Below are 144,179 nucleotides of genomic sequence, written 5' to 3' on the forward strand. Positions count from 1 at the left end.
CCCTGAGACTTGACAACAAATCTTATTGGCTTGGTATTTTCAGACACACTGAAAATTATATCAAAAGCTTAAAAATCATTGGTGTTCCATTGCTGCTCCATGCAAGAAATACTTTTGCTTTTGGGATAATTTTCAATATGTAATCAGTCAGGCACATAGCTCTGGCAAGTATGCTTCATGTTGAATCTCCTCTGAAGTATTTGCTAACATATAAACTGTCACAAGACCACAAAGGGCTTTTTTTTCCTGCATTCTGTCCAGAGGTGATTGGAGCAACAATCCAAATGCATACCAGTTCAAATGTGCCATGAGAAAGTTGGTCTTAGGTAACAGTGTCACTGCACTGAATGGGAATTGCTCAAATTTTAATGTGTGTTGTTCGCCACCTGTTTATGATTTTCATGCAAGAAAGCATGTAGTAGAAAGTGATGAAAGTGCTGCAGAAAATGAAGTAGAGAAGTGGTGTGCACTTCTTGATGATAAGATTAAGTTCTCATTTTACAAGCAAAAAATATTCTATTATATTGCAGGGTATGTGTCATTGCACCTGTCAAGGCAGATCACATACAAAGACTGTCTTTACATACGGAAGCCAACAGTAGTTAAACCTGCCTTAGAATGTGATGCTCTCTATGCTTTTGCCAATATGGCCAATAAAAATGCATTTGTAAAATTTTGTTAACTGGGGAAAACTGGTTGAAACAAGTGACTGCATGTACCCTGTTGCAGAATATTCAGAGAAACTGTTTCAGATGTTTGTGATTGCTGGGGATATGCGACAGAAGTATATTCAGGCCAAGATTTTGCATTGTGTTAAAAATAAAATTGTAGATTAGCCATCTGCTGCTCTTGGTCATGATTACCATTATGAAATTGGGATTGAGGATTACATCAGACTCAACTTGTTTCTAAGATTGCATCCCTGTACTCCTGCATATGCTTAAAAACATATGGAAAAAAATGTCTGGTGAGAAAATTTTAAACAACAAATCAAGTATAAGGCAGAAGTTAAATAAACTCATATTGTTTAATCATGTATAGTGCTCAAATTGGAAAAGATTAGGTAATGGGACATTCCATGCAGATGGGTGTGACATTTTGGCAGATTTATTAAAACTATTTTGTACATAGATTTGTGGTTGTGCAGTGATGAACTTGAAAGGATGAATCACATTGAAGTACGGTAAAATTAACTCTTTACATCCTGTGTAGATATTGTAACAAAATTATAATTGTTTATTATATAAGTTTATTTTAAGATGTTTGGTGTTACAAAATATGCACTTGCATTAAAAACAGGTGATTTGTGTGAAATAAATTAAAAAATTATGTTCTGGGACTTATTTGACAGATGGCTTTCAGTGTGAGAAAATATTTCCTTCAATAACTACATCAACTTGATTTTATCACTTTAAGAAAACAGTTTAATCATAGGATGGGTGTGATCTAATAGAGTATGCAGTGGCCCTATGTTTCAAAAAGTAATGTTTGTGGATACTCTGCAACATAAGACCAATAAAATTGTTACTCTGTTAATTTTTGTTTTAATACTTCCTAGAATGAACACAATGTTCCAATTGATCATAAGCATTCTTATTACTTTAGAACCATTCTATAATAAGGGGGCCTGAGTCAGGCAAAACCTAATATTGTGAATTTTGTCTTTATTTTCCTGTGTTGAGGGGGGGGCGGGGAGAATGCAAATAATCATATCTTTCTAGCACTACAAAGTACAGAATACAGTGATTACAGTTACACTTGGAAATCTAGGATATTTCAGTATTCATGTTACATGCCTAATTTTCAAGAACATTTACCTTAATTACACGGTTACACTTTTTGCTGATTTGAACTGTGTACTACATGTTAAAAAGATTTTGTTTGGTCATAGTAATAAAAGCATTTCATTTTGTTAGTTCATATGTCCCATACGGAACTGAAATTATCAAGTTATGATGCCAAAGGAAGGAATTAACATTAAGGAATCTTACTTCACAGAAAATATGTAACAATGGTTACACTTTTTGCTAGTTAACTTTAACATAAACCATTTAGTTTTCCATTAAGAGTGAAAGCAGTTGCACAAGTCGTGTAAAGAACAAAGTTTCCCATAGGAAACTAAAGTATTTTACATTTGAGTTATTGTAGACCCAAAGTATTGTGCTCTTCATATTTCTATTTAAAAAAGTTTGTAACTCAAATTCACAGACAATTTGGAATCTGTACATACATGGGTGTAGTCAGTTACTTTTCATGTGCCATGTGGAACCTTTAATTTTCTGGTTTAAATGTAATTTATTTCATGAATTACCTTTAATACCAACAATGTCTGAATGCATTATTTACCATTTAGAAGAAGAAATAATAGTGTACAGAATAACAAATGCGAAAGATTGTTCTGTACAGAACTTGGAATGGCTCTTAATCAATGGCAGGTAAAAAGAAGGCTTCTATTAAATGTTCAAAGAAACCAGTCAGTACCTCTTAATTCACCATAGAGGTGACACAGTAATAAAACAATTTACTTTTTTTTCAGAATTTCTGCTAAGTATTAAAATTGTGAAGACCTATCCAATTAGTATTTGCTTTACCAATAACCTGTAGTACAAGCACACATATAAGCAGGTAATTATGGGAGTCAAGAATTATGTTAAAATTAAAGATACTAACTGGTATTACTTGCTCACAAAACATTGCAGTTGCTCTACAGTTTATGTGGTGTACCCAATGTGATTCCTGGAGGACATAATATTCTGTTATCCTATGGGAGTGCACTGGTACCACACCTATTGAAAGTAAGCTTTGCTGTGGAATAGTTGTATCAGACATCTGTACCAGAAAACAAATCTCCACTGTGTCACCCTCATGTTCTTGGTATGCTATTTGCTATTATTACAGGAATACTCTTCACAAGGGGGGAGAGAGAGAGAGAGAGAGAGAGAGAGAGAGAGAGAGAGAGAGAGAGAGAGAGAGAGAGAGAGAGAGAGAGAGAGAGAGAGAGAGAGAGAGAGAGAGAGAGGGAGGGAGGGAGGGAGGGAGGGGGGAGGGGAAAAAGCATGTTCTTAGCAAGCTTTACAGCAGCATATGCTGTAAAAAGCATAGTGAGATTTTCCTTTTCATCATTTCCAACACTGTACACAACTTTCTTGCACTTTTATCTTATCACATTTTTCCCTTGAGAATGGAGGAGAGAGGGGGGGGAAAAAATTTGCGAGCTTTCATAAGATCTGAAAACTCTACTTGCATTATTTGTTATTTTCAAAATGTTACTCTCTTTCCAAATACTGTTCTATTTCTTCAAACCAATTCTGAATTTCTCAGGTTATTACATATTATTTACTGTACATTGCCCAGCAATACTTCTGTTGTTACAGGATAGTTTGTAATTTGGCACTACCTTTGTGCCACTGGCATTGGCTAGTGTACTTTTGCAGATAACAAAATCGACTGGACTCGAATGTCCTGTCAGCATAGGGCAAATTCAGACAATATAGAACTTTTAACACTGTTGTTGTTGTTGTTGTTGTGGTCTTCAGTCCTGAGACTGGTATGATGCAGCTCTCCGTGCTACGCTATCCTGTGCAAGTTTCTTCATCTTCCAGTACCTACTGCAACCTACATCCTTCTGAATCTGCTTAGTGTATTCATCTCTTGGTCTCCCCCTACGATTTTTACCCTCCACGCTGCCCTCCAATACTAAATTGGTGATCCCTTTATGCCTCAGAACATGTCCTACCAACCGATCCCTTCTTCTGGTCAAGTTGTGCCACAAACTCCTCCCCAATCCTATTCAGTACCTCCTCATTAGTTATGTGATCTACCCATCTAATCTTCAGCATTCTTCTCTAGCACCACATTTCGAAAGCTTCTATTCTCTTCTTGTCCAAACTATTCACCGTCCATGTTTCACTTCCATACATAGCTGCACTCCATACAAATACTTTCAGAAATGACTTCCTGACATTTAAATCTATACTCGATGTTAACAAATTTCTCTTCTTCAGAAATGCTTTCCTTGCCATTGGCAGTCTACATTTTATATCCTCTCTACTTCGACCATCATCGGTTATTTTGCTCCCCAAATAGCAAAACTCCTTTACTACTTTAAGTGTCTCATTTCCTAATCTAATACCCTAAACATCACCCGACTTAATTCGACTACATTCCATTATCTTCGATTTGCTTTTGTTGATGTTCATCATATATCCTCCCTTCAAGACACCATCCATTCCGTTCAACTGCTCTTCCAAGTCCTTTGGTGTCTCTGACAGAATTACAATGTCATCGGCGAACCTCAAAGTTTTTATTTCTTCTCCATGGATTTTAATACCTACTCCGAATTTTTCTTTTGTTTCCTTTACTGCTTGCTCAATATACAGATTGAATAACATTGGGGAGAGGCTACAACCCTGTCTTACTCCCTTCCCAACCACTGCTTCCCTTTCATGTCCCTCGACTCTTATAACTGCCATCTGGTTTCTGTACAAATTGTACATAGCCTTTCGCTCCCTGTATTTTACCCCTGCCACCTTTAGAATTTGAAAGAGAGTATTCCAGTCAACATTGTCAAAAGCTTTCTCTAAGTCTACAAATGCTGGAAGCGTAGGTTTGCCTTTCCTTAATATTTCTTCTAAGATAAGCCGTAAGGTCAGTATTGCCTCATGTGTTCCAGTATTTCTACGGAATCCAAACTGATCTTCCCCGAGGTCAGCTTCTACTAGTTTTTCCATTCGTCTGTAAAGAATTCGTGTTAGTATTTTGCAGCTGTGGTTTATTAAACTGATTGTTCGGTAATTCTCACATCTGTCAACACCTGCTTTCTTTGGGATTGGAATTATTATATTCTTCTTGAAGTCTGAGGGTATTTCGCCTGTTTCATACACCTTGCTCACCAGATGGTAGAGTTTTGTCAGGACTGGCTCTCCCAAGGCAGTCAGTAGTTCCAATGGAATGTTGTCTACTCCGGGGGCCTTGTTTCGACTCAGGTCTTTCAGTGCTCTGTCAAACTCTTCACGCAGTATCGTATCTCCCATTTAATCTTCATCTACATCCTCTTCCATTTCCATAATGTTGTCCTCAAGTACATCACCCTTGTATAGACCCTCTATATACTCCTTCCACCTTTCTGCTTTCCCTTCTTCGCTTAGAACTGGGTTTCCATCTGAGCTCTTGATGTTCATACAAGTGGTTCTCTTATCTCCAAAGGTCTCTTTAATTTTCCTGTAGGCAGTATCTATCTTACCCCTAGTGAGATAAGCCTCTACATCCTTACATTTGTCCTCTAGCCATCCCTGCTTAGCCATTTTGCACTTCCTATCGATCTCATTTTTGAGACGTTTGTATTCCTTCTTGCCTGCTTCATTTACTGCATTTTTACACTAACTTTGCAATATAATGTCACCCTTGTCTCACACAGATTGTAGCAGCCATTGGGGTGCCTGTCTGGCCAGCTTCTGCAGCTTTCGCTTTCAGGTTTGTTTTCTGCTTGGGCCCTATAATGACAACCAGTCATTCCAGTGATTGACACCATGTCAAAGACTGGAACCAAGATTCACAGAAATAAAATTCCATGGTTGTAATTTTGGTTTTAAAATAAAACCATGGTACCAATCATTGTTTGGGTGTCAGACTGGATAATTACAGTACTAGACACCATCATCATCATCTTGGACAGTTTCCAGCCACTGGCTGGGTCTGTCAGGAACACAAGCCTCTCCATCGTGTTCTGTCTTTCCACCATTCCCCCTCTTCCACCTTCGTCCAGTTCTCTCCTCTTCTCGTCACACATTCCTTCACTCCCTTCACCCATCTATCTCTTGGTCTTCCTCTGGGCCTCTTCCCCTCCAGTTGCAGATCAAACATCCTCTTTGGAATTCTTCCCTCATCCATTCTCTTCATGTGTCCATACCACTGCAGTCTTGATTTTTCTATCCTATCCTGTACTGGTTCCTCCTTTAGTCTTTCCTTCACATACACATTTCGTAATCTGTCTCGTCTTGTTACACTCAGCCTGCTCCTCTGGAACTTCATTTCACTAGCCTGTATTCTACTTTTGTCGCTTTTGTGCATTACCCATGTCTCACTTCCGTATGCCAATATGGGGACAAAGTGGCACCTCCTTGCTCCAAATAAGCCCCCTAATGCATTTGTAGAACTGCCCTGCTTTTCTGCACCTTTCACTTATTTCCATTGCGTTTCCCCCCTTACTTTCAATCATGCTTCCCAGGTACTTGAAGTTCTCTACCACTTGTAGTTTTTCCCCTCCACAAGTTATATCCACATTTGGCCTATTCTTCTTCCTTGTTGTGACAATTATTTCACTTTTCTTTCCAGAGAAATGCATTCCATATTGTGCTGCCGTTGCCTCCCATACATCTAACTGCTCTTGCAAGTTTTAAGACACCCCAACCTTAAAATTAACAACTGCGATTGATGTTATTTTCAACAAGTACCTTCACTTCCTACATCATTATGGATCAGTCCAATATAATATTATTACCAGATTTAACTTCCAAATGATACAAGTCATGCATTTAAGAGGAGCCTTAACATTGGCCTTTGTGTTTGTATCATTTAAAAGTATTTCTTGTCTTCTATCAAAGGCTGTAGCACTGTCAAAAACTGGTGCTTCTACCTTATCACTCAGTTAAAATACACCATGCGTTAACAAAATCATGGCATTTAAATTTTTGATCAAAGTCAGAGCCAAATTGGTAAGTGCATGTTGCAATTAAAGTGTCAGCATATATGCAGATCGGTAATGCATCACTACAGATAATGAAAATTAATCATTTTCTCCGTTTATACGTAAGTAATACTTTAATAGTTCAGTTGTAATTTCTGTTGTCAGTAATTATACCCATAAGCAAACGATGCCAACATTTTTTTTCAAGAGACGTCTTCACTGTTTCCACACTTGATTTTCCGAATTATACCTGTAGTTAAAAGCTTTGGCAAGTAAGCTAATTTGTTGACCTCCATTGAATCTTAAATAGGGTTTTAAAACGGGCAAATAAGTAAAGCACTCATAAAAATAATAGTAAACGATTTATAGGTCAGCTTGTCAAATTTCCAAAACACACTCGAATTTAGGAATTTCATAGCAGAACTGTCACTGTTTTTTCTCGCTAGATTAGAAACACTTCATTATGTTGATGTTTAGATATCTAGAACATCCAATATAAAAGACTTATGAGGGTGCAGAACGAAAAACATTTTCATCCATGTTTTGACACTTAGTTTTTTGCCGAATTCACATATGGCGGACACCAGTGACCTCTAGCGGACACTCAATGATATGATATTTGGCCGGCACGCGCTAGAGCCATCTATCGGTAGGTCCGGTAGTTGAGCATCCCTCATTTCACTAAGGCCGGTATTACACTATCAAATTTCTTTGTCCAATATCTTCGTCAAAGATTTTTGATGGTGTAATAGGGACTTTGTCAAATGTCGTCCAATATTTGATCAAATCTAGGGCCTCGCTGTAGATTTGATCAAAGAAATCGCTTGTCTTCTGTTCGCTGCAATGTGACATGTTACCACCACATGGAGCGCTAGCATCGCTACAGCGTTCTGTCGTCTGTAGTGTTTTTATAAACATTGCCGGTAAATACAATTGGTGTGTGCTGACAACTACAAAATTAATAGAGATGTATGAAGCTGATGAGGCGCTTTACAACGTGAGGCACCCTGAATACAAAAATAGATTAAGAAGATTGGAGACGAGACCTGACCTGACCTAACCTAACATAACCCTGTCTTGTAGCAAGGAATCGGAGTGTTACAGTGAGCCTGTCTTCTGAAGATGTAGCAGTTGTTAAGTGAATATTGTGCTTTGTGATATGAGGATACACTTCACTGAGCACATACAGAAATGTATGCTCATCCATTCTTAAGTAATTGATGTACGACTTGACGTCTTCCACTGTAAGCTCACGTAACAAGTTTTGTTGAATGCTTTTATCGTGTCGTCGTAAATCCCACGGCTTCACCCAGATTAGATTAGTTTTTCGTTCCTGATTCTAGCAGTGACTGATGCAGCAAATGGGCGATCGAAAGAATTTGAAAAAGCAGTCTGGATATAAAAAAATTTTCACTTCCATGTCAGTGAGAGTGATTTTCGATGAACTAAAATGAAGATACAACAGGTTCACGTAATTTACACGCCTTTAGAAATAGAATTAATGTTTGAAACAATTAAAGAAAATGGTGATATTGAGGAGGGAGTAGTGATACTTTCGCGATTTTGATCTGCCTGCAGTTGTTGAGTAAGCAATAATTTGGTTTTTGTCGCCAAAGCTACGTAGTACGTTGGTAGCTTTGGTCTCTGTTCATTTGTTTTACAGTTATTCCATAATAATATGTGGAGCGATATGTTTGTTTAAGCATTGGCAGACAGACAGATGCTTTCAGTTTTGCCGTAATTGAAGCTCATAATATACATTTGAACTTCATCTCACTCGTACCACTAATCTAACGCTTCTTCCACTGCCTTAATTTTGTACCCAGCGTAATTTTGCACCTAGATCAGACAAATTTGATTAAGTTTTGGACCTTGATGTCTCAGTTGTGTCAGATTTTTTGAACATCTGACAATACCCAGGTAGTTAACAAACACCGCGAATTCCAACAGCGTTTCCCTATGCTAGACTTTTTTCTTTGAAATCGTGTGAAACTGCGTGATTTTCCAAACCTTTTGGAAAATATTTCTGCATATAGCTCTATAACTATACTCTTGTCATTTGAAAGCACCTGAACTATGCGTTAATTACTGTGAGATTAAATTTTCCTGGCAAAAATTGATGAAAAAATCTATTTGAAAATCTCAAAAACACACTTTTTATTTTTCTAAGAAAAATGTATTGCTGCCGTATTTCTGTTTGCCTTTGATAAAATTTGAAGGTGAGGAGAGGATGAGTAGAAAGGGGAATTGATTTTTAAATGTACAAGTCCACTGCACTACATTGATTTTTATTAAGTTACAAGGGATCATCAATAATGAGGAGTGGAAGTTTTGGTGTAGCTTCTATTCTACTTTTAGATGATAGCTACGCTGTTATGTTATTGGAGAAATTTTTTGGAAATTTGTGGTAAGGTCTTATGAGACCAAACTGCTGAGGTCATGTTATTAAGGGGCAATCAGTTTTCTTATGATACAAGATGACTCACAAGTTCTCATAACCTATAATTTTGCTGCAAATTACTCATTTGTGCTTTGATGTATGAAATTCAGTCTTACCGGTGGACCGTCAGCTAATCCACAATGCGTCCTTCGGTTGCATACTGCAGTGAGGATAATACTGAACTCGGATACATGTATTACACATAGACATTTTAGAATGCGTAAAATGCAACACACTGATATTTAATGTTTTCCATTCAACAGCCTATCTTAAAATGGCAGCATTCACTAGACTTCAACAATTATGATGCAGAATTCACTGTCTTCTCACAACAAATCGTAAAAGTGCTTATAGCATATTTATGGGCCAGTGACAACAGACTTTCTGCTAATGCGATGTTGATTTGAAAATGAAATTATGACACACAAACAGCTGTGCAATAATAGCTCAAGAAACCATTGTCAGAATCTGTTTTGAACAAAGGAATACCGTCAGAACCCAGCGATTCAGAAATCATCCGAGGGACTTCCCTCTCTCATTCCAATGTGTGAATTTTAGGTTGCAATTAAGCCATATGCTGTGAATGATGAATCAGGTGCACAGACCATAGACCATTCCTAAACTGAAGACTTCTACAGAAAATGTGTCATTGAACCTCGATTGATTGCATCTGCTTGAACCAAGAGTAGCCTACCATTTTTCAAAGTTGATGGTATGTTGCTTGCCAACATTCAAAGAAATTAAAAGTTAGAATTCTGTGCCCAAAAGGATCAACAGCTTCATTGCTTTTCCTTATCTATATCTTGAAGTATCTTTCACGTCTTAACTGGTTGTATTCTACGGTAAGCTGAGCCCAGTACAGCCACTGGGAGAGTCTGTACTTTGATTTTTGATAAAGTATCATAATAACCACTTTGTTTGTTCTTGTTTACAATTTGTTGTAAAATCCAAAAAAAAGGCATCTTACAAATGAGACTTCAGGTAACATAGCTCAAATGACTGCTTTGTGTAATCTTATTTTATTCGTTTTTATTCTCTTGTGGGAGAAAAGGATTGCTTAAACCTTTCCAAACAAAATGCAAATGATGTTCATTTAAGTCATTGTTAGCCTTTATTTCTACAGTGGGTAACTTTTATTACTTAAATACATCATCATATTCATACTATATATAGGATTGATAAACATGTAGTTCAGTTCTTAGTAAGACTAATACCATAGCTTTGCTTCTGGAGGAAAGTTGTTGGTTGGTCGATTTGGGAGGGGGGACCAAACAGTGAGGTTATCAGTCTTGAAGAAAAGTCATCATTTCGCCGCTTGTTACTTAAACAACCTAAAATGTACATAATAGAATGGTCTTAACATTGTATCTCAAATACCCTTGCTTTCTTTATTTTGAAATTTAACCCATTGTATGTAAACAAAAGAACTGTTTTTGACACTTACCAAACTTTAAAAAAAATAAAAAATTGAGCATCACTTTAGATTTCTAATCAAAGCTCAAACCTAGACATTTACATTATTTATGTTGATGGTGATTGACAACTGTTTGAAATTAATTCGCTATATAGGAATAACTTGGTGCCATTGTATTAGGTACAGATGTTGTACCTTCTGGTGTTATATGAAAATATGTGCCAGACTGGGACTTGAACCCGGATTTCCCGCTTATCGCAAGGAGTCCTCTTACCATTAGGCTATCTGTTCACACCTCCTCGACCGATCCAAACACTGCGTTCCTAAACTGTTGTCTTACTTTCATCACTGAATGCCTGCAGCTTAATTCTGTATGCCTGCGCTAGTGGGAATAGGACTGAAGAGAATGGAGACCTATTCATTATAATCTAGGGCCTGCACCAATATGGAGTATTACATTAATAATGATTAACAGCCACTTGAATTCAGATCAAAATAAATTAACTGAATGTGAATTACTTGGTGTCAGCTATTTTAGGTACTAATTTTTTACCTGTTGGTGACATTTGAAAATTTGCACCGGACTGGGACTCGAACCCAGATACCTTGCTTATCGTGAGCGGTTGCCTTAGAATGAAGCTATCTGTGCACACCTCTTGGATCGACACAAACTTCTATACGTAACATTGTCCTCATCCCGACACCATAGGTGCTGGTCGGTCTGGGAGGCAAGTACAGACAGCCTAATCCTGAGGCGAGCACATGTGATAAGTGGGAAAACTGGGTTCGAGTCTCCGTCCGGCACAAATTATCATGTGACCATCTGGTAGGAAATCCGTATTGTAACAATTGATGTCAAGTTACTTGGATTCGGTGAATTTATTTCGATCTAAGTCATTTATGTTAACATCAGTTTCAGATTTCTAGCAACAGTAGTTTTGAAGTTTCATGGCAATCTCAAAAAATGCTTCTCTTGTTATTTGAAAAACAAATAACATGTGCTTCAACAGAATATTAAATTTATTAGGCCTACTTTTTGTTTACTCTGTGGGTATATACTTTAAATAAAAAATAATAAATACCTGACACTTTGATGTCAAAATCTTTTGGCGATTTGATATAAACTAGCCCACAGGTACCAGAAGCACAGATGATAATTTCCACATTATCCATATTGGTATCAGATATCATGTTTAATAATGATTACCATAAGATATATAATAATAGTCCTAAGCCTTGATAGTACTAAGAAGAGGAATTGTCATTTTGTATTAAATAGTCACAGGGGGACAAGATCACAATAAAGCAATGGACAGCACTAGATCTGCTGTTCCAAAAAGCTGACAAAACAGAATGGGGAAAAATAGCACTGTATTCCATCACATGATCAAATAGTGTTCACTCTGTGACAAACCCCATTGCAGTGTCCTTGCTAATCAGTGAAACTACATTTTCACCTGTCAGCCCCAAACACACACACACACACATTGATTATATTTTGTGTAATGTAGAATGGAGTATATGGGAAGCGGTCTGTTCTTTTCAGTAATCACAAAGTTTTTCATGCTCAAATTGTAAACATTCTTAGTGTGGTATCCACATTTGTAGTGTCTCCCAACTTATCTTCAACCACGTTGTTGCCATTTGACCTGACTTATATCCCTAGCCATATTGCTTAGCAATCTCCCACCGCAACCAAGATTTCAGGTGAGAAACAGTGCCTTAGTGATGGCAGTAATAACTCACATTTAGAAGGGTGCATAAACATTTTCAGGAAGCTGTTTCTAGGAGTTCTATGTGACACGGTGGAGGTGGGTGGGACTAGTGAATATAAAAGGGGCTTTGTAGAAAGCATTTACTTTATTGTTTTTCAAACACAACCTTGACCTTCTCCTAAGTACACTCCATTAGCATTAATGCACTTGTCCAAAGGTTCATTCCAGTGTTGGCAGTACCTTTTAAATTCGTCCTCTTTGTGAAGTGCTAATACCTTCGTGACACTGTGTTGTACATCTTTGATATCGGCAGAAAACTTCCCTTTCAAGTCTCTTTTTATCCTCAGGAACAGGAAGAAGTCAGAGGGTGGTAAATCTGGCAAATAAGGCACGGGGTCAAGGTAGTCGTCTTTCCTGAGGACAAAAACTGGTGAACACTGAGAGCTGTGTGTGTGTGTGTGTGTGTGTGTGTGTGTGTGTGTGTGTTAATGTTGACAAGATGCAGCGACAAATTACTGGAATCCCACAAAGTTGGACGTTTTCACACCAAACTCCTGTGCAGACTTTTCATAACTTCCATATAGTATTGGTGTTCACTGTATGGTCTTGATGGACAAATTATGAGTGTGCAATCCGTTTGATGCAAAAAAAAATTGACAGTGTCTTCACGTTCGATTTCACTTGCCGAGCTTTTTCTGGACAATGTGGGCCAGTTAACTTCCATAGAATTGACTATTGCGTACTATCTGGATCATACCGATAGCACTGTTTCTCATCACCTGTGATGATTTTGTTGAAAAAGTTTAGATCGACTTTGAATGTATCCTTCAGTTTGTGACAGGCTCAAACGTGATGATCCTTTTGATCTGTGGTGATAATTTTCAGCATAAACTTTGCTGCCTCTTTACACCTCTCCAAATCAACAGTCAAAATGCACTGAATTGAGCTCCAGGACAACCCTGGCATGTCCTCAAATTGGTCAGTTGCCTGCATAGATCTTTGTTAATCGGATCACGCATTTTGCTGACATTGTCCTCGCTTCGAGCAGTCGAAGGGCGATTGGAATGAGGCAGATCTTCAGTGGCCATTTCTCTGACTTTGAACTGAGAAAATTGTTTGTACACTTGAGTTTTACTGAGAGCATGTTGTTTGTGCGTTGTTTTAATCATCACATCTGTTTCCATTACTCGTCAAGAACATAGCAGAAACAGCTATGATGATGCAAACAGCTCACAAACAACATGCTCTCCGTAAGACTCAAGTGGTTATGTGAATTTTGAAAATAAAATGAAAATGATAGTAATGATGAGGAAAATAATAAGAAATGATAATAGCAAGAAAAAAATGCATATGTTTACCTTATGTATCAGGAATGTGTGCCTTTTAAAAAGCAGACATAATTAACATGAAAGTTTAAGTAAAAGGAATTGAAGAAAATATGTTTAAGGTCAGAAACTGATTATTTTCCTTGACTTCAGTAAGTGTGGTAAAACTGTAATAAGCCTGATCATAGACTATTTGTACTGACATTGTTTCACTACTTCTGTGGACTACACTGCAAAGAGAGCCAATTAGCTGTTAGCATGTCTTGCTTAATCATTAATCTTTTAGTTATACCAGGTTAAGCAATTAATGTAACTACGTGAAGTAAGTTAAATTAACCTCCCCTGAAAATCCATACCAATTAATATTACTGCCACCCAGTATAAAACAGTATAAACCCAGTTTTGTCACGTAGCAGATGAAATATACAAAACCCATTTTAACTTATACAACATAAGAACTTCTTATGTAATTTGTTGTTGGAGAGACCTAATCATTTATTCACATAAAAATCTTAATCTGCACTTGTTAAGGCACCAACATCAGTAAATAATAACTTACCTCTCATAGAAGACTTAGAGGATGTTCCTTTTCTTCAAGCATTTTGATTACTGTTAGCGTTACCATTTCTGGAGGACTCTTCCTTCTGAGCAATTCCAGCCAAAAACTAGCCAGTGTCTGTAGCAGGGGAAAAAGGAAAAGAATTGTGTCTCTGCAGAGAAAAAAGGGTTTAATTACTATTAGATACATGGGTAAATCAATTGTTATCCACAATTTAGTTATATTTTTGTTTATTTTGGTAGTACTGTCATTTTACGTTGATGACGCATACTTTGTTCATTGGCTGCTCTGCTGTCTATTTGCACCAAAGAAGAGCAATGTTCGGTGATGCTTTTATTGTGGTCAGAAGGCGTATCGGGCCGAAATTCATCGAAGACTTTCAGTACAGTACGGGAATAGTGTTTGCCACAATGGAGTGTCTAGGAATGGATTGAAAAAATTCTGAAATGGTCGCACAAGTGTTACACACGATGAAGGAGCCGAACAACCGTTTACCGCCACAAATGAAGAAACCACTGAGCATTCATGTGAAATGATTCTCTTAGATAGACGATTAACTATTGATGAAGTGGCACATCGTCGGCAAATTAGTCACAGTTCTGCCTATGTAATCATCCACAACAGACTTGCGTTTCATAAAGTTTGTGCAAGATGGGTCCCAAATTAATTCACACAGTTGCCTAAACGAATGCGGTTGGACACCTGCAAAAAATATTTGGATTGCTATGGTAATGAAGGAAACAACTTCTTAGACAAGATCATTATTGGTGACGAAACATGGATCCATCATTACAAGCCGGAAAGTAAACAGCAGAGTGTGGAATGGAAACAACCAAATTCGCCATGCAAGAAAAAGTTCAAGAGACAACCGTCTGCAGGAAAACTGATGCTTACTGTTTTTTTCGACGCACAAGACCCAATACTGGAACATTATGGGGAAAGGGGCACAACAATAAACAATGTACATTGTAGTGAGATGTTTACTGCCAGGCTGAAGCCTGCAGTTCGAAGCAAATGCCCAAATGATGAGGATTGCTGTCAAAAGGTGTTGTGTTGTTGCACGACAAAACCCTTCTGAATACTGCTGCCCACACTGCTGAAACGCCCCAGAAACTCAAATTTGAAGTACTGGATCATCCTCCATATAATTCTGATCTTGCCCGTTCTGACTATCACTTGTTTGGTCCAATCTAACAGGCATTAAGGGGCTATCGATTTGCCTCGGATGAAGCAGTGAAAGAAGCGGTTCATTCCCAGTTCACAGACCAACTGAGAACCTTCTTCTATGAGGGAATCAGGAGGCTTATACAACGATGGGTCAAGTGTGTTGAAACGCAAGGAGGCTATGTCGAAAAATGATGTTCTTGTTAAGTTTCCTGTTTGATTACAATAAAATTTTATAACTACTTTGTGTATAATAATTGACTTACCCTCATAGGTTCTTCCTTGTAGCAAGGGGGGAAAGATTTCGCACTACATTAATCTACACCATGTAGGTTCTCACCCCCTCCCTCTTTTTTTAATGAAAAGAAGGAAGAAGAAACATTACTTGACCTCAATACTAATTTTAACATTCATTATGAATTTTTACATCATTGGGTTCATCATAATAGACCCTAACAAATGGTACCTCCTAACCAGGGCACAAAGTCCTCAGGCCACCATCCAGTCACACTTATACAGGGTGTAAATGATAGAAGCTGCCATAATTATACAGCAGGTACATGTCATTGTGCTTGACAAAAAAAATCTATTGAGATATCACTGTATCACATTCTTTATTTTTGTACTCCTAAAAGGCAGATATTTGTGGGTTTGATAGTTGATGCACTTCTGTTTACATTGTCATCTGACGGCATACAGCGTTTCTTGTCTATTACAGACATTGACACAGTGGTCAGAGAAAGGTAATGGATGAACCAGAGCAATGTAAGCATTGGACGTGTACAAGAATGCTGCGTGGTGTCTAGGTATTAAAATACTACCGAAACAAGCAGTTTAAACAGTCACTGGGTGGTTGACAACATATAATCCATTTTACATAATCAATGAAATAAGTACAACCAGATGTTTTCTCTTTTACAACATTACCGTAAAGGAGGTCATGGTAGTAAAGAAAAGCTACATAAAATGAAATGTGTTTCCCGTAGTACAAAATGAACCAATTATAATTTGTTGTGCATTAATTACAATCAACTGTTTTCTCTTTTTACAATAAAACTGCAATGAAAATTAAATTCAGGTTGTTTCCCTTTGCTACAAAAGTACTGTAATGAAACCCACATTACATTGTTTAGTGTTACACCAGTGTTCAAAATGCCCGCCATTTATTTCAACACATGCTTCATGATGGCGAACCCAGTCTTGTCACACTCATTCTTACGTGTGCTCATTTGCCTTCACGGTATTGGCAGCATCGAATATCCTCTGTGTAAGTTCATCCACACTATTTACTTTCTGGACATAAGTAATTCCCTTCATAGGGCCCGAAAAGTAAAAAAAATCCAGTGGATTTAAATCAGGACTGCATGCTGGCCATCAATGTGCACAAAAACATCCTATCCATTGTCCTAGAAATCGTCCATTCAAAACCTCCATACTGTGTGACCAGTGTGGGGTGGAGCACCACCATGGAGGAACCGTGTGTTGTGACATATGGCTAATGGAACATTTTCCAATGAAGTTGTTAGCAATGTCTCCTCTAGATAGTCTCAGTAATTGTTAGGAATCCATCATGCAGGTAAAACGTAAGGGCCAGTAATTAAATCATCGATTATACCTGCCCGTACATTTACAGAAAAGTGATACTGAAAATGTCTTGCTACTACTTGGCATGGATTGTGTTCATTCCTCGTGTGCACGTTATGAAAATTAGTTATTCTGTCATGAGTCAAACACGTTTCAATCGGTGATGAGTATTTTGTTTACCATGCGATCTGTTGTTGCCTACCTGTTTCTGATTCACTCTCGCTATATCTTTATGCGCAGGGGCAGTGGGGATCCTAGAGGTCGGTCAAGGGGGGTTTTGGGGGAATGGAATATCGCTTAACTAAACGAGAGTTGGGATCCTCCACTGACAAATTGTTAAAATTTGGTGTTGCTTAAAGTTGTTTTTGGTAATAGTTTTTGGTAACATGTCTACAGAATGTGTGTGCTAGTGAAAATAACACGATTTGTCCCAGATGTCCGGCAATTTCGAAGTTTTTTGTCTGAGGTCAACAGTTTGTGTTGGTAGGCATACCCAGCATAGGCCTATTTAGCTTCCTTGATTATTGTAAGTGGTATTCGTACATCAATAAACATCCTGTGTATATTAATAAATAATAAGATGCCCTTTTTAAGGTAAATGATATTTATTGGTTTAGATAGTAAGCTACTTGCTGCTCTTATTCTTTTGTTAAAATGTGTTTGAAATACATTGCAACCTATATTGCCATATAATCATAAAAATGGTTGAATCTGTTGAAGTTATGTATTTGCTGATTTCTGAAGTCATTTTATCCAGTGTAACATGATACTCCATTTGGGGGGTGGGGGGGGGGGGGGGGGGGGGGGAGGGCTATAGCCCCATAGCTAACCCCTTGCCACCGCCCCTGGGCAGTGGTAAATAATGTGAACCGATCGCTTACATAAGCGTACCTGTGTTGGAGGACGTGTGGGACAGGCTCCCTTAGTTCTTGGTTCTCTTTAATGGATTCTTCCAGTCTACTATGCATAATGTATCCACAAGTCACATCTAATCCGTGTGTGCTGTCCAGTGTCAACTTTTCCAAAAACATTGTCCCGAGTCGAACACTTTTTTTTTTTTTTTTTTTTCCTGGAACATTTGTAGGAAATGGACAAACATTTTACTAGATGTTTTAAATCATTTGGTTGTGATTTACTAACATGATTTTTTTTTTTTTTGGCAGCTTATACCAATTACATCTTGTATGTCGATTCGTATATGCCTAAAATACTTCTCCTTAACTTTCTACCAGTTACTCATCTTGTTCCCATTGTGATAATCTAACTACTTCTCATCTTGTAGCAGACTCTTACAGTTAATGAGAAAAATGTATTGTCATCTATGAAACTTCCAAAATAAATATAATCTTAAATCATTGTAGTGCCAGATGTTATATCTGCCAAATGCCTAAACCTAGTCTGAAGAGCCAGTAGTTTACTCAGATACCCTGAATTTTGAAACTACATGTTGGTCAGTTGATAAGACTGTCAGGTTTTCCATGATAATAGCTTACCCTTGCTGTTTGTAGGAAGGTGCTCTCACAAAGAGTGATGTTATTTTATTCCTTATTTGTCTTCTGCATGTACACTACTGGCCATTAAAATTGCTACACCAAAAAAAAATGAAGATGATAAATGGGTACTCATTAAACAAATATATTATACTAGAACTGACGTTATTACATTTTCACGCAATTTGGGTGCATAGATCCTGAGAAATCAGTACCCAGAACAACCACCTCTGGCCGTAATAACGGCCTTGATACGCCTGGGCATTGAGTCAAACAGAGCTTGGATGGCTTGTACAGGTACAGCTGCCCATGCAGCTTCAACACGATACCACAATTCATTAAGAGAAGTGACTGGCGCATTGTGACGAGCCAGTTGCTCGGCCAACTTTGACCAGAAGTTTTCAGTTGGTGAGAGATCTGGAGAATGTGCTGGCCAGGGCGGCAGTCGAACATTTTCTGTATCCAGAAAGGCCCGTACAGGACCTGCAACATGCGGTCGTGCATTATCCTGCTGAAATGTAGGGTTTCGCAGGGATCGAATGAAGGGTAGAGCCACGGGTCATAACACATCTGAAATGTAACGTCCACTGTTCAAAATGCCGTCAGTGTGAACAAGACTTGTAACCAATGGCACCCTATACCATCATGCCAGGTGATACGCCAGTATGGCGATGACGAATACACGCTTCCAATGTGTGTTCACTGTGATGTCACCAAACACGGATGCGACCATCATGATGTTGTAAACAGAAGCTGGATGCATCCGAAAAAATGACGTTTTCCCATTCGTGCACCCAGGTTCGTCATTGAGTACACCATCACAGGTGCTCCAGTCTGTGATGCAGCGTCAAGGGTAACCGGAGACGTGGTCTCCGAGCTGATAGTCCATGCTGCTGCGTCGAACTGTTTGTGCAGATGGTTGTTGTCTTGCAAACATCACCATCTGTTGACTTGGGGATCGAGACGTGGCTGTACGATCCGCTACAACCATGGGGATAAGATGCCTGTCATGTCGACTGCTAGTGATACGAGTCCGTTGGGATCCAGCACGGCATTCCGTATTACCCTCCTGAACCCACCGATTCCACATTCTGCTAACAGTCATTGGATCTCGACCAAGGCGAGCAGCAGTGTCGTGTTACGATAAACCACAATCGCGATAGGCTACAATCCGACCTTTATCAAAGTCGGAAACATGATGGTACATAATTCTCCTCCTTACACGGGGCATCACAACAATGTTTTACCAGGCAACACCGGTCAACTGCTGTTTGTGTATGAGAAATCGGTTGGCAACTTTCCTCATGTCAGCACGTCGTAGGTGTCGCCACCATCGTCAACCTTGTGTGAATGCTCTGAATAGCTAATCGTTTGCGTATCACAGCATATTCTTCCGGTTGATTAAATTTTGCGCCTGTAGCACATCATCTTCGTGATGTAGCAATTTTAATGGCCAGTGGTGTAATAAAATAATCTTCAGTCTTGATAAATTTGCTACATGATCAAAGTCCAAACAGAAAAGGGTAATAAATTCCTGTAGTAATTTCTTGCTGCAAATACTTAGCCTCCTCATTTATTATAAGTTTCAATACAGTCCAGATATCTAACTCCAAGGCATGTGATGACAAAAATATAGTAAATTTTGATTACAAATATATGTAGCAAGTTGTTAGTAATTATTTTCTATTTCAACTGTCAAACCAAATTTCTTCCATTCCAGATTCATGTTACACTCCAGGACTGCCATGTGAGAGAGTCTGCTGTATGTAAAATCCATTACAATTTTGTTACTCTTAAAGTATTTTCCTTTTCACTATATTCTTTACTATTATTTATCATTATTTTTTACTCCTTCATACTGGGAAATAGTTATCGACAGAATTAGATAACAGAGTACCTTGTTATATGCTACCTCTGTATATACATCAGAGCAACTTTTAGTACTCACTGTCAGCTTTTCTGTACAAGTTTTTACAGTAGCATTTTTGCTTGTAGCTTTCACTGACAGTGTCAGATATCTCTTACTCTGAGGCGCTCCTTAAGACATCCATGTAGAGTTGGTGTGACATAAAGGCATTTGCTGACAAATTTCTAATGCCACACACCGCCCAAGGAATACCTCAAATAAACAATAATACAACACAAACAAAATATGTGTACTAATATGTAACAATACATGCAAAATGTGGGCCTATGTGCCTTACATTATTAATAAATTGCAGAATTCCTCATTTTTAGAGTTCCGTATCTCAGCTGATAAAAATGGAACCCATACAGGATCACTATGTTATCCGTCCGTCTGTCTGCCTACCCGTGCGGCCATTTTTATTTTATTTATTTACGCGTCAAGTTCTGTAAAATCAAATTGAGGAGCAAATCTCCAAGGTCCTGGAATGTGTCAGTACATGACATTACAACATAAAAGTAATAACAGATAAAAATAAAATGTGTATAAGCCTGAAAAACGTCAAGCCATAACTTTCAGTAAACCCAGTCAGCAATATAACGTAAGAATCAGCTTAATTTTTAAGAAACTCCTCAACAGAATAGGAGGAGTGACCCATGAGGAAAGTCTTCAGTTTAGATTTGAAAGCGCATGGATTACTGCTAGATTTTTGAATTCTAGTGGTAACTTCTTGAAAATGGTTGCAGCAGTATACTTCACACTTTTCTGCACAAGAGTTAAGGGAGTCCAATCCAAATGCGGGTTTGATTTCTGCCGAGTATTAAATGAGTGAAATCTGCTTATTCTTGAAAATAAGCTAATATTGTTAACAAGAAATGACAGTAAGTAATATATATATTGAGAGGCTAATGTCAAAATACCCAGACCTGTGAACAGGGGTCTACAAGAGGTTAACTTACATGACTTATTGCCCGAACCACCTGTTTCTGGGCCAAAACTATCCTTTTAGGATGGGAATAGTTACCCCAAAAACATAATACCATATGACATAAGTGAATAAAAATAAGCAGAGTAGACTCATTTTCATGTCGGGCGATCACTCAGTTCAGATTGCATTCGAATCGTAAAAATGGCAGCATTAAGTCTTCGAACAAGATCCTGAGCGTGCACTTTACATCACCAGTTTACTATCTATCTGAACACCTAGAAATCTGAACTGTTCAGTTTCACTAATCATATGCCCATTCTGTGAAACTAAAATGTCAGGTTTTGTGGAATTGTGTTAGAAACTGTTAAAACTGAGTCTTACTGTGATTTAGCTTTAGTTTATTTTCTACAGGCCACGAACTTATGTCATGAACTGCACTATTTGAAACCGAGCCAATGTTGCGCGCAACATCCTTTACTACCAAGCTAGTGTTATCAGGAACAGAAATATTTTAGAGTTACCCGTAATTATTTATTTATTTACATAGTTTATGCCCACATCGGAGCACTAAAATCAAACATAATACAACAGAGTCTACAATGATTAAATTTAGGTCTTAGCAGTCAGCAATTTCTTCGTTTTCCAAAACTTCTTCATTTGCAGTGATCTGGCTGCTTGTTCTTCTGCAGATATGACACATTTCTTCCATACTGATGGTTTGAATCTCAGCCATGTGTATTTGTTCTCCATAAGCAGTTTCTCTTCACTTTGTTGAATTTGGTGTGTGGTGATGTTCAGTTCATCCAGATCACTTTGTACTTCTTTAAACCAGATGTTTTTGGTTTTACTGTTCCAGAAGTAGTCTAAAAGTTGCTTCAGGATTCTAGTATTTGGAAGGTGAGATATGTGGCCAAAAAATGCAATCCTTATTTTCTGCATTTTATCAAAAATGGATTCACTTTCTTTAAACACTACTGAAATTGGCAAAAGTCTCCTCTGCCCATTAACTTGATGTTTCTTACCGATAATTGTTAGGAGTATTCTTATCTCAACTTTCTGCAATTTGTCAGTTGTTGCTTGAGTATTTAGTCGGAATAGTATTTCACTTGCATATGTTGCTTCCAGTTTAACGATGGAGGAGTAATGTCGAAATTTAGCATTTATTGAGAGAGATTGTTTTTAGTAGGTGGCCACATAGTTCTCTGCGCCCACTGAAGTTCTAATGTTCTACTATCTACTGATGCTCTTTCATTAACATTCCAGGTAATAATCTCACCAAGATATTTAAACTTTATTTTAATTTTTTGATCATTATGGAGTATGATACGGGATGTGTCAACCGAGAAAGCTGGGCATCATTTCTGTTTTCTCAAACGAAATTTGCAATCCGATCTTTGCCGCTAGTCGTTCTATTTGTTCTGTCTGAACCTTTGCTTCATTAATATTGTTTGCTAATAGCGCCAAATCATATGCAAATGCAAGGCAGTTAAGTCGAATCTTTCATCCAGTCTTAATAGGTGGTGGGCGTATCTTGTTCCATTTACACATGATTTTCTCCAGCACCCAATAGAACAATAATGGAGACAATCCATTGCCTTGTCATAGGCCAGTATGGATCTCAAAAGGTTTAGAGAATTCATTTCTGAACCTTACTCTAGCTTTAGTATTTTGAAGGGTGACTGCAACAAGGTTGACACGTTTCTGATGTAAACCAAATTCTTTAAGAATTGACAGTAGAGATTCACGATGGATACTATCGTAGGCCTTTTTAAAATCGACAAACATGATCACTAGTTTCTTGTCCCTGACCCTTCGATGTTTCATTATCCATATGAGACTAATAATTTGATCAGGACAGCTCCGTCCTGGACGAAAGCCTCCTTGATATTCGCCTAGTTCACCATCAAGCTATTCATGAATTCTGAAATACCGAACCTTGAAAGAAATTTTATAAGTAATATCCAGCCGGGATATACCCCTATAATTATTGGGATCCAATCTATCTCCTTTTTTGTGTAGTGGATGGATTATCGCAACATTCCATTCCTCTGGTAAATTCTCAGTATTCCAAATGTCAGAAAGATGTTTGTGTAAGTTCAGAATAATTTGTACATTTGCATATTTCTAAAGTTCTGCCACTAGTTGGTTCTCACCTGCTGCTTTATAATTCCGAAGTGAGTTAATCGCTGCTTGTACTTCATCTGGAAGTGGTGGTATAAGTCTTTCTAAATGTGTTTTGTTTCTTGGATAGGGGTCAGATTCAGAATGATGTTCAAGTTCCACACTATTTAGTAACTGTTTGAAATATTTAGCCAATATCATTGAATTGTCGTAATTGTTGTGTGCTACCTTGCCGTTTGTATACTTCATCATAAGATTAGGTGGAGTGTATTTCGACTGGTACTGTTTGAATGTCTGTTAGTAATGTCTGGTTTTGTGGTGATTTTTAGCAATTCCTTATGGAATTGCCTTTTGACCCAACTAATTTCTTTGGCGGTTGATCATCTAGCATTTATTAATTCCTCCCTGGAGCTTTCAGTTCTCTTTTGTTGGTAATTTAACCAGGTCTTATGTTTACATTGAATCACTACATCGCATTCCTCATTCCACCAAGCATGTTTCTTGCGTTTCCATACAGGAGCTACTTCTTCAGCTAAGGCTTTTAATCAATTGACAGTGGCTTCTAGATTGTCACTTATAGGTATTCTTGATCTCTCGTAATATATTTGATTATTAATATCATAACTAGGATCATATGTTCTCATTGTTTCTAACTTTTGAGGTTTGCTTTTTCTTTTAGGTGTCAGTTAGATTTTAATTTTAGAAATGTGGTGGTCTGAATAAACATCAACGCCACGCAGCACTTAAAATAGACTTCCTTATGGTATTTCTGATCCATCGCCACATCTATCTGGAACTCTACTAGCTTGACGTTAGGACATTTCCATGTCATTAACTTATGTGATCTTCTCTTAAACCTTGTCTTAAACACCAATCCATTTGTAGTATAAAATTCAATTAACCGTTCCTCATTCCTGTTCATAAGTTTATGAGCTGGCCGTCGCTCCACCACACCTCGAAATTTCTTCTCTCGCCTTGTCTTCGCATTACAGTCTCCAAGCAGAATTTTAATGTTAGTTTCTAGTATGGTCCTTACTAGTTGATCAAGTTCATCCCAGAATTTTTGTGTTCCATCCTTGTCAGTTCTATTTTTAACATTAGTTGGAGCATGAATATTTATCAGTGTGTATCTTTTGTTTTCCACCTTAATTGTTAACAATGCGATTCTTGAGGAACTGGACGAAAGATCGTGAATGCAATCAAATATTATATTGTGTACCAAGAAACCCACACCAAATTGGGGAAGATTTTCTATTACCCTTTCTCCTGGTGGTCCCTTATAAATTCGATATCCCCCTGATTCGATAGTGTCCCGGTTAACTCTTGAAGGGCTGTGATAACTATGTTCTGTTGATCTAAGATGTCTGTTAAATGTTTCAATTTACCAACTTTCCTTAAAGAATTAATTTTAGCACCTTCTTATGTGGAATATGTTGCTTGTTTGTTCATTTAGTGCATCGCTAGGTGCTCAGACTTGCCTTTGTACTCTACATGACACCCCACCATATCCGAATGGTGTCTTCGCCGGGATAATCTCTACGTGACTGTCCAAACTGGTGGATTCTTTTAATAGAAGACTCCTCACATTTGTTTGATTATCTGATCAATGATTAAGTGTCTAACCCAGGTCAGGGCTTACAATTCCAGTTACCCGTAATACTAGAGGGCATATCATTTATATAAATAAGGAATAGGAGTGGCCCCTACATTGATCCATCTGTTGAGACTCCTTTTTTCCGGGAATGGGTACAGGTATCAAGTGTACCAAGTTGAAATTTTTTGTCAGCTACTATGGTTCCTTGGCAATGTAAAATATTTAAGCTTCTCCAAGTCAGTGCAGTATGGCCACTTATTTCGCATATTTGACACCCACAAACCCACTCGCGAAATCCTATAGCGTGCTTTACATTGACTTACAATAGTAAAATTTGGCAAGAAGCATGGTTTCACAGTACAAGTAAAGGAATAAAATCCAGAAACTGTTGAGTTCTTACTGTGTCACATAAAACAATATTTTTTTGCTATTTATTGGCCCCAGTTTGCTGTTCGCCTGCCTGTCAAGACACCTTTTCCTCAGGAGCAGGTATAGGTATGACAATGAAAGTTATGTCAAGTACTAAGCTCTATGGTTCCTTGACTGTGTAAATAATTTAAGTTTCTAATTAATTGCAATCAAAAGATATCACCATATATGTCACAGGTGAACTATCCAAGTACATGTTGGACCTGGTGGTTTAATGGTAAAGTGCATGCCTAAAAACTAAGAGGTGTGGGATCGAATCTCAGTTGAATAATGGCTTTTTCAGTCTTAATTTTAAAATAGCCTTCGCCTCCCAACAATGTGAGAAATCTCCAGAAAGCCCCATACCTAACTACAGTCAGGAATAAATCCGAGATTCAACAGTGGGACTGGATTGTGTACATAGCATACATTTATGGCACCACCTCCAGCTGGTTCACACCAACTTGTGTCAAAAATATACACAAAGACAAAAATGATGAACAGTTTAGAGTCAGAAAGAAAAAAGTTGCACAAAAATACCACACTCAGTTTCCATGAAAACAGTTGGAATTTATGGATCTGCTATGTGATATAAGGCATGCGCATATGTAGTGTATGTGTGTTCGCAAAATGACTGGACAGAATTCACACCCACACTCAGAAATACACCTCCTATTGTTGTAGTCTTTCCAGGATTGGAAGGTAACTGTTGATGGTGAATACTTTGGAACACCAGCTCCACCCCAGAGAGCACTAGCCTCCTCCTCCAAACCCTACAAATGCTATCGGCCGACTCCTCGATTTCGAGAATTCCGAACTGCTTTCACCAGATCGAGTTAAGCAACAGAATTCAGGCATTTCCATTGCCTGTTATTGACACCTACTAACAACACGTACTGCTCAGTAATTCGTGGGACGTATATATCAAAGAGACATTGATAATTATATTTTCTCTATTGAGTTTTAATTAGAGTGTGATGGTGAAGTTGTCTGGTGCTGTATAAGGACAGTTTTAGAGTCATTCGAAGATAATTTGACCACTGCACGGACCCTTATATGGAAGATACAATAACAGATACACTACTGCTAATTAATTTCAGTACATGCAATGAATGACATCTAGATTCTGTAGATAAGGTCTAATACCGTGGGTACGGTTGACGAAGCAAAGGAATAGTACAACAGTTGTACACATGTCATGATTTTTGTTTGTGGTCATAGAGATACAACAGTATCCAACAAACAATGTTGTATACATAAATATTATGTACCTATCTGATATGTTTGTTTACCTATTTGGTGGCAGACGCCGCGTTTAGTGGACCTGAATTTTCCCTGTAGTGATGTGATGTCTGCAGCGAATGACAAGCGTTGCTAAGATACGTAACGTGTGGTTCCTGCATTTCAGTGCCTTAGTGACATTGAAGTGTGCACACTGCTAGTATGGCTTCACGAGTGGAGATGTCCGTAGAAAAACTGGCTGGTATTGTAGCACTTAGCCAAGCAGGTTTCTCTATTCGCCAAATTGTGAAACAGTGTAGTGTGTCTGTAGGGGGAGTGCAATACGCCTTTCACTGCCAGGAGACAATAGGTAGCAATAAGGACATACCATGACCAGGACGACCTCGTAAAACAACCAAAAGTGAGATAAATATATCAGAATTACCAGTAAGAGAAACAGATTTAAAACAGCGCCCCAAATTCATGCAGAATTGGTAGAAGTGAACATGACAACAATATCTGTTGCAATAGTAAAAAGGAGACTGACTGAAATCAGGTTGAAAGGATATGTCATAGTAAGGAAACCTCTTCTAAGGCCCATAGATAAACAGAAGAGATTTGAATGGACTAGAAAACACCGTAGTTGGACACTGGAAGATTGGCTGAAGGTGTTATTCACCGATGAATCAGAGTTAGAGATTTTTGGAACCAGAAGGATAATATTTGTTCGCCGATTTGTAGGGCAAACGGTAGCCCAGAAGTGTGTTCTACCTACAGTTAAACACGATGGAGGTTCTATTATGGTTTGAGGATGTTTTGCTGGGGATAGAGTTGGTGACATAGTGAAAATAGAGGGGTGTATGGATCAGAAGCAGTACCACTGCATACTTCAGTATCGGGCAATATGAAGTGGATTGCACTTAATATGGAAGGGGTTCACCTTAAAACCGGATAATGACCCAAAACATTGGTCAGCATACTGTAGAACTACATTGCATCAAAGGAAGATCAGAAAGTACTGAATGATATGGTATGGCTGTCTCAAAGCCCTGATTGTAATCCCATTGAAATAGTCTGGGATGAAGTGTACAGATATATCATGGAAGTTAATATATCCAGCAAGGAATATCTCTGGAGTATTGTTAAGGATCTGTGGAATCATATAGATCCACAATACCTACAAAAACTGATTGAGCGCATGCTTCGACTTTGTGTGACATTCATTAAATCCAAAGGAGGGTACTTTAATGAAAGTAAAATATAATGATTGCGATTGTATTATATATGTGGAAGTTAATATAATAATATTTTGTGAGAAATAATGTTCGATTTGTGTTGTAAATATGAAGTAGCAGGGTGTATCGAAAATAATGAGTGGTAGTGTACCTCTGGCATAGAGAAACAAGGGAAACAGCTGAAAACAAGTGTCACCAGGTTGGTTTCAAAGAGTACTCTATGGCATTGGTCCTGTACTTAGCTTGCATTTATCTTGAATCTCCTGCCCAACTCAAAGTCCAAAGTGAGTGGAAAAAAGCGTAAGTGGCTCCTGTATGTAAGAAAGGTTGAAGAACCGATCCACAAAATTACAGACTAATATCTTTAACATTGATTTGCTACAGAGTTCCTGACTGTATTTTCAATTCAAATGTAATAAATTTCCTGAATACTGAAATGCTTCTGTCCTTCAGTCAGCACAGTTTTAGAAAGCATCACTCATGTGTCATGTGAAACTTGGCTTTTCCTTTTCCCATATGATATCCTTTGAACTGTGGATGAAGGGCAGGATGTAGATTCCACATTCCTAGATTTCTAAAAAAACATTTGACACAGTGCCTCACTACAGACTGTTAACGGAGATACGAGCATATGGAATAGGTTCTCAAATATATGAGTGGCTTATAAGTAACAGAACACAGTATGTTGTTCTCGATGGTGAGCGTGTCATCAGGAGTGACCCAGGGAAGTGTAATAGGAGCTATGTTATTTTCTGTATACAAAAATGATCTGGCAGATAGGGTGAGCAGCAATCTGTGGCTGTTAGCAGATGATGCTGTAGTGTATGGGATAGTATCATCACTGAGTGACTGTAGGAGGATACAGTATGACTTGGACTATATTTCTAGTTGGTGTGATGAAAGGCAGCTACCTCTAAAAGTAGAAATATATGAGTTAATGTAAATGAGCAAGAAAATGTTTGTAATGTTTGATTATAGCATTAGTAGTGCATTGCCTGTAATGTTTGATTATAGCATTAGTAGTGCATTGCTTGACAGTCATGTTGTTTAAATATCGAGGTGTAACATTGCAAAATGATCTGAAATAGAATGAGCATGTAAGGATTGTAGTAGGAAAGGCAAATGCTTGACTCGAGTTGATAGAGAGAATTTTGAGGAAGTGTGGTTCATCTGTAAAGGTGACAGCATATAGGACGCTAGTGCGACCTGTTCTTGAGTAACCTATTCTAGAGTGCCAGGGATGTGCACCAGGGAGAATTAAATGAATACATTGGAGCAATGCAGATGTGGGCTGCTAGATTTGTTACTAGTAGGTTCGATCAGCCTGCAAGTATTATGGAGATGTTTCAGGAACTCGAACTCAAATGGGAATCCCTGGAGGAAGGTGACACACATTTCGAGGAACACTGTTGAGAATATTTAGAGGACCGGCATCTGAAGCTGACTGCAGATTGATCCTACTGCCACAAATGTACATTTCGTGTAAGGACCACGAAGATAAGAGAAATTAGGACCCTTAAGGAGGCATGTGGACAGTCATTTTTCCCTCGCTCTGCTTGTACATGTAGAAGGGTTTTGGATATCTCAGCCCTCTCCCTGCGGAACCATGTCCCCTATCGCCAGAATACCAGAAACCTAGTGTAGCACCCACAATGGCGAACACGACAAGGACACGTATGTGGCCAGGAAATGATACGCAACGAGGCTTTTTGCTACTGTGTGTTTCTTAAATATGAAAAGGTTTTTGGAATACTGCTACCAGTCACAAAATGTGTTGACTACTGAAATTATTTAATTAGCAACATACTTTGAAGTTAGGCACCATCATTGAGCTGCAGTGGCAGTAGAAAAATATTTAGCGCAAGGGTGCGTAGATGTTAAAGTTTGTGTGTGTAGTCTTGGCAGCTGCTGTGGGCATCCTGCAGAGAAACAGAAGGATAGCTTAATAAGAGGCAATGCCTCCTTGTTTGTTGGTCTGCTGTTCACACAGAAAAATTTTAATTAACAACTCACTTTGTTCATCTGAAGTGGCTGTCTTCTTACGATGTGTTCAGCAACCTCCATTTCTATGAACATTTCTATGAATTTGTTAGCCATCGTTGGCAAATTCCTGAAGGTAACTCGAAACACAATATCGCAAAAGAACTTGACTGTTGAGCAAAGCAACATGGCAGTCAGAACAGACTGTGTTTTGGTCCACCTATCAGTATGTCTACCCGGCTGTTGGCAGTCACTTGCGATGCATTCTACATATTATACTGTCACATCACTGATATTGCTCGACAACATATATTACAGAATGGGAGACTGTGACAATTTTATTTTAGAAATGACACTATAAATTTTTGTTTTAAAGAATTTGAAAGATGTTGCTGGGATCTAGGTTTGTATATGATCTTAATGTGTATATATGTGTTCTATTGAATTGAAGTTGGTCAAGAAATATGGGTTGTTAAACTCCACTGTTTCATTTACGATCTTGTTTTTCAACTTTTAACGTGGATGACTCATCCATTTCCTCCGAGATTGCCATTTTCCAGCTCTTTTTGAAATTATGCTGTTGCAACACTTTGGCCTGTTTTGTCCATGTGTTTTGCTGTGGCTGACTTCTTAGGTTCATCAAGTCTCAAACGGTCAACACGTTCTTTAAAATGGGTTTTAAAATGTCTGCCCATTTGATCACTGTAGTATTACAATAGTTGCAATGACTGCATATAGCTGTGTAAGTTTGTAATTTGCTCAGTTCTTCTGTTGATTGTGTGATGTCATGAACCAGTTAAGTTGTTGTTGGCAGAAGTGATCCTGATACCTCTGGTTTCGAACAGGTTGGCTGTTTTGTATAAAATGGCTCTGAATTGTGGTATAGTTATACAGTTGGGTTTTTGTATGTTGGCTGATGGACCTGTCAGTTTGTTTTCTGGTATGTGTTGTGATAGCACACCTAGTACATATTCATCATAGCCACTATTTGATTGTGTGTGTTTGTGGGTCATTGTCGCCAGCATGAAGTGGGAATTTCTGGATTCTGTTTAAGAAAGTAGTGAATGCAGATTGTTTTGCATGTGTGTGTGTGTGTGTGTGTGTGTGTGTGGTGGGGGGATTTGCAGTGTCAGTGACTGTTTGTGTTGGTTTCTGTGCATATTGATGTTCAGGGTCTGCTTTGTATTTGTTATTGTCGTGTGAAAGAAGTTTATATTGTTATCTTTCTGGTGTTCTCTCTGTGTGAAATGGCTGTTCTTATGAAAGCTGTTGAATCTACATAACAACATTTCTATTTGCTCTTCAGTTTGATTATATATTATGAATGTGCCATCTACATATATGCTGATTTTGTTACTGTTAAGTCAGGTATATGTACAGTGCTTAAGTTGCAACATAAGCAGTAGTAGCATGCACTAATAAGTACCCCATGTGCATACCAAAGGAACCAACTTTACTTCCCCACCAAAGGGGTGACTGAACAACCTAATGAGTAGCAGACAGTTCATCTACGTAGGGGAGTGGTTGTCCACCATTGCAGTTATGTCCTTAAGAGCACATTTTAATTTTAAATAAGTAGCCAATGAAATACAGTCAGTGAATTTTTAAAAAATACATTGAGTGATATATTTAAACAACTGGAATCAGGGCAATTCTGATGAATGTAAACAAGACTTTTGAAACACTTGATTTATTCACAATATTTCAGATTTCGAGCTCTAACACCTCGACACAGGATTTGTTGACACCAAATATAAAATGAAAGATGAGATCTTATGATATCAAGATGCTGGAACCTGTTCAATATTATAACAAGAACAAATGAAATAGGCCAAATGACTTCCAGTCTTTGGATAAACTATATATGTGAATCTAAAAAAAAGTTAAGTCGTGCACAAAAGGATGCCATCTACTGATACCTCAGAACCACTGAACGAAACACTGATATGTTTCAGTTTGAACATTAAAACATTAACTTCCAAAATTCTTTACTCAACACTCATGCACGAGTAGCATTTTGCTGCCTAAACAACATTACCAGATTGGCGTCCACTGACAAAAGACCCCAAAACACCTCACATGCTCTCGGCTCAGCAAGTCACCTGAGCAAACTGCCCTAGTCAGAAGTCCACTGTGGCCAAAAACATTTGGTTGCAAAAAGTCATTTATGCTTAACATTTAAATTATAGACTATTGAAAATTATTAATTACAAATATTGAAACATCCTTTCATTTCATGCATAATTGTTATAAAACTCCCTTATTTTTTTATATCATAACATCACTGGAATACACACAGTAGACAAAACTCTTACTTTAAAAATGAATTAAAAACAGTTTCGACCACAATAAAACATTTGTTTACAATGTTTATCAGTTTCGCTTGCAATGTGACCATCTTCAAAATTTATACCACAATGCTAGGTAGTGGCAGTGAATGGAGCTGGTGTTATTACTCCATGAATGTCAAAAACTCACTTTGTGGAGTCATAACACCTGTCCCGTTCAGCACTGCGCCACCGCCTACCGTCGTCATATAAATGGTCTGAAGATGGTCACAATCTGACTGAAACCGATAACACTTTTAAATAAATGTTTTATTGTGGTTGAGACAGTTTTTTTATCCATTCTTGAAGTACTGTTAGCCAGTCTGATGTTTCTCCATGAGAATTGTTCTCAAAAATTTGTAGAAGTCTTGACTAAGTTTACTCCTACCATTTATAAACTGTGTTATTCAAATATTATCTTTATCTTTATCATACCAATTTTTCAAATTTTTGTTCAATAAACATACAGTCAAATCTTGTCAGGATTAATGCAGAACCGCAACTGTTTCTTGGTGGATGACTTGTCTCGGCACTTAAATTTCGAAATCAGTTTCCTCTTCTCTTCTCGGAAAATTCTCAGTAAAATTCACACACATTACACAGGGTCAGTGGACAGCAGTGCCACAACTATGATAGTTTTGCTATTTTGTTACACTTACAGAGTCACTTTCTAAAAACAGCTATTGAATTAAATTAAAACTTAGTTTCTGTAGGGAGTAATTCAACTCTTAGAAAATGACTTTCCATGACTGCTACACGAATTACAGCTCTGTGGTACTGACAATGGGGAGATCGAGTCACTAATTAAATTGCCAAAGACTAAGGATTCCCGTGGATTATAATGGGATGTGTAGGAGAATATCTAAATGCTGTGGCACATATGTTAGCCCAGTAATTAGCCACATTTGTAATTTTTGCTTTGGGAATGGTCAGTTGTATGAACTGCTCTATGAGAAAAGGATAATGTAGGGAATTTTAGACCCATTCACTAGGAGGATCGGAAATGGTGGGGGCTGGGTAAACATAATTGAAAATTCCGATATTATCAGGGTTGACACAGATTATGGAAATCAGGGAATTTCAAACACATGAGGGAAATCTGAAAAAAAACACTGGAAATATTTGGTTTTTGTCTCAGAAAATGAAATGGTTGGTGTTTACCGAGGTGTCGTGCATCATCGCGGCTGGGAGCAGCCGAGTAGTGTGCGCCGCTTCCTTACTTCCTCATTCCCACTGCTTCTTCCCTTCCTACCACTCCCCTCAGCTTGCAGTCAGTGTTGCCACCACTTCTTGCCCCTAGCCTAGCAGCTGCCAGCGAGACCCAGGGAGGCAAGAGTAGTAGTTTATTTGGATCTGATTCTCAGAAACTGCAGATGCCGTGGCCGGAGACAGAGGTTATGTGTGACTGAGTTGTGTCTGAGTGGAGAGAGAGAGAGAGAGAGAGAGAGAGAATGAGTGTGTGTGTGTGTGTGTGTGTGTGTGTGTGTGTGTGTGTGTGTGTGTGCGTGCGCACGCACTCTCTCATTTTGTGACAAATACTTAGATTGAACATTTAGTTGTGAGAGTGTGATTGTTTTTCCTACATGTCTGTCTGAGCCTCAGCAATCATCTTTATGGTGAGTTACCGTACTACCTATCCTCATTATTATTGATTCTCAGAGTATTTGAGCAAGTTACCTGTTGCACGGATTGATCACCACGGTCTCATTTCTTCAACTAGCTGTCTGTTGCTCGTGAAGAGCTGGCTGTGTGCGGGATTTCCGAGGTGGGCCAAAAGTGCAGGCTGCTCCTGTGGGTATCTGTAACGGATCGGGCCTGCCGACCTAAAGCCATTTGGTTCCCACTGAGGTGCAGGCCCTGCCTGTCGGATCTAGTCTCACCGACCTGCCCGCTGGCTGGGTCTGTTTGTGTGTGATGTAATGCAGCAGATTTTCGCGGATTATTCGTAGGCCTAGGACTGTGGTGTTCGCCGGCAGGCCAGAGGCCGTGGGCGATGGACTTCAGGAATTACAACTGTCTCGTCATAAGCATGTTGTACAGTGTGGCATTTTATAGACATTTTATTTGTTATAGTTCATTTTGGCGCTTAAAAGTACTGTATATGTTAGAAAGCGTGGAAAATAAGAAGAAAAAGATTATGCCAGTTGCTGGCGGTTTGTTCTTATATATTTCTCGAAAGAAAAATCCCTGAATACCTGTAAAATAACAGATGTAGCACAGTGGGTAATAACTGACAATAACAAACGTTGTAGAACCGATATTTCATTGGGGGTCCCCTGCACTGTTGCTTTACACAATTCTTTCCCACCTTATACACTTCTTTCAAGAGGCCAGCTTTTTCCTGAGGTTATTTCTGAAATCAGTGAATGTATTTTAAATCTGTCTTGCAACTCCAAGGAAATATGCATTTTTATCACAATGTGTGTTTCGTTTTATTGAAGTAAAATAATATCAGTGGTCTGAATGAAACACACATACCATTTGGCTTGGTTTCTCCATCTAACAGCAGTTCATTACAAAAGAGTTTGATGTTAGTACTTAAGACTTTTGCTCACATCACGAAACCCCATCTGATTGCTAGCTTTTTAAAATATTTCCTCATTTGCACTATTGTACCATAGCCGCAAAGACAGATTGTCAACTTACGTCTTAACTTACCTTTGAGATCTCAAAATTTGTCATGGAAAACTTGTCCGGAAATCAGGGAAATATCTTGCAAATTTGTGGCAACCCTGATTATTGTCTGTTAGTATTTGGGGGCTGATGTATTGCACTTTTAGTTACAGTTATGGAGAATGTTCTAGAAGTGTTGAAATGTAGAAGCTTTTTTCTTTCTTTCTTTTTTTCTATTGTGGTATTTTCTGAGAAATTGTTCATCTTTCTAAACACAAAGAGGCACAGGTAAACCTACATTTATACTGCATCTAGTTGATACAGGGTCTCTGTTAAACAAGAAACTATAATCAAGTGGGGAAGCTGGTTTATTTGAAAAACTATATGGTGTGTCCTCAGATGGAAAACCAGTCGTAAGCAAAGAAGGGAAAGCTGAAAGGTGGAGGAGTATGTATAAGGTCTCTACAAGAGAGGTGAACTTGAAGGCAATATTATAGAAATAGAAACTGAAGTAGATCAGATGAGATTGGAGATACTATACTACGAGAAGAATTCGACAGAGCACTGAAAGACCTAATTCAAAACAAGGTCCTGGGAGTAGATGAGATCCAACTACTGGTAGCCTTGGGGGAGCCACACCTGACAAAACTCTATCTGGAGTGCAAGATGTATGCAACAGGCGAAATAACCTCAGACTCCAAGTAGAATGTAATAATTGTAGTTCCAAAGAATGTAGCTACTGACAGGAGCGAAAATTATCAAAATATCATTTAATAAGTAATAGTTGTAAAATAATAACAGGAATTATTTGCAGTAGAATGGGGAAACTGGTAGAAGCAAACGTCGGGGAGGATCAGTTTGGATTTCGGAGAAATGTAGGCACATACGAGGCAATACTGACCCTATAACTTATCTTAGAAGATAGGTTACGGAACGTCAGACATACATTTATAGCATTTGTAGACTTAGACAGTGTTGACTGGAATACTCCCTTTGAAATTCTGAAGGTAGTGGTGATAAAATACAGGGAGCAAAGGGCTATTTACAACTTATACAGAAAACCAGAGAGCAATTATAAAAGTCTAGGGGCATCAAAGGGGAGGAGTAGTTGGGAAGGGAGTGAGATAATGTTGTAGCCTACCCTTGATGTTATTTAGTCCGTACATTGAACAAGCAGTAAAGAAAACCATAGAAAAATTGGGAGTAGGAATTAAAGTCCAAGGAGAAGAAGTAAAGACCTTGAACTTTGTCAATGAGATTGCAATTCTGTCAGAAACAGGAAAGTACTTGGAAGAGGAGTTTAACGAAAAGAGTGGAATATACAATGAACAGCAGCAAAAGCAAAACAAGGATAGTGGAATATTATCAAATTAAATCAGGCAATTATGAGGAAATTAAATGTAGTCAAATTAAATCAGGTGATGGTGAGAAAATTAGATTAGGAAACAGGACACTGAAAGTAGTAGATAAGTTTTGCTATTTGGGCAGAAAAATGACTGAAGACTGTCATAGTAGAGGGGATATAAAATGTTGGCTGGCAATGGCAAGAAAAGCTTTTCTGAAGAAGATTATGAAAAGGAAAGTTGCTCTCATCACAAAGTGGAAATACTGAGTCACAAATAGGCACAAAAAAACAGACTGTCACAAGTAAATAAAGCATATCTAATATATGGTGAGTAGCAACTTTGCTTTTCACAATACTGTTACATTCCATCCTGGATTTTCCATTGTTGCATTTTCTGAAAAAGAGAAGTTTGTTAACATCGAATACAGATTTAAGTGTTAGGAAATCTTTTCTGGAAATATTTGTCTCGAGTGTAGCCATGTAGAGCACTGAAAAATGAACTGTAAACAGTTTAGACAAGAATACAAGCTTTTGAAATCTGGTGCTACACATGAATGCTTAAGATTAGATGCGTAAATGATGTAACTAATGAGTAGGTACTGGACAGAGTTGGGGAGAAAAGAAGTTTGTAGCACAACTTGACTGAAAGGCACAATTTGACTGAAAGAAGGGATCAGTTGAGGGGACTCATTCTGAGACATCAAGGGATCACTAAAGTGTGGTGGGTAAAAATCGTAGAGGGAGACCAAGAGAGGAATACAGTAAGCAGGTTCAGAAAGATGTAAGCTGCAGTAGTTAGTATGAGATGAAGAGGCTTGCACAGGATAAAGTAGCACGGAGATGTCCATCAGACCAGTGTCGAGATTGATGACCCCGACAGCAACGTGTTGCTTCTGTAAAATTAAATTTGCCCAAAAATTTATGTGTTCTTCTCCCAGAGAGGAAGCTAAAAATATTGTTTATAGTCAAGTTTTATGTTACAGTGCATTGAGTGTGTAAAATATGTTGCTTTACAATTGGTAGACAGTACTTGCACTTTTCAAAATTTGTTTAATAGAGGACTTGCATAAATAAATAACTGTGCAGTGGTGAGTAATCAGCTGGCTTGTTATGAGAATGATAAGCCTTGCCTTAGATATGCCAGTGTCTTTATCAGAGCAACTAAAATATTCAGTCCTGTAAGTTCAGGTTTTTTAGTGTTAAATGAGATGGAAGAAACCTATGCAATATAAGAAGAATATTTCAACAATTAAATGCTGCCAATCAGACTACTGGGTGTCGTACTTGTCATCAACATCTACATCAACATCTGCACTCCGCATACCACTGTGAGGTGCAAGACAGAGGGCATGTCCCATTGTATCATTTATTAGGGTTTCTTCCTGTTCCATTCACATAAGTAGCATGGGAAGAATTGCTGTTTGAATGCCTCTGTGCATGCGGTAATCATTCTAATCTTATCCTCACGATCCCTGTGTGAGCAATACATAGCGGGTTGTAGTATATCCCTAGTGTTATCATTTAAAGCTTGTTCTTGAAGCATTCTTAATAGATTTTCTTGGGATAGTTTATGTATATCCTCAAGAGTCTGCCATTTCAGCTCCTTGTGTATCTCTGTGACACACTCCCGTGGATTAAACAAATCTGTGACCATTTGTGCTGCCCTTCTCTGTACACCTTCACTGTCCCTCGTTAGTCCTTTCTGGTACGGACCCCACACACTTGATCAATACTCTAGAACCAGTTGCACGAGTGATTTGCAAGCAATCTCCTTTGTAGATTGATTAACTTCCCCAGGATACTGCCATCTGCTTTACCCGTGACTGAACCTTTGTGATTATTCCATTTCATATCCATACAAAGTGTTGCACCCAGGTATTTGTATGAGCTGGCTGATTCCCAACAGTGACTCACTGATGTTATAGTCGTAGGATTCTACATTTTTTTTTTCATTTTGTGAAGTGCAAAATTTTACACTTCTGAACCTTTAAAGTAAGTTTCCAATCTTTGCACCTCTTTGAAATCTCGTCAAGATCTCACTGAATATTTATGCAGCTTCTTTCAGACAGTACTCCAACATAGGTAACTGCAGCATCTGCAAAAAGTCTGATGTTACTATTAATATTGCCTACTCACCAAGTGGCGGCAGGGGAACACACACACAAAAGGATTTGACTTTTGCAAGCTTTCAGAGCCAGTGGCATTACATTGTATTATCAATAATTGATTATTTCCATTGTTATATTAATATTGTCTAAAAGGTCATTAATGTACAACACATATAGCAAGGGTCCCTACAAACTTCCCTGGGGCATACCCGAAGTTACTTTACATCTCATGATGACTCTCCACCCGAGATCACACGCTATGTTCTCCCTACCAAAAAGTCCTCAATCCAGTCTCAAGTTTCACTTTATACACCATATGATCATACTTTTGACAATAACAACAGTCATTCTTATCCACTGTACCCATTGAACACTGTGTAAGAGAATTTGTAACTTCATATCTAAATGCCCTTATAATATTGTGTAATGTTGATTTTTTTTTTTACAGAAAGGGGAAAAAAAACAACAAAACCATTTGTAAGATGGCTGTGTGAATAAAACTAATTTAAAGGTAAAAAAAGAGGAAATAAAGAAAAGAGGACATATAATTGAGTGACCTTTTTTTCCGCTTTCAGACACCTGGCCAATGAGATGAAGTTGTACCACTTCCATCAGTCTCGACATTTGTCAAAGAAGTGCAGTTTGTAAGTATTCTGAAACATTGACTGACGAGTACGCACTGCAGTTATGTGAATATTGACTGAATTCTGTCATGTTGAGAACTTGGATGACACAGTCTGTGTTTTGTGAGGGGGAAAAAGCTTTCATTAACAAAGATCACAGAAGTTAGTCTGTATTGTTGACAGTCGGTTTCAACAGTTGGAGCTGTCGTTTTCTGGTCTTAAGAAATTTCTGTGATGAAACATGTGCCGTTGTGAATTTGTAGCTTATGGATAAAACCCAGCACATTATACATAGGTTTTTCAAAAACAAAACCATTTACAGTTAAAAAAGCAGCTTGTGCACACGAGCATGTTCACATACATAGCACTCGCAGAGGCTCGTTAAGTCTTAAAATGTACAGTATACATTAAACTGTAGTTGCACCATATACTTCGGCTGAGGTTTGGATCCACAATGTGTGGAACATTTCTGCAAACATAAACAGATGTGCACTTTGCTGTATATCATGTGCTTCAAGAATTAACAAGCCTCCGCGAGCACTGCTTATGCAAACGTGCTCGTGTGCACGAGGTGCTTTTTAACTGTAAATGGTTTTATTTTTGACTAAATTATGTATAATGTCCTGCATTTTAAGCAGTGCAATGACAGTGTGGCATAAGGTACAAGCTCACAGTGGAACATGTTTCATAACAAAATTTTTTTGAAGACCAGAGGATGACAGTTAGAACTGTCAAAACCGGTTGTCCACAATAAAGACTAATTTATGCAATATTGGGTATTGAAAGTTTTTCTCAAGGAATAAATATTACTTCTGTTCCTTATAGCTATCACAGAGAAGCTGTATGGATGCAGTTTCATATCATGTCTGCTACAGTGAAAGACTGAAGTTGAAACAAGGCTGCTGGATAGACACAGGGTGTATATACCCCAGGCTACTGGGAAATCTTGGGAGAACACAGGAATCTTTAAGATTTCTGATAATTTTTCATTGTTTTAGTTTCCAGTTAAATTTTTGTAATTTTGACGAGTAAGAACTGATATTCGTAACAAAAATTTTACTTTGGCCCACTACAGCAGGATAATATTGCATAAAGAAAATATAAATGAGAGAATAACACCAAAATGAAATTTTAGTTGCAAAGAAAGTGCGCCATTTACTACAAAACAAAGTGCACACACAAGTGTCTGCCAACAGCAAAATGTGTTGAAGGCTTTAGCATGAAAACTGTGTTATATTTTGTAACAACAAACTGCTTTCAATGAGTATGATGTCACAAAAGTTTACTTTTATAACAGGTCATGGGAAAATATTGAGGATGGTGGTTTGAGAAGCATTATTTACGAAGTAAATTTCCTATTATGCAAGATGACTTACGTCGCATGTGAGAATCTGTGATTAATTTCTTAAATCACAGAACGTTTGACTGTCACTCAAAACTTAACACTTTGAAGGACAGCCGTGTAGAAAAATTTTGAATCTAGAAGACCAGCCATTTATGCCATTATTTAAATATTTCCAGCATATTAGACTGAGTAACACCTTACAGTGGTTAGCACACTGGTCTCCCATTCATCAGGACGACAGTTCAGGCCTGCGTCTGGCCATTCTGATTTAGGTTTTCCATAAAAAAAACTCTCCGAACAGGCCTCGGAAGGCTCAACGGTACCGAACGGCCGCCGTGCCATCCTCAGCCCACAGGCGTCACTGGATGCGGATATGGAGGGGCACGTGGTCAGCACACCGCTCTCCCGGCCGTATATCAGTTTACGAGACGGAAGCCACTACTTCTCAATCAAGTAGCTCCTCAGTTTGCCTCACAAGGGCTGAGTGCACCTCGCTTGCCCACAGGGCTTGGCAGACCAGATGATCACCCATCCGAGTACTAGCCAATCCCGAAAGGGCTTAACTTCGGTGACCTGATGGGAACCGGTGTTAACAACAGCAGCAAGGCCATTGGCTAGGTTTCCCATGATTTCCCTAAATCGCTTCAGGCAGATGCTGGGATGGTTCCTTATTAAATGGCATGGCCGACTTCCCCACCCTTCACCTATCCGATGGGACTATTGATCTCGCTGTTTGGTCCCTTCCCCCTAACCTACCAACCAGCCAAACAACCAACCAATCAGCGTATTTGTGTTTGATATATCTTGTCTTGAAAGGTAATACACTAAAAAAGGACAAGCTTAGTTTTTCATATCTGTTTTATTTCTGTCATAGATTACAAATTATGCAATAATGGTGGCAAAAAGTAAAATTATCCTTCAAAAGCAGTTCGAGGTGAAATCTTGAGCAATTTTCCATGTAACTGGCTTTTCTATGGAAAAGTTGGAGTCCTTGTCAAAGGATCCATCGTATCCTAAAAAAAAAAAGGCAAAAAGCTTTCGATGACTGGTATATTGTAGGTGATAGCTTATCTTTTCATGTAGCTATACTGAATGTATGTTAATTTAAACCATTAACTTTTCCTGTTTGCATATTCGCTCTACTTAACAGTGATGTTGCTATTGGCCGACTACAACACAAGTCCTGTGCTCTGAATATCTGCTGTCATTGGCTGGGGAGTACTGTAACTTGAGCTATGATTGGTGGCAATGGCACATCGCAATCTCGTTTTCGGTGCTTCGAAAGATACCGTGCTTTAATTGGTGGAATTCGTATTTATACATTTGTAATTTGAAAATATGTGCTGTACATGATGCTGCGCATCAAATATTTTTCCAAAACAAGTTATTTTTTGCTGAAGTACCGGGAAGTTCTACCCTTGTATACAATACCTTTACAATTCAAAGGATTTGTCAGTTCGGCAGCGCCAAGGAAAAGTATATTGTCACTTAACACAGGGAAAGTTTATTTTTAACTGGGAAATTTGGGAAAAAATCCATCGCCCCCCCTCCCCCTCCCGCCTCCTTCCTTGTCAGCGTATATACCCTGAGACAACATTGGCCCAGTATTACTGATATGTTTGAGAGCGCCAACCATTATATAATTATTGCATGTGCTGTTCAAGATATATGAGACAGACAAACTATCAGTTTAATAACTCATGAAACTTCCTGGCAGATCAAAACTGTGCGCTGGACCAGGGCTCAAACCAGAGATCTTTACCATTCTCAGAGCTTTACCTCTGCCAGTATATCTCCTACCTTCCAAACTTCTCATTCAAAACCTGTGGGACTAACACTTCTGGAAGAAAGGGTGTTGCAGAGACATTGTTTAGCCACAGCCTTACTCAGGAAGTTTCATAATGGCATACACTACGCTACAGAGTGAAAATTTGTTCTGGTTAATAATTCATGATATTGTCACAAATAATTTACAGAAGAATGGAAAAATTGGTAGAAACCGATCCCAGGGAAGGTAAGTGCAGGTTGTGGAGAAATGTAGCGGTATGTGAGGAAAAAATGACCCTGTGATTTATATTAGAAGATTGGTTAAAGAAAGGGAAACCTGGATTTATAGCATTTGCAGATTCGGAGAATGCTTTTGACAATGCTGACTGGAATATACTCTTAGAAATTCTGTAGATAACAGGGATAAATTATAGTGACCAAACAGGTATCTGCAACTATTACAGAAATCAGACGGCAGTCACAAAGATTTGAACGACGTGAGAGGGAGAGAGTGGTTGGTAATGGAGTGAGGCAGGGTTGTAGCCTATCCTCGATGTGTTTCAATATGTACGTAGAGCATGCAGTAAAGGTAACCAAGGAGGAATTCTTAAATGAAATTAAAGTTCAGGAAGAAGAGATAAAAACTGAGGTTTGCCGAAGACACTGTAATTTCTTCAGAATCGACAAATTAGTTGGAAGAGCAGTGTGGTGTGGGATGTGTAATGTCTTCAACAGAGGCTGTAAGATGAACACCATCGAAGGTAAAACAAGGTCAGTGGAAGGTAGATGAATCGTGATCTTGAGGGAGTTAGATTAGGAAATGAAATGTGTTTTTCTATCTGTGGAACAAAAAGCTGATGATGGTCAGTGAAGGAGAATATAAAATGCAGACTGTTAGTAGCAAGAAAAGTGTTTTGAGAAAAGAGAAATTTGTTAACATCAAACTAAAAGTATAAGTGTTTGGAAGTCCTTTCTGAGGGTATTTGTCTGGTGTGTAGACCGGTACTGAAATAAAACATGGTTGATAAACAATTCGGACAAGAAGAGAATAGAAACGTTTGAAATGTGGTGCTCTGGAATGATGCTGTAGATCAGGTGGGTAGATAGAATAACTAATCAGATTCGCCAAAAAAGAGTTTTGTGGCTCTGTTTCACTAAAAGAAGGGTATGGTTAATAATACTCATACTGAGCAGTCACCAGTTTGGTAATGGGAAAGTAACTGGGGGGGGGGGTTAATAATTGGAGATAATGACCAAGGTTTGGCTACTGCTAGCAGGTTCTAATGGATGTAGGTTGCAGTATCGTGCATAGGTGAAGAGGCTTGCTCAGCATGGACTAGCATGGAGATTTGCATCAAACCAACCTTTAGACTGAAGGCTGCATCATCAACAACAACACACTTAATATTAAGGAAATTTAGAAACCACACATTATAATAATGGCAGAATCTTCTTTTTATTTTTGTTTCACCCGACTTTGCGATATGTTAAATTAATCACTTTTTAATGTTTTGTGCCTTTCTGTTAGTAGCTCAGTATTGTTTCATCCTTTTGACCTTGCTTTCCTATCTTCTTCAGAGATGTGGATGTTCGTTAGGATTTGATTTTGGAACTTACCCCCCCCCCCCCCCTCTCCTTCCCTCCCTCCCTCCCTTCCCTCCCATTGTGTTCTTTTCCTCCTCTCTCTTTTTCTCCGTTTTATTTTTGAACATAGCTCTTGTGATTCGGAGTTATCTGAAGTCCTTTTCCATTTCAGTAATCCATTTTTTTCCTGCAGAAGTAGTCATAATTTATTCAGTTGATCTATTTTGGTTCAGAATGAAGATGTATCCATAAAAATGAATTCTTTTTGTCCTAATTGTGTCTGAGAGTTTTTCGGTAGTTGGGTAAAGGGTTTCATTTTTGGTGCGGATTAATTTTTGTGAAATCTGGGGTCAAGAAACGTTTCTAATACCTTTGTTTCTTCTACTCCAGTCTTTCAACTAGGCCATGGTTGGTGATGGTGTTTCAGCTGCATACAGGGCTTCTGGTTTGACTACTACACTGTTACAATGCTTATTTTTGCATTCTGTGAGAGGGACCTTTTGTTGTATGTGTTTTTTGCGAGATAGAAGACCAGATCAACTTTACTTCTAATTTCCATTGCCTTTTTCTCGAGCCCTTTCCAGCTGATGGATTCTGGAATGTACTTGAGTTCTTTGATTATCTCTACTTTTTGTTGTCCCACTTTAAAATGTTGTGGTGGGTTTTTTATGTTTGTTGTTACATTGGTCTTTTTGAGGGTTTTGAGACCTTGAGACCTGTTTTTTCTGTTCAAGGGTCTGTTCTTTGGCTATTTCCCAGGTCTCAGCTAGTAGGGTTATATCATCTGCAAAGGCTAGATAGTTGGCTTTGATGCCTTTTGTTTTGTGCTCCTAGGCAGATTCCACTATCTCTGTGTTCCAGTCTCTCCAACAAGTTTTTCTTGGGAGCACTTAACTAGCAGTGGGGGATTCCATCTCCTTAGCTTATACCAGTTTTTATTTCAAAAGGGTTAGTGTTCTCCCATGAATTTGGCTTTGGAATATGTGGTGATAAGGGTCTCTGTGATTGGATTTAAATTTTTTGTTATCTAGGGCTAATTCTTTTAGTATATATAAGGGATTCCTGGTGTATTGAGTTTCATGATTTTAAAAACTCAATGACAGTCATAACATATCATTTTGCTCTTCATTTTTGGTATGTCATGAAGTTTTTGAGGTTTAGTGTTTGTTTTGGGCAGGCTCTTCCTTTCCTGAAGCCAATTTCATATACTTCAAGTTAATTGTCTAACTGGGATTTTGCTCTGTTTACTAAGACTATGGAGAGTATCTTGTATGTTATGTCTAGGGGGAGATTCCTCCATAGTTGTGATCTGCTTGGGACACTTTCTTATGGAGTGGGTGGACGAGGGCCGTCTTCGATTCATCAGGGGTTTTTCATGTATTCATATTTCTTCAAAAAAGTTGTGGTGAGCGTCTGTGACATTTTTTCCTCAAAGTTCAGCTCGATTTGGTCTCTCTGAGACCTTGTGGTTTTTGAGATTTGAAATGACTGTAATTCCTCAGTGATGGACGGTTCAGAGTTAGGGCTGGTTGTCGAGCTCTTCAAGACCACTTTTCTGTGTTCTTCGTAGTTGAGATGGTTTTGGAAATATTGGAAATTGTTTGCACATATTTCCATTTCTGTTTTCAGTTTCCAAGTTCAGTGGGCTGTATTTGGTTATTTTTCGTTTAAAATTCGTATAAAAGTTCCTTGTGTTGTTTTTTTATGAAGATCATTGACTAATTTGTTTTCCACTTGCAGATAAATGACCAAGTGGATGAAGCAGCCACACTCTCACCGGTCCAGATATTCCCCAAAGAAGAGGAAGGTGTAAGTATTCATGAAATACTGACTGTCAGTTACACACTGAAGTAATGAGATAACTGTTAATTGTATTTCATTTACCAGTAGTAGAAAACGCATATACATAACATTTCTTATATACTATAGTTGAAAGTCAAACTGGAGAATACACATTATAATAAGCCACAATTGTACTGTGTATACACACACAGATTAGGTAGATATTTCTAAGGGACTCTTTGCAAATGATACAGTTGTGTACAGTGATTTCACATAACTAGAAAATTATTGTTAAATGCTGGAGGACTTGATGATGTGCATGTGGTTCAGGGACAGGCAAGTGAAGTACTGTAGATGTGTAAATAGATGAAAAGACTGTCGTTGCTCAGTTACTGGAAAAAGGACACAACCAGCAATAGCTGCAGTTTCAGGAGAAATCAGATGGCAGAAAATTCGTGCTGGACTGGGACTCAAACCCGGATCTCTGGGACTCAAACCCGGATCTCCCGGTTTATGTGTTAGGTCGCCATAACCACTTTGGCTATCCGTAGAGGAGTCATGACAAGAAACACCTCCATATGTCGTCATCTGTGCGTCACAACCTGCACTCTTGCACTTTTTTATAGGGATTGGAAAAATTTACGTTTCTGCTTCAAAATGCAAAATTACGTTTTAGATGCTATTTTGTAGTAAATTGTATCCAGATGAACTATTTTATCAGAGATAATTTGAAATAGCTTGATTCCTGCATAAAAATATTGAAAATGTAACCAGTTTTTGGTTAATGGTATTGTGCATGTTCTGGCGAAGGCCAATTTGTAAAGGTAATGTGTATAAGAACCTTTCTGCAAAATGAAAGTGTACAAATGCAACAACACATCAGTGCACTAAATGATCTGATGCCAGGCCAGTTGTGGGCGGTTGAATGGTCTATTTAAGATACGTGCTGTGTAATACAATGTAGTACTCAGTTGTATTTTATAACAAAGAAATGTGTACTTTTGTTTGTTAAAAAAGCCCAAAATATGGTTTAATGTGGTCATTTCTAAAGTGGCAAATTAGGAGGAGTATGTTTTGAGCAGTGGTTGTATCGAATACTGCTAGATATCAGGCCTGCACTGAGTCGTTAACAATAGTCCGCTAACATCAGCGAGCAGTTGAAATGTAGCTTTCCCCCAAATATTTTGTGTCATGTGTTGTTTATTGTTTTCTGATTTTGAAATAAGTGAAGCTACTAATCCTGATCTGTTATGGATTTCGATTACGAACCTTACAACGTTAGAAGAGATGGGTGATCCCTTTGACAATACTGTTGGCTGTTACCATGTGAAAGGGAGGCGGGGTTTGTTTCTGCGCACCACTCTTCTTCCCTCTGGCAGTCAAAATTCTAGTTTGTTTATGCTTGTGGTCATCTGTCACTATAGCCTGTAGTGTCTGCACTATGTGCTATAGCAAAACAAGATTTGTAACATTTTTCGACTGTGCCAAAATTCTTCTCCTAATATTAACATAGCATTATGATATGTTCAGTTCAGCTTCTATGCTAACTGCCTTGTCTGTTCTGTCTGTAGCATTGTAAAGCATGGGTCGCACACCTATGAATGCCCACAAAAGATAGAAATTAATAGTTTGTATATTTTGTTATCATCGAATTGTGCAGAAAAGAGAGATAATGTCCAGAAACACCTTAAATTAGAGACGCATTCAGCTCACTGTCAGGAAAAAGCTGTGGCTTTTCAACAGAACAATCATTTTTAAATTCTTAAATATAGCCAAATGAAGAAAACATGGGCTAGTTTGGAAGAAAAAGATTTTGGAAGTTTTTGCAAAATCAAACATTACTGTCACAAAGTTCCCAATCAGCACCTTCCTGTAGCAGTCAGTTTCAAAGAAAAAAGGCTTTGCTTATTTTCACTCACGTGACAACCTTTGAGGTAGGTGCATCTAATCATTAAAAGAAATATGAATCTCAACAAAAATAGATGCGAATTTTGCCAAAAAAGAGAGAGAGAGAGAGAGAGAGAGAGAGAGAGAGAGAGAAATTCCAGTACGTGGGGTACATATAGAAGTTTGGGCCTGGCCAAGAGTTGTGCACAGATAGCCAAAACAGTTAAGGTGACCGGTTGTGTAAAGCAGGAAACCTAGGTTCGAGTTCCAGTATGGCACAAATTTTAGTTGTTTTCATTCCATTATACAGCTGATGGTTGTCCGTATTTGCAACTGCAAATATGTTTTGTGTATTCCATGTAGGCTGTGGTCAGCACAGTGCTTGTTCTTTTGGGCATGCATGTATGTCCAAAGGAACATTGCATCATACTTTTAACAACACAGGCACTGCAATATCATAAAATGTCTGTGTTTATACAGTGTCTGCATCGTCACAATATAATGCTCTTCAGACACGCATGCCTAAAAGCTGTGGATTAACATTATGAAATAAATCTACTTATTTCATATCTGCATTGATGTCAGCATTTTGTTACACACAAAAGTTTGTGCCGGACCAAGACTCGAACTCAAATTTTCCACACGTTACGAGCGTTCACCTTAACTGCTTCGGCGATCTGAATGTTCCCCCGGGACTGATCCAGACTTCTATATATCGTGTAGTCACATCCCGTATGCCCACACAATTTGCGATTCTCGTGCAGGGAGAGAAGAGTGTTATATTGTCATTTTAGCCTCTCGTTGGTGCATATTTGTAATATGCGAACTTTTTCACAACATTATATTATTGTATATAAATTAGTTGTCAGTTGACAGCTCCCACCGGCAATACACGAATGGGACCTGTGCTGGTTTTGCAGGCTCCAACCCTGTTGGCAGTTCCACTGTGCAAATCATTGTTCTTGCTGGTACTCAAGTAGCAAATGTATTTTAATGTGAAAATGTTGTCTAAATGAAGAAAAAATGTAACCCTGGCTCTAATGACAATTAACAGCACTACGGAGGTCTAGATCGTAGTCAACTTAGAGAATTTTTATGTACTTTTTGTAGGAAGTACAGACATCAAACTTAATACTTGCTATGAGTTAAATGTTGAGAAAATTTCAAAACGATGTCATCCTCGAGCATTATGCACAAGTCTCTATAGACCATATGCTGAAGCTGTGGCGCGATCCCAACCGAGGGATGTTTGGTGAAGACTAGGGACCGTATTATACGCATTTGCATGCTGCATATGCATTTGCATATTTCGCTCCTTTTCACCAGTTATTGCATATTTTAATAAAAACTGGTGACGATACATATTTCACTCTGTTTACAATATTTTAAAAATTGAGACGGGTAGTCTCTAGCTCTATCTAGTTTTTATGTCTCACACATTCACCGCACCTAAAACTGCGTGTAATAGCTAACCGAAAGCCCACTGCATGGCGAAATCATTACAGAATAGGAACAGGAAGAGGCGTACAGAGTCAGTGCTCCTGTGCCTGTGCCCCCCGGTTAATCCCCCCCACTGTCCCGCCGTATGCGTTCGCAACAAATAAATTAAATTACGCGAGCTTTTAGTCGCACATCCGCTGTTTCAGTTTAGCTTTCTGCTTACTTGTACACAGTTGAACGTGTTAATGATGTGCAGTGTATAACGTGTCGTGTGCCATACCACCCGAAAAAAGAATGGTCGTTTCGTGGATAGCTGACCGTCCCGGAACATTTACGTATGACGGAATTATTTTATGTTTTCAAGTCTGTGAAAAAAAATGTTTTGTGCAAAAAAAAAAAAAAAAGTTTCAAGTAGATCAGCATGCCGAGACAAATCTTCCTATCACAGGAATGCAGAAGAAAAGGTGATGACAAAAATTTCTGATAACAGCAAGTTGCAGTAGCAGGGACTTGTCCAGAGGTAACCAAAAAAGTCTGTTTAACATGGATCTGTGCAGAGCATTCATTGCAATCAATATTCCTCCTCACAATCTTATAAATTCTATCCTCTAAGGCTTCCTGCAGAAATATTGCTTAAATCAAAATATACCAGATGAATCGACATTGTGTAAAAGTTACATACCGACAATGTGCGTAAATGTTCTGGAAGAAATACGCAATGAACTCGAGGGCAACATGATCTGAATTTCAGTTGATGAAACTGTAGACAGTTGTGACCTGTACTTTGCAAATTTAATTGTTGGTGTTTTAAAAGAAGAGCCTTCTTCTTCCTATTTAGTGTTATGCAAAGAACTTGAAAAAATAAATCATTCTACGATCACTAGATTTGTGATTGAGGGTATTAGAAAAATATATCCAGAATCTTCTGCAGATGCAAGTGTGTTTGTGTTTATTTGAGATGCTGCTCCCTACATGATCAAAGCAGGAAAAGCCCTCAGAGTATTTTATCGTAATTTGATTCGTGTGATGTGCTTTGTTCACTGAGCACATCGCCTTGCTGAATGTAAGTAAACTGATTTCACCCACAGAGAAAGTGTTTCTAAAGGCTCCTGCTCGCATCAAGACCTACAAAGAAAAACTACCAAATGTGCAATGATTATAAAGAGTCCGCCTCGATTGCAAATAGAAACCGGATGTTCGCCTAGGTTTTGGTGCAGATAACCACGCCTTCTTCAGAACACACTAAAACTACAAACTGCGTAAATAGGCATCGCCCAGCATTAATACAGTTTGTAGTTTTAGTGTGTTCCGAAGAAGGCACGGTTATCCGCGCCGAAACCTAGGTCAACATCTGGTTTCTATTTGCAATTGAGGTGGATTCTTAATAATCATTGAATTATTCCAGTCGTAACTCATTGGGGTACGTAGGTTGAAGCTGTGTCATTTTACAATGATAATTTCAAGGCCATTATAGGGGTAGTAAATGACTTTAATAGTGCAGAGGCTTTGGCAGTTTGCCAATCCAAGGAAGCTATTAATGATTCCGGTATTAAAAAAGACATTGCTGTGATTAGCACTACTTTTCCCATATGCCTGCAAGTATTAAAAAGCTTGAAACTCAAGGTTTGGCATTGAATGAATCTATTCAGTTAATGAATGAAATTATTCTAGTGAACTGCTCATTTTCGGAGGTATTCCCGAGAAAACTTATAGAAAAGTTTGAAAACATTTTATACAATAACCCAGGCTTTGAACCCTTGTACCATATTGATAGTTTTATTAATGGGATGGGTGAACTTTTACCAGAAACGGTAAGTGCCAACATAGCACCCAAATTCAAATACTGCCCAGTCACCTCAGTTGATGTAGAACGGTCCTTTTCTACTTATAAAAATGTCTTAAGTGATCAAAGACACAATCTTACCACCAAACTTTTGGAACAGTACTTGTTTGTATGTATTTACAATAGTAGAAAAATGTAAAATAAATTGTAAATGATGCTTTGGTCCAATAGTATTAATTAAAAGTTAATGATGTTAAAAATTTCATGATTGTGTGTTGTTTTTTAAATAAAATATTACTGGGTTTTTGAGTGTGACCCCCCTGCGTGCAGTATATCTCGAAGTTGGTCCTGTACGTATCGATTGTTTTGTCGTGACTCAACTCACATCGCGTCTGTTTGTTACCGACAACAATAGTGAAGTAGGAACAACTCTTGAAATACAGTATGAGTCCTCATTTTGCAAATTTTTAGAAATAATCCCAGAAAGCCTCCCCCCCCCCCCCCCCCCCCCCTTCCTAACCTCTACCAGAAATTATTCAGAAAGTGATATCAACATTCTAAATGTACCGATCTTTGGCATGGCTGGCACTCTTCCTCGTAATTGATATGCACAGGTTCGACTTTGAGATGTGATGCACACAGTAACTCCTGTGTTTTTTTATTATTTGATCTTGCAGATTTCTGCACTTTCTGTGCATTTTTAAGCATTTTTCATGCATATTTTAAGATTTTTATGATGCGTATAATCCAGTGATGACACACCCACAAGAATAGCATTTTAGAGCAGTTTTGAAAAAATTGTAAGCTTTCATCAACCTGAAGGTGGTTTTGAGCAGCACAGTGCTCTACTAGGGACAGTCCTACTCAAGGCCATACACCATTTCCCTCCTCTGACCTTTGAACTCATTCATCTACAGTTTGTCAACTCCAAACTGTGGTGGAACTTGCCGTTTTTCACAATAACAGATCCATCAGGAGGTTAAGGAAGTGATTAACGACAAATAAAAACGTGTAGCTACCTCAGCTCGTACACCACTCTTCACCTGTCTGTCAGCGATGTCGCGAACGACCGACGGTGGAAAGATGGTGTGCTCCAGCAGTCAGTACCTCGCTACCTGCCATGGCGCGAGCATCAGTGTGTGTGCAGATAATGGATGTGTGTTACTTAAAGTAGCAAGCGGGATTATGATATTACGTGTGTTATCAGTTGCTTGTCTTATTAATGTGCTGACTAATAAAACATTATTATCTCAAAGTGTAGTGTTTGATTAGCTGCAAAGGTGTTACTCATTCTGGCACGCTGCCAGCTTCATACTGTATTTACTTGAGTGTAAGACGCCCCTGAATATAAAATGGCCCAATTTTAAAAAAATTTTTATTTATTCAATTTTTTAATGAGAGGCTCCTTGAGAGAAATTTATTTTTAACAGATTCTGATTAACTAGAATTACAAACTGTTTTATACACATAAAGTATCTGCCAAAAAGGTAACCTTATAACTATTCTAAACTTTTGCCATTTATTGATTGTCTAAATTTTGATAACACTCGGAGAAATAAAATAAACAACAAGAAATTGTTCACATGAATTTTTGGACTGTTTTCTTTTCTGCCTTTTATGCTTACAATCCCTGTAGTGTGTGCTACCACTATTTTGGGTCATCACCATCATCAACCTAATGGCACAGCCGTGAAATTTATACCTTCATTGTCACAAACATATGGCTGTTTCTTCAGAATATGTGGCTATTTCTGGGGTGGTTGTTATGTTGGAATTTGAGAACACAGCTATTTTTCCCTGTATACATACTAGATTTCACCTCTATGCTGAGATGAGTATGTTACAATCCCACTTCCAAACATGTCACCTCCCCCCACTCTGTGTAGAACCACCTGATATACCCCCTTTCATTCTTGTCATACGTCACGGAGAGTGTTGACAACATTGCAGCAAGAAACACAGAAGTACATCACTTGCCTAGATCTAGGCTTTTGTTGTCTTGTGCAGAAATGAATACTATTGTTGAGTATTTGTCCAATTTTAAAGTCAATTCAATTCCGACTACAAATGCATTTGGGCAAACTGCAGTTTAAACACAGTAGATGTTCATACACTGAAGTGCTGAAGAAACTGGTATAAGCATGTTTATTATAACACAGAGATTTGTAAACAGGCAGAATACGCCGCTGCGGTCGGCATTGCCTTTACGAGACAACAAATGTCTGGGGCAGTTCTTAGATCAGTTACTGCTGCTACAATGGTAGGTTCCCAAGATTTAAATGAGTTTGAACGTGGTGTTACAGCCAGTGCATGAGTGATGGGACACAGCATCCCTGAGCTAGCAATGAAATGCAGATTTTCCTGTACGACCATTTCATGAGTGTACTGTGACTATCGGGGATCTGGTAAAACAGCAAATCTCAGACATCACAATGGCTGGAAAACAGTCCTGTGAGAACAGGGGTGATGACAACTGAAGACAATTGTTCAATGTGACAGAACTGCAACCCTTATGCAAATTGCTGCAGATTTCAATACTGGGTTATCAACAAGTGTCAGTGTGTGAACCATTCAACGAAACATCATCGATACGGTATTTCGGAACCGAAAACCCACTCGTGTACCCTTGATGACAGCATGACACAAAGCTTTAGGCCTTGTCTGGGCCCGGTCAACACCAACATTGGACTTATGATCACTGGAAACATGTTGCCTGGTCGGACGAGTTTTGTTTCAAATTATATACAGTTATGGAGACAACCTCATGAATCCAAGGACCCTGCATGCCAGCAGTTGACTGTTCAAGCTGGTGGAGGCCATTAATGGTGTGGGGCATGTGCAGTTTGAGTGATATGGGACCCCTGATAAGTCTAGATATGACTCTGACTGGTTACACATACGTAAGCATGCTGTCTGATCACCTGCATCCATTCAGGTACATTGTGCATTCCGACAGACTTGGGCAATTCCAGTAGGACAATACGTGGTAATTACAGCAGGACAATGCGACACCCCACACACCCAGAATTGCTACAGAGTTGCTCCAGGAACACTATTCTGAGTTTAAACACTATTCTGAGTTTAAACACTTTTTCTGGCCATCAAACTCCCGATCATTATTGAACATATCTGGGATGCCTTGCAACGTGTTATTCTCAAGAGTTCCATTTCCTCACACTCTTAGGGATTTGTGGACAGGCCTTCAGGATTCCTGTTGTCAGTTTCCTCCAGCATTACTTCAGGCATTAGTAGAGTCCATGCCACGTCGGGTTGCGGCACTTCTGCGTGCTCGCAGGGGCCCTACGTAATATTCGGCAGGTGTACCAGTTTCTTTGGCTCTTCAGTGTAGAAAGCAAAAGTAGTTGGTATAGATTACCACGCATAACAACATGATGAAATTTGCTGTGGGCTCAGTGCTTCCCTCCATGCAATCATCATAGCTCTCAGCCAAGCTGGTGTCACTGTTCTCCTTCCAAGCTTGAGTAACTGTCAAAAACAGACTGCAATATCTGCTAGTATGCAGGTCATATGCAACAACACCAACTAATATGTAAATAAAAGATTGCAATTAAGATTCCGTTCCACTCTCGAAGTTTTGCTCATCCCGCGATCTATTGACGTCTGTCGGTACTATCTCCACAACGGGTCTTGCGACTGTAATTTATTTTTGCTTCGACGATTACAGTCTATTTAATATGATCTACTTCCTTTGTTAGCCACATCATTCTATATTAATTTTCCTTCTTGTTTCAACTGAATTGCACCAACATGGTATACAGCTGAGTAAAATCAGGTAATGTTTTTACATGGTATTGTAATACATGAAGATGATTGTGTGGTCAACTGAAATTAGTCTTCACATTTTAATGCTTTATAGTGCACGGGATCTAGACATTAAAATAGTTTTTACTGACTTGAGCTATTAATACCTGCTGGGTCGAAATGGAAACACAGTTTCGTTCTGCAATGTGTTTCTGTTGTTTTAGAGGAGGACACCAGACAGCGAGGTCATCGGTCTCATCAGATTAGGGAAAGAGGGGGAAGGAAGTCGGCCATGCCCTTCCAGAGGAACCGTCCTGGCATTTGCCTGGAACGATTTAGAGAAATCACGGAAAACGTAAATCAGGATGGCCGGACGTGGGATTGAACCGTCGTCCTCCCGAATGCCAGTCCAGTGTCCTAACCACTGCGCCACCTCACTCGGTGTGTGTTTCTGTCGTGGCCGGATGACGGTGGGTCGAGTGGTGCCGCTAAATGACTGCCGCATCTGGGAGTGTGGTGGCTCATCAGTTTGCACGAGGGCCACACTGTTTTGGAAGACTTGCAGTGTTGAGGGCTGCAATGTGGCGACATCCCTGTGTCTAGTGGTAGCCTGCATTGAGGTAGGCTGGCTTGCACCTGGACGTGGACAGTGCTGTGTCTACCCCTTTAATCTGGAGAGTGAGTGTGCTAGTGTTGTGTCCTGTGAATGGATTTGAGCCTCAGAAGGGCGGTTCTAGTGCTCCACACAGTGGACCGTGTCAGAGGAAAATGTGGTACGTCATTGCCAGCTCTCTGAGAACAGAAGTAGCCTATTTTCAGTGCCGTGTTGTTCCACTCGGTAAGTAAGTGTGGAGGGTAAGAATTGTAGAGGGAAACCTAGGTGTAACTACGGGAAGCAGGTCCGAAAAGATATAGATTGTGGTAGTTGTGCGTGAAGAAGAGGTCTGATTGGGATACACCGATGTGGGAAGCTGCTTATCTGTTGCAAAGCCATTGTACAGCAGGCATGTGAATCGGTACTGAGGATGTTATGCCACCAGTTGTCAGACGTGTGATACTTTTACCGCAACATGTTTGGGACTATGTTACCTCATTATTGAGTGCTATAAAATATGGAAACGAGTTAAGAAATCACAATACTACACATACTGACCCCTATAAAAATATTTATATCTCCCTTTAATGTAACATACCATAAAGCTTCTGTGCCATTAGGCATCATCAGCAGTAAAATCCAGCAGCAAATGTGCATTGTCATACATAAAACTCTTCTCAGAACATCTCATATTGGCACGTTACACTCTCGAGGTACAGTTTGCGTGTTAAATTGGATGACATTAGTGTCACTTTAGCGATATCTCCTCAGGGAACAGCAACAGATTTATTCGAATTAGCGGCATTAGGTTTAATGTTTTCAGTTGCCTTCCATATGGATGCACACAATGAAACACAGGTGTAGTAATTGTTTTTAGAATCTTTAGAACTTTTGATTTTCATAAATTTTACAGTAGAAAGTAACATTGTTGAGGGCTCTGACATATGCTTTGCAGTCGAGTGCTATTTTTGGTAGGTGACAGCAGCAGCTTTAGTTTAACAACTGTGCCTTGAGAGTATAACATACTTACTTGAGATGTTCGAGGAAGAGTTTTATGTTTGACAGTGCATGTTTGCTGTTGCCTTTTGCTATTGATGATGACGCTTAATGACACAAGAGCTTTGAGGTACAATACACTGTGGGCCGACATAAATATTTCAGTATAGGCCAGTTGGTAGAGTGTTGTAATTTATTGGTGGGTTTCCTTGTTTTATAGCACTTGATAAATGCGTTGTGGTAAAAATACCAGACATTTGACCACTCATGGTGTAACATACTCAGTACCATTGGGGTGCAGAGTAAAACAAAAGTCTTTTGAATGAAGACCACAGCAACATGCAGTTGACATTGATGAAGTTATAATAAGTGACAGATAATTATTATTCACGTATGGGCCCAGTAGGACCACACGAGGTACAATCCATCAATGTCACGTTTGATGGTTGACCTTTCTTTGTGCCCAAATTTGTTTCATCCTTTCAGAATGAAGTCTCTTTCTTTCATCAGACCACGGTGTTCCAATCTGTTGAATGTCCTTTAGCTGTAGCAGAGAATGCCTGTGGATGCAGTTTCTTATCTGCTACAGTTGATAGTGAGTGAATTGGAAAATACACATTGTATTGCGTCAAAATTCTACTGTGCAACAACGGAGCGAGGTGGTGCAGTGGTTAGACACTGGACTCGCATTCGGGAGGACGACAGTTCAATCCCGCGTCCGGCCATCCTTATTTACGTTTTCCGTGATTTCCCTAAATCACTCCAGGCAAATGCTGGGATGGTTCCTTTCAAAGGGCATGGCCGGCTTCCTTCCCTGTCCTTCCCTAATCCGATGAGACTGATGACCTCGCTGTCTGGTCTCCTTCCCCAAAACAACCAACCAACCTACTGTGCATAAGTGTACAGGTAGGCTAGCTTGCTAGCTCTGTGAAGCTCTTTGCAAATGTTGCCATTGTGTACAGGGATTTCATATTGTTAGGAAATTATTGTTAAATGTAGTGAGTCTTGAAGATGATTTGCATATCGTTCAAGGACTGGCAAATGATGTAATGTAAATTGTAAATTGCCCGATTACTAGAATCGAATGTAACTGTCAATAGGTGCAGTTAAGTGTGTGAGTAGTGAGTTTGTGTGTGTGTGTGTGTGTGTGTGTGTGTGTGAGAGAGAGAGGGAGAGAGAGAGAAATTGGGAGGGACGGGGGGGGGGGGGGGGGGGTTTCACCCTTAGTTATGTGGGATTTGAAGAAGGGATGAGAGAGATATAGAACTAAAAGTGCTGTCTAACTGAACTTTACCAAAAATTTTGTAATGCAGGCTACATTCGATATTTGCTTTCTAACAGGATAATGTCATACTTATAGGTACAGCCCGTATTTGCGTGCTGCCTATTGTGGATAATGAAGTCATAAACATTGTTTGATATCACATACAGTTGTACTGTTGTCCATAAAGCATTGCCATCATACCAACTCAAATGCTTTTTGAAAGTTTAGAAATAATCTGTTCAGCTGTTTGGCCCAATCTGTGGCTCTCACAATGTCATAAGAGAAGAATGAAAGTTGGGTTCTGCACTGCTGATCCTTCTGGAGTCAGAGCTGGTTGACACAGAGAAAGTAATTCTGTTACAGACAGCCGTTGTAATGCTACAAGACATAATGTAGGGTAAGTTCATATGACTCTGTTGTGGACTTGGACTGGTTGCCAAAACACAAATGGGGTCTGCTTAGCAGCACGGTCACGCACTCTCCTGTCAAAATTGTGTACAGTTAGTACCAATTGTTCGTTGGTAGGACTGAGGGTGTAGCTCAATGTGTAGTTGTGTATGTTGCCTAACTTTGCATTTTTTATTTTAGTTGTGATTGCGCTCCCTTTTGTTTGGATTAAAGTTAATGTTAACTAGTCACTTTTAATATCTAGTGTACAGAGATACAGGTTTAATTCTTTTTTTAGGCATATTGTAAGGCAGAAGAGCCTGTGCTGGTCTCACTTGTCCCAGTGCTTCTCAAGGAAAAACATGTGGTAAGTTTTGTTATTAAGACATTTGCATTTGGTAATGAATTGGCTTAAGTGGAGACAATAATGACCCATGATGTATCTTAGAAGATAGATTGAAGCATACATTTTAGATAGATGTGTTAAATCTGACACTGTGGACTGGAATACACTATTTAATATAGCAAAAAAATTAATCAATTTTTGAAAATATAATGTAATTGAATAGGTAAAAAATCTACTCACCAAGTGACGGCAGGAGGAAACATGTGCAAAGATATTGAAATCTGCAAGCTTTCAGAGCCAGTGGCTCATTCTTCTGACAGAAGAGTTGAGGGGGATGGAAAGAGGGGTGAAGGAAAAGGTCTGGTGAGCTTTAGGCACCAGAGAGGAGATGACACTGATTCCAAAAGCCTGTGGATTTTAATACGTTTATATTTTTCTCCTGCTGACACTGCTCGGAATGCACTATTTGGAATTTTTAAGTTGTCACGCATGAAATACAGGGAGCGAAAAGAAATGTCTTGTACAGAAACAAGACTGCAGCTGTAAGAGTCAAATTGCTGCAGCGCACCTATCACGGACTGCTGGCAGCCCAGTGTCTGCCAGCTGCACAAACCACGGCAGGGCCGAGAAGTCGGCAAGTAGATTGTGTTAGGAGGGCATTGCCAGTGGCCGCACCAAAACGACACTTGCTGCACACTGTTAGCATTGGCGTTAAGCGATTGAGGCTGTGTTCCGCTTCTCTGACCCGGCCGAGCAGCCAGTCGAAAAGCTGTAGTACTCTGCACACTGAAGATTTAAGTTCGTGCTATGGTAGCAGAAGGCAGTGACATTGCCAGTCAGGAACTGTCGAATTCACCACAGCCGCTGCCATCCAGTTTGCCGTCCATTGCCACTCGCAACTGAGATGTCGCACGCCCTAGGAACGGTCTCCGCCAGCTTGGCATATCAAATGCGTTGCCACAGTTGCGAGCAAATCGTTTCTGAAAAACAGAAATTATTAATATTGAATATTAATTTAAATCTTGGTGAGTCTTTTGTGAACGTCTTTATATGAAGTATAGCCTTGTATGGAAGAGAAATTTGGGCGGTCATCATTTCAGGCAAGAGGAGAAGAGCTTTTGAAATGTCATACTACAGAAGGCTGCTGAAGATAAGTGGTAGTGGATAATTAGTGAAGTAGTTCTGGATCAAATTAGAAAGAAAAGAAATTTATGTCACATCTTGGCTAAAAGAGGATGTATGCTGGGGCATCAGGGGATTGTCATTTTGGTGATGGAGGGGATAGGGTTAAAATTGTAGAGGAAGAACAAGGTTTGAATACACTAAGCAAACTGAAGTGGATGCAGGTTGTTGTACCTATACTGTGATCAGGAAAGAGACTTGCCAAAGATAGACTTCACGGAGAGCTGCCTCAAACCAGTCTTTGTGCTGAAGACCACAGCAGTGTTGAAACCCTAATTTTGTATGAAAGGTCAAATTGAGTGAGTTCGCCATAATGTTCCAAGCTATAGTGTAATTAGTGGCTGCTTAGAATGTGTGAACTGTTTCAAGAAGTGTTTAGGCCATACGGTATATAGTGCCGCACTTAATGCTGGAAATGGGTACTGCACTCAAACATGGTGGCAACAGAAGTACACATTAATGGTCACACAGTAATGGTAACACTGTTTGTAGCATCTTCCACTGTGTAAATGTAAAACAAACTGTTGGCTTGTTTTATGAAAATGAAAGTTGCTACTCACCATATAGCGGAGATGCTGAGTCGCAGATAGGCACAACAAAAAGACTGTCACAAATAAGCTTTTGACCTACAAGGCATAGTGTTCATAAGGAGTTGTCCTCTGGGATAAAGCACATAAAATAAATAGCTATGGGCACCCATATGGGGTCATTCTATGCCAAACTACTCATGGGCCATCTAGAGCAATATTTTCTAACTGCCCAGAATCCAACCTCTCACCATTTCAGATTCATTGGTGACACCCTCATGATCTGGACTGAGGGCTGAGGTCACCCTAGCCACATTCCCCCAAAACCTCAACACCTTCCTCAGTGCTGACGTCCACTTCAAGGATAGCTTCATCAGTACCTCCGTCCGTATCAAACCTTCCAAACACTGACAGTACCTCCACTTTGACAGCTGCCACCCATTCCGTTCCGAGAAATTGCTTGCGTACAGACTAACCACCCGTGGTCATTCCATCTGCAGGGACGAGCAGTGCCAGAGCGAATATACCGAGTACCCCACCGAGACCTTTGCAGACCGAAATTACCCTCCCAACCTTTTACAGAAGCAGATCTCGCATACCTTGTCTCCCAGCCATCTACCACCTCCTACTTGCTCACCATCTGGCTGCAGAGCAGCATTCATCTTGTGCCTCGGCACTACGTACGACTGGAGCAACGGTTTTCACTACCTCTCAGTGTGCCCTGAAATAGACCTGGAGGTAAGACCTATCTCGTACATTCTCCCAACCACATACTCCAGTCAGGCATCTTCTACCGCATCAGAGGTAGGACTACCTGTGGAAGCAGTTTTTCTGAACTGTGCAGGTGGGAACTCTGTCTGCAATCAATCCTATTACCGTAACCCCCCTGGCCTCAGCCTTCATTAGTCCCTGTCCTCCACTTACCTATCCCCTTCCCTGCTCTCACTCCAGCAATACACGGTCTTCTATTCGACTAACACACCCATTAGTCACTAGTCTTTTTCCCCATCTCTTCTTCTCTCCTCCTTTCCCAATCGCCTCCCCTCCCATCCTCCCCCCCCCCCCCCCCCCACTCCCCACACATACAAACCTCCCAACTGCACCTAAATGCCCTACCCTATCCCCACTGCGCCCTTACAAGCTCCCACAAGCAGCACGACACCTTCCCCCACCCCACTCTTCACCCCATGCCGCCTCCTTACCATCACAACTGGATAGCGGCTCCTGTCGGGCGCATATACGACTCAGCTCAGCCACAGTAGCCACAGGTGGCAGAGAGAGAGAGAGAGAGAGAGAGAGAGAGAGAGAGATAGAGATAGAGATAGAGAGAGAGTCAGTCCGTCCGTCCGTCCGTCCATCCTCTAGTCCTCTGTATGGCTTTTCACAATATTGTTAAAATAAATAATGTTTTTATTCAGGAGAAATGAGCAGCGAGAATATTATGTAAAGTAGAGAGATGGTGGTGCCCCTTGCAGAGGCTGCTTTACAGATCTCGAAATTCTTACACTCACTTCCTGGTACATTTATGTCACAACGATTTTTGTTGCTTATAATAAAAATTTCCTTCAACTGAAAAGTGATTTGCACAGGTTCCTTTGGGTCTAGTATTCGGAGTTAAGTTATGTACTCTGATGCAAAGGATTTCAACATATACTACAAACATAAAGCAAAGATATTTGGGCAGGAACATTTGGCAGTTGATAAGAAAATAGAAAACATTCCTTGTTGGCCATTCCTTCTAGAATTATCTGAATCTGTAGATTTAAGAATTGAAAATTCATATTAGCTACATGACAAATAACAATGTTCATAGGAATCTACATCTACATCCAGATTCCGCAAGCCACTGTATGGTGCATGTTGGAAGGCATGCTCTACTACTACTAGTCATTTCCTTTCCTGTTCTAGCTGCAAATAGAGCGAGGGAAAAACAACTGTCTTATGGCTCCATGTGGCCCCTAATCTCTCTGAGCTTATCTTCGTGGTCGTTACAAGAACTGTACATTGGCGGCAGTAGAATCGCTCTGCAGTCAGCCACAAATGGTGGCTCTCTAAATTTTCTGGATATTGCTCCTCGAAAAGAATGCTGTCTTCCCTCCGGTGATTCCATTTGAGTTCTTGATGCATCTCCATAATACTTGGTTATTGTTGAAACATATTAGTAACAAATCTAGCAGCCTGCTTCTGAATTCCTTCGATGTCTTCGTTTAGTCCGACCTAGTGCGGATCCCAAACATTAGAGCAGAGCTCGAGAAGAGGTTGCACTAGTGTCCTACATGTGGTCTCCTTTACAGATGAACCTCACTTTCCTAAAATTCTCCCAATAAACCAAAGTGGACCATTCGCCTTCCCCACTGCAGTCCTTATATGCTCATTCAATTTCATATCGCTTTGCATTACGCCTAGATATTTAACTGACATGAGTGTGTCAAGCATCTCATTATTTGTAAACTGTGGGTTTGTTTTTCCTACTCATATGCATTAACTTACATTTTTCTACATTTAGAGGTAGCAGCCATTCACCACACCAACTAGAAATTTTGTCTGAGTCATCAACTATCCTCCTACAGTCACTCAACGATGGCACCTTACTGTACACCTCAGCAACATTAGCTAACAACCACAGACTACTGTCCACCAAATCATTTACATATGTAGGAAAACAACAACTTTCCTGTCACACTTTCCTGGGGCACTCCTGTTTCTGATGAACACACACCATCAGGCACAATGTACTGGGTTCTGTTACTCAAGAAGTCTTTGAACCACTCGCAAAATCTGGGGACCTATTCCGTATGCTCGTACCTTCACTAACAGTCGGCAGTGTGGTGCCGTGTCAGATGCTTTACAGAAATCTAGGAGTATGGAATGCTGCATGACAAACAATTTTGTGTTTTAAGCAGCACTGTTGTGACCTCTCTGGTTATCTCAGGGTGACTGATCAAAGGTGTACACTCTGGTGTTTTGCTGAGTTGTCGTTTCCATCTCGCGCACAATATTTCAACAACTGGACGAGCCTTCTTCTTTAGGTGCTGTGAGTTTTACTGTTTTGTGCACTTGCTGGGTGGTCTCCACTCCACACAGTCTGGTTGGAGTCTGGGAAGTGAGTAACAGCAAAACTCATAGCATCTGTGGAAGATGGCTGCGTGAGATGTCGAAATATTGTGCATAAAATGTAACTGACAACTTGGCAGAACGGCCGGTAGTGCACAGTTACAGATTTTGTTCTTAGGATCTGCAGCTGTTTTCTTTTAAAACTGACAGTGTAATCAACTAAATGCACTCACAGAAACGGCAAGTGTCATATCGTGAAGCACCAGTCTGATACTTGTCAAACTTCACGGTGATGTTTATCATGTAACAGTTATTTCGTGATTAAAATTTCATTCCATTTTGAACTTATTCATCAATAAAAACTTATCTGGTTTTGATGGTGTTCCAGTAGAGTACTAAAGATTTATTCTCATAAAATAAGCCTGGTATTATTAGAAATATGTAATGCATCAACTGAGTCAAGACATTTTTCCAGAGAAACTGAAATACACCATTGTTAAACTCCTCTTTAAGTAAGGTGATAGGAGAGGTCAATAACTGCTGACCTGTTTCATTGTTGACATCATTTTCCAAAATTCAGTTGAATACCAGCAGCTGCCAGTCTTGTGATGGCTTTTGTTACCACTGGAAAGTTGGCATTGGTGATGCCAAGTTTCCAGACAAGGTGTGTGTGTAAAGACCTCTTTCACAGTTTTGGTAGCACTTGATTCATAGCTATTGAGCTCACAAAAGATTACCTTTCTTTTAGTGTGGATCATCCAGTAATATTCAGCAGCACTAAGCCAGGAATCCAATCATCTAAGCACAAGGTGGGGGAAGGAGGGGCAGTGAAGGTGCTCGTTCCTTGAATTTCTGCACCTGTAGCGGGACGTTCACATTAATTGTCGTGCCACAAGTAATTAATTTTCCTACATCAGAGCAATTTGATCGCACCTCTTCTGCAACTCTGCGTAACGCATGCACGAGTCAAATGACATAAACCATACTGCGGTAGAGAATTTGAAGCCCTCAGCTGCTTTAGCCGTGTATGAAGCACCATCTGTTGCCAGAAGCAAAACATTTTCTCTGCTCACAACATCTTGTCACAGTAGCTTCACAGAGTTGTGAAACAAAATGGCAACTGTTGAATTTTGTACTCTCTCTCAAGAGCTTCACGCATTAGGAGGAACATTTTTCCAGGCCTGTCAACTTTCAGAACACCCCATAACATCTGCAACATAATGTCCCCCCACATTGGTACCTTTGTATAGGGACGTTGATCTTTAGTTCAACAACACTAATTTTTTTAGCTACTCTTCATAGCACACTGATAAATAGTTCTTTCTCAATTTGATTAACCTGGAACAGGATGTTTTGTGTACTTCTCAAGAACTGTCTGAAATGTGGATTCTTCAGCTTCTCAGATGGGATGTTGCAAGACACCATTATTTCACCTGTCTTTAAATGTTTGTACAATTGAAGATGAACCTGTCTGCTCAAATAACAGCATTTGTCTGCTGCCATTTTCAGCATTTCTCTTCACACAGCTGCTGTATTTGGTGGTATTACAGTGCTGTTGCACATTAAAGTGCTTTTCTGCCCTAACTTTGACTTCACTTAATTAACAAAATAACATTTCCCCACCAGTGCTGAAGAACTTATCATCAAACTCACGAACGAAACCTTGCAACTCCATGCTGATGGACCGCTTTTGTTGAACCACTTGAGTTTATATTCTCACTGAGTAGTGTGACCACGTGTGCGATGTTTATCATGTTGGGAGGTGCCTTTGTTAGTTTTGAGAATGTTTTGTTGGCCCCACCCAACAGTGTCTTACATCAGCAAACTGACTAGTGTGTAATGCTACTTGTCTACTGTTGTTGTGATCTTCGGTACAGAGACTGGTTTGATGCAGCCCTCCATGCTACTCTATCCTGCGCAAGCTTCTTCATCTCCAAGTAACTACTGCAACTTACATCCTTCTGAATCTGCTTAGTGTATTCATCTCTTGGTCTCCCTCTACGATTTTTACCCTCCACACTGCCCTCCAATATTAAATTGGTGATCCGTTGATGCCTCAGAACATGTCCTACCAACCGATCCCTTCTTCTTGTCAAGTTGTGCCACAAATTCCTCTTCTCCTCAATTCTACTCAGTACCTCCTCATTAGTTACATGATTTACCCATCCGATCTTCAGCATTCTTCTGTAGCACCACATTTCGAAAGCTTCTATTCTCTTCTTGTCTAAACTAATTATCGTACTTTATTCCAGTCAACATTGTCAGAAGCCTTCTCTAAGTCTACAGATGCTAGAAACATAAGCTTACCTTTCCTTAATCTATGTTAAGATAAGTTGTAAGTCGTAGGTCAGTATGCCTCACATGTTCCAACATTTCTACAGAATCCAAACTGATTCTCCACAAGGTCGGCTTCTACCAGTCTACTAAAGTCTTGATAAATAAAGCTTTGTAGTAATTGTTGTGTTTATTTGTGGCATTATAATCTGAAACATTGTCATGTGAGCAACATTTTCATGTTTTTCTTCGTGTGTCCATATAAGATACAACAAATATATAAAGTTTTGCAAAAGTTGGCGGAAATATAACCTGTTACTGAAAAAAAAGATGTAAATATGACTTTGGATGCGTAATAGAAGTACATTTATCTATACTATAACACCTGAATTTATGCATAAATTGTTGTTAAATTGACCATGAAGTTCAGGAAAAAATATGACTTGTCATAAAAATGTGGGCCCTTGTTATGATTACTTGAAGTGAAATGTGAAGTGTCAAAAGTATTCAGTAATGTACCATAAGGAAACAGAGAATTAAACCTTTTAAACATAATTTCCGTCATGTAAATTTCATACACCACGAAAACATTATAAATCTGACATCTGTTGTAAATTTTTCCAGCTTGATGAATCGCCGGAGGACTTTGAAGTTGGCAGTCACCCATTGCTAATAAATCTGGTGAGTCACTGAGTTTTATAATATTTCAGTACTTACAACTAGAATACAAGTTGCAATAAGCTCAGTAAGAAGGCCTGACTGCAACTCATTTTCTCAATGAAATTGTGGTTCTGTTGTTTGTCTCCTTCTTCTTAGTTCTTCAATCGTAAGGTTGGTTGTCGGCAGTGCACAACGCTTTTCTTTCTTGGGCCTTCATCTTGAGAGTGGTATGTGGTGCAGTCGTTACTGTCCACGATCTAGGCAAAGTATTCCAGTCTCGGTCTGCCGCTTGTGTTCTTATCTCATTCTGTACAGCGAAACACTCCAAACAAATGCCTTTATGAGGTCTTTCCTGAAATGTCTGTCTATGCAGCTGGGTGTGAAAAGGTTCGGCAGTTTATAAATATTTTAGCATACAGTCACTAATATTAGGAACAAGTCCAGAGCAATGTGTTTCGAGAGTCGAGCTCTCATCATCGGGCTGTCTAAGTTAACCCTACATAAAATGCACTTCAGAAGCACTGGAGGTCAAAATATAAGATTATTCAGACATGGAGACTATCATCTTACTTTAAAACTGGAAGCACCAGATTCCCTGCATCCTTATCTGCATATTCTTCAAAACATTGTTTATGGAAGGCAGTAAACATCAGTCACACCAGCTGCCTCTCAGTGCACGTCAGAGCTGCACACGTGTTTATAAATAAGTGGTGCCCTAAAAGCAGTACTTCGAAGGATGTGTGTTAACATGGATTAGGAAGCAGGGAATCTGATGCTACCACTTTTCAAGTAAGACAAGGACTTCGTAGCTTAGTAATTTTATTTGTTTTTCTATTTTTACCTTGAATGTTTTTGAAGTGCATTTTATGAAGGATTAATTTTGAAGCCGGATGATGGCAGCTTGACCCCAAAAACATGTTGCTGTGGATTATGTTCCTAAAATTAGTGGTTGTATGCTAAAATATGTATAAAGATTGCCTTAAAAATAGCTACCTTTGGTGCTTAAAATGGACAATATTAGAAAGTTTCTTCTCTTGTTAAAATCAGTTTTTGTGTGATAGATTTGGCTTGCAATATTCTTCTTTGATCTTCCATTTGATGTAATTTTACTCCATCAGTAGGTGAAGGATTCGGTGGTTTACAGTTGCTCACTGAGCTTTGAGCAGTGATATTTTGCTTACTCACCACAAAGATCTTTTTTTTAGCTTCATTAATTTCCATGTTATAAGAAAAACTGAGTGTGGTTCCGTCTGGGCCAGCATCACTTGTAATTGAAGGGAATGGTGGAAGAAAGTGCTAACTCACAATAGCATAATTTGGGTTGTTACATGTTGTTCGATTAACCCTTTTGTTACAGCAGTCTCCTTCGCTGAGCTAATGCCACTGATCGGTGCAGCGTGCCACGAACTGTGCACATTGCACGTCAGAAAGATGATGTGCAGGTTACTGTATTTAAGTGTTACATAACAATATATTTGGAGATTTTATAAGTATTATAAGAAAAGCCATTTAGGATCATTTGAAAGATTCTTAATAATGTAATTCAGTATGATAAATTTGAAAACAAGGTTCAACACACAACCCACATTACAATTTTTACACTTGTACTTAGTCCCCCCCCCATGAACCATGGACCTTGCCGTTGGTGGGGAGGCTTGCGTGCCTCAGCGATACAGATGACCATACCGTAAGTGCAACCACAATGGAGGGGTATCTGTTGAGAGGCCAGACAAACGTGTGGTTCCTGAAGAGGGGCAGCAGCTTTTTCAGTAGTTGCAGGGGCAACAGTCTGGATGATTGACTGATCTGGCCTTGTAACATTAACCAAAACGGCCTTGCTGTTCTGGTACTATGAACGGCTGAAAGCAAGGGGAAACTACAGCTGTAATTTTTCCCGAGGACATGCAGCTTTACTGTATGAGTAAATGATGATGGCGTCCTCTTGGGTAAAATATTCCGGAGGTAAAATAGTCCCCCATTCGGATCTCCGGGTGGGGACTACTCAAGAGGACGTCGTTATCAGGAGAAAGAAAACTGGCGTTCTATGGATCAGAGCGTGGAATGTCAGATCCCTTAATCGGGCAGGTAGATTAGAAAATTTAAAAAGGAAAATGGATAGGTGAAAGTTAGATATAGTGGGAATTAGTGAAGTTCGGTGGCAGGAGGAACAAGACTTTTGGTCAGGTGATTACAGGGTTATAAATACAAAATCAAATAGGGGTAATGCAGGAGTAGGTTTAATAATGAATAAAAAATAGGAGTGCGGGTAAGCTACTACAAACAGCATAGTGAACGCATTATTGTGGCCAAGATAGACACAAAGCCCATGCCTACTACAGTAGTACAAGTTTATATGCCATCTAGCTCTGCAGATGATGAAGAAATTGATGAAATGTATGATGAGATAAAAGAAATTATTCAGGTAGTGAAGGGAGACAAAAATTTAATAGTAGGAAAAGGGAGAGAAGGAAACATAGTAGGTGAATATGGATTGGGGGGAAGAAATGAAAGAGGAAGCCGCCTTGTAGAATTTTGCACAGAGCATAACTTAATCATAGCTAACACTTGGTTCAAGAATCATAAAAGAAGGTTGTATACCTGGAAGAATCCTGGAGATACTAAAAGGTATCAGATAGATTATATAATGGTAAGACAGAGATTTAGGAACCAGGTTTTAAATTGTAAGACATTTCCAGGGGCAGATGTGGATTCTGACCACAATCTATTGGTTATGAACTGCAGATTGAAACTGAAGAAACTGCAAAAAGGTGGGAATTTAAGGGGCTCCAGAAAGGCTCAAAATCATGAAAAGTTCAATTTTTACTTTTTTGCGTTTTCTGAATCTGCAGACTATTACCTTTTAATAGATATATAATTTATTCAATTCCGAAGACTACAACTATTTTTAAATTTTTTTTGAAATGTGTTCTACATGGGCGTGACCCACTGTGGCGCTGTTAAACTGCTGTCAAATGGTGTTATTATTAACGTCCGTGTTCATCAGGTACATTTTAGTGATGTGAGATAAAGTATATGTTGTGGCTAACCTGTGATGGTTCAATATATATCGCTGGTGTGATTGTCGATTGTTTCATGTTTATTTACTTTGTCGTTATCTCGAAAATATTCGTAATTAATTCTGTTTCTTGAGTCTCTGTTTTGTTGAAGTATAATAATGAGTAAAAGTAAAGTTATTAGAAATCGTCTGAGGGCTTTTAAGAAAAGGAGAAATGTTGGAAAGCCAAAGGTATGTGTTATTACTGTAAACAATAAAGATGATAACCAAGTGAGTGAACCTAACCTCTCAAGTACACCTGCCCATAGCAGTCAAAGTGGGAAAGAAAATACTTCACAGAAGAAGCTTGGTTCAATGAGTGAAAACTATGAATGTTTTATGGGCGAATCGGATGTGAATGAAATATTTGATATGTCGGTTCTCAAAGGAATTTTTTCAAACTGTGTAAGATGTATTCATTGTAGTGAAGTTGGTCTGGAACTCTCCATAATAAAGCACGTAGGACTTGCTAGTGAAATACAACTGAAATGTGATAAGTGTTCATACATGACCACCTTTTGGAACAGTGTTGCAGCAACTGCAACTGAAGAAAATGGTAGCAAAATCTACGAACACAACAACGAGCGATGCTTGCTTTAGACAAGGAACGCCTTCAGGCTGCAGACAGGGCTGTAAAGAGTCTAGAAATACAAGCAAGAGTAAACAGGAGGAGGAACAAGAGGAAGCTGGAGGAGGAGTTTGCAGAGGATGAATATAATCCATCCTATGGACCTGGAATGCACTAAAAAGTTAATCCAATCTTTGTCGCTCGATTCCCAAAACTTTTATTTTCTCATACTAATTACATGTTTTCTAAGGATCTTCCAAACATATTTGTTTCAAACTTTCAGCAAATGTTACACAGTACCTTCTGCATAATTTAACACAGCCTTTTTCCAAAAAACTGTATATTTTTGAATATATAAATAAAAAATTGCAAAAAAATGTTGTGAATTTTCATTACAATTGAAAAAAAAACATCTTTAATAACTGAACTAAAATTTTGTAAAATCCCTGTGTTAAGTTGTAGCCCTTATTCCAATAAACAATCTGTAAAAAGTTCAACTTCCTACCTCAAATACTTTGTGAGGAAAGATGTAATTTATAAGCGTTATTTTAACATTGCAAGTATAGGGCGTTCCGGAGCCCCTTAAGGAGATGGGACCTGGATAAACCGAAAGAACCAGAGGTTGTAGAGAGTTTGAGGGAGAGCATAAGGGAACAATTGACAGCAATGGGAGAAAGAAATACAGTAGAAGAAGAATGGGTAGCTCTGAGGGATGAAATAGTGAGGGCAGCAGACGATCAAGTGGGTAAAAAGATGAGGGCTAATAGAAATCCTTGGGTAACAGAAGAAATATTAAATTTAATTGATGAAAGGACAAAATATAAAAATGCAGTAAATGAAGCAGGCAAAAGGAATACAAACGTCTCAAAAATGAGATCGACAGGAAGTGCAAAATGGCTAAGCAGGGCTGGCTATAGGACAAATGTAAGGATGTAGAGGCTTGTCTTACTAGGTGTAAGATAGGTACTGCCTACAGGAAAATTAAAGAGACCTTTGGAGATAAGAGAACCACTTGTACGAATATCAAGATCTCAGATGGCAACCCAGTTCTAAGCAAAGAAGGGAAGGCAGAAAGGTGGAAGGAGTATATAGAGGGTTTATACAAGGGCGATGTACTTGAGGACAATATTATGGAAATGGAAGAGGATGTAGATGAAGACGAAATGGGAGATAAGATACTGCGTGAAGAGTTTGACAGAGCACTGAAAGACCAGAGTCGAAACAAGGCCCCACATTCCATTAGAACTACTGATGGCCTTGGGAGAGCCAGTCATGACAAAACTCTACCATCTGGTAAGCAAGATGTATGAGACAGGCGAAATACCCTCAGACTTCAAGAAGAATATAATAATTCCAATCCCAAAGAAAGCAGGTGTTGACAGATGTGAAAATTACCGAACTATCAGTTTAATAAGTCACAGCTGCAAAATACTAATGCGAATTCTCTACAGACGAATGGAAAAACTGGTAGAAGCCGACCTCGGGGAAGATCAGTTTGGATTCCGTAGAAATGTTGGGACAAGTGAGGCAATACTAACCTTAAGACTTATCTTAGAAGAAAGATTAAGAAAAGGCAAACCTATGTTTCTGGCATTTGTAGACTTGGAGAAAGCTTTTGACAATGTTGATTGGAATACTCTCTTTCAAATTCTGAAGGTGGCAGGGGTAAAATACAGGGAGCGAAAGGCTATTTACAATTTGTACAGAAACCAGATGGCAGTTATAAGAGTCGAGGGGCATGAAAGGGAAGCAGTGGTTTGAAAGGAGTGAGACGGGGTTGTAGCCGCTCCCCGATGTTATTCAATCTGTATATTGAGCAAGCAGTAAAGGAAACAAAAGAAAAATTCGAAGTAGGTATTAAAATTCATGGAGAAGAAGTAAAAACTTTGAGGTTCGCTGATGACACTGTAATTCTGTCAGAGACAGCAAAGGACTTGGAACTGCAGTTGAACAGAATGAACAGTGTCTTGAAAGGAGGGTATAAGATGAACATCAACAAAAGCAAAACAAGGATATTGGAATGTAGTCAAATTAAATCGGGTGATGCTGAGGGAATTAGATTAGGAAATGAGACACTTAAAGTAGTAAAGGAGTTTTGCTATTTAGGGAGTAAAATAACTGACGATGGTCGAAGTAGAGAGGATATAAAATGTAGACTGGCAATGGCAAGGAAATCGTTTCTGAAGAAGAGAAATTTGTTAACATCGAGTATAGATTTAAGTGGCAGGAAGTCGTTTCTGAAAGAATTTGTATGGAGTGTAGCCATGTATGGAAGTGAAACGTGGACGATAACTAGTTTGGACAAGAAGAGAATAGAAGCTTTCGAAATGTGGTGCTACAGAAGAAATCTGAAGATAAGGTGGGTAGATCACGTAACTAATGAGGAGGTATTGAATAGGATTGGTGAGAAGAGAAGTTTGTGGCAGAACTTGACTAGAAGAAGGGATCGGTTGGTAGGACATGTTTTGAGGCATCAAGGGATCACAAATTTAGCATTGGAGGGCAGCGTGGAGGGTAAAAATCGTAGAGGGAGACCAAGAGACGAATACACTAAGCAGATTCAGAAGGATGTAGGTTGCAGTAGGTACTGGGAGATGAAGAAGCTTGCACAGGATAGAGTAGCATGGAGAGCTGCATCAAACCAGTCTCAGGACTGAAGACCACAACAACAACTTAGATTCTCATTTTCTGTCATTTGCACTTCAAACAACACACCTTCTATTTCCCCCCCTGCGGGTCCGGGGTAAGAATAGGCCCGAGGTATTCCTGCCTGTCGTAAGAGGCGACGAAAAGGAGTTTCAACCGTTTCGGCCTTCCATGTGATGGTCCCCCTTGGGGTTTGACCTCCATTTTTCAAAATTCTACAGAAGTACGAGCCTTTTGGGGAAGGACGCCTTACGTGGTGTACCACTGGTCCTCAGTGCACTAAGACCTTGGCACTCAGCATTGTACCGGCGTTGTAACCATACCCACTATTCCTCAAATTGGGCCTAAACGCCTGATGGGTTGTACAAGTTACGCCCATAGTGCATCCCCATCTGCACCTACGATCATGGTGGACTTTGCATGGCACCAGAAATCCAGCGCAGTAGCCAGCCCGTTGTGGTGGGGTCGTCATGTACCCTCTAGGTTGTAGCCCCCTGACGACACAGGGATCGTACTGCCGATACCTGAGCTGCACCCTCCCCACGTCGGCCAAGGAGTAGATGCCCGTCTCCTTGGGGCATCAGGACTCCCGGCAACGGTCATCCTGCCAGGTGGCCCTTGCTGAGGCTGGGTGGCGCCCATGGGGAGAGCCCCTGGTCGGAGTGGGTGGTATCGGGGCGGAAGTTACGCAGATGAAACGTCAACACGTATCAGGTCGCTCTGCGGCCAAGTCTTTCAAAAGGAAAGGTACTGTTTCTAGTTCTGGTTCTCCTGCCCTTTCCCCCTTGGCCACTCCCTGGGAGGAGGGACAGGCCCGCCGGCTTGGGGCGAAGTACTTCCCCCGCTATTTGGTCTGTTCTCGAACCGATGGGGGGACGTTCGCCACCTCCAAGCCCATGTTCTTTGTTCAGCACATTGAGGACATCTTCGGGGAAATCGAGGCTCTCAGTAAGATGCGTTCGGGGTCCGTTCTTATGAAGACCACCTCCGCCACACAGTCGGCGGCGCTCCAGGCGTGCGACCGCCTGGGGGACATCCCAGTGTCCATTGTCCCGCATCTGGCACTAAATAGGACGCAGGGGGTTATTTTTCATCGGGACCTCCTGCTACAATCTGATGAGGAGCTCAGGGCCAACCTGGAGCGCCGAGGCGTGCATTTCGTCCGGCGTGTCCAGCGCGGCCCCAAAGACCGTCGCATCGACACCGGGGCCTTTATCCTCGCCTTTGAGGGGGACGTTCTCCCGGAGAAGGTAAAGGTGATGTGCTACCGGTGCAATGTGCGACCTTACGTCCCGCCTCCTATGCGCTGTTTTCGGTGTTCGCGCTTTGGGCACATGTCGTCACAGTGTGAGGCAGAGCCCCTTTGTGGCGATTGTGGACGTCCTCTTCGTGAGGAACATACATGCACCCCACCTCCTCGGTGTGTTAATTGTCCTGGCATCCACTCGCCTAGATCCTCAGACTGCCCCACAATTCAGAAGGAGAAGAAGATACAAGAACTCAAAACTTTGGATCGGCTCACTTATTCTGAGGCCAGGAAGAAGTATGACCGCCTCCATCCCGTACCGTTGACCCCTTCATTTGCCTCAGTTGTGTCCACTCCTTCCGCGGTATCCTCACCCCTATCCTGTCCCCCTCCGCCTCCTCCCCCCATCCGAGGTCTCTGCCTCCGCCTCCCAAATCCCTCCCTTCCAAATCCTCCTCCCCCATGGCCCCCGCCCCCTCTGCCCCAGGGGCCACCATTCCTCCTCCTCCTCCCCCCCCACCACCTGAGAAGCGATCTTCTTCTCAGGCGTCCATCGGGGAAACGTTCCGGACCCCAGCCTCCGAGGTCCGGTGTTCCAAAACGGACCCCGCCTGTGAGGACCTTCTTCGGGTCCAGCCCACCATCCCTGTGCCTCCTCGGACTTCCAAGAAGGCCTCCAAGAAGAAGTCTCTATCCCCCTCTCCACCCCGGCGCGTTTTGTCTGACGCTCGATCCGTGAGTCGCTGCTCCCGGCCATCCTCAGTTTCGCTGCCAGGCGCTCAGCTGGCCTCTCGTCGGCAAATGATGCTGCCCCTCCTACATAACCAGGGACAGCGGCCGCAGCTGGCGACGACTCGATGGAACAGGATCCGCCTCCCGCCGGTTGTAGCGTTGTTCCCTCGAAACCTGGCCCTCCGCGGCCGTCGAGGTGACCAGCTCTTCCCCCGTCTCGTTCCCCCTCTTTTTTGAGTAGCGATGGCCTTGTTACATTGGAACATAAGAGGTATTCGATGTAATTGGGAGGAATTACAACTGCTCCTCCGCCTGCACTGTCCGCTCGTCCTTGGTCTCCAGGAAACCAAGTTGCGCCCGACTGACCGTATTGCCTTTTCCCACTATACCTCGGAGCGGTATGACCTCGCCCCTGTGGACGGTATCCCAGCTCATGGTGGGGTCATGTTGCTCGTTCGGGACGATGTCTATTACCATCCCATCCCATTGACCACCCCACTCCAAGCAATAGCTGTCCGTATTACTCTTTCTGCTTTTACTTTTTCAGTTTGTACCACTACACTCCATCGTCATCTGCTGTTAGTCGTGCTGACATGATGCACCTGATCGTTCAGCTTCCCCCGCCGTTTTTATTGTTTGGCGACTTCAATGCCCATCATCCCCTTTGGGGCTCTCCTGCATCCTGTCAAAGAGGTTCACTCTTGGCGGATGTCTTCAACCATCTCAATCTTGTCTGCCTCAATACTGGCGCCCCGACTTTCCTCTCGGACTCTACTCATACCTACTCCCACTTGGACCTCTCGATCTGTTGTACCACTCTTGCCCATCGGTTCAAGTGGTATGTCCTTTCTGACACCTATTCGAGCGACCACTTCCCCTGTGTCGTTCGTCTCCTGCACCACACCCCATCCCCACGTCCTTCGAGCTGGAACATACCGAAAGCTGACTGGGGACTTTACTCCTCCCTGCGACCTTTCCGGACCACGATTTTCTCAGTTGTGACAGTCAGGTCGAATACCTCACGGCTGTTATCATCAATGCTGCCGAACGTTCCATTCCTCGTACTACCTCTTCTTCCCGTCGCGTTTCCGTCCCCTGGTGGAACGAGGCTTGTAGAGACGCTATCCGTGCTCGACGACGTGCTTTACGCACCTTTCGCTGCCATCCTACGTTGGCGAATTGTATTGGATACAAACGACTCCGAGCGCAATGCCGTAGAGTCATCAAAGACAGCAAAAAAGCTTGTTGGGCCTCTTTCACCAGCTCCTTTAACAGTTTTACTCCCTCTTCTGTCGTATGGGGTGGCCTGCGCCGGCTGTCGGGCATTAAGGCCCACTCCTCGGTACCTGGCCTGACCTCAGGTAATGAGGTCCTCGTTGATCCTGTGGCTGTCTCCAATGCCTTCGGCCGGTTTTTCACGGAGGTTTCAAGCTCCGCCCATTACCACCCTGCCTTCCTTCCCAGGAAAGAGGCAGAAGAGGCTCGGCGACCTTCCTTCCACTCACTGAATCTGGAAACTTACAATGCCCCCTTTACTATGCGGGAACTCGAACATGCACTTGCGCTGTCCTGGTCCTCTGCTCCGGGGCCAGACGCCATTCACGTTCAGATGCTGGCACACCTTTCTCTGGCGGGCAAAAGCTTCCTTCTTCGTACCTACAATCGCGTCTGGACCGAAGGTCAGGTCCCCATGCGTTGGCGTGACGCCGTTGTTGTTCCTATACCCAAACCCGGGAAGGATAGACACCTTCCATCTAGTTACCGCCCCATTTCTCTTACAAGCTGTCTGTAAGGTGATGGAGCGCATGGTTCATGCTCAGTTAGTTTGGATTCTTGTATTTCGATGGCTACTTACCAATGTCCAATGCGGCTTTCGTCGCCACCTCTCCGCTGTTGACCACCTTGTGACCTTGTCGACATTCATCATGAACAACTTTTTGCGAAAGCGCCAAATGGTAGCCGTGTTCTTCGATTTGGAGAAGGCTTATGATACCTGTTGGAGAGGAGGTATCCTCCGCACTATGCACAGGTGGGGCCTACGCGATCGCCTGCCCCTTTTTATTGATTCCTTTTTAACGGATCGAAAGTCTAGGGTACGTGTGGGTTCCGTATTGTCCGACGTCTTCCTCCAGGAGAACGGAGTGCTTCAGGGCTCCGTCTTGAGCGTAGCCCTTTTTGCCATCGCGATCAATCCAATTATGGATTGCATTCCACCTAATGTCTCAGGCTCTCTCTTTGTCGATGACTTCGCGATCTACTGCAGTGCCCAGAGAACATGCCTCCTGGAGCGCTGCCTTCAGCGTTGTCTAGACAGCCTATACTCATGGAGCGTGGCAAATGGCTTCCGGTTCTCTGAAGAGTAGACGGTTTGTATCAACTTTTGGCGATATAAAGCGTTCCTTCCGCCATCTTTACATCTCGGTCCCGTTGTTCTCCCATTCGTGGAAACAACAAAGTTTCTAGGGCTCCACATGTCTCTTATTTGGCGGCCCATTGTACACGTTCCCTTAATGTCCTTAGAGTTCTTAGTGGTTCATCTTGGGGAGCGGATCGCACTGTCCTGCTTCGCTTGTATCGGTCCATAGTCCGATCGAAGCTGGATTATGGGAGCTTCGTCTGCTCGGCCATCCCTCTTACGCCGTCTCAACTCTATCCACCATCGGGGGCTACGTCTTGCGACCGGAGCCTTCTACACTAGTCCTGTCGAGAGTCTTTATGCTGAAGCTGCCGAATTACCATTGACCTACCGGCGCGACGTACTGCTGTGTCGGTATGCCTGCCGGCTGTTGTCTATGCCCGACCACCCCTCTTACCAGTCCTCCTTCGCCGATTCTCTCGACCGTTAGTACGGATTGTATGTGTCTGCCCTGCTTCCCCCCGGAGTCCGCTTCCGTCGCCTGCTTCGACAATTGGATTTTGCCCTCCCTACCACCTTCAGAGAGGGTGAGAGCCCGACACCACCTTGGCTCCAGGCTCCGGTTCATATTTATCTCGACCTCAGCTCACTCCCGAAGGAGGGTACTCCGGCTGCAGTGTATTGCTCACGGTTTGCCGAACTTCGTGCTCGACTTGCCGGTCACACCTTTATTTACACCGATGGCTCCAAAACTGACGATGGTGTCGGCTGTGCCTTTGTCGTCGGGGCCGCCACCTTTAAATACCGGCTCCTCGACCAGTGTTCGAGCTTTACGGCCGAGCTTTTTGCTCTCCATCAGGCCGTTCAGTATGCCCGCCGCCACCGCCATTCATCGTATGTACTCTGCTCTGACTCACTCAGTGCTCTTCAGAGCCTTGGAGCTCCCTATCCGGTCCATCCCTTGATTCAACACGGATACAGCAGTCCCTCCATTCTTTCGCTGATAATGGTTCTCCTGTCTGCCTTCTGTGGGTTCCCGGACATGTAGGAGTGCCTGGGAATGAGGCTGCGGATGCTGCAGCCAAGGCTGCAGACCTCCTGCCTCGGCCAGACTCCCATTGTGTCCCGTCATCTGACGTTCGTGGGGATGTTTGTAAGAGGCTTGTGTCGTTGTGGTGGGATGCTTGGTCATCCCTCCAAGGAAACAAGCTCCGGGCAGTAAAACCACTCCCAACTGCTTGGACAACCTCCTCCCGACCATCTCGGCGAGAGGAGGTCCTTCTGACCAGGTTGCGGATTGGGCGTTGCCGGTTTAGCCACCGCTACCTGCTCTCCGGTGACCCAGCCCCGCAGTGCCGTTGTGGTCAGGCATTAACAGTGCGCCATGTTTTATAGTCGTGTCCCCACTTTAGTCAATCTCGTGTTGTCCTGTCCCTGCCATCTACTTTACCGGATATTTTAGCTGATGACGCTCGAGCAGCTGCTCGTGTTCTGCGTTTTATAACTTTGACTGGCTTGTCCAAAGACATCTAACCTTTTTACTTATTTTATCTGCATCTTTGTCAGGTCTTTCTGGTGCCCCCCCCCCCCCCCTCCCCTTCAGTTTTACTAGATTCCATGTGCTCTAACAACAGTGACTGGGCGCTAATGACCTCAGTAGTTGAGCGCCCTTAAACCCCACAAAAAAAAAAAACAACTTCTATTTCGGTTTCTTCCTACTGGTTTGTAAACCGAAGAAAAGTGTCTTTCTGTTAAGCTCAGTGGATGATTATTGCCTGTTCGGTGTTGATATTTTATGCTTCGATGATACTCTTCCAGTATCTCCCTAATTAACTGCAATTGAAGTTTTGCCATGGATACCAGTTCTTTCCTTTTGTGTTTATAAAGACAATAGGCATTTCACACACAAATGTCCAGCAAGTGAAAGAAATGTTTGCGATGCCATTGCAGCGATTTGAGTGTTGATTCCACAGTGATTATAACCATGTCAGCTTTATCAACTGCACCCATTGAATTATTATAATCCAATACGCATACAGGTATTTGGATAACTTTTACTGTATCAAATTCATCTGAGTGCATGGTAGAAAGCATATAGACTTCTTTTTTATCCATCCACTTTTTGAATATTAAATTTTTGCACGATTGACAGGTTGCCTGTCCTCATTTTCATCGTTCACCAGTTTTAGGCATTCCTTTCCTTCTCTTTCTTATGGTCCCGCACACATTTGTGCAACTATTGTGTAGCTTTCTAAATAAAGCTGCACTGAAATACCAATTATCTATGTGAACGGTATGGCCCTTTCCTAAATAGGGCTTTACAAGCGCTTCAACTATCGCTCCTGACTTTCCAGTATCCTTATTTTTGGTATCCACCAGGGCAGATGATCCCATGTAAACAATTAAATCTTGTACAAATCCTGTCTCACAGTCACAGAGAAAAAAAGATTTTATTCCAAATCTGTTTCTTTTTGACGGGATGTATTGTTTGAAAGACAGCCACCCTCTATAAAAAAAAAAGTAAACTTTCATCTATGCACAGCTTTTGGAATGGCTGAAATGACAAATTTTTTTTTTTTTTTTTTTTTTTTTTTTTTTTTTTTTTTTTTTTTTTTTTTTTTTTTGCAATAAATCAGTGATGATGTTCTGTATTTTGTATAACAATCATTGGTAGAACCGACATCATGGTTGAAATGCAGCATTCATAGTAATTTGGAATAGTGGTCTCTAGCCATTACTTCTCCAAAAATATTGCTTCACAGAAGCACCTTGCTTATAATAATTATTAGAGAGTGGATAATACTTGCTCAGTGTTATCTTGTGTGTGTTGTTGTGGTCTTCAGTACTGAGACTGGTTTGCTGCAGCTCTCCATGCTGATCTATCCTGTGCAAGTTCCTTCATCTCCCAGTACCTACTGCAACCTACATCCTTCTGAATCTGCTTAGTGTATTCATCTCTTGGTCTCCCTCTACGATTTTTACCCTCCACGCTGCCCTCCAATGCTAAATTTGTGATCCCTTAATGCCTCAGGACATGTCCTACCAACCGATCCCTTCTTCTAGTCAAGTTGTGCCACAATCTTCTCTTCTCCCCAATCCTATTCAATACCTCCTCATTAGTTACGTGATCTACCCCTCTAACCTTCAACATTCTTCTGTAGCACCACATTTCGAAAGCTTCTATTCTCTTCTTGTCCAAACTATTTATTGTCCATATTTCACTCCATTTAAATACTCTCAGAAATGACTTCCTCACACTTATATCTATACTCGATGTTAACAAATTTCTCTTCTTCAGAAACGCTTTCCTTGCCATTGCCAGTCTACATTTTATATCCTCTCTACTTCGACCATCATCAGTTATTTTGCTCCCCAAATAGCAAAACTGCTTTACTACTTTAAGTGACTCATTTCCTAATGTAATTCCCTCAGCATCACCCGACTTAATTCGACTAGATTCCATTATCCTCGTTTTACTTTTGTTGATGTTCATCTTACATCCTCCTTTCAAGACACTGTCCATTCTGTTCAACTGCTCTTCCAAGTCCTTTGCTGTCTCTGAGAGAATTACAATGTCATCGGCGAACCTCAAAGTTTTTATTTCTTCTCCCTGGATTTTAATACCTACTTCGAATTTTTCTTTTGTTTCCTTTACTGCTTGCTCAATATACAGATTGAATAACATCGGGGAGAGGCTACAACCCTGTCTCATTCCCTTCCCAACCACTGCTTCCCTTTCATGTCCCTCGACTCTTATAACTGCCATCTGGTTTCTGTACAGATTGTAAATAGCCTGTCGCTCCCTGTATTTTACCCCTTCCACCTTTAGAATTTGAAAGAGAGTATTCCAGTCAACATTGTCAAAAGCTTTCTCTAAGTCTACAAATGCTAGAAACGTAGGTTTGCCTTTCCTTAATCTTTCTTCTAAAATAAGTCGTAAAGTCAGTATTGCCTCACGTGTTCCAGTGTTTCTACGGAATCCAAACTGATCTTCCCCGAGGTTGGCTTCTACTAGCTTTTCCATTCGTCTGTAAAGAATTCGTGTTAGTATTTTGCAGCTGTGACTTATTAAGCTGATAGTTCGGTAATTTTCACATCTGTCAACACCTGCTTTCTTTGGGATTGGAATTATTATATTCTTCTTGAAGTCTGTGGGTATTTCACCTGTTTCATACATCTTGCTCACCAGATGGTAGAGTTTTGTCAGGACTGGCTCTCCCACGGCCGTCAGTAGTTCCAGTGGAATATTGTCTACTCCGGGGGCCTTGTTTCGACTCAGGTCTTTCAATGCTCTGTCAAACTCTTCACGCAGTATCATATCTCGCATTTCATCTTCATCTACATCCTCTTCCATTTCCATAATATTGTCCTCAAGTGCATCGCCCTTGTATAGACCCTCTATATACTCCTTCCACCTTTCTGCTTTCCCTTCTTTGCTTAGAACTGGATTTCCATCTGAGCTCTTGATATTCATACAAGTCGTTCTCTTATCTCCAAAGGTCTCTTTAATTTTCCTGTAGGCGGTATCTATCTTACCCCTAGTGAGATAGGCCTCTACATCCTTACATTTGTCCTCTAGCCATCCCTGCTTAGCCATTTTGCACTTCCTGTCGATCTCATTTTTGAGACGTTTGTATTCCTTTTTGCCTGTTTCACTTACTGCATTTTTATATTTTCTCCTTTCATCAATTAAATTCAATATTTCTTCTGTTACCCAAGGATTTCTACTAGCCCTCGTCTTTTTACCTACTTGATCCACTGCTGCCTTCACTACTTCATCCCTCAAAGCTACCCATTCTTCTTCTACTGTATTTATTTCCCCCATTCCTGTCAATTGCTCCCTTATGCTCTCCCTGAATCTCTGTACAACCTCTGGTTCTTTTAGTTTATCCAGTCCCATCTCCTTAAATTCCCACCTTTTTGCAGTTTCTTCAGTTTTAATCTACAGGTCATAACCAGTAGATTGTGGTCAGAGTCCACATCTGCCCTGGAAATGTCTTACAATTTAAAACCTGGTTCTTAAATCTCTGTCTTACCATTATATAATCTATCTGATACCTTTTAGTATCTCCAGGGTTCTTCCATGTATACAACCTTCTTTTGTGATTCTTGAACCAAGTGTTAGCTATGATTAAATTATGCTCTGTGCAAAATTCTACAAGGCGGCTTCCTCTTTCATTTCTTCCCCCCAATCCATATTCACCTACTATGTTTCCTTCTCTCCCTTTTCCTACACTCGAATTCCAGTCACCCATGACTATTAAATTTTCGTCTCCCTTCACAATCTGAATAATTTCTTTTATTTCATCATACATTTCTTCAATTTCTTCGTCATCTGCAGAGCTAGTTGGCATATAAACTTGTACTACTGTAGTAGGTGTGGGCTTCGTATCTATCTTGGCCACAATAATGCGTTCACGGCCCTCTATATACTCCTTCCACCTTTCTGCTTTCCTTTCTTTGCTTAGAACTGGGTTTCCATCTGAGCTCTTGATATTCATACAAGTGGCTCTCTTTTCTCCAAAGGTCTCTTTAATTTTCCTGTAGGCAGTATCTATCTTACCCCTAGTGAGATAAGCCTCTACATCCTTACATTTGTCCTCTAGCCATCCCTGCTTAGCCATTTTCCACTTCCTGTCGATCTCATTTTTGAGACGTTTGTATTCCTTTTTGCCTGCTTCATTTACTGCATTTCTGTATTTTCTCCTTTCATCAATTAAATTCAATATTTCTTCTGTTACCCAACGGTTTCTACTAGCCCTCATCTTTTTACCTACTTGATCCGCTGCTGCCTTCACTACTTCATCTCTCAAAGCTACCCATTCGTCTTCTTCTGTATTTCTTTCCCCCATTCCTGTCACTTGTTCCCTTATGCTGTCCCTGAAACTCTGTACAACCTCTGGTTTAGTCAGTTTATCCAAGTCCCATCTCCTTAAATTCCCACCTTTTTGCAATTTCTTCAGTTTTAATCTACAGTTCATAACCAATAGATTGTGGTCAGAGTCCACATCTGCCCCTGGAAATGTCTTACAATTTAAAACCTGGTTCCTAAATCTCTGTCTTACCATTATATAATCTATCTGATACCTTTTAGTATCTCCAGGATTCTTCCATGTATGCAACCTTCTTTTATGATTCTTGAACCAAGTGTTAGCTATGATTAAGTTATACTCTGCACAAAATTCTACCAGACGGCGTACTCTTTCATTTCTTAGCCCCAATCCGTATTCACCTACTATGTTTCCTTCTCTCCCTTTTCCTACTGTCAAATTCCAGTCACCCATGACTATTAAATTTTCGTCTCCCTTCACTACCTGGATTATTTCTTTTATCTCATCATACATTTCTTCATCATCTGCAGAGCTAGTTGGCATATAAACTTGTACTACTGTAGTAGGCATGGGCTTCGTGTCTTATCTTGACCACTATAATATGTTCACTATGCTGTTTGTAGTAGCTTACCTGCACACCTATTTTTTGATTCATTATTAAACCTACTCCTGCATTACCCCTATTTGATTTTGTATGTATAACCCTGTATTCACCTGACCAGAAGTCTTGTTCCTCCTGCCACTGAACTTCACTAATTCCCACTATATCTAACTTTAACCTATCCATTTCCCTTTTTAAATTTTCTAACCTACCTGTCTGATTAAGGGATCTAACATTCCATGCTCCGATCCGTAGAATGCCAGTTTTCTTTCTCCTGATAACAATTACTGCACCATATCGTTAACTCATTGGAAAGACCTACACATACAAACAATGTACAACATTAGTTATCTGGCAAATACGTACATGCAATACAGTACACTTTAGTTTCGTCACCTTCCACAGAATTAAATGTCATTTCTTTGAACTCCATTTTTTGTTGTGAACGCTCTCCAAGTGGTATATCAGTTCTTGCCTCTGAGAGCATCAAAACGTATTGCACTCAGTACATGTCATCTAAATAACAAAGAAAACTGGTTTTTGCTTAATATCTTAATATCATACTGTGATGGAAAAGGAACGTGTAAACAGAATTAATGCACTTATTCATCCATCATGTTTAATACTGCCAATTATGAAGCAGAATCTTCAGGGATGTGGAACAACACAGTGAAGGTGCAGAAACTAGGGCCTGCATTACTTAAATATCTAAAATAAGTTATTTGTGCTTCATGAAACTACTGTGAAAATTCAGGCGAAAGGCCGCACCTCCAACTCTTCATAAACGATCTATCCAGAGGGCCTACACCACAAGTGACACTTTACTTTGCTTAAGTGTACTAGTTACCTGTTAACTGTCAAAGAGTAATACAGCAGTTCTGGCATTAGCCTCCCATGACTTGCCTAGTAATTAACCCTCTCAACCCTTTCATTTATAGCCTTAGCTTGGACCCATTTGTGGGCTTTTTGTGATACGTGAACGTTTCTGCTCAGTCTGCAATGCAGAGAAGCTACTGCAGACGTTCACACTGGTGATATCTCCATAACATTTTTGCTAATATAGCACACTTGACTATAAACCAGCCATCTGGTTACGGCAGTTGTGTTACATTATTACATTAAGGTTCACGCAGCATTTAAATGGTGACTGAGAGGTAACCAACATTTCTCCTACCTTTCCAGAAGCAGAACTGTGTCTCTTCATGTGTTTGTTTACGTCTGTCACTAGCTTATCATAAATATGTAATATTTCTTTCCTAGGCTCTACTTGTATATTCTTGCGATGCTTCACCCCCATACGTCACACAAGCCTGCCACACCACCAGTCTGTGCAACATCAGCCATGGTGTAACGTACGGCGAGAAATTAAGAAAAGCACAAAACACACACACACACACACACACACACACACACACACCAAGATAGCTCCTGGGAAAATCATAATAACGAAGCGTTCAAAGATCTACATACCGGTAGCTATAACTAACTGGCTCTTACGGCCAACCAATGAGACATCGGTGCCAGTTGAAACAGCTATGTATAATGCCTTGTGGCTGTAGAAGGTGTAATGACAAGCGGCTCGCAAGCCCTGAGGAATCATGGGGTCAACAGAAGCGTCCGATTCCACCTGTCTGCATTGACGTAAGGGTGTTGTCGTGGGTGATGTCATTACGCCATGGTGTTTATGAGTTGGTTGTGTTTGTAGATGTTGTCTTGTTGTGTTTCATGGTGCCCTCCCGTGTGTGTTTGTTTGTTTGTTTTCGGCAGTTGTCTCGTTAATTTGATGGAAGTTTTGGATGGAGATGTTATTGTCTTATTTATACATATTTTTATGTTTGTTGCCATGTATATGTAGTAACATCACAGGTGCCATATTGGAGATGCTTAGAATAGCCATTTCTGCCATATTGGTGATGTCATGGGTCAAAGCAGACGGCTGGAATCTGACACTTCTGTAATCCAGGGATCATGACGTCATCTCTCCCGCTAGTCAATATCGCTGGCAGTTTTCAAACCACGGATTTCTTTGAACCTAGCCATCCTTTGCAGAAGCAGCTCGCAGGCCCTCAGGAATCATGACGTTATATCATGACATGAGGTCATCTCTCATACTAGCCAGTATCGCTGGTAGTTTTTGAACCCCAAATATTCTTTGAGCCAAGCCATTCTTTGTGATGCTTTGTGGGTGTATGTACAGTGCCAGATTTTGTGTTGCATGTGCGATAAAGCATTTCAATTATGGAAAACTTTGTATCCTTCATTTTCCTTGTGTGTGCATATAGAGCCAAATATGGAAGTTACTGTGAAGTGCCTGCAGGATGACTGCAATTTTTTTTCAACGTCTTGGCAAATTTGAGAACATACGCTGCAAAAGCATATGCTTGCAGAGGAGAAAGGGAAGTTTATATTCCAGACAATGGATGGTAAGTAACTTCGTATAATAATTTTATGATGTGCAAGAAAAGTAAAGTGTCTGGTAAATCTACAGAATTTCCTTCTTTGTGCCTATAGTATTCTGATGCACTGTGTTACCCTGTAAAGTTTCTTTCAGTACAACTATGAGGATTATTTGTGGTAACAGCATATTATCATAAGAAATGGCTTCGGTATTTAAGTTGCAATCTTTATAACTTTTGTTGGTCAGAATTTGTGTAGTAACTGTATTCTAACTTCAGTATCACTCTAATATTTTGTTTCAGTAACATGTTCCTTCACACTTGAAAATTTCTGAATGTTCAAAATGACATCAGTGACCATAGTCAGTATTTTTATAGTAAAATTGCTATGAATTGCAGTGACAGAATCCAGATTTGTGAGTGGTGTTACCTATTTTTGTAATGGATGTTTCAGAGTTTCTGAAGTGAAAGTCCAAAGAAGAGAAGACAGCAAGAAGTAGCTATTTGTGTTTTTCATGGTTTATAGGCCTACTGGGGAAACTTGCCATGTAAAAAAAATGAGTAACGCCTCAAGCTTGGTACCTGTATGGTGATGTGGAAATCCGAGCATTGTTAATAAAGAAATTAATTTTGTGTTTTTTTCGTTTGATTCCTTTATCGTGTTGCCTATAGTTCACAAAATTTAATTGAAATACCAAGTTGATAATTTCAACATAAATTGGACTATGCACATAGCTGTCTCTAATGGCTTTGCTGCTTTTCATCGGTAAAGTATGATTATTCACTAGTCCTTCAGTTTGCATGTTTCTTAATCAATTGTGGCAAAAGAAATCACTGACTCAAAGCATAATTTGCTTGGTACACATAATTGGAAATTGCTTATTTAGTTGTAATTTTACATTTTTAAGCATAATTTGCTTGGTACACATAATTGGAAATTGCTTATTTAGTTGTAATTTTACATTTTTAGATTATAGTATTCTCTGAGAGTTTATCTTGCTGCCTTTCTTGGGTGTGGTTTTTCTATATTTAACAAGTTTACTGATATGGTTAATGACATGTTTCACCACCAGGTAGGGTATACAGCATTAAGCGTGCTGTGCTGTTATCGCTGGTGGAAGCAGCATGGTAGTCAATGTGTTAAGGGGGGACTTAGGAACATGGAGAGTAAAGTATATGCATCTATAATAGTCTTGGCTAAAAACATACAGCTAGAATGCTAATTACTGTTTGAGCAATTATCCTTTAGACAGTTAATATCTTATGCTAAATATGTATTAGAACTGAATTCGTAAACAACTTTCTAGTCATTTAATCGTTTGGCTTTGTAGAAATTGAAATAAAAATACTGCAGACCCAAAAATCGCCTGGAAATGGTAAGGAATATCAGATACAAGTAAGTATTTTTGCTCAGTAAGAATAAAGTGTAAAAATGCTGCTATCTGGTTATTACCATGAGACCACTGCACACAAAACAGGGCAGTGTAAGACTTTGTTCCCTAGCTCTCATTGGCTGAAGCAACTAAAATTAAATTTCTGAGAAATGCGGAAACTTTGTTATCCGTATATCCCCAGCATGATTTAAAATTTTTGCAGTGAAATGGCACTGATAGTGCATAACATATTTTGCAACTGAGTCTAAGTACTTAAAAATTGATGTGGGGTATGTATTTCAAGACACACTTGAGAACCAAACCTGACATTTGTATTGACACACAAGTAAACACATCTGAAAGGCGCACTGGGTTACACAAGCATTAGCTGTAGGTATGGAATGGGTAATTTACTCAGAAAACTTGCTGTATGAATTTTATATGTAAAGCACACTAAAGTTAAGGGAAAGATGCAGTGCACAGATGAGATACACTTGGATGGGCATGAATTAGTTTTGCTTAGATATATGGAAAATTAACTGTAGTATTATATTGACATATTTGGTGCAGTTTCCTGTGATAGCAACATGTGTGAGGTGCAAATTTGTGGACAGGAGAGATTACATTGAACCTGTCGTGCATGGTGCACTTTTAGTTGCAGTGCAAGGATGATGCCATCCAGATTTGAAAATTAGGGGCCTAGAAATGAACCTCCCATCAGTTTTAATATTTAAAAATAAACATGCATGAAAATGGAAGCTTAATTAGGACTTTCAAATAAATTGCAAAAATTTTCTTGTTTTGCACATTAAGTGCAGCTGACACTTACAAGCACAGGGTTAGTGGCTTATTTTGACATTTATAAGTGTCGGCCACAGCTAACATATTGAAGATTTTAAAGTAACACAGTAGTTGTTGACATTCTGATGTTAATGGATAACAGTAAGAACCACAGCAATGAAATGATATAAATTACTTAAACCAGGAGTTAAACAAATGTACATAGTCATTACACCCACTTCGTAGTCACTGCATATTTGTGCGCTATAGCTAAGACAGTAACCTTTTGTTTTCTCGTCTGATCTGGGACACATGTCAGATCTTACTTGTTTTGCTAGATCAACTCCCGGTTTACAAGTTTCACCTTTCAGAATTTTGGTAATTTGTAGTCCTACCTCCTGTGGGAAGTGGGGTTGATAGCTGTCTTTTCAGATATGGTCTCATCAATTGCCATTTAAGGAACTTTAAGCAAAAATGTGATTATTCAATTTTCTGTCAGTGTAGAATATACCACTAATGTATTTACCAGAGAAATATACATGATGGCACAGAACAGTGAGAGTCCATCTTCTGGAGCACCTGCTGTGTGGAGTAAATTGTGCACTTCACATCCAGTGGTGCATCAATTTCTTCTTAGGTAGTATCACAGTATTCTACTATCTCAGGCTGTTTATTGTGATGCTCAGTGGAGCAGCATTATGCCTTGAAGATACTAAGCTAACAGCCTTCTTAGGCTTTTGGATGTAATATATCCAAAAACAAACGACTTTTACATTTAGCTGTTAGGAACTCCTTTGGAATCTTTCTTTTTATTATTATTGTGTGTGGCCGTTTTGTGTCTTCTTCCCAGTTTGACATGTACATCTGATAAGCTTAATGAGGATATTTATGGCTACAAACAAAAAATAAAAAATTAAAAAATGTGGTGACTATGCAAATTTAGATAACACACAAGTTGGAATTAAATCTGCAGATATGATCCACCAATCCAAATACAGTTTCAAGATTATCCTCCAAAACTTTACAAGCTGAGGAAGTAAGCACAAAGATTTGGACAACATGTGTTAATAAACCAGATGTTTCAGGTATTACAGAGCACAGGTATACCAAAAAAGAACCTTATTATGCACCCATTAACAAAGCATTTCTGCTCATCATTTAACAGGGAGATCAAGCCTTAAGGTGATGATGCAAAAGTGGCAAAAATTAGGGCCCCAAAGATGTAAGTTCTTTAAGTGTTGAAGGTGACACTGAACTTTCTGCAATTAACTGTAGTTGTGAAAGGACACACAATTTAGGATATAGACAGACCTCCATCTGCAAGTACAGATATTGTTTTAGCTAATCTCCATCAGTTGCTTGTAGAGAGAGATAGTAAACACTCAGGGAAAATTGCTGGGTAATTATGCTGATAATTGTTCAGTCTTGTTGTTGTTGTTCTGGTCTTCAGTCTTGAGACTGGTTTGATGCAGCTCTCCATGCTACTCTATTCTGTGCTAGCTTCATCACCTCTCAGTACCTACTGCAACCTACATCCTTCTGAATCTGTTTAGTGTATTCATCTCTTGGTCTCCCTCTACGATTTTTACCCTCCATGCTGTCCTCCAATACTAAATTGATGATCCCTTGATGCCTTAGAATATGCCCCACCAACTGATCCCTTCTCCTAGTCAAGTTGTGCCACAAATTTCTCTTCTCTCCAATTCTATTCGATACCTCCTCATTAGTTATGTGATCTACCCATCTAATCTTCAGCATTCTTCTGTAGCACCACATTTCGAAAGCTTCTATCTCTTCTTGTCCAAACTATTTACTGTCCATATTTCACTTCCATACATGGCTACACTCCATACAAATACTTTCAGAAACGACTTCCTGACATTTAAATCTATACTGGATGTTAACAAATTTCTCTTCTTCAGAAACGCTTTCCTTGCCATTGCCAGTGTACATCTCATATCTTCTTTTTAGTCTGAGGAAATCTGATCTCACAAAAATCAGTTTTCACTCTTAAGAATGATGAGTGGCACACACAGATCTGTGTGCACTGATATGTAATACAGGGTACCCTCGGCTTTGTACTTTGCTGCCTTCGTTTGTTGATTTTTTTTATGTAAATGAGAAAATACTGCTCCCCAAATTCAAAACTAGTTCTGTATACTGATGCTACATCCATTGTGTGTGGGCATAAAGATCACTATGAAACTGTATTACAAATTATATAGTTCAGTATTTAAATGAAAGTACTCTCATTGTCAACACAAGATAACAGCAGTAATGGATTTTAATCCCACAAGACATATTTTGAAATTCAGCTGTGCTGTGGAACTGATATTGCCATCAAAGCAATATATATCAAAATCATGGGAGTAACAACACTGGGATACATATGTTCACTCACTGGGAAGTAAACTGGCTTAAAATGTATTTGCGATAAATATGTAGAGCAAATACCGAAACAATACCCACCTATTTTCTGCTTATCATATGTCAATGTATCGATTAGAAGTATGGGATGCCAAACACGAGCAAATCTTCATAAGCTTTTAAAGTTGGAGTAGAAGGCTGTAAGAATAATTTGTGGTGCAGAACTAAGAGACTCGTGCTGTGTTCAATTCCCTAAAGCTGGGATATTAACTGTTATAAATTTGTACACTGATCAGCCAGAACGTTATAGCCACCTACCAAATACCCTGTACGATCAGCTCGGGCACGGATAACAGCAGTGACGCATCACAGCACGGAAGCAGTGTGGCATTGGCAGGTCTGTGAAGGGAGCTGACAACCCATATGGACACACAGGTCACCTAATTCCTGTAAATTCTGGGGAGAAGTGCAATGAGCTCTGATGCCACTTCCAATCACTTCCCAGATGTGTTCAGTCGAGTTCAGGTTTGGCTATTTAGGGAGCCAGCATACCAATTGGAACTCGCCACTGTGTTCCTTGAACCACACCATCACACTCCTGGTGTTGTAACATGGCACATTATCTTGTTGAAATATGGCTCTTCTAACAACCCTACCACAACAAAGGTCAAAATTTAATAATGATTGTGGTGTTGCTCACGCTGCTAAATACTGCATTTTCGGGCAACAACTAAGTTATTATGTGGCAGGTGTCATTGGAGCACAGTTAATAAAGTCATTTCATGTAATAATGAATAAACTAGGCACTTATCTTTTCGTATTTCCCACGCTGGTCTCATTGTAAAATCGTGGCTCAATTGTCGAAAATCTAGGTGGTGGTGGCTCCAAGCTCGGATGCAAAGAGGCCTAGGTTTTATTCTGCTATATTCAAAAGTTTTATAGATGTATTTCACAAACCATTCTTTGAAGATTAAACCTTTGAAAGTTAGCACAATGATGATGTAAAAAATAATCAGCACTCTGAATTTAAGTTACACTTCCTTTTTATTGCTTTTGTTGCAATATCTCTAACACACAAAAAATCACTTCGCAATACAAAACATACTTGAAAACATCTTTCTCACTGTTCACATTTTATAAGCTGACTACAATATACGTCTTTTCAACATGACGTCCAAGATTTGACTTTCTTAAGGTCCGACTCTCTAACTAACTGATAATCGCTTACGTGCCCAAAAATCAAGAGTTACAAGTATGTCAAAGATCATAGTGACAAAAGAAAGAATACACATAAGAATAATATCATTGCAACATAAACATATCAATGTATCAAAGTACCTCTACATTAATGAAATCGAATCTGAATGTTGTCTCAGAAATATGTTAACTACTTTACAGAAACACAGTAGAATAATGCTGGTATCGAGAGATTCAGGTGAGCTGCCGTAATGGTTACATAATTCAAGTACCATTACACTCTGCACGATTGTCCTGAAGGAGTGTACATGTGCAACCAGGATACGACACTCCTCGGCCATCGTGGTGCCTCGCACGAGCTCCACTGGACCTGTGGATGCCCATAGCATAATGGAGGTGCAGCCAACTTGTTGGATCCTGCGGTACAGGTATCGAGGAGCTGTTCCCCTGGAGGACAACAGATTCGCGCCCATTGCAGTCACACTTGCCAATGTCGTGGTGTCAAGATTGGCATATGCCCGGATTGTCAGCTGCTGCATCCCATCATTAGAAGTGTTCTGTGCACTGTGTGTTCACACACACACACACACACACACACACACACACACACACACACACACACACACACACACACCCCAGCATTAAATTCCGATGTTCATTCCGCCACAGTCTGCCCAGACTACACTGTCCGACATCCAACCCCATGATGCCTGTAGTTAGTTTCACCACCTGTTGAAGACACTCACCACAGCACTGCTTAAGCACCCAACAAGTGGTGCCGTTTCTGAAATGCTTATGTTGAGCCTGCAGGCCATCACAATCTGCCCTTGGTGAAATTCAGAAAGGTCATGGGTCTTACCCATTCTATACACGGACAGCATATTCACTGAAACTACAATGCACCATGCGTGTGTCTGACCAGCAGTCATTCCTCACCAGGTGACGCTGCTATTGCCTGGATGGGTTTATACTGATAGTAGGTTCATGATCATAATATTCTTGCTGGTCAGTGTATACTTTTAAACTGAATATGTTGCCCCAAGCTCTTAGTCTAAATGTAGACACTGACCTGAACAAGCATAATACCAGAAACATACATCAGTTTCATCTTATAAGCCACCAAACTGCACTTTATCAGAGAAACCTACTATATGCAGGATTGATGCTTGTCAGTTCAGTCAGATCACTCTCCACTGCAAAATTTAAAGTCAAACTAGAAAGAATATTTATTGCCAACCCACATTAGCCACTGGATGAGTATCTCGGTTTTACACTGAATAAAGGCATTTTCGTATAGGCCTCATTATGTACTTTTAGCATCATTTAATAGAAATGCTTTATTATCCAGTATTAGTTTTAAGTTATTTCTTAAATAACTAATGTAATAAATTAGATCTCAGTTGAAATCAAACAGTGGAAACTTCAGGCTGGAATAACAATAATATGAGGAAAAGGTAGATTGCTTCTCACCGTAAAGAAGACATGTTGAGTTGTCAACAGGCACAACAAAAGGACGTGAAGCATTACCTTTCTGCCAAAGCCTTATTCAGAAAATGAAACACACATACACAGTCATTCATTCACTGTGTGTGTGTGTGTGTGGGGGGGGGGGGTGTTTTTGTCTTCCTTTTTAAAACAAAGAAGGCTTTGGTTTAAAGTGTCTTTTTATTATGCCTGTCCTGTCTGTAACTCAATGTGTTGTATTTTTAGTGACTAGTAATCTGTATTTTCCTTATATTGTTGATACACATCTTAGATGTTAAGGTGAAAGGCTCTCTTCCTTCAAATGATGGCTCACCTACAAATAAATTACCTTTAGACCTGTGCCTTATTGTATCAAAGTTTGTTGTAAAAAATGTCCATATGTGTAGCCCTTTGTTATGAACTCATGAATTAAGCAAAATTATCCTTGTATCATAAGATGATGAATAAAGTTCTTGTCATTATAATTACTATTATTATTATTTCTTTTCTTTCTCAGACGTTATGTCTAGTTAAAAATGGAAAGTGACATGGATCTTGATCAAGCGTGACTTCCTTTTAACTGTACGGTATATGTTACATTGCATTTAGGAACTTCCGGGTAATTGAACAGGTATCAATAATTACAAATTTCTGTAGTTGTATAAATAAGTTTGGATGTAGCTGTATTGCATTGATGTACTGGTGGATATTGTGTGGTATGACTCCTGTAGTTGATAGTATAATTGGTATAATGTCAACTTTACCCTGATTCCACATGTCCTTGACTTCCTCAGCCAGTTGGATGTATTTTTCAATTTTTTCTCCTGTTTACTTCTGTATATTTGTTGTATTGTGTATGGATATTTCGATTAGTTGTGTTAATTTCTTCTTTTTGTTTGTGAGTATGATGTGAGGTTTGTTACGTGGTGTTGTTTTATCTGTTATAATGGTTCTGTTCCAGTAGAATTTGTATTCATCATTCTCCAGTACATTTTGTGGTGCATACTTGTATGTGGGAACGTGTTGTTTTATTAGTTTATGTTGTGTGGCAAGTTGTTGATGTATTATTTTTGGTACATTGTCATGTCTTCTGGGGTATTCTATATTTGCTAGTATTGTACATCCGCTTGTGATGTGACCTACTGTTTCTATTTGTTGTTTGCAAAGACTGCATTTATCTGTTGTGGTATTGGGATCTTTAATAATATGCTTGCTGTAATATCTGGTGTTTATTGTTTGATCCTGTATTGCAATCATGAATCCTTCTGTCTCACTGTATATATTGCCTTTTCTTAGCCATGTGTTGGATGCGTCTTGATCTATGTGTGGCTGTGTTAGATGATACGGGTGCTTGCCATGTAGTGTTTTCTTTTTCCAATTTACTTTCTTCATATCTATTGATGTTATGTGATCTAAAGGGTTGTAGAGGCGGTTATAAAATTTTAGTGGTGTAGCCAATGTATTTATATGAGTGATTGCTTTGTGTATTTTGCTAGTTTCTGCTCGTTGTATAAAGAATTTTCTTAAATTGTCTACCTGTCCATAATGTAGGTTTTTTATGTCAATAAATCCCCTTCCTCCTTCCTTTCTGCTTAATGTGAATCTTTCTGTTGCTGAATGTATGTGATGTATTCTATATTTGTGTCATTGTGATCGTGTAAGTGTACTGAGTGCTTCTAGGTCTGTGTTACTCCATTTCACTACTCCAAATGAGTAGGTCAATATTGGTATGGCATAGGTATTTATAGCTTTTGTCTTGTTTCTTGCTGTCAATTCTGTTTTCAGTATTTTTGTTAGTCTTTGTCTATATTTTTCTTTTAGTTCTTCTTTAATATTTGTATTATCTATTCCTATTTTTTGTCTGTATCCTAGATATTTATAGGCATCTGTTTTTTCCATCGCTTCTATGCAGTCGCTGTGGTTATCCAATATGTAATCTTCTTGTTTAGTGTGTTTTCCCTTGACTATGCTATTGTTCTTACATTTGTCTGTTCCAAAAGCCATATTTATATCATTGCTGAATACTTCTGTTATCTTTAGTAATTGGTTGAGTTGTTGATTGGTTGCTGCCAGTAGTTTTAGATCATTCATGTATAGCAAATGTCTGATTTTGTGTGGGTATGTTCCAGTAATATTGTATCCATAATTTGTATTATTTAGCATGTTGGATAGTGGGTTCAGAGCAAGGCAGAACCAGAAAGGACTTAATGAGTCTCCTTGGTATATTCCACGCATAATCTGTATTGGCTGTGATGTGAAATTATTTGAATTTGTTTGGATATTAAGTGTGGTTTTCCAATTTTTCATTACTATGTTTAGGAACTGTATCAATTTAGGATCTACTTTGTATATTTCCAATACTTGTAGTAACCATGAGTTGGGTACACTATCAAAAGCTTTTCGGTAATCAATGTATGCGTAGTGTAGCGACCTTTGTTTAGTTTTAGCTTGATATGTCACCTCTGCATCTATTATCAGTTGCTCTTTACATCCTCGTGCTCCTTTGCCACAGCCTTTTTGTTCTTCATTTATAATTTTGTTCTGTGTTGTATGTGTCATTAACTTCTGTATAATGACTGAAGTTAATATTTTGTATATTGTTGGTAGGCATGTTATGGGGCGATATTTAGCTGGGTTTGCTGTGTCTGCTTGATCTTTAGGTTTCAGATAAGTTATTCCATGTGTAAGTGTATCAGGGAATGTGTATGGGTCTGCAATGTAACTGTTAAATAATTTAGTTCGATGTGAATGTGTTGAGGTGAACTTCTTTAGCTGGAAATTTGCTATTTTATCTTTTCCAGGGGCTTTCCAATTGTGAGTAGAATTAATTGCTTGGGTGACTTAATGTTGCAAAATTATCACTTCAGGCATTTGTGGTATCATCTTGTATGTGTCTGTTTCTGCTTGTATCCACCGTGCATGCCTGTTATGCTGTACTGGGTTTGACCACATGTTGCTCCAGAAGTGTTCCATGTCTGTTATGTTTGGTGGATTGTCTATTTTAATGTGTGTGTTATCTATTGTCTGGTAAAATTTCTTTTGGTTTGTGTTGAATGTTTGGTTTTGTTTTCTTCTATTTTCACTTTTTTTGTATCTTCTAAGTCATTTGGCCAATGCTTGTAATTTCTGCTTCTTTTCAACTAATTGCTCTATCGCTTCTTGTTGTGAGATTTTGCCTAACCTTTTTCGTTTTTTGTCTGATATTTCATTTCTTATAAATTGTGTTAGCTGTCCGAAGTCTTTTCTCAGTTTTTCTATTCTGATCTGTAGCCTGTGTTGCCATGCTGGTTTTGTGGGTTTCTTCTGTGTGTTGGTTTGTTCTGATCTCTGCCTAGTGTGTATATTTAGTGTAGTGAGTGCTACTATATAAACCAGTAGTTGTAACTCTTCCATAGTTGTATTTTCATTTATTTTGTTGTGTATGATTGTGTTGATAGTTGTTATTGTTGTTTCGACTTGTGGGTTATTTGGTGATCTATGCAAGAATGGTCTAATGTCTGTATTTGTGTCTTTGTATTCTATATATGTCAGCTGAAATTTTTCTTCTGTATCTAACATGTGCGTCACTTCGTGTTCTATTTATGCTTATTCTGGTGGCTGTCTTAAGATTTCGTTTTCCTCTGATTGTTTAATTGATGCATGTTGTTCTTTGTTTGTTTGCTCTGGGATGTTTGAGTCCATTACTGTATTTTCTTCTTCTTCTTCTGATTGCACATTATTTTGTTCCAGTATTTGTTGCACTTTTTGTTTGATGTTTCTTAATTCTGACTGGGGTATCCTGTTATTTTTGATTATTACACGGATCCGATCAGCTAGTCGTTGTTTTGTTAAAAATTTTAATTCTGGGTATCTGGTAATAAATTCTGTGTATACTTGTGATCTGTATCCAGTTGTGTTGGTTCCTAAGTTTGTTGCTTGGTAATAACAGAACGTGAGGTGTCGGTTAACTTCATCTGACCATCTCATCCTTTGTCTTTGTTTTCCTTCTAGGGTGGTTGCAGGAAGCATATCCTGCAAAACACCTCTATTTGGATTTAAATCATTTTCCGTGTGGCTAGCAGTGTTGTTACCATTGTGGACGGGCATAGGGTTCAAGCGTCATCCCTGACCATGACAGTGCTTTTCCGAGGCTTCATTAGTTCTGTCCTGAACCAACTAATCACACTAAAAGAGGGGTTAGCCCTATTAGTGGTTTGTTCATTTCGTCGCCTTTTACGACTGGCAGAACATACCGGAGGCCTATCCTTTTCCCGGGCCTCCACGGGGGTTATTATCATTATTATCTGTCACAATTATTATTATTATTATTATTATTATTATTATTGAAGAGAACCATTTATCTGTCACATTTCTAAACGACGAAACCATTTCAAAAAACCACTGTAGGCTGTCTGTGTTATTGTGCAAGATGCCTTCATTGCATTACTGGCCAGTTTTGGTCTTTGGCCAGTTCCAAATGTTGGTGATGTGTGTGTCACAATCTGTAACCAGTTTCATGCTATGTGGACACATGTATACAACAGCTTTTGAACATAGAAACACAACCAACAGCAAGCTTCCTGGTCCTCATAAATTCATGTTACACCTCAACATTAACATATCTGTTCACTTACTTTCATTTCATTATGAGAATGTAACACCACTTCTGTCTGGGAGAGCAATCTTTCAAGCAGTAGGATGGTGTCAGTCTCACCACACTAAAACAAAAAATGGTGTAATCACAAACTTCCTTGCTGTAAACACGGCCAATCTGGTGGTACTAGTTACAGGTTAAATATGTTAGGTCTGATGAGTTGGCAGGCATTTGTCAAAACACAAGGAAGTGAATTGATGTAGTGAAATAAAAGAACCAAGTGAAAGTAAAGAGTACGGATAATTGAATTCAGATGCACTTTAAAAGCAAATACAGGAAGTAAATTTTGTCTAATAATTGGAATATATTTTCAAATCTCATGTATTAAAAAACCACTGAACTTTCACGTTAAGTCAATAATATATTTGCCTAAATAAACACTGGCATCTCACCAAATTCAGTGGTAAACTGCAACATGAGACTTTAAATGATTGTTTAGAGAGTTCTCTGTAAAGTGATCTTAACCACAGTATTAACTCATTCTATAGAATTTCTGGGAGTGCTGTGATTAAACTCACCTTGGTATTTCAGTAGCATGTATGAATCACCTGCTATATATTTCTAAATACACTAAAGATAGCAAAAAATTGTAAAATGATTGAATTTTAAAAAAGGTAGAAACAAACAATGGCAGGATCATGAAATAGAACAAATAAAGGTGGGTTTTCTAACAACGAAGTACTATTATTTCTAAGTTGTGAGTATTTTCAATTATTTCCTTTTTTTAATAAATGCACGAGGAAATGAGGTGGAATGTAAAATTTTAATCACCAGATAGTTGACTAAATGTTAAACAAGCAATAACAGGTGAGTGACAGCTAAATATTGTAACTGGAACACAGAAGCTGTTTTGAGATGCAAGATATGTAATTGTAGTGATAATTTATTGCAGTTTCCAGTTAAATTTTCAAACTGAAGTCACTCAAGAGGCCCATGACGATTATATGAGTAACTGAGCTTGTATCTATTACCGTTTTGAGTCACTAACAAGAAGAGCCCAATTGTAATTTAAATTTTCTTATTAATGCATTTTAGGCAATGCCCATCTTTAGACTGTCAAAAAACATCACAGCTGCCATACGTGCACAAATTCTGTATGACACATTAAGAGCAAACATGTGGGTTCAACAACAAACTAGTTAACATACCACAGAAAAACCTAATTTCAGAATATCATGCCAAGAATTGAAACTTCCTGGCATATTAAAACTGTGTGCCAGACTGAGGCTCTAACTAGGGACCTTTGCCTTTTGTGGGCAAGCGCTCTACCAGCTGAGCTACCCCATTCTCACAGCTTTCCTTCTGTCAGTACCTCATCTCCTAGTGGAAGAAAAGCTGTGAGGATGGAGCGTGAGTCATGCATAGGTAGCTCAGTTGGTAGAGCACTTGCCCACAAAAGGCAAAGGTCCAATGTTCGAGTCTCGGTCCAGAACACAAATTTACCAGGAAGTTTCATATCACCACACACTCCACTGCAGAGTGAAAATCTCATTGTGTCAAGTATTATCTGTTGTAACATTGGTGCTCAACTGACAGTGCTATGCCATTACAAAATTAGCAATTATAACAAATAATTAGGTAGCATGATTGTAGGGGTGCTAGGATCTAGTGTCAAATTTTGATGGACAGTTAACAAAATCAACTGTAACACCATAAAATAAATGTAAAGGGTTTATTCCTTCATGATAACTAAGAATCATAAAGGCACAAAAGATCACATCCCAACAAAAGTTCATCATTAATATGTGTGGGATGAGTAAGGGAGGATGGTTTGGAAAGTGAAGGGAAGGCAGAAGGACAAGACAACACAGTGGGAGGAGTACAAAATAATCTCAGCTTATACATCGTGTACAACTTTGCTTACACTGTTTCCCCATAGGTGGCGACAATGTTAAGTAGCTATACTGTATATGGGCAGGGAAGGGGGGAAGGTTGTTACATATGCCTCGTGACGACAGTGTGCAGGAGGTCGAGTGGATGGGAGTTGAGAGTGGGCATCCAGGGCTGCTGTTAAATGACAGAACAGGAAAGATAATATATTTCAGCGTATGGCGTACAAGGGGTGCGCCTACGGTCAGAAGTTAGCAGGTTTAAGGCTGGTCTAGGAGGCCAAACAATTAACTGATATGGGCAACGGAAGGGGAAGCGGTTCATGTTAACTTACATTGGTGGCTGGTCATGAAAAGCAGAGCCAGAGCAACGGTGTGAATACGTTTCAGCAGAGGTCTCAGGGTATCTCTTGTCAGCAGCTTTAACTCGACAGAACTGCCTCAGTTTTGAAAGACAGGCGACTTGTGTCACGTAGGCACAGCATAAGTTAATCTAGCAGTAAACTTCTAAAGATTTGACTGCGCCTTTGAAATACATTTTTTAAACCAATTTCCTTGACTGGCTGCCACCATGTACATAGCGGTCGAATGAAACAGATCGCAGATGTCAGGCAGTTAGCTTGGATCTCAGTCAGTGTAACCTCATTCAATCATTACTCTATTTGTGTATGCATAATAAAGTTGTTCTTTATTCAAAATGTCAGTGTACGAGCCTAATTCTCGTCATTTGTGGGAGGTGTTACCATTTTGCTCGAACAGTACACCCGTGGACTGTTCAAGCAAGAAATACACCAGGTGAAACTGAAGAATCATATGTTACTCTCGCAGGAGAGCTTCTGTAAAGTTTGGAAGGTAGGAGACAAGGTACTGGCAGAAGTAAAGCTGTGAGTACCGGGCGTGAGTCGTGCTTCGGTAGCTCAGTTGGTAGAGCACTTACCCGTGAAAGGCAAAGGTCCCGAGTTCGAGTCACAGTCAGGCGCACAGTTTTAATCTGCCAGGAAGTTTCACACATAATATTATTTACAATCGATGAGTGAGTCGGGATAGGAAGAAGCATGGATAAATATGCACCGGAATAGGTAGGAGGATTGTGGAGAAGCATTGGGCCCTTGGCAAATTTATCTTTATTGACTTATAATGCCACTGCACTATAGAAGTCACATTACAATAAAGTGTCTTAAAATTTACAAACACCAAAAATGCAATGAAGAGAAGCAATAGTTTAAGAGATCATGTACTCCAACATTAAATATAAGAAAATGATATGCATTTGAATACACAATGAATAGCATTAAAATTACAGTACTGTTTTTCATATCTGATAAGATGTCATCTATTCTATCTGTTAAACACAAATCACTCATCCTGGTTAAAAGAAACACATCAATTTATTTTTGCAATGATTACCGGTGGGATGTGCAAGTGAGGGTAGGGGAGCAAGAAAAAAAGGTGGAGTTGATTGTGGGTGATTAAATGGAAAATGATGATGCATGATCAAAGGAAGACGTAAACAGAAAGTACCTGGTACTGGTGACTGCATATGCCAACACTAACAGGTAAATGTAGAGGTCATCTTATAATGACTGGTATTGACAGACATTAGGTGCTGGGTGCAGCTATATAGTCTTTGTGAAACTGGTCTGGCCTGTGGTTTTGCAGACGGGTGAAGGCTTTCTTTCTTCTCCCCGTGTTTGGATATTGTCTACTGTTTTCTATTTTTAATGACTTTTTTTATCTTCATGAGTAGTATTGAAATAATGTTTGTGTTTGCGTATTCATCTAAGCATGAGATTGTTCGCATTTGTTGAGATATTGTGTAATATAGGTATTGGCTATCTAACAAATTATGTGATGAAAGTGGGTCTGCTATTAATTCGTATAGTACAGTGCTATAAAAATTTCAGTTATGCATTAGGATGTGCATTCCATAGTCTTATCTTAATGTTGTGATATAATCTCGTATGGCTTTGAACATCTCATCACCTCAAGCCCTCACCCTCACCCCTTTATTTCCTATTTAGCTTAGTTCGTCCCTTGCCCATGCCTGTTCACCTTTCCATTACTCATGCAAAATCTAACCCACCTCCACCACCGCAGTGCATATTCTGCCTGTGTAATTAGGTCAAATCTGTCAAAGAAAACAAGACTTGATACCATTCAACTGAGCCATGTGGTCCAGCATGTAGAATGCTTCCCATTCTGTGGTGCAACAACAAGTAAGATAAGTAGAGTCTAAACTGGTCACAGAATCAGATCGATCTTTTGGCCAACCAGGAAAATTAGAGAGACACGATCTGTTAAAAATACTCTTAGCCTCAGAGTACTTGTAATTGCGGTATCTGTTATGAAGGGTACTCTATACAGACTGTTGCTAATTGTTGTGTTGAACATTGCCACCTTAAGTACAGGAACACTAAAAGCAGCAGTTTCCAAGAACAACCTAATGAATAAACAGGCTGTTTGTACAGACGAGGATTCAGGCCCATGACTCCAACTGTGTCTGTGATTAGGGAAGCAGTAGAAATTAGAGTGTATGGTCACAGCTTCAAGAGACACTGGTAACACACCTAGTTATTTATTTATTTGTTTACTTGCTCTTGGTTTTAGTTTTAGCTAGATACAAGAACAGATCAAATCTCACACACAAGTTAATACATCTGAATATAAAACTTAATATTTTAAAACAGTTTCAAATTAGCTAGTATAACTAAATCAATACATGGAAACATGCACTTGAGAAAGAAAAATTTCAGAGGAGAACTTTACATAGTTTTACATCTACACACATACTCTGCAAGCCACTATGTGGAGTCTGACAGGGGATATCTTGTACCGCTACTGGTCATTTTCTTGCCTCAGAGTTTTCAAATTGACGTGGCTTGGAAACTGATGATATTTTATTCATTTCCTTTCCTGTTCCACTCACAAATAGAGAGAGGTGTATATGACTGTCTACATGCCTCTGTAAGAGCCCCAATTTCTCTCATCTGATCTTAGTGGTGAAATGTACATTAGTGGCAGTAAAATCTTTCTGCAGTCAGCTTCAAGTGTCGGTTCTCCAAATTTTCTCAAAACTATTCCTCAAAAAGCGCGTTGCATTCCCTCCACGGATTCCCATTTGAGTTCCCAAAGCATTTCCATAATACTTGCATATTGTTCATAACAAATCTGCAGCCCACCTTTCCTTTAATCCTGGTGGGGATCCCAGACACTCCAGCAGTACTCAAGTACATGTTGCACTAGTGCCCTATGCGCAGAGACTGTTACAGATGAACTACACTTTTCCAAAAATCTCCTAATAAACCAAAGTCTACCATTAATACCTTACCCTAACATGCCTGTTCCATTTCATATCACTTTGCTACATTATGCTGAATTATTTAAAAAACTTAACTTTAATGCAGTATTTCGAACATTACACAACAGTTTCTCCTACTTATCTGCGTTATATACGTCTTTCTACATTAGAGCTAGCTGCCATTCATCACACCAACTGGAAACTTTGTCTAAGTTATCTTGTATCCTCCTAAGGTCACTCAATAAAGACATCTTCACATACACCACAACATCATCAACAAACAACTGCAGATTGCTGCGCACCCTGTCTGCCAAATCACTTACATATACAGAAAATAATATCACACTTCCCTGTGGCACTCGTGATGGAACGCCTGTCTCATCATTGACAATGTACTGGATTCTATTACATAAGAAGTCTTCAAACCACTCGTATATCTGGGTACCTATACTGTATGATAGTCATCATCCGATATGAGTGATGGCACTGCAAGCCATGCTGGACAGCAATACTAATATAGCCTATGAATGCAGAGATTGTCATCTTAGCATACGCCATCTCCATGTTGTCATCAGATGTAATTTAGCCAATCATGTGCCATCCACTGGGCGTAAAACTGTGAACCTCACCAGTTTTATGACGGTCAGACTTAGTACATGCTGATGGTGATTGAGGCTATCTGAAAATCTTGGGATTTTATAGAAATTTGATGGGGAAGTTTAACATAACTTTTTAGCCACATGAGTAAAATTAGTGTGTAAAACTGATAGCTCAGCACCTTACAAATCTCTCTTCAGTGTCCTTGGGAGTCTTACACTTACATGTTAATATATTTACTCACTAATAGTATTTGTTGTTAATAACAGGGATAGTTTTACTATTTTCAGTGAAACGAACTTGCAAAATGCTGGAAGTAAAAATATTGTTCATGTAGACTACACATCCCTGTCTATGATTCAGGATAGAATTTTATATTCTAATACAACAGTCAAACAGGTACCAGGCAGAAAACTGGAAATTCTAAGATATTAAAAAAATACAAAGTGAAAAACTATTTTATTAGCCTCTCCTTCAATAATTAATTATAATTAAAGATAATGCTTGGACTGAAGGATGCATATGCTGTTCAACACTAGGGTTCATATTAAACAGGATTTTAATGTTACTGCTATATGTGAGGCTGACAATACTCATTCTAAAATTATTACATGCTTTGTGTGAAGTATGAGATAAGAACAGCACTAGAATAAAATAACATTTCCAATTTTCAGGTCCATTAGTTCCTTCCTCTGGGAAGATGGATATGTTTTGCAAGATTGGGAATGAGGGGAAGACCACTTAGACCACCCATGTAGAGCACTTGTGTGACCCATTCATGAGTACTTACCTAATGTTTGGATATCCACCAGGTCAGATTTGAAGTGACTCAAAGGTGGGCTTCTAGATAGGTTACCAATATTCTTCTTGATGCAATAATTTACCAACAGCCATGCTACTCACTTTCAGCATTACATTGATGCCATCTTCAGGCCCCAGCCACCATAGTCGTGAAATCTGTATACACGGAAGGAGCCATATAACTGGATCTGTGAATCAATCGTCCTGCAACAGCTCTTGGTGGCCAGGCGACACAGACTCAGGTGTTAAGCTGTTGTAGGACGATTGATTCACGGATCAAGTTATATGGCTCCTTCCGTGTATACCAATTTTACGAGTATGACGAATGGGGCCTGAAGATGACATCAATGTAATGCCGAAACTGGGTAGAACATGTTGTTGTTGTTGTTGTGTGGTCTTCAGTCCTGAGACTGGTTTGATGCAGCTCTCTACAGTAAAGCTGCATGCCCTCGGGAAAAATTACGGCTGTAGTTTCCCCTTGCTTTCAGCTGTTCGCAGTACCAGAACAGCAAGGCCATTTTGGTTAGTGTTACAAGGCCAGATCAGTCAATCATCCAGACTGTTGCCCCTGCAACTACTGAAAAGGCTGCTGCCCCTCTTTAGGAACCACACGTTTGTCTGGCCTCTCAACAGATACCCCTCCGTTGTGGTTGCACCTATGGTACGGCTATCTGTATCGTTGAGGCACGCAAGCCTCCCCACCAACTGCAAGGTCCATGGTTCATGGGGGGGTAGCACATAGAAGTTCATAAAATAAAATAAATTTCTACAATACATACGGCTGTTGGTAAATTTCCATAATGGATCGACGAAGGTTACCAATAGGTTCAAATAATGTGCGAGTATTATAAAGATGCTAGACAAACTAATACAGGGTGTCTACATGGACAAGGAAAAATAATTCCCGGTTGAAAATACACTTTCTCCCGGGTGAAAATACATTTTTTCCATGTTAAATGACAGCATACTTTTTCTCGGCACTTATCAATCCTTTTATGGTTTATGGTTTTATACACCGGCGTAGAATTTTCCAACACTTTAGAAAATGAAACTCAGGGGAAAAAACACGTTTTGGAAAGATCTTTGATGTGCATAAACATATACACTGCATATTTCCGTGTTACGAAGGTATAAATTCGAATTCCACCAAACACCGCATGTTACTTTGCGAAGCGTTAAAATCGAGATTGTGACGCACTTTTTGTAATCCAGTCACAGCTCATGTCACCTGATCTCGCCAGCTGATGACAGCATTTGACACGTGATGTAGTCAGCCAATAGCAAGATCACTCTTAAGTAGCGCGAACACACAAATAAGAAAAATTAATGGCTTAAATTAATGTACAATTGTTGCTACAAGAAAAGCAAAGCTATCACATATAATATTGGTCTCTAAGATTAATACGCTTCAAGAGAAGCTAAGTTTCCACATATAATATTGATATTTTTTGCGTGTCATACATCACATAAATGTGCCAGTAAAATTTTTTAATAACGACGTAAATGTCTAATCTTCTGGGCTCGAAATTCTTCATATGGTCGTCCCCAAAGAGTTGATTTTTAAATGAGAGTCAAACGCTCTGTGATTTAAGAACTTCGTCGTACACTCTCTCACATAGTTTATCTTACATAAAAGGAAATTTGCTTTGAAAGTAACGCTTTTCAAAGCAATATTCGCAATATTTTTCCGTGACCTGTTAGAAAGGCACTTTTCAGCAGTTGCCACAGAGCGCCAGATAACAGGCGTCACTGCATTTGCGCAGGAGGCCCACATGTTCGTACGTGTGAAACATTAAAAGATCTTGCATTAAAACGAATCTAATGTAAAAAATTGTCACGGCACGCTCATTGGAGGCAATTTGTTGTTAAGAAGCACTGCACAGTCGTCCTAAAGCCTTTGACACACTTTGCTGTTGGCAGACGCTTGTATGAGCATTGTGTTTTGTTGTTGTATATGGCGCATTTTCTTTGCGACTTAAGTTTTATTTCTCTCTTTCATGATTTGTTGCTGCAGTATTATTCTGCAGAAGCGGGATACAGTAAATTTTTTTGTTGGAGTATTGGTTCTTACCAGTCAAAATCACAAAAATTTAACTGAAACCTAAAACAATGAAAAATTCCCGGAACTCAAAAAGATTCCCGGGTTTTTCCCGGTTTTCTCCCGGATGAAAAAATTCCCGGGTTTTTCCCGGATCTCCCCGTTGTCCCGGGTCGTAGACACCCTGTAATATGAGAATGGAGGGAAGACAGAGTTCTTTTTCTACTACACTACAGAGAAAATTTAGAATATATGAGAAATCAGGGCTCGTATGGAAGCATATAGATAGCCTTTCTTCCCTCACTCTACTTGTAAGTGGAACAGGAAAGAAAATGATTTGTAGTGGTGCAAGGTACCCTATACCATGTATCATTTGGTTGTTTGTGTAGTATGTATATATATATATATCGCAATACGGAAGAAAATTGTGACTGTCTACTACATAAAAAATATTAGTTGAAACTGACCGAAAGCTTCATGATTTATTTAAAATGTTTTGTTTCACATTTATCTCTACCTGATACACTCTGACAATCAGTGACTTGCTACTATAACAATCATTCAATTTGGAGATCTCAGTATTGCTTAGATAGTATTAAAAACCCCTCATTCATCTCTTTTTGTCAAAATATCACATAAAAATAAACTGGATTTGAAGAAAACATGATTGACATATAGCTGTTTGTTTACAGATCAACAACGATCTAAATTTGAGCATATCGGTAACACAAATTGGGTAAGAGCACATATCTGAGCTAGAGTACTATATTGGATTTCATGCCCCCCTGCCCCCTTTTTCCTTGAATGCTTGGCTGGAGTAACAAGTTTAATTGTAATATAGCCTGAGGTCTACATTAGGTTGAAAAGTGATAACTGGAATTGTGGAACTCAGTCGATGAGAAATAAAGGTTGTGATAACAGACAGATATCTGGGTTTGCCTAATACTTTGATTGCGCCATATTTAAATGCACTTTCCCATAACTAACACATTTTCGTAATAAAAAATAAAGCTACTAGGTCAAGCCCAAAAACATATATTAGAAAATAAGCAAGCATCCGACGTGTGTTTTGATGCATATTAAGTACAGATATCATAATTAAGTACAGATATCATACACAAACTGGAAAAATGTAAGAGGCATTTCACTACATATCCCTTACATTTCAACCATTTTCCCACATTTGCTACTGCTTTTATGGGTGCAAAGACAAATTCTTACTGTAAATGTCTTAGTAAGCTGCACTTAATAAATTAAACATTGTCCTGAATGCATAATATTTGTTATACTATAAAACTCTGCCATTCAACCAATAATTCGTAATCATTTGGCTTCAATCAATCACGTAAGACTATTATGTAACTCCAACAATATTGCGGATTAGTATGTCAGCTTAATCGAGATTATTCACATTCAAAGATTGTTTCTATATTTAATTCTTTTTATGGAAGCCTCGTTCAAACAATCTGGAGTGGCTTGACATTCCAAAACGACAACTGAAACAAGTCTGTATAAAGGCTGTGGCCAACAGGTGATGCTAACCTAACGTAACCATGTCAGTTATGTCAACAGAGCTGCTTACAGGTCTAGATACCAGGCAACACTGTCACGCTTTCTGCCTTTCTGACGACACCACGAAGCGATTCCTGCAGGCTCGCGAGACCCACTTCTCACACGTTTGTGCTTTACTGGATGTCTCACGATATACAGCATATGCTTCAGTGTCCCCTGCCAAATGCCTACTATCAACATACAGTGTTCTTTTGTCTGACTACCTGTGCACTTCCACAGCATCCAAATGTCCTATTAAAAACCATCACATCCTCCATTGCCTCGTCTGAGAAGCAACAAATTACTGCGAACACTGCCAGGTCATACGGAGGAGAAGGCACTGTCAACCCAGACTTACTTTCGGCTGATTCCAACTATGCTGAGCCTGACACTTCCCCAGTGTCTACTCACGATTAAGTTCGAACTTTCTCTGCCTCTCGTTCTCAAATTCATGTTTTAACACGAGTAATCACTGTATTACAGCAGCAACTGCATCCACACTAGTAGTAGCCAGTGTTTCCACCATTTGCATACTCTTACTTCTACCGCAATTCAATTGCCAACTGCTACGAAAAGAAAACTTCCCATTTAACCCTTCTCCACACACACACTAAAGCCTAACCACTAATTAATTCTTGTGGTGAATCAGTGCTCATCTAGAATCTAGACTGAGTACAGCTACTAGCCAGATGTTCAGTTTGCTTACACACAGAACAAGTAGCTACTACAGGTCTGCCACACTGGAAATTGTGCCCGGACAAATTACAAAATGTACAGCTCACTGGCACGGGGCATGCAGAGGTATACAGAGAAGTTTGGCATCGATTTACATTCTGCTGAAGAATACACAGTGCCTCTGTTGATCCCTACGACGGTGGTGCAGTACGTGTACATGTGCCGGCACAAGCACCAGTGCTGGCTCTGCTGCTACAGCACCTGGCTACTCCATCCTTGTCATGAAATGACTACTGTCCTGGACTGGGTGGCACGACCAGCAGCACGTGTTGGCCGAGTCGAAATCCCCAGGCTGCTCTCTGGAGCTCGGCTGGTTATTCCCTCGAGCATTCCTTGCGTTCACCGCGTATAGCACCGAAGTATAACAGCCGGCATCCGTCACTGTAGTAAAGCCTCAGCAGCTCCAGTCGCCCACTCGGAGCAGCTCTTTCAGTGACAGGACAGCCTCGAATCGGGGAGGCCACGATATCACATCCCAGCTCCGCCCGTGCAGACAGTGGCTCGCAGTCTGTCGGACGATATCGCCCAGAGAGCAAAGGACGGCTGTCCCCTGCTGCCCACACCTCTGCAGTACGAAGTTTGGGACCTGCCTCGCCACGACTGTGGCACATCTCTATAGCAGAGCTGACGGTTCATTCAGTGGGCCTGTTGCTGAAATTCATCCAGACGGTTGTTGTGGTTGGCCTGCAACAATCGTTACTCTCTCTGGTTCCAGACACAAAGTTTGGTCACATGACTGCTTGCTTTGAGCCTCTGGGCTCCCTTATTTATACTCCTTTCCTTACACCTCTGGCATAGTCTCTCTGGAGAGCACGAGTGGTACGTTCCTTAATAATTATGCAGTTGCAACTGCAACATATGGGTTTTTCATGCCATGTCAATGCCCTTTATTCCACCTTATCACTCCACATCCAAATTTGTTTATAGTGCCTGTCAGGCTATGCGTCCTCACCTGTGAGCAGTGTTGTAATCATGCCTTGCAGAACTGCTTTTTTAGTAACAACATCGCTAGTGTTTGCTACCGGGCGTGTCCATCAGTATGTTAACTTCTACTTTCTGGCCACAGTTGTGTAAAATTTTCAAGTATTTCCCAGATCAATGCCTATACTTTTTTTTTAAGCAGCAATTCTTTCTTCTGCCCATTATGGTTTCCAAGAAAATAAAACAGCTACTGATACAAAATTTGAATTTCTTGATACTGCTCTACATATTTTTGATGAAAAATTCCCAGCTATAGGTGTCTTTCTTGACCTCACAGTGGCCTTTCATGCAGTAAACCACAACATACTCTTACAAAATTTGGATTTGCATGGGTAAAGGGCACTGCCCATGGCTGTCTCAGCAGTTATATTGAAGACTGAATACAATACGTCCACATAAATAAAATCAATCACGACTCCTAGAAGTGGTCACTTTGAGACAAGTCATTAAACATGATGTGCCATGAGGATCAGTTTTTAGTACCTCATTACTTCTACTTGCCCCCACATACCCACTAGTAAAGCATTTCCATTTGCTGACTATACTGATGTCCTTACATCTAATACAGATGAATCTATCCAGTCAGCAGTAAAAAGGAATACAATCCAACTATACTCCTGGCTTGAAGCGAATGGACTGGACTTCAGTGGAAAACAGACAGTACGCCTAACCTTCCACACCATTCAGAACAGAACTCTCCAGGCTCCAACAGTAACACTAAGTGACAGTAACGTCAAATTCTTGAATTCACCACAACAAATTCTTAGGGATCCGCATGACTGACACACACACACACACACACACACACACACACACACACACACACACACACACGGAAAAACGACATCAACGCAGTGTGCGATTTGTGCTTTTACCAGTGGGGGGGGGGGGGGGGGACGTTTAGGGGGTTAGTATAATTACATATGTAACTAGCTTGGACCGTGGCATTACCCGTGGTTAAACAGTTATTTATAAATAGATGTTAGAGCCGAAACTCACTATTCACGCGTATGCATTATCAGAAAAGCCGTCCCTTGTTATATCTTTAAAAGTACATTATAAGTAAAGCTTATTTACAAAATTCTTCTACATACAGGTATACGACGGGAATTCAAAAAGTAAAGCTGTGAGGACCGAGCGTGAGTCGTGCTTCGGTAGCTCACATGATAGAGCACTTGCCCGCTAAAGGCAAAGGTCCCAAGTTCGAGTCTCGGTCGGGCACACAGTTTTAATCTGCCAGGAAGTTTCATATCAGCGCACACTCCGCTGCAGAGTGAAACTCTCATTCTGGAAACATCCCCCAGGCTGTGGCTAAGCCATGTCTCCGCAATATCCTTTCTTTCAGGAGTGCTAGTTCTGCAAGGTTCGCAGGAGAGCTTCTGTAAAGTCTGGAAGGTAGGAGACGAGATACTGGCAGAAGTAAAGCTGTGAGGACGGGGCGTGAGTCGTGCTTCGGTGGCTCAGTTGGTAGAGCACTTGCCCGTGAAAGGCAAAGGTCCCGAGTTCGAGTCTCGGTCGGGCACAAAGTTTTAATCTGCCAGGAAGTTTCATACCTCGAATCTCAACTCCTTTATTGCGTCGGCTGTCCGTTTGGCAGAATGTGGACGAGCGTCATGTTGCTGCAGGATGACACCTCTTCACAGTTTTCCACGACGTTTGGATCTGATTGCAGGTTTTAGTTTCGTACGCAACACATCGCATCCACCATACAATACAGACCTGGCTCTAAAGCCTCGTTTACGCTGGGGCGACGTCTTGTAGCATGCTACAACAGGCAACATCTTGCGGCGCATGCGGCAGGTTAATTTATACTAAAGCAACAGAATTTGTGCCACACGTGTGTCGGTCTTGCAGTATAAAGGATGATAAAGTATCGCAGCGTCGGCCTACTTGGTGCTTGCACATGCAGTTAACAACGGAAATGAAAACCAAAGAAAAAGAAAACGATGGTGGAAGAGAAGAGTACTTAAAGAAGATCCACGAAATAGTATCCCAGGAACTAGATGCAGACGATGGTGCGGTATTTAGTAATGTGTTCTCTCGTCCCAGGCGCGTTAGTCCGCACCATACTGTTGCCAAAATCTGGCCTAACAGTGAATGTTCGGACAGGTACTGGGACGGTCACCACCCTGTGTCAGGGCCCGGGGTGGGACTTTCAGCCCCCAGCTCACCCAACTCTGCGGTAGGACTGCTGCAATATGACTGCCACACTACTTCCCTCGCAAGCTCGCAAGTAAACGGATGACGCACCTTAGACGAAAGCAACAATGACAACATGGGAATGATGATTTAGTTCTAAATGTTTTGAAATGCTTAACTACTACGTAACACTTTTTCAAAATTAATAAGCAAACATATTAATAGTATTAATAGTAAGACTGTATTAAAAACTTTCAGTGTTCGGCTTCACAAATTTAAATTACATGTAAAGTTTTACTCCAGTGCGTGGGAAATAAACATCCCAGGTTGGGATGCATAAATTAAAGCCAGAGGAGGGGATGGTCTGATACAGAGGGGGTGAAATCCCCCCAATCCCCCCCCCCCCCCCCCCTCTGCAAATCGCACACTGCCTCCTGGAATGCAAATGAACACATTTGAGTGATTGGCTAGCACAGAGTGTGTTTGACAGTTGTTTTCAGACTCACTTCCTCCTGTTTGCCTCAGAGAAAGGACGACGGAGAGTAATTATTAGAGATAATCCCTCTTCTCACATCTTAATGAAAACTACGGGGCTGTGTGAGGAAAACAACACAAATTTCATTTGCATTCCACCGAACTGTACTAGTCTTATGCAGTCTTTAGATGTGGCTTATTTTTCTTCTCTGAAGAATGACTGGAGAGAGATTCTTTGTCAATGGAGGTAGACTGCAAATGGAAAAAAGAAACATCGTTTTGCGAAGGGTGTATTTAGTGGCCGCTTGTCGAAGATTTTTTAGATGAACAGACAGCTTCTACAAATTTAGTGAAAGGATTGAGAAATGTCAAATGCGCTGGAAGTGTGATAATGCCAGAAATAAGCCGTGTGTTACGAGAAGTGTCTAAACTGAATTCCAGAAACAATTCGAGAAGGCGAGAAAGACAGTCAGAATTCATTGTGAGGATCGTCAAAACGTATTTGTTCCCCATTGAGTCAGGGATGATATGGACGTTGTTTCGGGGTAGAATATGCATTAAAAGAACAATCATCTTTCACAGCCATCTGTTTTTATGTAATTCAAAATACGTTTTAATTAGCTTGGACTTTGACAGAAGAGCGGTTTATGTGCCGTCGGCCTGCTTCGTATTGGCCAACCAAAGTATTAGCAAAGAGGTCGACATTTTTGCATACAGGTGTTAATACTACACCAAATACACGTACTGCTGTGAGCCAAGGACCGGCTACCGCTCTGCCATCTCTTGGCGACGCCCAGCAACAGCTGTGCGGCCCGCCGTCCCCGACCAGTAGCAACAGACAGCTGGGAATCGCATTTATTTCCAATTTTGACGTCTTGTCGGATAGTATCTGAAGTAACGCTAATCTCAACAACTGCATATACTTTGTTCTGTAATGACGTTGATGTAAATGAACGAAGATTTACAATACTTCTTCGAAGAATGTTTAATACTCGTTCTCACGGTTTGTGGCAAATGCTATATAGCTTTCAGTAACTTCATTAAACGTTGATGTGATACCTGATCGTAACAGACTATGAAAATTTTTGCAGGTACAGACCGTTTTAGAGTCTGTGCTTGAAATGCTTTTGATCGATGGGTTTAGCCATTGGCTTCACAGAGCTACTCACTACGTGAATTTTGGGCAGGTACAGGCTGTGCCTCGCAATGTTAATGAATGATGGCTTTAGTTATTGGCTTCACAGAGCTTCTACTCACTACGTGAATTTTTGGCAGGTACAGACCGCTTTAGAGTTTGTGCCTCGCAATGTTAGTGAACGATGGCTTTAGTTGTTGACTAGTAGTTATTTGCCTTGGAAACTGCGAGCCAGACTCCGAACAGACAGGCTCCCAGAAGACAGCAGGGGTCTCAACCGAGACCCCCTGATACACAAGCCTCACGGCGCAATTGTGAGTTCATTGCCTCTAGGTCGATGCTGCAAACCAGCGTTAGCGCAAGAGCTTTTACTTCTTTCCCGAAAGTGTAACGGTGTGTCATTTACGAAGAAATGGTGCCGCTCTTTATCTTTTACAAGGAAACTGTGTCGTTGCCGTCTGCTAAGGTGCAAAATGCATGTTAAGCTAGTTACAATACACTGTGACTTCCTTCTATCCTGCTGAAGGCTGTATGCAAACTTTAACTACTTGCGACAGAAACAGACACCATAGCCTGTAAATTACACTAACAGAGTTACTGTGACAGTGATATCTAAAATAAAATTCAGTAGATAAGATGTCGTAATTATTCTGGTGATCGTAAGTAAGTTTAATTAGTTCGACAAAAATTTGATTCACTGAGACATAAATGACTCATTCACACAGAGAAAGTAAAATTATGTTCTACTATTATTTTAAAAAATAGCTTCAAATATTTACCGAAAATTGCGAAAAAAAGGATATAATAGACATACAAATAATAATAAATAAAATATAATAACATAAAATAAATAATAAAAGTAAATAATAGAAATTCAATAGGAAAAAAGAATATAAAATAAAAATATCGGCACTCGATACAGGCGTTTCGATATAAATATGTCGATATGTCGGAGTTGAATTTCACGTCGTAGAAAATCTATATATTTTGGAAAGGATATCGATATTTTAGGAACAGCTCTAGATATTATGGCCGCACTGCTTTACCGCTCGACAGCTAGAGCGATACTAGCGCCCCGAGGGGTGAGAAAGCAATCACATACGTCTTAAAGATAGTGTTTTGTTTTTAGTTATTTTCTACTAAATTCAGGAAACAGCTGTTACATTTTTGCGTGCCATGTATTAGGAAGTTATCAAGAGACGTGAAGTATCATCAAATACATGTGAAAACACCCCAACCACACTGGTTCAATGATGTAAGCTATAACTAATTCATTTAGAAATTCTTTCGAATAAGTGTATTTGTAGCGTACTGCGCTGAAAGAAAGAGAATGTAAACGCATATGTCATGCACGAGTAGTATATATTTCTGTTGTTATTACCGTGGGCACTTTCCAAGCCACTTAAAAAAATTTTATGGTGTCTAGTGATTTGCTCTTTCTAACACTTCACTCGACTTCCTAATATACAAGTATTTTTGTAAATGTATATATATATATATATGAATAGGATGCTAGTACTTCATCGGCTTCGCTAGTACTAGTATCGTATTCTTCAACTGGACTATGTAGGTCACCTGAAGTACAGGACACAAATTTTATGTTTGTCCCTTTTTTCGCGTTCGCTAGTACTAGTATCGTATTTTTCAGTTGACACTAGTACCAGCGAAGGTGAAAAAACTGATAAACGTAAAATTCGTGTATATATCAACATAGGGCCCGTGCCAATGTAACATATATCGCTTTATACTAGCGTTTTCTACTGTAAGAAATAGCTATAAGCGTCACATTACGTTTGAAATATAAATGTACATGACACAAGTCCCCGATCTGTTGCCTCTGTACTTCAATCGTTTGTTTCTCAACATTCGTCTATACTTTTAAATCTTTGCAATGCGAGATGTGTGGTAACGTGTGGCGTCATTGATCAAAGCTGACGGGTTGTGTCCCATTCTTCAATATCCTCACACTTTTTCATCTTCGCTACTGTGAAATGATCTCTCCTACTGAACAAGTGCTCATAGCCATTTCAGTTACGCATTTTAGAGCTCACGTTTACTGTACTCCGTTCATCATAAGAACAAACCTGATTTAAACAAACACAAACGCGATGATTGATCAAAAACTGCAGCACACGTACACTGGTGTTGTTACGCTCTTGGAAATAGGTCCTACTTATCTATTAGATACATAGGATATGTATTATTGCTAAGTTACGTTAAACGAAACTTTAAGATATTCAAATGTATTAACAGCCATCAAGGTTTTTCTTAATCACGCTTTAGCTACGTAGTTTTCATTTCAAACATCGTGTACATTTACAGCCTCTGCAATGTTGTGCTTTGATTGTCGCGTTGTTAATGAGCAGTACGAAAATGGCTGAGGCTGCTTCCTGTTCCGTAGTGAAACATGCGTGTGGAACACGGTTACAAAGTGCCGAGAAATAGGTTGTTCTTAATGTTTTTCATTAATTTACAGAGATTATCTGCTTTAAAGTTTTCGATGCACTGTACTGTATACAGGTGAGGCACAAATGGTTAACGGATGTGTAGCGAAATCGTTAGCAAACAGATAATCAACTGTCGTTTATGGTACGCTGGTTCAAATCTCACGTGAGGTTTTTTTTTTTTTTTCTCGTTCAGTTTGAAATAAGGAAGGTGCTAGGAGCTTACCAGTCGACTGACAGTAATTAACACCTTCAGCGGCTACAGTGGTCAACAGTACGGTGAAATCCCTGCAGTATGCTTTTGCATCATACACAGCTCGCTCAGAAAAATGACGCTATGTTTGAGTTAGAAATTTTCATCTCTCTTGTTTGTAATTGGAATACTATGTCAGGTGAGAAAGAGAGCATTTTATGTTTTCCGTCTGGTCACCTAGAAAGCGCGCAGTAGTGCTGGAGTTTTTCCGAATATTATTTCATTCTCTTTAAAAATTAAATGACACTGGAAGCTATATTGTTTCTTTGCTCGTCTCAAAAACTATTCGCCTAAATATTATGATATACACATACAAGGCTATTACAAATGATTGAAGCGATTTCATAAATTCATTGTAGCTCCATTCATTGACATATGGTCACGACACACTACAGACACGTAGAAAAACTCATAAAGTTTTGTTCGGCTGAAGCCGCACTTCAGGTTTCTGCCGCCAGAGCGCTCGAGAGCGCAGTGACACAAAATGGCGACAGGAGCCGAGAAAGCGTATGTCGTGCTTGAAATGCACTCACATCAGCCAGTCATAACAGTGCAACGACACTTCAGGGCGAAGTTCAACAAAGATCCACCAACTGCTAACTCCATTCAGCGATGGTATGCACAGTTTAAAGCTTCTGGATGCCTCTGTAAGGGGAAATCAACGGGTCGGCCTGCAGTGAGTGTAGAACCGGTTGAACGCGTGCGGCCAAGTTTCACGCGTAGCCCGCGGAAGTCGACGAATAAAGCAAGCAAGGAGCAAAATGTACCACAGCCGACGGTTTGGAAAATCTTACGGAAAAGGCTAAAGCAGAAGCCTTGCCGTTTACAATTGCTACAAGCCCTGACACCCGATGACAAAGTCAAACGCTTTGAATTTTCGGCGCGGTTGCAACAGCTCATGGAAGAGGATGTGTTCAGTGCGAAACTTGTTTTCAGTGATGAAGCAACATTTTTTCTTAATGGTGAAGTGAACAGACACAATGTGCGAATCTGGGCGGTAGAGAATCCTCACGCATTCGTGCAGCAAATTCGCAATCCACCAAAAGTTAACGTGTTTTGTGCAATCTCACGGTTTAAGGTTTACGGCCCCTTTTTCTTCTGCGAAAAAAACGTTACAGGACACTTGTATCTGGACATGCCGGAAAATTGGCTCATGCCACAACTGGAGACCGACAGTGCCGACTTCATCTTTCAACAGGATGGTGCTCCACCGCACTTCCATCATGATGTTCGGCATTTCTTAAACAGGAGATTGGAAAACTGATGGATCGGTCGTGGTGGAGATCATGATCAGCAATTCATGTCATGGCCACCACGCTCTCCCAACTTAAGCCCATGCGATTTCTTTCTGTGGGGTTATGTGAAAGATTCAGTGTTTAAACCTCCTCTACCAAGAAACGTGCCAGAACTGCGAGCTTGCATCAACGATGCTTTCGAACTCATTGATGGGGACATGCTGCGCCGAGTGTGGGAGGAACTTGATTATCGGCTTGATGTCTGCCGAATCACTAAAGGGGCACATGTCGAACATTTGTGAATGCCTAAAAAAACTTTTTGAGTTTTTGTATGTGTGTGCAAAGCATTGTGAAAATATCTCAAATAATAATGTTATTGTAGAGCTGTGAAATCGCTTCAATCATTTGTAATAACCCTGTATTTGATGTGATCGTTCCCATTTGGGTTATTAGTAGTTGTAATCCCTACAAGTATTTAGTAGAATCTACAGCCCTCAGATTTGTGTGACTTATCGCGTTATCGAAATTTAGCTGATTTCTTTTAGTACTCATGTGAATAACTTTGCACTTTTGTTTATTCACGGTCAATTGCCAATTCTAGCACAATACAGATATATTATCTAAATCATTTTGCAAGTCGTTTTGATCATCTGAAGACTTTACAAGACGGTAAATTACAGCATCATCTGCAAACAATCTAAGACAGGTACTCAGATTATCTCTTATGTCGTTAATATAGATCAGGAACGCCGGATATTACTTCAGTTTTACTCGATAACCTTTCTGACAAGAAATCACGAACCCTGTCGCACAACGGAGGCGATACTCCGTAGGCATGCAGTTTGATTAGAAGACGCTTGTGAGGAACGGTGCCGAAAGCCTTCTGGAAATCGAAAAATATGGAATGAATTTGACATCCCCTGTCGATAGCACTTATTACCTGATGAGTAAGAAGAAGAATCTCGCGAAGTCGGGTCTGACAGTATGCGGGGATCTGACCTCTGAAAGACTAAATATTTTGAAGAGCGCGATTTCGAAATTTGGGCTACAGAACGTATGGACAAATGACAGCAGGATAATGGTTAAGACCGAAAACGGAAAGAGAACAATTTGCAGTGTTAATGAACTCAAAAGACTGTGCTTTAGAAGCTAAATCATGTCTAATCTTGCTGCCACTAACCTGTATGTTTATGTTGTTTACACTGTCAACCATAACTTAACTAATGTATTATCAAATTTTTCGATTCTCCACATAACTATACTTTATCCCTAATTGTTTTCTCATGTAATTTTGTTATTATTTGTATTATCAACTTTTCGTTCCTCCACATAACTATTTTCATCTCTAATTGTTTTTCTCATGTAATTTTGTTAATTATTACATAAGGTAGTCTCGCTTCCATCTCTAATTAGCAACCCACCATCATACTTTAGTTGTTATCCTCATAAGTGCAATTAATATCACACTCTACCATTACGTGCAGGTTACTCCCGTTGTGTTTAGCGAAATTCCTTTTCCTGCCGGCCTATGGCTGCTGCCAGAACCGTTGCAGACCTCGTTGACCTTGGTCGCAGATCCTGTTGCCTCCCCGGGGACGCACCCCCTCCCCCTCCCGGCGGCTTTCACTGCGCAGAACTGGGAGGATACTCCCTCACCCCCCCGCCCCCCCTCCTTCACACGCCTTCCGCATTCCTCATGCCAGACCCTCTTGTCACCACTAACCACGACCCGCAAACATCGGTCGGCAGCCTTCTCGGGCAATCAACACCCGAACGCACCAAGCTGCATATTGCACATGTAAATTTCCAGTCTCTGCCAGCTCACTTCGACGAGTTCAAATTTGTATTTCAAACTACTGACATACACGTAATACTTTTGTCAGAGACTTGGCTCAAACCAAGTATTCCTACAACTTCCATAAACCTAGATGGCTATATCTTTCTCAGGCATGACAGATGCAGCAGACGAGGGAGCGGAGCAGGGGCATACATATGCTCTGATTTGTCACCTACTGTACCACATACATCCGACAACAATGTAGATAAACAAGAGGAATATATGTTCGTAGAGATCAAATCAATTAACAGAAAGTGCTTAATATGTGTCCTTTACAAACCTCCTAAAGCAGGCGGGTTCGCCTGCTTCGAAACTGCCCTCTCGAATCCTCATACCAACATGTAATTATAGCAAGTGACAATAACATTAATGTTATGCGCAATAGTCCTTCCACTGGGAAATTTAAGAGAATGCTTTATTCCTCAAATATGACGCTACTTCAGCTGGCACCTACTCATCACACGACTACCAGTCATACTTTCATAGATATATTCGCAACCAAATCTCCAAACAGAATAATCCGCACCTATCAAATATCTGCGCCTGGCATGTCTGCCCATGACATCATTTTCATGACGTATTCACTAGAATGTCCTAGAAAGGAACCACAACTGTCTACACACCGAGACTTCAAACGCATAAATTTGCCTAAACTCGAAACTGAGGCACAAGACATGGTTTTGGGGATGACCTCTACTCCCCTCATGGGCATAAAAGACACCTACACCTGAAAATCATACTGTATACAAGCCGGAACGAAACATAGTCGCCGGCCGAAGTGGCCGAGCGGTTCTAGGCGCTACAGTCTGGAACCGCGCGACCGCTACGGTCGCAGGTTCGAATCCTGCCTCGGGCATGGATGTGTGTGATGTCGTAGGTTAGTTAGGTTTAAGTAGTTCTAAGTTCTAGGGGACTGATGACCAAAGAAGTTAAGTCCCATAGTGCTCAGAGCCATTTGAAACATAGTCAGTCAAGCGGTGAGAAACGCTAAGCTCAGGCATGCCCGTACATTAGCTGACAATAGATGTAGACCAGCTATCCTGTGGAAAAATCTCTGTGGTCTCAGTTTAGGCAAAATAAACGTTGCAGAAAATCCCATGGTCCCAGCTGAAGAACTAAACCGATTCTTCATAATACCTACAACCACAACTGAACTGAAAAAAAAAAAAAAATAAAAGACAGAGAATCATTGATTACTTCATGCGGATGAATGACTGTAGCAAAGGAAAATTCTATCTACAGCACGTCACTTGCAATACTGTCAAGAAAGCGATAATGTGGATTAGATCAGGATCTACTGGACATGATGGCATCACTATCCAGATGGTAAAACTTATTATTGATCAACTACTGCCCCCTATAACAGACATTTTAAACGCTTCATTAATCACAAGTGTTTTCCCTGAGGCCTGCAAACTGGGACCGTTTAAGCCACTGCCTAAAAAGAACATCGCCATTGCACCCTCTGACTACTGCCCCATCTGCATTTTTCCTGCACTATCAAAGGCCTTAGAATATATAGTCCATGACCAGCTCACCAACTACCTAACTACTAACAAACTACTAGACGAATACCAATCAGGTTTACGTAAACATCGAAGCACAACGTCCACACAGATAAAGGTGACAGATGACCTGAAACTTGCCATGGACAGACAACAAGCGACTATCATTTGCTTCTTAGATTTCAGCAAAGCATTTGATACTGTCGACTTCGACATCTTACTAGACAAACTTAGAGGTCTAAATTTCTCACCAAGTGCAGTGCGATGGTTTCGCTCCTACATGACGTCTCGTCAGCAACGCATCCTGTCTGGGAATATAAAATCACAATGGCGGCAGGTAGGGTCAGGCGTTCCCCAATGCTCAGTATTAGGTCCTATACTCTTCTCTCTGTAAGTCAATGATGTGTCCTCAGTTCTGACCTATTGCCAATATCATATGAATGCTAATGACCTTCAGTTGTATCTAAGTGCGAAACCAAGCAATCTTAAGAAAGCTATTGAAAATTTCAATACTGACCTCGATGCACTATCAAAATGGGCACAGGACATAGGACTCGAACTAAACCCATCTAAAATCCAAGCGGTACTTGTTGGTCTCTCTAAGCCCATTAGCCCAAAACATCGGGAATCTGTACCATCTCTTATCCTAAATAGAACAAATATTAACTTCTCTCCCTCAGCAAAGAGTTTGGGAGTAATAATAGACGAAAATCTAAATTGGACAGAGCACGTAACTGCAGTGTGCAAAAAAGCGTCAGCATCCCTTCATGTCCTACAAAAATATAAAAAACTCTTCCCTTTCGATATAAAAAAGAAATTAGTACTAACGTTTATACTCCCAATCATTGACTACAGCGATATTATCCTACAAGGCCTCTCTCAGGAAAACTCGCGACGTCTGGAACTGGTCACGAATGCCTGCGTCCGATATATCTGTGACGTTCGACTTTTTGATCACATTTCACCAGCATATGCAAAATTGTCCTGGCTGCGTGCAGACAAACGCACAGATTTCCATACACTCTGTCTCATCTACTGCCTTATAAATGTACACTGTCCCTCATATCTCTCCTCGTCCTTAACGCTTGTGTTGGAACAACATGACAGAATCACACGTTCCCATCACAATGAAATCCTCTCTGTTCCACTGCATCGCTCAGTCACCTTATCCAAGTTCTTTGCAGTAGCGGGAACCAGACTCTGAAATAACCTCCCTCGTTATGTTAGAGAACTTAAAAACATGTACTGCTTCAAAAAACAGTTCATGACGTATCTACTTAAGCAACAGTAATGCCTTCCTCTGTACATGAAAGCACTTCACCTCATTACTACCCTCTTTCCCCCTCCTTAAATCTCCCTTCCCAAAACTCGCTATACTAGTAAACATCTGCACCAAGATATTAATGTACATCTGCACAAATCTTCATCATTAATATTTGATTTTTTACTGTTATTATTATTGCTTTATCACAATTTGTATGTATATCACCTGTTGTAAAAATACTGCCAGCATTTATTTTATTAGGTCTTCGTCAATACTCTTTATTCATATTGTCACTAGAGTAATCTAATATTCTTATTGAGGCGCTACTTTCGTTTTGCCTCAGGTTACAGTAGGAAGTAATTATGTTTTATGTATCGAGATATAAGTTTTTCTTTGAGTGTCAGCAGCTTCAATACTTTGCTTGGTGAAAGGAATATTTGGCGCATTTGTTTATTTATTTTCATCATTTCACAAAGAGGTCACACGCCGTTAATATGTATACTCCTTGTTCCACCCTGTATGAGTGTGCATGGGTATGAATGGAAGTCAAGTGTAGCGAGGGCATGGACCAAAGGGAACAGTTTAAGGGAATAGCAGTCATTGCCAACATTACAAGAACAACGGCAGGTAGGCCAGAGCAGCAACCAAAGATGAAAACAGGCACGGGGGTAGGTTACAAAGTTGGTGCGGGGGTGAGGTGAGTCTCCCCACCACCGCGTCTGAATAGGAACGCTGGTCGGATTTCGGCGCGTGGAGAGCACTGTGGCGCCAGCCATGAGACGGACCGGACGCGGGAGCACAGCAGCTCGCAGATTTGGTGAGATTGAAATGAGGTAATATGGCTAAAACTTCACGACAGGGTATGCTCATAGCACGCATTCAACATACCTTCATCGGTACAGGTTACGGTTTTAATTTATTTGCAATAGTTTTCTCAGAAATGTGTTTGTGAAATTTTGCTTTGTGATAGTGAGCATGCAACAGGAACCATCAGTTCATGCAGCTATTTCCCGAGTTATAAGCTTCACTTTTAGCTCAATGAGTGCAGAGTGCGTATCGGATGGTAGATCGAGAAATTTCTGTCGCGAAATTTAATTATTTTTGGTACTTTCTTTGTGAGTTCAGTTCGCACTTCATTTCGGCGCCAATAGTACATCATTTTTGCCCAGAATCTTTTCTCTGATAGAGGTTATCTACCTTCAGCAGTGGCCTACCTTACATTTCTAGTGGTGCAATTCATGCATGACGATAAGTGAGTCTTAAAGAATGAATGACGATTTTCCCGCTAAAGACGGTGTGGCCCTCTTATGTATTTTTTGTGTTATTATGAAATTATGTGTCATATATGAAATTATTCGTGTAGTGTTTTCGTTTTGTCATTGTCCTACCCATGAGAGGTAACGCTGATTCAGACATAAGTTTTGTAACTAAAGAAAAATTGTAATGTGCCGGCTTCTAAAGTTTTCATCAAAGTAGAAAATAAATCTATTAAATGACAGTCAGCATTTCAGTTAAGAAATATTCCCCCAGTCACCTGAGACATGAAATGGGTAGGATGTATCTTATTCAGTTCGATTTTCTAAAGTTAATAAAAGAAATAATCTGCTATCTGAATTTAGATAGGCTACCAGCTGCGATAGTGACGGCTTTGAGACCAACCACCGCAGAACGTGTTATCTTAGAGAAACTCGCACCGGTTTCTGTTGCGCACATTTCAAAAATAATTAATTTGTTTACCAAGTTAATCAAATAAGGGTTAAAATATAGATACCATTTCTTATGGGCCTGGTATATTAGCAGCCACGACGCCAAGTCGAGTACAATTCTCTGAGGTAATGCGAGTAGATGGCCACACAGGGTCAATATAAAGAATTATATATATATATATATATATATATATATATATATATATATATATATATATATATATATATATATATATATAAGAGCCACCTAACGTTACCACTGCATATATTTCGTAAACCGTATCAAATACTGACGAACCGATTCCACAGACCGAACGTGAGGAGAGGGGCTAGTGTAATTGTTTAATACAAACCATACAAAAATGCACGGAAGTATGTTTTTTAACACAAACCTACGTTTTTTTAAATGGAACCACGATAGTTTTCTTAGCGCATCTGAACATATAAACAAATACGTAATCAGTGCCGTTTGTTGCATTGTAAAATTTTAGTTACATCCGGAGATATTGTGACCTAAAGTTGACGCTTGAGTACCACTCCTCCGCTGTTCGATCGTGTGTATCGGAGAGCACTGCAACATACATCGCGGTTCTACAGAATGATCTGCCAACGTTGCTCGAAAATGTCCCACTGGAAACGCGTCGACGTATGTGGTATCAGCATGATGGTGCACCTGCACATTCCGCAATTAACGCTAGGCTGACCCTTGACAGGATGTTCGACGGGCGTTTCATAGGACGTGGAGGACGCATAAATTGGCCAGCCCGTTCTCCAGATCTTACACCTCTGGACTTCTTTCTGTGGGGTACGTTAAAGGAGAATGTGTACCGTGATGTGCCTACAACCCCAGAGGATATGAAACAACGTATTGTGGCAGCCTGCGGCGACATTACACCAGATGTACTGCGGCGTGTACGACATTCATTACGCCAGAGATTGCAATTGTGTGCAGCAAATGATGGCCATCACATTGAACATCTATTGGCCTGACGTGTCGGGACAGACTCTATTCCACTCCGTAATTGAAAACGGAAACCACGTGTGTACGTGTACCTCACGCCTCATAGTAATGTACATGTGCGTCAGTGAAAAAGACCAATAAAAAGGTGTTAGGATATGGACGTAATGTGCTGTTCCAGTCTCTTCTGTACCTAAGGTTCATTACCGTTCCCTTTGGATCCCTACGTAATTCGGTGCTCTCCGATACACACGATCGAACAGCGGAGGAGTGGTACTCAAGCGTCAACTTTAGGTTACAATATCTCCGGATGTAATTAACATTTTACAATGCAACAAGCGGCACTGACTACGTATTTGTTTATATGTTCAGATGTGCTAACAAAACTAACGGGGTTCCATTTAAAAAAACCTAGGTTTGTGTTAAAAAACATACTTCCGTGCATTTTTGTATGGTTGGTATTAAACAATTACACAGCCCCTCTCCTCACGTTCGGTCTGTGGAATCGGTTCGTCAGTATTTGATGTGGTTTACGAAATATATCCAGCGGTAACGTTAGGTGACTCATCCTATATATATATATATATATATATATATATATATATATATATATATATATATATATACAAAGAACCAACATACAGCCAACCAGCAGTCATATAGCATTACTTAAACTATTGTCATGATGTAACTGTGATGTGTGAAATGCTGCATGTTGCAAACACTGTTCTGATGTAAGAGAGGGCCTGATGGCCGTAATCTGGTCAGGTTAAATAAATAAATATAGTCTGCAAATGCTGTGATCTCTCCGGTGGGCATTTGTTCCAATGTTAAAATCCACGCTTCATCGACAGTGTTAAGTGGAAGGTGTGCCACAGCAGCACCCATGCGATAAAACAGTCGGACTTCCTCCCTATCCCCGTAGTCTTCCGTTAATCCCAGATCCTGTATCTTCTTGCACAGACACTGGTTAAAGAGAAAATTACAACCGGAAAGTTGTGTTTCAGGGAACACTGAATTCATTGCTTTAATTTTAGCCATTTCAAAATCTAACACTACAGTTTTTGGTGACCACCCAGGCATCTTAGATTTCAAGCCAGAAAAAAGTCTGTCCTATGAATTCTGACTTTTGTCTGGCAGCAAAGCAACTGTACTTCCGATGTCGACATGTATTGTGTACAATTGTTTGAACTGTTTCGAACAGCTGTCAAATGTCCCATCCATATGCACAGTTCCATTTTCACAAAGAATTTTCTCTGCTTCTTGACGAGAAAATACTACAAGTCTCTTGCCTGGAACAGAGCCATCATCATAAATCTTCAAAAAACTATTACCTTCCGTTAATTTCAAAAGGTCTCAGCTAAGATGAATTTCCAAACTAGAGCCAGGGTTCTCGGTCGTCCCAATAACTCCTCTTCTCGCCTTACACAATTGAGTCTCGGAGCTGTCACAATTCGGAATACATGCCACGAATTCTAATGTCTTATCTTTCAAATCTTGAAATTCCTGCTTAAACATTTGGGCTACTGGCAGTGTCTTTTCTTCACGAACTCTTTTTCTGCAGTTATGTAGTCTTTTCTATATCTCCACATCTGTTTTGTTAGAGGGACAAGAATGTTGCTGTTGAGCAACGATTCCACCATTTGCAATTTTTAAACGGCCTTTGCACCTACTCCGTTCATAATTGACACACACATTCAGTTCGTATATTCTTCATTTTTCCTATAAATACGGTAGCGATGACCATCCTTGATAATACACGGCCTCCCTTTCGTTGTTGTTATCACTTCCATCGTGTACACTGCATAGGACAGAAGTCGTATAGGAAAACGCACGGAACGAAAGCTATCGAAGACGACACAGTCTGAGAAACGGTGACAACTCCTGCACTGAGGGTGAGCGACTGGGGTAGGCAAGCAGTGGGGGAGGCTCAGTTCGCAAACACCTCGTTAGGGAACCGGTTGTTAGGGACAGCTTCGCTACCTGCTGCACCCTTGTATGAAACCCCATGATAGGAAACCCCACGTAGCCGTCTCTGCAGTGCAACTACTGTCATATCATTAAAGGTACAAAAGCACTAGTTTAACATTTTGCTTTCCAATTGAACCTGTAAACAGAGATTTTAAAGTTAGAGAGTTTCTCCATTGTAATAAATCGTCTTTTTCAATCATGTGAAGCACTTTAAGTGTTGTGACTAATGCAAAACCTCCCTCCATGCTCTCACTGAAATCAGGAAAACACAGAATCTGCTCCTTTTCATTTAAGCAGTTGTTACAGATACAGTTTAAAAGATGAACTGTATCCACAAAATAGTACAGTGGGCGATCTAGAGAAGTTTGTGCAGAGTGACAATATGCTACCTTTACTTCTGGCGGAGTACTACAGTTAGATATTGATTTCTATTAATTGAATTATTGTCTGCCACTAAACCAACCACCACAAATCAAGCTGCTTCTAATTGAAGAATGACTTCTTTTATGTATAAGAAAAGTACATCAACCTCCATTGTTTAAGGTAGGAGAATGTATACCACATCCATGTAAGATGAATCTAAAATTTTTGTCATAAAAACATAAGCACTGGTTAAACAGAGGTCTAGCGGTTCTAGGCGCGCAGTCCGGAACCGCGCGACTGCTAAGGATCTCAGGTTCGAATCCTGCCTCAGGCATGGATGTGTGTGATGGCCTTAGGTTAGTTAGGTTTAAGTAGTTCTAAGTTCTTGGGGACTGATGACCACAGATGTTAAGTCCCATAGTGCTCAGAGCCATTTTTTTTTTTTTTGTTAAACAGAAACATTTGTGACTGTTGAAGGCACCACCTACAATATTCACACTTTCGTAACGAAGCTGGGATTTCAAATGTATTTTATCAATTAATAGAAGAAATGTTTTATTCTGTGAGGTGAATGTTCCAGCTTTCTGTGAGATATAATTCATAAGCTGATCACATTGTTTTTGAATGACCGGAGTAGTTAAAAACTTACTACAAAGCCTACACAGTGCAATTGGATTTGGGAAGGAAATAAAGCCAGTGCTTCTGAGAAACTTACTTCTACGTGGGCTAATAGTATTTACTAATGGCCACATACGCAGAGTCGCGTAATATCTAAGCTGAAATAAACTTTTACATTTCAGGAGTGAAATCTGTCCCTTTAAGAAATATATTTCAGTTTCCATTTCTGGCAACTTCTCGACTAAATTTTGCAAATTATCCTCACTGAACGACAGAAGACTATCAACAGGAACCTCATCTTTACTAGACACCAAATAAATTTCCTTAAGAGCATGACTGCCTGCGACTTATGGGGTCCCCTTGGGCTGATGTTGGCGTATTGGAAAAATATGAAGGCCATCCCAGTAACTTTGAAGGTGTAGCATCTGAAAAAGAAAAGCATAATATAGAATGATATGTAACTAAACAACCAGCTTCCTCCTTATGACATTGTAATTTACAAATGCAGGCCTCTGCCTAACATTTCGTTCTTTATCTAACTTTTCTTAAGTGTCGACGATCAAGTGGTGTTGTTAACAGTTTGCCATTTCTTGGGTGGTACATACTTGTACTACTTAATATACTTTCTTCGCTGAAATGCAGCTCACAGACCTTCAAAGAAGAGTACAGTTGATTGGTAGAGATGTTATTAAAATGACAGTTGAGTGGGATTGTGTATTGGTTTCATTCGTAATAGATTTCGAGATAAAATCTATTATGCATTACGATTTATGTAACGGTATTGTAATAGTTAACAAAAACAATGTTGTTGAGTACAAATTTCAGTAATGAGTAAATGCACTGTGAGGCTGTTGTAAGAATTCTCAATCTTTTAAAAAGATGCCTACCGTTTTAGTCTTTTGCAAGTATCACATGGTGTGTTGTGCTTCGGATCGAGTGACTGTTTACGATTTAGATTGTGCTAAATAAGTTACAGCGCTTATCAGAATACCACGGAGGTTGTGGGTGCCAAATTGCAGAGGCAATTACGGAAATGGCCCTAATGTTTCTGTCTGTTATTTTCCGTTTGATGAATCTCTAACACTGAAATTGATCTCGGCTGTTCACAGATAAGATTGGATGCACAGTCGACATTCAGTTGTAACTATCGTTACATTAGCGATTAGAGAGAAAAACGAACAAAGTATGGAACAGAGATAACCTAAAGTCTGAAGAACTAGTGATCCCTTATGCACGGAAAACTGATGAGATGGCATCAAACATTATTCCCGGGAGTACTAACGAGGAGTGGAAACAAATCAAAGAAGGCATACATAAAGCAGCAGAAGAATTTATTGGGAAAGCCAAACCTGTAAACAGGAAAGAGTGGATAACACCTGAAATAATTTGTCTAATGGAAGAAAGAAGACTATACAAAAATGCCTCTGACGAGCAAAGCGAAAACAAATATAGAAAGCTTAGAAACCAAATAAACAGAGAATCTAGGAAAGCAAAAGAAAATTACCTCAACAGCATTTGTAAAGAGGTGGAGGAAAACATGGTTAAAGGAAAAACTGACTTGGCCTACAGAACAATAAAACAAAACTTTGCTAAACGGAAAGTAAAATCTTCAGGAACTATAAAGAACAAAGAGGGCAAGGTACTATTTGGATATGACACGCTGAAGAGATGGCAAGAATACATTGAAGAGCTATATCAAGGAGACCCTCTAACAGATAATATGATAGAATTAAGCGAAGAAGTAGAGAAAGAAGAACTAGGGGACACAATTCTGAAAGATGAATTTGAAAAAGCACTAAAAGAACTACCAGATAAGAAAGCGGCAGGTGTTGATGATATACCTTCTGAACTAATTAAGAAATCAGGAGACAAAATGAAAGCTACATTACTGCAACTCATACAGAAAATATACAAAACAGGTGAAGTTCCTGAAGACTATCAGAAATGCATCATATTCCCCATACCTAAGAAAGCATCTACTATGGACTGTGAAAACCATCGAACACTCAGTCTTCTTTCACACGCATCAAAAATTCTAATAAGAATAATTTTGAAAAGAGTTGAAAACCAATTGAATAGCACTCTAAGTGAAGACCAATTCGGTTTTAGAAGCGGTGTAGGGACGAGGGAAGCAATCTTATCTTTAAGACTAATAATTGAGAAACAAATTTCCAAAAACAAACAAGTATTTATAGCCTTCGTAGACCTCGAAAAGGCATTTGACAATGTTGTATGGCCAGAAATGTTTAGAATTCTGAAGAAGGCTGGTCTGAAATATAATGATAGAAGGATAATCTTTAAAATATACCAAAATGAAACAGCCTTAGTTAAGAAGGAAAACAAAGAAGAAACAGCAAGAATAAGGAAAGGAGTGAGACAGGGATGCCCACTATCTCCAGTAATTTTCAACGCATATATCCAAGAAGCAATAGACAAAATAAGAGAGAATATTGAAGTAGGAATAAAACTTAACGGAATGAAAATAGATATGTTGCGATATGCAGATGATATCGCCATAATTACAGAAAGGAAAGAAGATTTAGAAGCCGTACTCAATGAAATGGAAAACACCTTAAAAGAACAGTATGGAATGAAAATAAATAAGAAAAAGACTAAAGTGATGGTGAGTGGCGCCCTGAACTACAATGAACCCATACGAATAACAATAAAGGGAGAGAAACTAGGGCAGGTTACAGAATTTAACTACTTAGGTAGCAAAATAACAGCAGATGGAAGGAGCAAAAGTGACATTAAAAACAGAATACAACTTGCCAAAATAGCATTCAATGGAAAAAGAAACTTACTGACGAGTAGAAATGTTAGTTTAGACGTAAGAAAGAGAGTCATGAAAACCTATGTGTGGAGTACAGCCCTTTACGGATGTGAAACTTGGACTAGTGGAAAAGAAGAAAAGAGAAGATTAGAGGCATTCGAAATGTGGTGCTACCGGAGAATGGAAAAAATCAGCTGGCGAGACAAGGCTACAAACGAAGATGTCCTCAGAAGAGTGAAAGAAAACAGATCTCTTTGGCGAAATATACAGAAAAGAAGAATAACCTTCATAGGTCACATTTTACGGCATAACAATTTCATTAAGAGAATATTAGAAGGAATCATTGAAGGAAGAACTCGCCGAGGACGACCTAGATTAAGCTACATTCAACAAGTAATAAATGACATCGGGTGCCAGACCTATGCAGATATGAAGAAGAAAGTTGACAAAAGAACGGAATGGCGTGCTGCTGCCAACCAACCTGTGGGTTGATAACCGAAGAAGAGAAGAACATGGACCAGTTTAAAAACAACAGTGACATCCATGATTATAACACCAGATAAAAGAAATACTTATACTATCCTTTACTATCTTTGGAACAAGGGGGAAAATATGCTGCAATGAAAATTTTTGCTAAGTTAAAAGATGAAATCAAATGTCTGACAGACAGTGGTAATAGCTTCAAACATAATCTGAAATTATATCTCCTTGACATCTCCTTCTATACCGTAGATGAATTCTTGAATAGGAATAAACAAATCTATAAATATAGTATATGCATTTTGTGCCATTTAAGGGAATGGGGTAAATAATAGAAACGTTAATCTTTAACACTTTAATATATATATATATATATATATATATATATATATATATATATATATGTGTGTGTGTGTGTGTGTGTGTGTGTGTGTGTGTGTGTATATATATATATATATATATATATATATATATATATATATATATATATATATATATATATATTAAAAGTCTTGTTTCATATGTGCATTTCTTGTGCACTTGACGCTTTCTACATCATAGCGGCTACTGTACTGGGCGATCGAGCAATGGAACACCCAACCAACTAACTACCTAACTAACAGAAAGCAAAAGTGTAGGATTATCTGTCGCTTCAATACAACAAAATCTGGCTTTATAGTATGCCAATGTTTGGTCTGCTTGATACCATCTGAGAACTTATGAAAGCCCTTCATATCTTCATTTTAGTTTTAGGCACATTATTTACATTACTAAAATCTGATACAGCGGTCGGCACTCATGCCTTATATTTCCATCAACAGAGAGGCTGTCAACGTATGAAGATCAGCAACAATTTTAACTGTTGGGTTGGGTAATGTCTCAGTATTGAGAGACTACACAGGAATTCGAAATATCTATGTCTCACTGTGTGGAAAGATAGTCGCAGACAACGACAGTAGGATTGCGGTGAGATGTTGAGGCTGAAGCCGATGGAGGTTTTCCTCTTGATCTCGTGTTTTCATTCAAAATTGACGCAGAGGACATACCGTGAGTGTGAATATCCGTAATTACGTTCCCATTTGTAACAAATATTTAACCTAGAGCTGTTTTGAGGGCACTATTTCTTGTTAAATGCCACCTTAGGTGCTCTGTTGTCTGATCCTGACCATCTGAAAACTAGTGAGCTGGGGTGACTTGTAGTAACGATGACTTCGGACTTCTGGCAGGATACTCGGACAGTGGAGCCCGTCTGCACTCGATATAGGTTACGAAGCACATGTTTGTCCTGTCAAGTGTGTGGGACCCATACCAGACAGCACTAATAGCAGCTACTGAATGTATACAGAGAAGGGCTGCACAAACTGTCACAGGTGTGGCTGACGCGCGGGAGAGTGTCACGCAAGTGTTGAAACAACTCAGTCAGCAGACACTTGAAGAGAGCCACAAGTTACCCCACGAGAGACGTTTATGATATTTCGCAGGCGGCTGCTGAGCGAGGAGTCCAGGGGCGCTCTCCAGGCACTACGCGTCACTGACGTAAGGAGGCTGAATGCAGAGTCAGGCCGGCCACAGCACAGAGACGTCTCAGCACTCGCCCTTAACGCACTCCTTTCACGAAGGGAATGGGAACAAATTTCGAAACTTTTTACCGTGCCAAGTATTCTCTGCCATGCAGTTCGCAGTGGTTTGCAGTGTAGTACGGGGATGTAGATGTGACGGTGAATTTGGTGCTTGTAAATAGGTCGCGTATGTGGACGATTTAATGTCACAGTTGTGTACAATCGCGAAACACATGCAGCCATAAATGGAAATATATTGCACTTTTCCAAAATACATTTTTACGTCTCTGTATGCCTTTTAGAATCTGGTACGACGATCATGTATTCTCACCACCGTGCGTGATGTAACTGCTTGCTGATTCAGAGAGACAAATGTGAATAGTAAGAAACATCATACAAATATTTTTGGATGGGGTCCGCCTTTAGCAAAACACTACTTTGTTTCACATCCCAAACGTGTTTCACTACAGTTGCACATCATCAGCAGACTTTTATTTAATTGCTGTTAAACATAAAGAATGTTCTTTGCTATTAGTTTTTAATATCCTAATTACTACCTTTTGAAGAACACGTAAAGTTATATACTCATACCCTTTTACCACGTGGTGTGGTCTTCGTGAGGGATTATGTCTTTATAGTGCCTGTTTTCTTTCACTGTTTGTCATCTGCAAGTTAATGTAGACGAATTATTTACCAAAAATTACTATTTGGAAATTATTACAGTTATGCCTGAAAATAATTAGTTCTCTGTGTGTGTGTGAAGGGTAAGGGGGCGTGGGGGTTCTATAAGTTGCTTCTTAGAGGACGAGAACAGAGGTCTATTGCAGAGAACTGTGTATTCATTTATCACTTGTTTTCCTTCAACTGTGGCTTTCACAGTATTTGATAGTTTTCTTCAATTATTAGCTTTTTTTGGGGGGTGTGGGGGCTCTTGTTGCATTTGAGAATTTTCTAGTCAGTATTGATTTCTGTTGGGGGTATTTTTCTTGTCCATAATGTCTTCAGCAAATGTGGAGTGAGAGCTGTTATTTTTTAATGCTGATCTTTGTATCTGGTATTAAAGATTTGCTTGTCTGTCCTATATAAACTGATTTGCAGTCCTGACATGTTAGTTGGTAAATACGAATTGTATTGTGTTTGTGTTGTCCTTAGGTTTCCCTGTGTTGAGCTGTCTGCCCTGTAGGCTATTTTTAACCATTGTCTTTTAAGTATGTTGCCAATTCTGTGGGCTGTTCTGTTGTTGTAGGTAAGAGTGAACCAATTGTTTATTGTTGTTGGTGTTTCTTGTTCATGTGTCCTCATATGTGTGTTCTTTGTGTATGGAAGTTGATGAGAATGCTTTTGTTTTTGTGTGTTGTGCGTCCTTTTCGAATGTGTTTTCATTTTGTTGTTCAGTGTATCTATAGTGTTTGTATCGTATCAATTCTGTACAGGTATTTTTCTGATTGTCTGTTGTTCATTGTTATAGTTGTCTTCAGTGATTGGGGTTTTGTTCAGGGTGTGCGGTATATACTGGAAACCGACTAGTTTGTGTGCAATCGGATTATTAGAATGTTTGTGAATGGCTGTGCTGGTGGTGTTCACTTTCCTGAATAAGGAGAATTGGTGCTGCTTGTTGCGCCTATATACTGTGAAGTCAAGGAAATTTAACATTTGGTCGTTTTCTGTTTCCATGGTGAATGTCTCTAATTTTATGTTCGTGGTCTTTTGGCGAGATACACGTAGGGAAAGGCAGTGTATTGATTGACTCTTCTAGCAATGGACGCTCTCGGAACATTAACACTAGACCGTGACGTGACGCAGAACGCCTCTTTTGCAGCGCCTGCTGCAGGAATTGGCTGAGGATCTCAGAGACGCTTTCCCGCTCACTAAACGAACCTGTGACGAAATGTGCTGCTCTTCTCTTTTTCCTCAGTCAGCTCTGTCTGGTACGGATCCCATACTAATGAGCAGCATTCTAATATTGATCGAACGACTGTTTCGTACGTTACTTCTTTTGTCGGTGTATTACATCTCCTGTGGATTGTTTCAATGAATCACAGTCTGGGAATCTGGCTTGCCTCCTTTCTACAAGCAGTTTATCTTTGCAGATCGCTGGAGCAACTAAGATTATGTAGCGACAGGAGGAAAGCGCAGGTCATTCCAGTTCCAGGAAGGGTCATACGACAGATGCACGTGATTACAGGCTTATACGGCTGAAAGCAAGGGGAAACTACAGCCGTAATTTTTACCGAGGGCATGCAGCTTTACTGTATGATTAAATGAAGATGGCGTCCTCTTAGGTAAAATATTCCGGAGGTAAAATAGTACCCCATTCGGATCTCCGGGCAGGGACTACTCAAGATGACGTCGTTATCGGGAGAATGAATGCTGGCGTTCTACGGATCGGAGCGTGGAATGTCAGATCCCTTAATCGGGCAGGTAAGTTAGAAAATCTAAAAAGGGAAATGGATAGGTTAAAGTTAGATATAGCGGGAACTAGTGAAGTTCGGTGGCAGGAGGAGCAAGACTTTTGGTCAGGTGAATACAGGGTTATAAACACAAAGTCAGATAGGGGTAATGCAGGAGTAGGTTTAATAATGAAAAGCAAAATAGGAATGTGGGTAACTTACTACAAATAGCATAGTGAACGCATTATTGTGGCCAAGATAGACACAAAGCCCATGCCTACTACAGTAGTACAAGTTTATATGCCAACTAGCTCTGCAGATGATGAAGAAATTGATGAAATGTATGATGAGATAAAAGAAATTATTCAGGTAGTGAAGGGAGACAAAAATTTAATAGTCATGGGTGACTGGAATTCGTCAGTAGGAAAAGGGAGAGAAGAAAACATAGTAGGTGAATATGGATTGGGGGGAAGAAATGAAAGAGGAAGCCGCCTTGTAGAATTTTGCACAGAGCATAACTTAATCATAGCTAACACTTGGTTCAAGAACCATAAAAGAAGGTTGTATTCCTGGAAGAATCCTGGAGATACTAAAAGGTATCAGATAGATTATATAATGGTAAGACAGAGATTTGGGAACCAGGTTTTAAATTGTAAGACATTTCCAGGGGTTCAAGAACCATAAAAGAAGGTTGTATTCCTGGAAGAATCCTGGAGATACTAAAAGGTATCAGATAGATTATATAATGGTAAGACAGAGATTTGGGAACCAGGTTTTAAATTGTAAGACATTTCCAGGGGCAGATGTGGACTCTGACCACAATCTATTGGTTACGACCTGTAGATTAAAACTGAAGAAACTGCAAAAAGGTGGGCATTTAAGGAGATGGGACCTGGATAAACTGAAAGAACCAGAGGTTGTACAGAGTTTCAGGGAGAGCATAAGGGAACAATTGACAGGAATGGGGGAAAGAAATACAGTAGAAGAAGAATGGGTAGCTTTGAGGGATGAAGTAGTGAAGGCAGCAGAGGATCAAGTAGGTAAAAAGACGAGGGCTAGTAGAAATCCTTGGGTAACAGAAGAAATATTGAATTTAATTGATGAAAGGAGAAAATATAAAAATGCAGTAAATGAAGCAGCAAAAAGGAATACAAACGTCTCAAAAATGAGATCGACAGGAAGTGCAAAATGGCTAAGCAGGGATGGCTAGAGGACAAATGTAAGGATGTAGAGGCTTGTCTCACTAGGGGTAAGATAGATACTGCCTACAGGAAAATTAAAGAGACCTTTGGAGATAAGAGAACCACTTGTATGAACATCAAGAGCTCTGATGGAAACCCAGTTCTAAGGAAAGAAGGGAAAACAGAAAGGTGGAAGGAGTATATAGCAGAGGTGTACAAATTCCCATTGCAGCCTGCTTGCCCCTAGCTCCTCTGCAACCATTCATGCAGGTCAGCCTGCCGCGACGTAAACACAAGAGTACGCGTGTACCGAGGCATAGTGGGTAATGCGACCGACTTAGGCTCCCGCAAGCCCGGGCTACCTGCGTTCCCGCAGGCCTGCCAAGCTTCACGGGACTCGCTCAGCTTGCTGCGCCTGACAACAGGTTGCGCTGTCAAGCTACCGTGACTAGAGTAGCCAGGTAGTTAGCCCGCAGTACATTTATCGCAACGGTGGGGGCAGCACAATGAATAGGTCGGACTTTAGTGAGATTGAAAAAAAATTGACAACTGGCGAATACATGCTGGTAACGAAACTGAGCACAAGTGCCCCATAGGAAACGTTTTCGTGTGTTTATGAGGCCGCTTCAAATAAATCGGTAGGTGTGTCTCAATGCAAACTATGTAAAAAGCTCTTAAGTACTTATTTAGGAACCTCGAGTATGTTACGACATGTGTGCAAATTTGACAAGCAGTTCCCTCACTCCGTAAATATCTTGAAAGAGGACAAAGATTTAGTGGCCGAAAAGGGCGTCGAAATGTGTGCTAAGGACCTGAGACCATTTAGCAGTATATAGGGAGAAGGATTTCATGGTAACCCGCAAACTATGTCAAAATCTTTTGTAAGGTACTCTATTCCATGCACTGTCCGAAATATTATGTAGACAGTAATGTTCCTCTTGATGGTCAAGTGTGCAAAATTTTTTCAAGATCGGAATAAAACTGTAGGTTGGTGTAGAAGTGTGTAAGTAAAGTACCCTCCGCCATGTACCATTCAGAATTTTAAGCAGACAGCGCCCTTCATCCTGCTTTGAATATCAAGTATGCCAAATTTCATCAAGATCGGAATAAAAACGTACAATTTGTCGAATTCCGTTAGGTAAAGTAACCTTTGCCATGCACCCTACGAAATTTTAAGTAGACTGTGACCTTCCTCTTGGTTTCAAGGTATAGTGTGCAAAATTTCATCAAGATTGTATGCAATACAAACACACGGACACAATGAAAACACACTTTCAGTTTTACTCAAATTTTCCAATTCTTCGGTCGATTTTTCGAAAAATTTTATTTCATAAAAACCTTGTCCTGAGAATTACGAACACAGCAAAAAAAAAAAAAAAAATTGCCGAATTGGTCCAGCCGTTCTCGAGTTTTACGCTTATCAACGCATTTGGCAATTCATTTTTTATTTATATAGATAATAAGCCCGAAATATACGCGTAAAGGAAGAATGTACAAATAAAACCCAATATTTTTTGACCTGAAATTAATATATATATAATGTTAGGGCTTGTCTTTTGGTGCTCAGGTAAAATAAATCTTTTAATTAACGTTCATAGTACGACAATGAAGCGCTCAGACTAAACGGCTGCGTAGCGCAGCTCAGCAGTAATGTGGGGAGGCAAGCAAGTTTCCCGCAGCCTGCCCGGGTTGGGTTCTGCTTGGCTTGGCTGGGAGTGAAGCAGCCTGCCCGTTCTGTTGACAACGCGCGGCGGCCTGCCCGCCTGGCCACCGGGCAAGCATGGGCGGGTTAAAAGCGGAACATGTACACCTCTAGTATATAGAGGGTCTATACAAGGGCGATGTACTTGAGGACAATATTATGGAAATGGAAGAGGATGTAGATGAAGATGAAATGGGAGATACGATACTGCGTGAAGAGTTTGACAGAGCACTGAAAGACCTGAGTCGAAACAAGGCCCCCAGAGTAGACAACATTCCATTAGAACTACTGACAGCCTTGGGAGAGCCAGTCCTGACAAAACTCTACCATCTGGTGAGCAAGATGTATGAGACAGGTGAAATACCCTCAGACTTCAAGAAGAATATAATAATTCCAACCCCAAACAAAGCAGGTGTTGACAGATGTGAAGATTACCCAACTATCGGTTTAATAAGTCACAGCTGCAAAATACTAACTCGAATTCTTTACAGACGAATGGAAAAACTGATAGAAGCCCACATGGGGGGAGATCAGTTTGGATTCCGTAGAAATGTTGGAACACGTGAGGCAATACTGACCTTACGACTTATCTTAGAAGAAAGATTAAGGAAAGGCAAACCTACGCTTCTAGCATTTGTAGACTTAGAGAAAGCTTTTGACAATGTTGGAATACTCTCTTTCAAATTCTAAAGTTGGCAGGGGTAAAATACAGGGAGCGAAAGGGTATTTACAATTTGTACAGAAACCAGATGGCAGTTATAAGAGTCGAGGGAAATGAAAGGGAAGCAGTGGTTGGGAAGGGAGTGAGACAAGGTTGTAGCCTATCCCCGAGGTTATTCAATCTGTATATTGAGCAAGCAGTAAAGGAAACAAAAGAAAAGTCCGGAGTAGGTATTAAAATTCATGGAGAAGAAATAAAAACTTTAAGGTTCGCCGATGACATTGTAATTCTGTCAGAGACAGCAAAGGACTTGGAAAAGCAGCTGAACGGAATGGACAGTGTCTTGAAACGAGGGTAAAAGATGAATATCAACAAAAGCAAAACGAGGATAATGGAATGTAGCCAAATTTACTCGGGTGATGCTGCGGGAATTAGATCAGGAAATGAGACACTTAAGGTAGTAAAGGAGTTTTGCTATTTGGGGAGCAAAATAACTGATGATGGTCGAAGTAGAGAGGATATAAAATGTAGAATGGCAATGGCAAGGAAAGCGTTTCTGAAGAAGAAAAATTTGTTAACATCGAGTATGGATTTAAATGTCAGGAAGTCGTTTCTGAAAGTATTTGTATGGGGTGTAGCCATGTATGGAAGTGAAACGTGGACCATTAATAGTTTAGACAAGAAGAGAATAGAAGCTTTCGAAATGTGGTGCTAAAGAAGAATGCTGAAGATTAGATGGGTAGATCACATAACTAATGAGGAGGTGTTGAATAGAATTGGGGACAAGAGGAGCTTGTGGCACAACTTGACTAGAAGAAGGGATCGGTTGGTAGGACATGTTCTGAGACATCGAGGGATCACCAGTTTAGTATTGGAGGGCAGCGTGGAGGGTAAAAATCGTAGAGGGAATCCGAGAGATGAATACACTAAGCAGATTCAGAAGGATGTAGGTTGCAGTAGGTACTGGGAGATGAAGAAGCTTGCACAGGATAGAGTAGCGTGGAGAGCTGCATCAAACCAGTCTCAGGACTGAAGACCACAACAACAACAACAACAACAACTATCATTTATGTCGATCTGCTGAAAATGTATGGGTCAAGTTCACCGGACATGGACCTTGACGTTCTTGGATAACGAAAATATCTTCTATAAAATTGCAGACGGTTTCCACGAACAGGAAGTTTGCGAAACTCAGCTCGCGCTGTTCCCCCACAAGACATCGGCCCTCACCTTCATGCCGTGTTTGTTGACAGCAGGAAGGCATTTGACACCGCCCCGCACTGCCGTTTAGTGAGAAATGCGAGCTTAGCGGGTATCGCATTAGATTTGCCACAGGCTACAAGATTTCCTTACGGACAGAACTCACCACGTCGCTCTTAACGAAACAAAATGGAAATGTAACGGTTATTTCTGCAGTACCCCAAGGAAGTGTCAGAGGCCTTTTATTTAGACAGTATGTAAACTGTGTAGAAGGACGCTTCGCGTGGCGTTTATGTCACATCCTGGCCGGCGTTTATTACATTTTTTTGCTGTGTTTCAATGCGCGGTATAGGAAGATTTTGCTCAAAGATGTGAGTCTTTTTATATTTACTGCTTAAATATTAATACACAGCTACAGCGGTGCTGGTGACGTTACTTGTAGCGAAAACATTTTAATAATAATAATTTCAGTATCATTCAATTCTTTAGGAAATGCTACTTACAAATTTTACTTGCTGTCAGTGCTTGTTGATGGCACTGATGGACCGAGGGGTAGGCGCCAAACTCTTAAGACAGCTGACGACTGGTCTACGATCGGTCTCCAAAGCGGCAACACTCGAACTAGAGTGAGAAGTGGAGCTCCACATAAAGGCAGAGTTAATTGTTTCATTTGTCTGTACGATCTCACGCTGATTCTAGGATCGTTGAAGCATTTTTTACACGTTAGCGATGCTCGGGACCTAATGCTTAATGAGCAGGAATCTTGTTATGGATGTTAACGACAGACTGGCTTTAGATATCGTCTTTTTAACTTTGGGATTGGTGAAATAAAACAAAATTAGTCGCCATCCTAACATTTTAAGATGCTTGTCATGCTTAGCATTTAATCCTACAGAATAGTCACATGATTATGGACTGTTTACGGTTAGAGCGCTAAAGCGCGCGAAAAGTGGACGAGAAACCGACTGGGGCAACTCTTACGAGACGCGAGATAAGAAAGTAGACTAAAAATCAGTTACGAGAAGTGTGTCGAGGACGCACCGGTCTTTCATATGTAAATCACACGTAGCAGCACTGTGCGTCCCCATGTACGTCTTGTGGCAGTCATCAAAGGCACACGATTCTGCCTTTGGCACCGAAACCCCATATCGATGATGCTTGGTTGAACGGTTTGCACACTGACACTTGTTGATGCCCCAGTATTGGTGTCTGCAGCAATTTTCGGAAGTTTTGTAATTCTGTCACGTTGAATGATTCTCTTTAGTCGACGTTGGTTCCGTTCTTGTAGGATCTTTTACTGGCCGCAGCGATGTCAGAGATTTGATGTTTTAATTTTAATTTTAATTTTAATAACTAACAGACTCAGTTGCACCGTTTGCCTTGAATTTACGTAGGTTTCAGTAGGGGTAACCCAACCTTCTTCAGAATAACAGTAACTACCGTCTTTACACAGTGGACATCGTCAAGCTAAAACTACAAATCCATAAATTAATACACTGAAACCTAGGTGAATTCTAGGCAAACTGTGCAACTGATGCTGTTAATTATTAAAATTAAAATTAATACTTAAGCAGTTGCTGACAGGGCCGCGAAATGTAGAAGATATTTAAATTTGATGTTTTACCGGATTCCTCATATTCACTGTACACTCGTGAAATGTTTGTACGGAAAACTCCCCACTGCATCGCTACCTCGGAGGCGGTTCATCCCATCGCTCGTGCGCCGACTATAACATCATAGCAACCGCGCCAGTCTCTTGTTGTCTTACATACGAGATGCCGACCACTGCCCCGTATTCTACCTCTTTACATATGTCTATATTTGAATAGGCATGCCTACACCAGTTTCTTTGGAACTGCGGTTATCCCATCAGACATTATGTCTGTTTTTGTAATCGTCAGCTCTCTTAAGAGGCTCTGGCTCTGAGCACTATGGGACGTAACATCTGATGTCATCAGTCCCCCAGAACTTAGAACTAATTAAACCTAACTAACCTAAGGACATCACACACATCCATGCCCGAGGCAGGATTCGAACCTGTCGCGCGGTTCCGGACTGAGCGCCTAGACTCTCTTAAGAGGTTGGCGCCTACCCTTCGGTCCTCCATTAATAAGCCCTGACAGCAACTAAAATTTGTACTTAGCAATTCCTGAAGAATGAGTGATTTTGAAATTCTTACTAACTTGTTCTCCCTGCAAGTAACGTCATCAGCACCGCTGGAGCTGTTTATTAATATTCATGCAGTAAATGTAGGTGATAAAAGACTCGGTTCTTGGAGCAAAATATTCCTATACTGTGCATTAAAACACAGCAACAGAAATGTAATAAACATCGGCAGGGATGTGACATGAACGTTACATCAAGCATCCTACTACACCATTTACATACTTTGTAAGCAGCAAAGGCCTATCACACTTCCTTGTGGCACTGCAGAAATAACCGTTACATCTGTCCATTTTGTTCCGTTAAGAGCGACGTATTGAGTTCTGTGTACTTTGGAAAAGCGTCGTGTATTACCGTTGATGGCTGCATATGTCACGCGATTGTACAAAACTGTGCCATTAAATCGTCCACTTAGGCAACGTCTTTACAAGCTCCAAGTCCACCGTTATGTCTATATCTACATCCCCATACTACATCTACACGGATACTCTGCAATTCACACTTACGTGCCTGGCACAGGTTCATCGAACCATTTTCCTACTAATTCTCTACCATTCCACTATCGAATGGCGCGTGGGAAAAAGGAACACCTAAATCGTTCTGTTCGAGCTCTGATTCCTCTTATTTTATTATGATGTTCATTTCTCCCTACGTAGTTGGGTGTCAACAAAATATTTTCGCATTCGGAAGAGAAAGTTGGTGATTGAAATTTCACAAATATATTTCGCCGCAAAGAAAACCGCCTTTGTTTCAGTGACTGCCACCCCAACTCGCGTATCATATCAGTGACACTCTCACCCCTATTGCGCGATGACACGAAACGAGCTGCCCTTCTTTGCACTTTTTCGATGTCCTCCTTCACTCCTACCTGGTAAGGAACCCATACCGTGCAGCAATATTCCAGCAGAGCACGGACAAGTGTAATGTAGGCTGTCTCTTTAGCGGGTTTGTCGCATCTTCTAAGTGTTCTGCCAACAAAGTGCAATCTTTGTTTCGCCTTCCGCCCAACATTATCTATATGGTCTTTCCAATTTAAGTTGCTTGTAATTGTAATTCCTAGGTATTTAGTCGCATTGACAGTCCTTAGATTCGTGCGATTTATCATATACCAAAAATTTATCGGATTTCTTTTAGTACCCACGTGGATGATCTCGTACTTTTCTTTGTTTAGTGCCAATTGTCACTTTTCGACCCATACATAAATTCTCTCTAGATCATTTTGTAATTGGAATTGATCGTCTGATGATTTTACTAGACGGTAAACTACAGCGTCATCGGTTAACAATCTAAGGGAGCTGATCAGATTGTCACCTACTGGTAGATCATTTATGTAACTAGGGAACAGCAGGGGGCCTATGACACTACGTTGCGGAACACCAGATGTCAACTCTGTTCTACTCGATGATTTACCGTCTATAATTACGGACTGTGACCTCTCTGAGAGGAAATCACGAATCCAAACTGAGACGATACTCTATATGCAAGCAATTTGATTAATAGTCGCTTGTGAGGAACGGTATCAAAAGCCTTCTGGAAATCTAGGAATATGGAATCGATCTGAGATCCCTTGTCGACAGCACTCATTACTTCATGGGAATAAAGAGCTAACTGTGTTGCACGAGAACGATATTTCTGAATCCGTGTTCGTTATGTATCAATAAGTCATATTCATCAAGGTGATTCATAATGTTCGAGTACAGTATACTCTCCAAAATCTTACTGCAAATTGAGGTCAGTGATATGGCTCTTTAATTCAACGGGTTACACCTATTTCCTTTCTTGAATATTTGTGTGACCTGCCCAACTTTCCAGTCTTTAGGAATAGGTCTTTCGTCAAGTGAGCGGTTGTATATGATCTCTAAAAAAATGGTTGAAATGGCTCTGAGCACTATGGGACTCAACTGCCCCTAGAACTTAGAACTACTTAAACCTAACTAACCTAAGGACATCACACACATCCATGCCCGAGGCAGGATGCGAACCTGCGACCGTAGCGGTCGTGCGGTTCCAGACTGTAGCGCCTTTAACCGCTCGGCCACTCTGGCCGGCTATATGATTTCTAAGAAAGGCGTTATTGTGTCTGCATACTCTGAAAGGAACCTGATTGGTATACCATCTGGACCTGAAGACTTGCCTTTCTTAAGTGATTTGACTTGTTTCGCAACGCCTAAGACATCTACTTTTATTTCACTCATGCAAACAAATGTTCTTGTTTCGAATTCTTGAATATTTACTTCGCCTTCTTTCGTGAAGGAATAACGGAAAACTGTATTTAGTAACTCCGCTTTAGTGGCACCATCATCGCTAACATTTCCGTCGCTATCGCGCAGTGACGGTATTGACTGTTGTCTGCCACTGGTGTACTTTACATACGACCAGAATCTCTTTGGGTTTTCTACCATGTTTTGAGGCAATATTTCTCTGTGGAAACTATTAAAGGCATCTCACATGACGTCCGCAGTAAATTTGGAGCTTCCGTGAAACTTAGCCACTCTCGGGGATTTTGCATTCTTCTCAATTGGCATGCTTTTTTCGTTGCTTCTGCAGCAGCGTTCTGACGAGTTTTGTGTACCATGGTGGATCAGTCCCGTGTCTTATTAACTTATGCGGTATGAATCTATCTACTGCTGTCGACAGTGTGTCTTCGAATTTGAGCCATATCTGATCTACACTTACGAAATTAGCTTGCGAGGAATGGAGACTCCCTATTAAGAAGGCATCAAGCGAATTTTATCTGCGTTTATTTTTAGAGATTTTCGGTTGATATGGTTCTGAGCCTCGTTACAATGACCTTGTGTTCACTAATCCCTGTATCCTTCATGACCCTCTCTATTAGATCAGGATTATTTGTGGCTAAGAGGTCAAGTGTGTTTTCGCAACCATTTACAATTCGTTTGGGCTCATTAACTAATTGTTCAAAGTAATTATCTGAGAAAGCATTTAGTACAATTTCGGAAGATGTTTTCTGTCTACCACCGGCTTTCAACATGTATTTTCACTAACAAATCGAGGGTAGATTGAAATTTCCACCACTTATAACTGTATGAGTGTGGTACTAATTTGTAATGAGAGTCAAGTTTTCTTTGAAGCGTTCAGCTATTATATCATTTGAGTCGGAGGTCGGTAGAAGCAGTGAATTATTATTTTGGTACAGATGTTGAGTATAACCTCTGCCCACTGTAATTCGCTGGAACTATCTATTTCAGCTTCACTACAAGATAAACTACTGCCAACAGACACAAACAAAACACCACCTACTTTACTTAATCTATACTTTCTGAACACGGTTTGCGCCTCTGTATAAATTTCGGCAGAATTTATCTCCGGCTTTGGCCAGCTTTCTATTCCTGTAACGATTTCATCAAACCACTATGAAGTGCATGGTAGAGGGTACTTAGCACTGCAACAAGGTTTGCAATTCTTTCCCGTTCCGTTCTCGAACGGAGTGCGTTAAGGGCGAGTGCTGAGACGTCTCCGTGCTGTGGCCGGCCTGACTCTGCCTTCAGCCTCCTTACGGCAGCGACGCGTAGTGGCTGGAGAGCGCCTCTGCGCTCCTCGCTTCAGGGGAAATGTAGTGGATTTTCGACCAAAAGTGATTTTCTAAAAATATCATTTTCTTGATATTCGCAGTTTAATTTATTTTGTGTGTGAATTTTATCACGATAGCAGCTTT

General features: G+C 40.1%; 1 long non-coding RNA gene and 1 other non-coding gene across 2 annotated transcripts; both read left to right on the top strand.

Moving 5' to 3' along the window:
• The first annotated feature begins 38,660 nt into the window (after positions 1-38,660).
• LOC126427394 (uncharacterized) lies at positions 38,661-85,466 on the top strand. The gene is made up of 5 exons (XR_007576663.1): positions 38,661-38,806; positions 45,222-45,290; positions 57,676-57,744; positions 65,385-65,441; positions 85,306-85,466. It is a non-coding gene; the product is annotated as an uncharacterized LOC126427394 (long non-coding RNA).
• Positions 85,467-109,943: 24,477 nt separating this feature from the next.
• Trnas-uga (transfer RNA serine (anticodon UGA)) lies at positions 109,944-110,018 on the top strand. The gene has a single exon. It is a non-coding gene; the product is annotated as a tRNA-Ser (tRNA).
• Positions 110,019-144,179: the final 34,161 nt, after the last annotated feature.

Source organism: Schistocerca serialis, chromosome 11, assembly GCF_023864345.2.
Source record: "Schistocerca serialis cubense isolate TAMUIC-IGC-003099 chromosome 11, iqSchSeri2.2, whole genome shotgun sequence".
Classification (NCBI taxonomy): domain Eukaryota; kingdom Metazoa; phylum Arthropoda; class Insecta; order Orthoptera; family Acrididae; genus Schistocerca; species Schistocerca serialis.